This window comes from Taudactylus pleione, unplaced genomic scaffold (assembly GCF_031769625.1).
Source record: "Taudactylus pleione unplaced genomic scaffold, aTauple2 ptg000130l, whole genome shotgun sequence".
Classification (NCBI taxonomy): Eukaryota; Metazoa; Chordata; class Amphibia; order Anura; family Myobatrachidae; genus Taudactylus; species Taudactylus pleione.
Window position 1 is genome coordinate 7074322 of NW_028284532.1, and position 144179 is coordinate 7218500.

Sequence of the window (144179 nt, forward strand, 5' to 3'; positions counted from 1 at the left end):
TGCAAGGCAGGCAGGACCAAGTTTGGACATCTGGTCCGGACTGAAGGACCTGGCAACAATTTCTGACATGTCTACTGTCACTACATATGATATGGTGGAGGATTACATCGGTGACAGCATCCAAGTAGGCATGTCAGACAGTCCATACCTGTACTGGCAGGAAAAAGAGGCAATTTGGAGGCCCCTGTACAAACTGGCTCTATTTTACCTGAGTTACCCCCCATCCAGTGTGTACTCCGAAAGAGTGTTTAGTGCAGCAAGGAACTTTGTCAGCGAAAGGCGTAGGAGGTTGCTTCCACAAAATGTGGAGAAGATGATGTTCATAAAAATGAATTATCAACTCTTCCAGGGAGACCAGCCTCCAGAACTTACAGAGGGACCTGTGGTGGTGGATTCCAGCGGGGACAAGTTAATACTCTGTGAGGATGAGGATGTACACAACACTGAAGAGGGTGAGGAATTGGTGGATGAGGAGGATGAGGACGACATCTTGCCTCCGTAGAGCCAGTTTGTGCAGGGACAGATTAATTGGCAGCTTGTTTTGTGGGGGCCCAAATGAACCAATCATTTCAGCCAGAGTTGTGTGGCAGACCCTGGCGCTGAAATGTTTGGTTTGTTAAAGTGTGCATATCCTGTTTATCCAAATCCCATCTAGATTCCACTTCACTAGGCAGGCGATACCGAGACTGTACAGAAACATCAAGGACAGGCAGGACCAAGTTTGGACATCTGGTCCGGACTGAAGGACCTGGCAACAATTTCTGACATGTCTACTGTCACTACATATGATATGGTGGAGGATTACATCGGTGACAGCATCCAAGTAGGCATGTCAGACAGTCCATACCTGTACTGGCAGGAAAAAGAGGCAATTTGGAGGCCCCTGTACAAACTGGCTCTATTTTACCTGAGTTACCCCCCCTCCAGTGTGTACTCCGAAAGAGTGTTTAGTGCAGCAAGGAACCTTGTCAGCGAAAGGCGTAGGAGGTTGCTTCCACAAAATGTGGAGAAGATGATGTTCATAAAAATGAATTATCAACTCTTCCAGGGAGACCAGCCTCCAGAACTTACAGAGGGACCTGTGGTGGTGGATTCCAGTGGGGACAAGTTAATACTCTGTGAGGATGAGGATGTACACAACCCAAGGACATTTCCATCTTGCACCTCTTTTTTTTTTCTTTGCAGTATGTACAGTTTGGGGCCTAGTTTTTCAAACTGCCATCCTGTCTGCCACTGCAGTATCACTCCTAGATGGGTCACGTGTTTGTGCCGCCCACTCGTGTCGCTTAGCATAGTCATCCAGCTACCTCGGTGCAACCTTTTGGACATAAAAACACTATTGTGAGGTGTGAGGTGTTCAGAATAGACTGTAAATGAGTGGAAATTAAGGTTATTGATGTTAAAAATAGCATAGGAGCAGAAAAACCCACAAATTCTATGATTTTAGCTGTTTTTATGCTTTTTAAAAAAAAAATACAGATCCAAAACACAAAACCCAGAACCCAAAACACGGATGGGTGGTTTTGGCAAAACCAATCCAGATCCAAAACACGAAGAAAGATCCAGATCCAAAACCAAAACACAAAACACGAAACTGCAGGTGCACACCCCTAATATATATATTATCTTGCTCTAACAATCAGTTTTAAAAATGTAAGCTAAACTTCTCAGTAAATCCCCTTCTAGTAAGGAGCAGACAATCATACACAATACACAATACAAAACCCCAGAAGAAATATTTAAATATAAGACCAATAAATCCAATGAAGATCAGTGGGTCTTCTTTACTCTGTCTACATGTCCTTTCCACTAGGATCCCCAAGGTGTAGAATTGTGGAGGCTGATATGTCCGAGGTGTTCCTAAAATTATCCTCCCACCAAAGATCACTCGACAAGAAAAAGGCACAATGACCGATCAATAAATAAATGGTATTTTTTTTTTTTTTTTTTATAAAACAAAAATGAATAATTTATAAAAAAAATAGCTTACAGCATAAATAAGGTGAAAAAGTATCCACAATCACTATACATTTGAGTTGATGTTATATTCCTGCCACCACCTTTATGGGTGTCAGCTCAATTGGCAGGATCTTCCTGCTTAGCATATGGACACAGCACCAGAAACCCTACGTGTCTCATCCACAAATGGACTTCTTCAGGGGTGAGAAATCAAAAATGATAATGCAATGTTGTAATTGTTGTACTGGAAATCAGCTGTCGGGATTCTGGCACTGTTATTTAGACCGTCAGCATCCTGTCAGCTGAGATTCTGACTACAACCCATTTGGAACAATGTGAAAGTGCCCTCCAAACAAATGTGTGTTCTCCAGGTGCAATGAAAGCCAAACAAATGTTGGTTCTCCAGATGCAACCAACCAAATTTTTCTATTTGGGTTTATTGCTGTGAATGATCTATGAACAATTTCCAGTGCAACGATTAAGACATTGCATTATAATTTTTGATTTCTTGCCCCTGCAAAAGTCAATTTATGGAAGAAGTGCATAGGGTTTCTGGTGCCGTGTCCATACGCTAAGCGAGAGGATACTGCCTATTTAGCACACACCCATAAGGCTGGTGGCAGGAATATATCATTACCTCAACTGTATAGTGATTGTGGATTCCTTGTCACCTTATTTATGCTATAAGCTATTTTATAGGAACATCCTGGATATATTTTCCTCCACAATTCTACACCTTGGTGGATCCTAGTGGAAAGGACTTGTAGACACAGTAAAGACGCCCCATTGATCTTATCATAGGACTCTTATATTTAAATATCTCATCTGTATAGCACCCGCTGGTTTTTGTATATATAAATATATATATATATTCTATACACAAAATACCTTTTAATTTCACATGTACATTAAGGCTTCTTAGACATGATCTGAAACTTCACAAAACCTACTGATATTGTGCCACTCAAACTTAAAGAAGCAATCAAATTCCGATCATTAAGGCTGATGCCTTAATGGACATGTTCCTTGCACAATACAGGTATGGCATGCCATGACACCATGTGGTTAACTGCAGATTCAGCACTCTCACAGAGTGAGATTGCTGTCACTCACAAAATGGTGGAGCTGCTAATTTACAGCATTGTGTGCTCATTGGAATACACACATGCAGTCTATGCAACTGAGGTCTGAGCACTTATGTGGCATGCACATCCCACTCAGTGCCCACAATCTTCCCATTCGTTCACAACAATTCCAGTAGGTTCCATCCTTCTCACTCCATACATCCATCTCATTCATAATACACATTCAGCTCCCTAATTTCTAAAACTATTATGCTCTGTCTATGTATGTACACTATCTTCACCTCCGTGCTGCTATAACTTCCCCAATCCCTACAGATGTGTGGTCTCTTAACTGTGCTAGTTCTTTATTCCCTCATCCGCACCAATCTATCTTTCCCCATCTGCGCCGCCCTATCTGCATCCGTGCTACTCTGTTTCCTTCCATCTGCACCACCACCTTCAACCCAGCCACACCACTCTGTCTTCCTCTCATCTGTCAACTCTTTCTTACTCCATCTGCACCACTCTGACCCCCTGAACTGTGGTACTCTGTCTTCCCGACCCCATCCACACCAATCTGTCTTCCCCAATATCTACTGATGTGTATTCTCCCATTGTGCTAGTCTGTATTCCCTCATCCATACCATTCTGTCTTTACACATCTGCCCTGCTCTGTCTTCCCGCATCCATGCCACTCTGCACCACCATCCATGTCACTCTGTTCTCCCAAACTGTGCCACTCTATCTCACCTGCAACCGCTCCACCATTTTCCACCCATCTGCATCACTTTGGCTCCTTCCCATCAGTGCTGCTTAATCTCCCCCCCCTCTCCATGCCTATCTGTCCTCATCCACACCGCTCTGTCTCTTCCCCATCCACTCCACTCTTATCCATTCTATGCAGCTCTATCTTCTGCTCAGACTTCAGTTGCATAGACGGCATGTGTGTATTCCAAAGAGCACACAATTCTGTGATGTAGCAGCTCCACCATTTTGCGAGTGACAGCAATCTCACTCTGTGAGAGTGCTGAATCTGCAGTTAACCACAGGGTGTGATGGCATATAATATCTGTATTGCTCAAGGAACACGTCCATTAAGGTGTCAGCCTTAATGATCAGAATTTCATTGCTTTTTTAGGTTGAGTGGCTCAAATTTAATAGGTTTTGTGAAATTTCAGATCATGTTTAAGAAGTCTTAATAGGACATGTGAAACAGTAAGTTTTTATGTCTATTTAGTAACCATGAGGGTTTTGGGGAGCAAACTGGTCCACCTACAGGGCAGAAGTAAAACAAATAGGTACACTAGCATGGGTGAAGGAGCAGACAGCACACAGGAGGTGTTTTGGGGGTGCAAAGGGAGAGACTGCTGTGGGGGGCAGGCTGCAGGTGTGTGGGGCAATTGCAGCAGTGGGGGTGCAGAGCAGTGGCAGCACAGTGCACTTCACAGGAGCATCAGCGGGTAACAGAGGGACTCACTGGCACTGAGCATGCACCTGAGAAAATCAAATCATTAAGACACAGATGAATGGATGTACCAGTGAGATCAATCCATGTATCTGTTATAAAATTAATGTGTAATATAACAAAAATAACATTGCCCCACAGCACAACGAGCACCGGGCTTTGGAGCCCCAGTGCTGGTTGTGCTAAATACAGGTGACAAACGACGTAGGGGTCCCCTGTATTAAGCACAACCAGCACCAGAATAATCAGAGCCAGTTCTGGTTGCCAAAATACAGGGTCCCCCATAGAGAACTCCCGAGGGAAGAGCATGGTGTATAAGGTGCTACACTTCAAAAGCTATTGGAGGTACCAAATTTAAATTTGTCATGTGCGGGCAGAACTATTGCTTGGTGCGTCATGCCAAATTTCAGGGCAAAAACATTGTTTTTTTCTGATACTCTTAATTAGGACCACTTTTCTGCTGTTCTCTATGGGGGATTTTTGGGAAGGCATAAGTCAGAGTACAGTGTGAATTTAGACTTGGGGTTTGTTTATTAGTTAGCTATTGTTCCAGGGTAGTGCTTTTGGGGTTTGAGTAAATTAAAAAGTTGCAGTTTTTAAACTATTACTTCACAAATGTGCCATTATACAGACAGGAAGCTTCAACTTGTTGCGCAACTTCAGTTGGTGCCTTCAGCAGGTGTACTCACTGTGGCTTCACTTGGGTGCACAAATGTGGCTGGCAAGTGTGGGCGGTAGCGGCAGCAGGACTTGGGGGAAGGAAGCGGGCGTTAGCTGCAGCCCGGATCCGGGGGGTAGCGGGCACTGGCAGTGTGGGCGGTGGCAGACTGATGCAGGCTCGGATCAGGGATATCCGTGATGCCTGCATTTGTGTGTGATAAAAATAAACACAGATGCATGGACGGATCACTGAGATCCATCTTTGCTGCTGTGTTTAAAGAAATGAAAGTGTTAAAAAACTAAAAAATGGTGTGCCCCTCCCCCCCAAGAACAACCAACACTAGGCTTTGAAGACCGAGTACTGGATGTGCTAAATACAGGGGACAAATAATGTAGGGGTCCCCCATTTTAAGCACAGCCAACACTGGGCTGTTCAAAACCAGTCCTGGTTGCCAAAATATGGGTTAAAATGACATAGGGGTCCACCGTATTCAGCGCAACCAGCCTTGGGTTCTGAGCTGGTTCTGGAAATACAAGGGAAAAAATGTGTAGGGTTCCCCTGTATTATCCAGAACCAGCACCAGACTTTTTCTAGCGGGGAGCTAATGCCACAGCCAGGGGAGCCCTATCACCGGGTCCCCCAGCTGACTCATCAACCCTAACCGCTAATCAGCCCAGGTCAGGGATCCCGTGGGAGCTGGAGACCCCCCAATAAAGGGGTCCCCCTCTCAAGGGCACCCCAGGCCCAGGATGAGAGCCCAGGGCTATCCCCAACCCCCCTGGCCAGTGGGTGCCAGGTTGATTTCTGTAAAAGTGTAGTGCAAATTGAAGAGTTAAAATATTGTATTTTAAAGTAAAACTATAGGCCCCAGAAAACCTCCCCCGCATGCTGGTACTTGGAGAACCACAAGTACAGCAAGCGGGGCATTAAGGGCCCGCTGGTACCTATAGTAAAACAGACAGCGTTTGTTTTAATATTTTATAGTTCTGCACCTTCACCTGGGGGTGGCAGCCTCCCCCAGGACTTCCACAGCGGCTTCACCTGGAAGGCAGCAGCCTTTTAAGCTCTTTTTCATGGCTGTCACCCAACCATGGCTGCCGCGCTGCTGCCTGCACTGGCTTACATAAGCAAACTGAGGGGGCAGGGTGATGACGTCACGAGCCATGATTGGCTCGCGGCGGCCATCTTTGAATTTCAAAAATGGCACTGATTCGCCAGTTTTAAATGGGCATGCGCGGTTCTCAAAACTGAAGTCAATGGTGAGAAACGCTCATTTGCTGAGAGGCGAAAGGCTCGCCTCTCTCAGCCAATGAGCACTCCGCACCGGGATTTCCGTAGTGAAATCCTACTGTGAAGCTATCATTCGGGTAGTACTGCTCTTAGAGTACAGCACTAATGTCCGTGGCTCGCAAAATGCATTTTTTTTGTTTTGCCAAGACCCTGGATGCCTACTTTGGAATGAAGAGGATGTGATCCACGCATAGGAGCAGGTGAGTATGGATTTTGTATTACAGATACCCTATGGATTATTTACTTGGGCAAATTGAGATGATGGCTTCAGGGATACATAGGTGAGTAAGTGAGATAGTGTGTATCTGTGTGCATGCATATATGTGTTAATAAAAATTTACTATCTACGGTGTGTGTGTTCTGTGGTCTCTTAATATTGCTTTTGCTGTAGAACTACAGGTACCAGCGGGCCCATAATGCCCCGCATGCTGGTACTTGTGGTTCTCCAAGTACCAGCATGTGTGAGAGGCTTGCTGCAAACTGTAGTTCCACAGCAAAAGACAATATTTTTATTATCCTCTGCATCCACTGGATGGGGTGTCCTGGAGAGGGGGATCCCTTTATTGGGGGGGTCCCCAGCTCCCCAGGGATCCCTGCCCTTGGCTGACTTGCAGTCAGGGGTGATGCTTCGGTTGGGGGCCTGGTAAAAGGGATCCCCTGGCTGTGGCATTACCCCCTGCTAGAACAGGTCTGGTGCTGGTTCTGGATAATACTGGGAAACCCTACGCATTTTTTCCCGTATTTCCATAATCGGGACCGGCACAGAGCCCAGTGCTGGTTGAACTAAATACGGGGGACCCCTACTTCATATGTCCCCTGTATTTTGACAACCAGGACTGGTTCTGAATAGCCCAGTGCTGTTTGTGCCTAATATGTCCCCTGTATTTAGCACAACCAGTCCTGGATCTCTAAAGCCCAGTGTTGTTTTTTTATTTTGGGGAAGGGGGGGCATGCCATTTTTGGGGGGGGGTTTTACACAGGTTTTAATTTTTTTTTACTCAGAAGCACAGACAAATCTCACTGATCCATCCATGCTTCTGTGTTTGTTTATTTATACACAGATGCAGGCATCACGGATCTGAGCCTGCATCTGTCTGCTGCTACCTCCCCCGGGTCCTACAGCCCGCACCCCCGCCACCCGCACTGCTGCTGCCACCTGCACTGTGAAGCTACAGTGATTACACCTCCTGAATGCACCTACTGAGGCTGCACAACAAGCTGAAGCTTCCTATCTGTATAATGACGCAATTGTGAGCTTAATAGTTCAACAACTGTAACTTTCTAATTTACCTGAACCCCAAAAGCGCCCACCCTGGAATAATAGCTACCTAATAAACAAACCTCACCCTGTACCCTGACTTATGCCTTTCCAAAAATCCCATCAGAAAAAACTGATGGAGCTTTAGATTACTCCCAAATCCCATACCTCCCAACATGACCCTCTCCAGGAGGGACACAATGCTCTGGTCCTGGACTTCCCTAGTAAGAGGCGGGGCTGCAGCGCAGTTCAAATTTCAAATAGGGGAGACACACCAACTGCCATTTCACATGCTGCCAAACATCACTGGCTGGGACTCACTGGCAGTTGGTGTAGCTCCCCTATTTGAATTTTGGACTGTATTGAAGCCCCACCTCTGGAGCCTCCACCAATCATAAATCACCAGGGAAGTCCAGGACCAGAGCATTGTGTCCCTCCTGGAGAGGGTCATGTTGGGAGGTATGAAATCCTAATTTTTTATGTTTTTGCCAAGCATCTAAGGGTCTCCAAAGGGTGATGTGCCTCAAAGAAACGTTTTGCATTTCCCCTTAGATGCATGGCAATTGATTGGGTGCCACCTCCAAATAGAGGCGGAAATAGAGCTAGACTGCTGCTGAAGAGAGAGGCAAGATAGATCTATAAATTGGATACTATTTGGCCAAGAGGACCTATTGACTCTATACAATACGGCATCTTTTTGGACTGATACAGTGTCTACTTTACCTATGGCACTGTGAACTACCTTCTGAATTCTAGGATTTGGCTCCTAATGGATGGACCTAGGATGGGAAAGATCCGTAATGGTGATCTTACTGCATGACATATTTTCTTTTTCTTCATTATTAATTTTTTATTTTTATTTTCTTTTTACCTTTCATTTGTCTCTAAAAAATGTTTTGGCTCCTGCGCAATATATAACCATACCTTTTTATCTGAGTTTTAGATGTCAGGGGAGTGTATAGACAAAAAATATTTGTGAAAAAACAAGGAGAATAAAGAGTTCTTAAGTCTCTTTTAAATGTATATACACTTGACTGTAAGCGCTGTATGATTGTTTGTTTACTGATAGCATTATGGGTCTAGAAATGTTTGTACTATTTAACATATGAAGATCCAGGCTCCCATAGGAGGGATTGGTTTGCGTTCCAGCTCTGCCGGGTGACATACTGTGTTGCCGGGCAACTTGTTGACTCCCTGGTGACTAGCAATGATGCCATCAGTTGGTGCACGCAGGGGGAATGAGCCAGGGAGCCGTGCTGGATATTTAGGTATATACTTTATTAATAACAATTGAGATTGACTGATACTGGGCCACTGTTATAGCTTGTAATCAGCGCTAACTTTATATAGCTTTGTCTAGTTTTTGATGTAATAAATGTTTGGAATTGATCTGTCCATCTGTATTCCACTATGGGGTTGTATGTTTAGCTTATTGATGAATGGGTTGTAGTTCACTTGATTAACTCCAGGTGTATAAATATGGGGTGGAGTGTCTTACTGTGTATCTTGACAAAGGTCCCAGAGTGGCCAGAAACGTCGATGCTGTTTCTATTTGCCATGTGAATAAAAAAAAAACACTATTTACTACAAGTGTGGTGAGTGCACCTCATTTTTTGTCTATGCACACTGAGCCACTGTGCTCATTAAGGTTGTCACCCCAGCAGAAGTGGATATGACGTAAGTGTGGACCTGGATATTATATATATATACTGTGTGTGTATATATATATATATATATATATATATATACTGTATATATAAAAGGATCAATATGGTGTCACTCTCCGGTCTTCATTCGGATGTAATAAAGCAGTCACTTGTATAGAGGTCAACGTTTCGAGCGGGACCTCCAACTGAATGATTCCTTGTATAGCTGCGAGTGCTACCCACGTTCTACGGTATACAAGGTAAGAGTTATGAGCACATTTCCTGTACGTTATGATGACAAGTTTATAATAAACGCGAAACGTTGACCTTGTCACCTGTATTTGGCTGTGATTCATTGAAGTCCGGAGAGTGACACCTACCTTTCCTGCTGTTCATCCATTCGAGTGTGCACCACGGGGAGTTTGCTTACTGTTACAGGAATGCCTGCATCAATTGTATTGCTATTATAAAAGCACAAGCTTTGCTATTTCCTATATTGAGATATGCTATTTCCTATATTGTTATCGGTCGCGGTTTTATTGTAAATTTTTGTACTATTCACTGTTCGTATTGTTAATACACAAATGCTGTGTGTCTGGTTGCCTAGGCGATGCGACAGCTCCCATGATGCCATCGGTGAGCGCCGGGGACGGAGCGGGAGCCGGATGCAGAGCTGCGAGATGGCAGACACACCGGGTGGGAGACCATGAGTATATAAGGTAAGAGTTATGAGCACATTTCCTGTATGTCCTGATGACAAGTTTATAATAAACGCGGAATGTTGACCTTGTGACCTGTATTTGGCTGTGATTCATTGAAGTCCGGAGAGTGACACCTACCTTTCCTGCTGTTCATCCATTCGAGTGTGCACCACGGCGAGTTTGCTTACTGCTACAGGAGTGCCTGCATCATGTGTATTGCTATATATATATATATATATATATATATATATATATACACATACACACACACACAAAGTGATAATATTACAATATAGTTATATAACCACTCCAGACTACTTTCCTTCTTTCTTTCTTTATTTTACACATAGTGGGTCCAAATTCTTTCACATCTTGTTTGTATCCACATGCAAAGGAAGAGAGTTACATGGCATACTAAATTTCAAATTGAAACACCCTTGTGAAATATAAATATATGCAGGTGTTCAGGAGACCTTAACATACAGCTTCTGTGTAACAGCAGAGCACACAGGGTATAGATCCCAAAAGGAACATGAAAGAACATTTAATAGAACATATTTGTACAAAATTCTTCTTCCAACGCAGAGACAAATGGATTAAAATGTTCTTACAATCTGAAAGAGAAAACAGCCTATACGAGAGCACACACTTCCAAAAATAGATAGAATTGGCCTCCTAACAGACTCCAGATGTAATATGCATATACTGTAAACTGTGTTCTCTTCTGATGATCACCTGGGTTAGATAATTTCTAAAAGATGGTAGTGAAGACCAGTTAAGTTACCCCTACTGATTTCATCAAATATACTATTACATAAAGTAGGGGTACTGCTATCTACTGTCCAAAGTTAGTTATGGGTTCTCAGACATGTGATGGTGTAATCAATTCCGTTAGACTGCAAAATTAGAAATTAATTTGGATCTCTTTGGTGAGGGATGAGTCATGTCAGTGTCCTACATGAAGATTTTAAGATTCAATTAGAATTGTTTACTTGTGACAACCGTAATTCGTTAGTTAATAATTTTCCTACTTTTGTGAAATTGTCTGTATACAAGTATATCAGGGGCCTATTCATCTATCAATAAATGTCCCAGAAACCATGCGGAAATGCTATATTTATGTTACTAGGCCATTCCTTATCAGGGGTTCGAACAGGACCACCTGATATTCAGCAAGCTGAATGCTTGTGAGAACAAGCGCCATCTTCATATACTGATTGTGTACTGTTTATCTCTTTCTTACATTACAGTCTTTGACCTTGTTTGCTTCAATTTTCTTAGACTGTTCATTAGTTAGATTGTATGCATGATATTATTGCTATTTACACTCGAGTTACTGATGGAAAATATTTAGTTCATATATACAGTATGTAGAATATTATAGGGGAGGACCATAGATGACTGGTCCAGCCAGGCTCCTAGTTACAAATATATCTTCCATGATAACTACATATTTTGAGGACCTTAAACAGAAAATGCATTTTTTATTGAATAATTAAAATGTAGTCATATTTGGTGATAAAAATGCTGTTTAGATACAGTATAAGAGATCATATCTGTCACGACCCGGGTTTCACGGTGTGGAGGTTTGCGGTCCTTACCAGTGAGGGCACTGTGACGCGGTCTTTCTGGCAGGGGAGCTGACATGTGGAGATTGGCATTACGTGTACGCAGAGGTCTGCCAATGTTGGCCCATCCTGACAGGGGTAAGTCTAGCTCCTTTTCTGCCTTCGGCTCCCTGCAGCTTGCATCGCTCTGCCTTGCCTTGCACTCCGCTGGAGATCGCCCTGCACCTTCCACCAGACCCACTCCTGTCTGAACCTCACCATCATCACAGCATTACCGGATTCTCCTTTCCGCCATCATCACACCATTTCCGGATATTCCTTTCAGTTATCATCACAGCATTTCTGGATTCTCCTTTCAGCCATCATCACACCATTTCCGGATATCCCTCTCAGCCATTACTCTGTATACCTGGATATCCATTTCACCTTTACAGTCTATCTGGATTCACCTTATTCATCCCTGTCACCGTGCTGGACATTTGTTTATGTTTTGTTTAACTCACTACAGTTAAATCGTGCTACATTTATTAGTTTGTTACTACTGGACTTTAGTTTATCTTATTGTTCCTGTCTACCAACATTCACATTAAACAACTTACAGTCCAGTTTAAATCTGTTCTATTGGTTTCTCCTGTTACCACCCGGGTCCACAACAAACACAGACTCTAACAGTTTGCTCTTGCCAAATGAATTCGGCCACTTCACAGGAGTCCAGAACAGATTTAATTCATGGCATGGCTTCTCGCCTGGAAGGATTGGAAACTATGCAACTGCAATTAGCACAGTATGTAAAAGAAATGGCACTCCATCAACCATCAGGATACCTGGCAAGCTACACTATCTACTCCAAGTATGACTGCAGTTACTCTTGTCTCCACTTCTGTGGAATCTGCCTCTGGAGTTCCTCCTCATTTGTATTTACCTACATCTGGCAAGTTTGATGGCAATCCTAAACTATGTCATGGATTTCTCAACCAGTGTGATGTACATTTTACCTTACGACCCTCCAATTTCCGTACACCTAAAACCAAAGTGGCTTATATTGTGTCTTTATTGTCCGGCTCAGCCTTAGATTAGGTTTCTCTGCTCTGGGAGCGATCAGATCTGCTACTGGATAATTACCCAGAATTTTTAACATCATTCAGGAGGATTTTTGATGAGCCCAGAATAACCAATTCTGCTTCTTCCAGTATTATGAATCTGAAACAAGGTATCCATTCTGTCAGTCAGTACGTCATTCAGTTCCAGACGTTGGCATCAGAGCTCAGATGGAACGAAGAAGCCCTAACATCGGCCTTCTGGCACAGACTATCAAATCATATAAAGGATGATCTAACCACTCGTGATTTACCCTCTAGCCTTAATAAACTAATTTCTCTCTGCAATAAAGTTGATATACGCTTTAGAGAGCGCCAAGCTGAGAAGCACAGAGCTGATCATTTTAGGCCTCATCTTCTACCTGCTCCACCCCTTCTCCTCCCTCCTTTACAGATGAAGAACCCATGCAGGTTAATCATATCTGTCTTTCTAAAGATGAATGACAGAGACGCATTCAAAAAAACCTTTGTCTATACTGTGGAGACACGAGTCACCTGGTGGCTTCTTGTACCCGCAAGCCATGAAATGACCATTCCTAACTAGTCCCGGGGATACTCAGTTAGGAGTATTACTTCTATCCCCAAAGCAAAATGATTCTGTCTTGTCCATAGCTCTGGACATTAAGTCTAGTCCTGTATTCCTATCTGCCCTCCTGGATTCTGGGACAGCAGAAAATGTCATGTCCCTTCGTTTGGCAGATAAATTACAAATTACTTGCGTCACCTTGGATCATGCTATCTCCTTGACCTCTATCGATGGTAGACCTATTTCTAAAGGGACTATATCTAAAAAACCCAACATGTTTTAGTTCGTATTGGAGCCCTTCATGTTGAACATATTGGCTCCTTAATTATACCCAAGGCTTCCCATAAGATTATACTTGGACAGCCATGGCTGTGTAAGCACAACCACAGAATTGATTGGAACAATATGCAGGAGTGAGGAATGCCAGGGGTCTTGCCTACCGAAGATCCGACCTGTGAGAGAAATTCTGGCATTAGAGGTTCCATCTATACCTAAAGAAATCAATCTTTTACTGATGTTTTCTCCGAGAGACAAGCTAACGTCTTACCTCCTCATAGGGAATGGGATTGTCCTATCGATTTGTTACCCGGGAAGACGCCTCCCCGTGGCTGAACCTCTCCGTTGTCCCTAGCAGAAACCGACACCATGTCGGAATACAAAAAGGGATTTATTCAACCATCTACTTCACCTGCTGGAGTGGAATTTTTCTTTGTTTCCAAAAATTATGGAGGCTTGAGACCGTGTATAGATTATAGAGGCCTGAATGATGTCATGGTGAAGAACCCACTACCAATGATCATCGAGTTATTTGACAGCGTCAACGGATGCACTATATATTAAAAATTAGATCTCCGAGGTGCATACAATCTCTCTCATCTGTATCTGAGCAGGTAACGAGTGGAAAACAGCATTCAACACAATGGACGGTCATTTTGAATATTTGGTCATGCCGTTTGGGCTGTGTAACGCACCTGCTGTTTTTCAAGGTTTCATTAATGAGATCTTTAGGGATCTCTTATATGTCTCAGTTGTCGTCTATTTAGATGACATTTTGATTTTTTCATCCTCTCCTGAGGAACACCATAGTCATGTCAAATAAGTCTTGTCTCGTCTGAGAAAGAACCAACTGTATTGTAAATTGGAGAAATGTGTGTTTGGTGTACCAAGTTTTCAATTTCTTGGATATATCATTGCAGGATCAGGGTTGGAAATGGATCCCAAGAAAGTCCAAGCAATATTGGATTGGTCCCGTCCCACGTCTTTGAAAGCCATCCGGAGACATCTCGGTTTCTCCAATTATTATCAGCATTTTATTAAGGGATTCTCCTCCTTGATGGCTCCCATCACGGCCTTGACTTGTAAAAGGTGCCAATCCTGCTCTATGGCCCCCTGAGGTGGAGACAGCCTTTCAACTTCTCAAACAAGCCTTTATCACAGCTCCCATTTTGAGACAACCGGATATCAACAGGACTTTTCTATTGGAAGTGGATGCTTCATCTGAAGCAGTAGGAGCTGTCTTATGCCAGCATTTTGAGGACAACCAAATTCACCCGTGTGGTTTCTTTTCATAGAAATTCTCCCCTGCCGAAAGAAACTATGCCATAGGCGAGCAGGAGCTATTAGCTGTCAAGTTGGCTTTAGAGGAATGGCGGTACCTCATAGAGGGCGCTAAGTTCCCTTTGACTATTTTCACAGACCACAGGAATCTTCTTTTTTTAAAAAATATTAAATGTGTAAGTACTCGTCTGGCCCAACTATTTTTTGCCCCCTTTCGTTTTACCCTGATGTATCGTTCTGGGGCTCTCAACCTGAAGGCCGACACCTTGTCACAGTCACTGTCCACTGAGAGTGGTCCAGAGAAACTGCAAAGTACTGTGCTGGAGTCAAAGGTTTTTTGCCACTATACAACTACAACCACCTGTTGGGAAGAACTTTGTGGCCCCAGAGTTTAGGAAACAGTTGCGGACATGGGCCCACTCGTCTCGTTTTGCCGCTCATTCAGGCATTCGCAAGACCTTGAAGTTCTTGAAGAGATCCTACTGGTGGCCATTGATGAAAACCGAGGTAACTGAGTTTCTCGTCTTGTACCCTGTGTGCCCAACATAAATCTCCTTGACAGTCTCCAGCCTGTGAATTGATGCCTCTTACCATTACCATCTCGTCCATGGACACACCTGTCCATGGATTTTGTGACAGAACTGCCAAATTCTAATGGATATACCACCATCTGGGTTGTTGTAGATTGTTTCTCCAAGATGTTCCAAAACATTCTGTTACAGAAGTTACCTTCAGCACTTCATCTGGCTCACCTATTTGTTCACCATATATTTTGTCTTCATTGACTTCCTTCAGAAATCATCTCAGACTGGGTTGTCCAATTTGTGGCAAAGTTCTGGAGAGCCTTCTGCTCTGTTCTACAAGTGAAACTAAACTTATCTTCTCCACTGCCTATCACCCTCAAAGTAATGGGTCCACCAAGAGGGTGAATCAGGATCTCAAGAACTTCATGAGAATCTTTATGTCTTCATCTCAGGACAACTGGTCTGAGTCCCTTCCCTGGGCTGAATTTGCGCACAATGCATCATACATACCATTCTTCTACTAACCAAACCCCTTTCTACATCGTGTATGGACATCATCCTAGGGTCCCTGAGTTCCATAGTTTGCCTGCCTTTGATGTGACAGCTGTGGATACCATTGTACAGAATTTTGCTTCAATTTGGTCTCAAATGCGGGCTGCTCTTGTTAAGACTTCCTTGCGGTACAAAGATCAGACAGATAGGAAGCAGAGAAAAGTTCCTTAGATGTGGGTCGGGGATCAAGAATGGCTTTCTTCCCGCAATCTTCGCCTCAGGGTACCATCTATGAAGCTCGCTCCCCGATTAATTGGTCCATATTCCATTACAGAGATAATCAATCAATCTAGTCTCTTATCATCTTCAGCTCCCGTCTTATTTAAAGATTCCCAATTAATTTCATATCTCTCTACTCAAGCCACTAGTTCTCAATAAATTCCTCAGTGTTCTCCCTGTTCCTCCAGGGTCCAAACTGAAAAGGGGGGTGGAAATTGAGGTGTCTCAGATTCTGGATTCTCATATCCATCATAGTCATTTGCAATACTTGCTTGATTGGAGAGGCTATGGTCCGGAGGGGCGTACTTGGACTAGAGCTGAGGATGTCCATGCTCCCAAACTCATCAGCTAATTCCACTTAGATCATCCCGAAAAGCCTAGGTGTCCTGAGGCCATCTGTAAGGAGGGGGGTACTGTCACAACCTGGGTTTTGCGGCGTGGAGGTTCGCGGTCCTTACCGGTAAAGGCGCTGTGGTGCGGTCCTTCTGGCAGGGTAGCTGGCGTGTGGACATTAGTATTGTGTGTACGCAGAGGTCTGCCAATGTTGGGCCATCCTGACAGGGGTAAGTCTAGTGGTGTCTCCGCCTGCCTCCTGCCTGAACCTGTTCTGCAGTTAACCCATTCCTGTACAGCCATCATCACAGCATTACCGGATTCTCCTTTCAGCCATCATCACAGCATTACCGGATTCTCCTTTCAGCCATCATCACAGCATTACCGGATTTTAATTTCAGTCATCATCACAACATTTCCGGATTCTCTTTCAGCCATCATCACAGCATTTCCGGATATCCCTCTCAGCCATTACTCTGCATACCTGGATATCCATTTCACCTTAACAGTCTATCTGGATTCACCTTATTCATCCCTGTCACTGTGCTGGACATTTGTTTATTCCCACTCACTACAGTTTCCTCCTGCTACGTTTGTTATTACTGGACTTTAGTTTATCTTATTGTTCATGTCTACCAACATTCACATTAAACAACCTATTTTTCAGTTTAAGGGGTCTATTTACTAAGCAGTGTTATAAGACAGAGTGAAAAGTGATAAGGTGTAAGCCAATCCGCTCCTAACTGCAATCTCACAGGCTGTGTTTGAAAAATGACAGTTGGAAGCTGATTGGCTGACACCTTATCACTTTTCATTCTGTCTCCTAATACTGCTTAGTAAATAGACCCCTAAATCTGTTCCAGTGTTTTCTCCTGTTACCACCCTGGGTCCACAACAAACACAGACTCTAACAATATCATAATGATCTACTGTTTTCTGATGACAATCACATACAAGCTGGTTTGGGTGCAGAGCGACACAGCACATAGTCAGATATCACAGTAGGGAGGTAGGACAGAGGGAGGTAGTAGAGTTTGCAGTCCCAACCAGGAGAGTATCTTGTCCAGGGGTAGACAGCTGTCAGAGCATGTTCTATGCAGTCTGGGACCTCGTGAGTTCTTGGGCTGGCTGATTTCATGAATATTTCTAGTGCCTTCATATCTATACAGTAAATACATCACATACAAAAGTTGACACATTATACATTAATAGCTGATGTACCCGATTTCATCTGGGTAGACTTTAGATATTTACTGTTGCCATTTCCATCTCACCACTCCAGTAACACATTAATCCTTTACCGCTATAGTAATGCATCACTGATATAATAAGACATTACCCTCCCTCACCTGTGTACTAAAACTACTCCCTCACCTCTGTAGTAACACATTATACTCACTCGTCTCTGTAGTAACACATTCCCTCCCTTGCCCGTATTGTACTACATTCGACATCCCAACCATCACCTGTGTAGAAATACAATCCCTCACTCACACCTGTAGTAACTTAATACCCTCCCTCACCTCTGGAGTAACACATTCCCCTCCCTCACCTCTGGAGTAACACATTATCCTCACTCACCTCTATAGTAACACCTTCCCTTCCATCGCCCGATAGTAACACATTTAACATTCTCCTCCCTCACCTGTGTAGTAACTCATTCTCCTCCCATACCTGTGCAGTAACACATTCCCTTCCCTCACTTTTATAGTACCACATTTCCCTCCCTCATCTGTGTAGTAACACATTCCCCTCTCACTGCTGTTGTAACACATTTTACACAAAATAGATGTTCAACTATTGTCTACACTTTGTATTAAGGAAAGAATAATAAGATCAACATTTAACAACTTACATTGCTCATAGTAGCGCTCGCCATAGCTCTCCTTCACTGCTGTAGGGAGATTTTCCCACAGACACTTCAAATTATTTACATGAATGTCACATGAGAGAGTAAGCATTGTTTGAAAACAGCCAGGTTCTATGATGGAGACTTTTACCCCAAAGTCTCGTAGTTCTTTTCTGCAGAGGAAAATTAATCTTTTAGGAAAGCTTGCTGTATGGTTTGGGGGGCATGCAGTCAGCACAGTATGTCAACATTCTTACTGTAATGTCAATATCAGAATGTATTTAGCTTTTAAGGCTAACATTTTAAGGAATTCAATTAATAAAGGTTATGTTTTAAGTTAACTAACCCATTGAACATTCACGATCATTTATAATAGCTGTATGTAAAAGAGGGGTATATGCACTGAGTAAAGTAACCCCTTCTCCTTCCCCCCTTTTTTCTTTTTACCAACATCAGAATGTCGACAGTTATGATATCCACATAGTTAAAATGTCAACATCATAAATTTTTACAACTGGAAATGTTGAAATATGAATGTCAGCATTTTCAAAATGTCGACAGTGTCAGGGTGTGGGTTGCTGTTAGCGTTAGGATGACAATTTCATCAATGTTAATGAACATGTCAATATACAGTAGTCAATGTCGACATTCTTATATCTACCTAATATACCAAACACATTAGGGATGTATGATATAGATTTCCTATTCTCTGGTGTAAAGTTAATGTTTTGGGGTAAGCTGTTATGTACTGAAGATTCAGAGCAGAGAATTTTGTAGGGGTACGGGAGCCAACTTTTGAAAACTATTGCGGTTGCTCACATTACATCTACAATATGCCTCCTAAATATAGTCTATAGAAATAATAAGGACATTGTTGATAAACTGCTGAATCAGAAAAAAGATATATTTAAATACTGTAGAATGCTGCCTGACATTAACTCTGCTGCAGACAGGCTCAGACTGGGCCACCAAGGAGTTGGATAATTCCGTGGTAGGCGCCACTGATTTCAGGTCTGCGGGCCATGATCAGGGGTTGTTGCCCAGCATGTATGTCTGCCCTCCCAGCCCCTTCCCTCCCAGCCAGTCACAGACTGATCTAGGGCAGTGCAATCTGTGAAGGGGGTTGTGTGATCTGTGAAGGTAGGGCCAGTGTATGGGGGCAGTATGATCTATAAAGGGGAGAGCCTGTGTGTGGAAGCAGTGTGATCTCTGGGGGGGGTCTGTGTGAGGGGGCAGTGTGATCTGTGAGGGAGCCTGTGTGTGGAGGCAGTGTGATCTCTGAGGGGGGCCTGTGGTTGGGGACAGTGTGATCTCTGAGAGGACGATGACAGTGTGATCTCTGAGGGGGGCCTATGTGTGGGAGCAGTGTGATCCCTGAGAGGACGATGACAGTGTGATCTCCGAGGGGGGCCTGTGTGTGGGAGCAGTGCATACTTGCCGACATTTCGGCAGGGGAATCCGGGAGGGGGCTGGCAGGTCCGTCCAGCACGGAGGATGGGGGCTGGTCAAATAGGCGGAGCGGGGGCGTGCCAACGCAATCGCGTCATAGTGGCCCCGCCCCCCGCTTTATAATGCCAATGTTACTGGCATTGTAAGGCAGGGGGCGGTGCTACGATGACGCGATTCAACGCAAATCACGTCATCACACCTCCGCACCGCCCAATTTTGCAGCTGGCGCGGGGGTTAGCGGGGCTTTCCGGGGGACTTGCCTAGTCTGGCGAGGTGTCGGGAGCGGCACCCGATTTTCGGGAGGCTCCCGACAGTTCCTGGGAGAGTAGGCAAGTATGGAGCAGTGTGATCTCTGAGGGGGGGGCCTGTGTGTGGGGGTAGTGTGATCTGTGAAGGAGCCTGTGTGTGGAGGCAGTGTGATCTCTGAGAGGGGCCTGTGTGTGGGATCAGTGTGATCTGTGAGGGAGAGCCTGTGTGTGGAGGCAGTGTGATCTCTGAGTGGGGGCCTGTGTGTGGGGGGTAGTGTGATCTGTGAAGGAGCCTGTGTGTGGCGGCAGTGTGATCTCTGAGGGGGGCCTGTGTATGGGAGCAGTGTGATCTCTGAGGGGGGGCCTGTGTGTGGGGATAGTGCGATCTGTGAAGGAACCTGTGTGTGGAGGCAGTGTGATCTCTGAGGTGGGCCTGCATGGGGGGATAGTGTGATCTCTGAGTGGGGGCATGTGTGTAGGGGCAGTGTGATCTGTTAGGTGGCGGCTGTGTGATTTGGGAGGGGGTTCCTATGTGTGGGGGCAGTGTGATCTGCGGGGGGGTTCCTGTGTGTGGAGTCAGTTTGTCTGTGAGGCTATGGGGGCAGTGTGTGTGTGTGTGTAGCTATGGAGGCAGTGTGTGAGTGTGTGTGAGGCTATGGGGGTAGTGTGTGTGTGAGGCCATGAGGGCAGTGTATGAGGCTATAGGGGCAGCGTGTGTGTGTCAGGCTATGAGGCAGTGTGTGTATGTGTGTGTTCGGCTATGGTGGAAGATTGTGTGTGTGAGGCTATTCTATCCCTGGGCTCCACTTGGACTAGGACTGTCCCTGCTATTCAACAGCTTTTGTGAAAAAAATTCAAAACGTAAGCAGTGGTGGATTCAGGACCCCTTGTCTTCATGTAGGAAATGACAGCTAGGGGATTTGACTTACAGCAATGCTGTGGCTGTCCTTCAGGGCTTCAACACAGATGGAATAGGAGAAAGCATCTGGAATGTGCTCTGCTCTTCCAGCAGCAGCCCTCCCTCCCCTCTGCTTCACAGGGATCCATCCAGCTGCCAGCACCAGTGACCATTGTAGCAGCACAGCAAATGTAAGTGCTAAGTGGTCAGATGTTTGATTCTTGTCCTGTCTGTGTTTTATACCCAGTGTCTGCCAGTCTTGTCTGTGTTCAATATCCCACGTCTGCCTGTCCTGTCTGTGTTCCATATCCTTAGTGTCTGCCTGTCCTGTCTGTGTTCTATATCCTGCATCTGCCTGTCCTGTCTGTGTTTCATATCCTTAGTGTCTGCCTGTCCTGTCTGTATTCTATATCGTTAGTGCCTGCCTATCCTGTCTGTGTTCCATATTCTTAGTGTCTGTCTTTCTTGTCTGTGTTACATATCTTGCATCTGCCTGTCCTGTCTGTGTTCTATATCCTGCGGTTGCCTGTCCTGTGTGTTCCATATCCTTAGTGTCTGCCTGTCCTGTCTGTGTTCTAAATCCTGCGTCTGCCTGTCCTGTCTGTGTTATATATCCTACGCCTGTCTGTTCTGTGTGTTCCATATCCTTAGTGCCTGCCTGTCCTGTCTGTGTTCCATATTCTTAGTGTCTACCTGTCCTGTCTGTGTTCTATAGCCTGCATCTGTCTGTTCTGTCTGTGTTCCATATTCTTAGTGTTCGCCTGTCCTGTCAGTGTTCCATATCCAGTGTCTACCTGTCCTGTCTGTGTTCCATATCATGTCTATAATAACTGTGTGTAGATATGCATGGCTGACTTCAGCCTCTGCTTTGAGCTCCTCCTCCATCTCCCCCTGTTTCTGTCAGCTCCCTCCTCCCACTGCATTATTCTCTCCATGTAGCATCTACTTACTGCAGCTGCTGCTTTGATGAGAGCTCCTTCTTGTTTGTTTCATTTCAAAGCCATTGTGGTGGTGAATAGAGGCCAAAATATAAAAATTCTGTCAATGTCCCAATATTTATGCACCTGACTGTATATATAGGCAGGGCTCTGGACTGGTGTATATATACATGGGTGGGAGGGTGAGTGGGAGGGACAGCATCTTGCTTGCTGCCTGGTGGACCCCATTTACAGTGGCTAGAGCAGCTGCTGCCTGCTGGTGGACAAAGGGGAGGGAAAAAAAGAGAAGGAGGACGGACAGCTGCCCGGCGGCTGCTCCATTCCCTCTCCAGCCGCCATATGTGTGCCAAAGGGGGGAGGATTTGTCCGGCCCCGGCTGCTGTGCTATTTAAACGGCAGCGGGGGGAGGTTTTGCCTTTAGCCGCGCTATCTCTAGCTAGGCGGCGGGAGAGGAGGATTTGCCCGGCGGCTGCTCCTTTCCCTCTGCAGCTGCTGGGTGTGGGTGCTGCTGGGGAGAGGCTCACTCGGGGGAGGATTTGCCCGCTGCCGCTATCTCTACAGTGGCGGGGGAGGGGGGGAGAAGGTGTTACCATCAGCCAGGCTGTCTTTAGCTGGTGGCGGAGGGGAGAGGAGGCTCTGTCCTAGAGCACCGCGGGCTGTTAGTCTGATGTGCCGGGATCGGGCTGCCCAAGCACTGCTTCCAGCTGTGGATGGCACAGGGGTAATCTCAGGGAGCAGAGGTACCGGTAGGTCCCTCTGAGATGGGCGGCTGCTGGAAGTTAACTTCCAGCAAGCCGCCCACTGGGCGTTTCTGACTGGTCGTATCAGACACAACCATGTCAGGGAAAGCCCAGTCTGGTATGGTCGTATCTGATACGACCGTGCTAGGCAAGTGGTTAAGGGTAGCAGAAGAAAAGTATCTCTGTCTGAAAAACTGTGTCCGCAGAAATGATCGTTTTTTCGGAAGAGATACTTATGTAGAGGAGCTATGATGAATTACTCCGATATTTAGGTAAAACACAATGAGAATTCTTAACTAAAAGGTACACCTTATAATTTTTACTATTGATGAATAGACCCCTTAGTATATGTACATGTTTCTGTGTTTGATCCAAAAGGAGGTAACTTGTTGGATCTAATCATAGAAGAAATACACAAGATATTAAGTGATTGTATCAGTGTATTTATGTGCATTACCTATCTGTATTTAAGAGCACTGTGGACCTCATTCAGAGTCGGTCGCGAGCGCCGATGCGCTCGTAAACGACTCGATGGTTTGGCATGCGCACGCACAGCGGCTGCACTGCGTGTGCGCAAGCCCCGGAGCGACAGAGAAACTCTGTCGCTCCGGAGCTCATTACCAAAGGGGCGGCTGTTGATGTTGATCGACAGCTGCCCCCGTTTGGTAGGCGGGTCGGGGGGGTGGTTTCCAAAACGGAGGCGTTCCTTAAGGAACGCTTGCCGTTTTGTGGGCGGCTGCACTGACATCATCAGTGATGTCAGTGGGGATCTTCCTGCTCCATCAGAGCAGAAAGCTCCCTGGGGCTTATGCGTGCCCTACCATAGGGTCTGGTCGTAAGCCCCAATGGTCGTGATGGTGATCACCATCGCGACCATCAACCTGGTCGGTCGTTAAGCTGTGGGTGGTAACCCACAGCTTAACGATCAACAAGGAGGCGGCTGTTCAGGATGCAAGCGGCCGCCCTGATTCTGTGCGACCGCTTGCATCTAACGACCGCCTCTAAATGAGGTCCAGTGTTATAACAAGACATAATAGTTGTCAGATTATTTGGGAGTATTTAATACTATATTTATAAAAAAAAACAATTCTATGTATATTTTGCCAAGATGTTTTGAATTATCCTGATCTGCAGTTGGTCAATGTTTGTTCTGGAATCACTAAGTGATTTTATTTATACATTTTGATATTAGTGTTTGTTTGTGATATATGAGGTGTGGCTAAATAAATAATGAGACTGATGCTATCATTTATGTTTAATTATATTAAGTACATTTTAACTCCATTCCCCTTCTATGTAATCTCCTTCTGCATCCACACACTCCTGCATTTTTATCTTCCATTGGTCAAAGCCATGCTGTAGCTCATTTTCTGTCAGCTGTCTCAACAGCTCCGTCATTTTCTTTATCTCAGTAACTGATGCAAAACGGGTTCCCTTGAATACAGATAGGACTTTAGGGAAAAGACTGAAGTCACATGATGCTAGGTCTGGTGAGTATGGAGGGTGGTCTAGCACTGCAATCTGTTTCTCGGCTAAAAACTGCTTCACAGAGAGAGCTGTGTGGGCTGGGGCGTTTTCCTAATGGAGGTTGAAACCGTTTTTCCACAACTCTGGCCACTTTCTTCTGATTCTTTCCGGCGTGTCCCGCAGACATACAATTTTTAAATAGGATTAAAATTGAATTATTAAAAAAAAACAGTAAAATATGTCTACTTTGTGGTGCTGATTCAGACACAGCACAGAATTTTTTAAACAGCTATGTTTAAAATCACACACTCTCTCCCCTCATACACAAGTAACAATATATACTGCAGTATAGATAGATATCCTTGTGATTGAAAACAGGGGCAGATTAGCCATATAAGATTCCTGGTTGGCCCACACTGCTATGGGGCAGTGGTATGTGTATCTGTCAGTGTGTGTGTGTGTGTGTGTGTGTGTGTGTGTGTATATCTGTGTCAGTGTGTATCTGTCAGTTGTCTGTGTGAGTGTGTATCTGTGTCAGTGTTTGTGTGTATCTTTGTCAGTGTGTGTATCTGTGATGGTATGCTGAGAGATGACATGGGGGGTAGGCGATGGTGTGGCTGAGAGATGACTCGGGAAGGCGATGGTGTGTCTGAGAGACGATGCAGGGGGGGAGACGATGGTTTGCTGAGAGAGGATGCAGACGGGAAGCGATGGTGTGCTGAGAGACGACACATGTGGGAGGCGATGGTGTGGCTGTGAGATGACACAGAGGGGGAAGGCGATGGTGTGTCTGATAGATGACACAGGGAGGTAGGCAATGGTGTGCTGAGAGACAACATGGGGGGTATGCAATGGTGTGGCTGAGAGACGACATGGGGGTAGGCGATGGTGTGCTGAGAGATGATGCAGGGGGACATTGTGTGGCTGAGAGATGCAGGGGGAAGGAATTTACACAGGTGGAACGAGTCTGGTTGAACTGCTGTTGTATGATGATGACCTTCTTAATATTCCTACACAAGCAGGCATCTTCCGGACGATGTGACATACATACATACATAAATAGTAAATCCCGACTGAAGGCGCCGTCTTCCCAGGGAGGATACATTCTTCAGGGGTTCCCCATTGTGAGAAACTACCATATAGGTAAGGTGCATATACTGTAGAATGGAAAGGAATGTTCCCAGAGTGACAAGAAATGGGTGACGTGTCATGTTGGCACACCCCATTTTCAGTGGCCACGCCCCTTTGATATGTGACCAAAGGATTTTAAATATATATTTTTATATGTTTGTGTTTGTGTGTGTGTGTGGGGGGGGGGGGGAGGGGGGTGCCGGCTCCAAAGACCATAATAATGCCACTGTGCTGTGTGCTAGAGGATGCAGATGTGAATTTTGCTGGGTGCCACAGTATTTATTTTAGTTGTTTGTCACAGACTGCAGAGCTTATTTTCGCTGAGTGCCACAGCAAAGCAGATAGTTGCTAAGACTGCACATCTGATTATTGCTGAGTGCTTGGTTTGGATAAATATAACTTGGTTTGGTTACATTGCTGTAAAGCTGGGTACACACAGGGTACTCAGCGATGCGACCCGCAACCCTCCCTCCAACGGGCCGACATATCGGGCTACCCATACACACTGGACCAACCGGTGCCCAACCGCCCAATATGTCAGCCTCTGCTGCATTTCGCTGCATGGGGTCGTCAGCCACATCGTCTAATTGGGCTGCATGTAGGGAAGATCAGACCTTGCGACTGACGACCCCATGGGAGCTCGCACTGCACAATATAGTGCGCACACACTGGATGATTTTAAGGATTTGTCGTTATGATAAGTTGGAATCGGGCTAATTGTTAAAACAATTGTCTAGTGTGTAGGGCCTTTAAGTTTGTGTTATTGGAGGGATAATTATCATTGTTAAATGTTAAAAAAACAGAAGGGGGTGTTATCTGGGGGTGATTTAGGAGTTTACGGTGTGAGGGTGATATCTGGGGTGTGAGTTTTGTCTCTCTGTGGTACGGAGTTGTGTATCTATTTGCTGGAGGGTTTTGGGTCTGTGTTCATTCTCAGTGGGGGGTGGTATTTGAAATGTGGAGGTTTGGTGTTGTCACAACAGCTTAAAGGTCTGTAAGTGTTGCGCCACTAGACTACCAAGAATCAGAGGCATTTTGGAAGAGGGGAGGGCCCGTGTGCAGACTCAGTGTGGGCCCGCTCCTCTCTGGTAGTGCAGTAAATCCTGGCTTAGTGCCAAAGCCTACTGCGCATGCGTGGTCTCTGGGAAAATAATCTTGCGCCTTCTTCCCAGTGACATCAGTACTGTGTATGGGCGAGTCATCGGAAAAATGACCGCCACCATTTTACCAGTGATGTTTGCTGCTCTGCAGTGCTGGCCCACAACTGCAGAGCAGCACTCTGGAGACTACGGACAGGCAAGTATAACACTATATGGGTTCAGGTTGTACGGTGTGGGCCCCCCTAGAACCAGGTGCCCATGTGTACCACACACTCTACACTCATTATAGATATGCCTCTGACAAGCATATTCATACCAACAGCTTTCTCGCAGGTGTAGTACATACATGCCGACTTGGTGCAGCAGGGAGGGTGGGGGTGGCTGAAGTGGGCAGAGCGGCGGGGTGTCCGCATGATCACGTCATAGCAGCCCCGTTCCCCGCTTTATAATGGCGATATTACCGGCATTACAAAGCAGGGGCGGGGCTATGATGACGCGATTCAGCACGAATCGCGTCATTGCCCCTCCAAATTGCCCACTTTCTCTTGCGGGGCTGGTAGAGGCACATGATTTTCGGGAGGCTCCCGATAGTCCCGGAAGAGTAGGCAGGTATAGTTTAGTGATATATTAATATTGCCTACTTTGGTGTTGGTTCTGCCTACAGCTGATTAGGTGCTGCCCACGTGAGGCCACTTCTAAAAAAATTTCCAGTGACACTTTAAGTTCCCAATCCGCCCTGATTGCAAATGAATCTCACTTCAAGTTCAGTTCTAACAAACATTCACAATAGAGCCTGTTTGCCCTGGATTGCAGATGCTACTTGTGCCTAACAAACAAACACACAGTGAAAGCAGCCTGTTTGCAGTTGTTAGATAGTGTCTATCAAACAAACACATACACAGTAATGCCTGCAGTCTTTTACACCCTTCTCACCCACTCCATCTATTGAAGTACAACTACATCCCACACTCTCTCCACACACTCTTTTGTGTAAAATGGCTCCTAATCATGAAGGAGGGAATCTGATATTGTATGCACTCCAAAACATGCAAGGTCCAAGATTTCCGGGAAAATTAAATTTCGCCTTGTTTTCAGATCTGAACTTGGCGGGAAGCCCCGAGCAGGGACTCAGTTCTACTCGAAAACCCCAAGTTCAGGTGTTTTCAGATTTCTGGAAAACTGAACTACTCATCTCTAGTTTCCTCATTGTTTCACTTGATAAAGGTCTATGGGGCAGATGTACTAAGCTGTGGAAACCGATAAATTGCAAAGTGATAAAGTACCAGCCAATCAGCTCCTGTCATTTTTCAAACACAGCCTATAATATGACAGGAGCTGATTAACTGGTAGTTTATCACTCTCCAATTTTTCACTTTGCCAGACCTTAGTACATCTCCCCCTATGTGAGCTGGAAACATTGTGTTACAATCCTATTCCACTGTTCCTGCATATCTCTTTGTCTGGCACCTGAACAGGAGTGCCCATTTTATGATATACATACACACCCTATGTTACTGGAAATAAGCCAAGTACAGTATATCTAGAGCTGGAGTTGAAGGAAGCAGCTATAAGAATGGAAAGATACCACCAATTGCAGATACTGTATCTTCAGAAATAGAGCCCTTGAGCAATGTGCCTCCATAAAGCACTGTGTTGCAAAACATAAATGCCATCACGATGCACCAAGTGTCTATTTAACACTTGCTACCTCTGGAGATTAACATTTGAGTCCTTGCATACAGTATGTAATGATTAAACAAGCTACAAATTGAAGAGACAGATGGCACTAAAGTATATCAGGATATTCTTGAAGCCTCCATCTTTATATCACAATCTCCTTCCACCACCAGGATTTGGCTAGAAGACTTCAAATGTGGTCTAGGACCAGCATCTTGATACATTATCTCCTCTACTGTCTAGAATCTATTGCCACAATAATGATCACCCTAAAATGTGTAGATGAATGGAAGTGTGGCTATCCTGATATTGAGAAGCTAATTCTGTCACTGTTACTCTTTGGTCATCCTAACATATAATGTAGGCATGATTTCCAAACAATTGCTCCCTGGTGTGACTCACTCACAATATCATTGTGGATCTACATCTATACTCCTTTCACACATAAATCAAAATCTCTTGTTTTTGCCTGTGAACGCACATCAATCAAGGATTTTGGTACAGTATGTGTAAAAAGAAACAACAGGACAAAGTCCTGGATCCACGACCCTGCTCTTTTCCAGGTTTGGACTGAGACCCGGTATTTGCTGGGTTGATAGACCTGGCAAATTCCAGAATCTTACATCTAAAAGAGGTACTAGTCACACTTTGTACACGTGTGCCTGGTGCTAGTATAGATTTCATGTGTTCTGCTAGTTCTAAGTAGGGATGTGCAGGCTCGGATAGGTTCGAGTTTCGACAAAAGTCCAGGAATGATGATGTTTGTCCATGCAAGATGACGTTTTGCCTCTTTCTGAGTTCCGTTTTTTTGGAGGGAAAAATCCGAACTCGGCGTGCAAACTCGAACCTATCCGAGCCTGCACATCCCTAGTTCTAAGCAATCTAAATTCATGGAAATTTAGAAGCCTGGCTTGGTTTAGTTTCCATCTGACTCCCTATAACTACTGAGTGTTGTTCACCTGTGTGATGCCAGAGTATCAGGTCTCATCCATTGTGATAGTTGTTTAGTTTTGCTAATACTCCGTCTCCGTGAATCCATGTATGACGTGTATGGGTAGGTTTTGACAAGCGAGCAAAAAAAAAAAAAAAAAAACTCTTTTTGGGGGCACTCTTATTCAGTTTAAATTTAAAATAGTTATATTTAATAGATAGGCATTCAAAATTGTACTTAAATATATAAAAGACACACATAGAAAAAACAGAAAAAACACAGAAAAAATTGTCCTTATAAAGGGACAATAGGGTACAATTGCTTTTTATCAAGTGATAATGGGAAGATATCCTAGAGAAGCGATCCTTAATGGTTGGCCGAAAATATTTATTAACCACGCTGCTCAGATTCAGGTGTTGATGTAATATTAATAGGCACGAATAGTTAAATTATTGTGTATAATATATAACATAGTATTCACACTAGACACCTAAGAAAAACATAGATGACCTTAGTCTGAAAATTCAGTCACATTTTCATATGCAGTTCCACAGATATATAAAAATTGCAGGTTCAAAAGACAATATAGACCTGCCTCTATGTATATATCAAAATGCTGTAGCTAGAATATCAGAGACAGACCCAAGGCATCGGACATGTAGTTGCCAGATATGTACTTTAAACATATATAGTTGTAATACCAGATTTTCTGGTTTCAGCAATTTCAATGGTCGCAATACCTTTAAATGCAGATTCCAAACACATTAGCAACATTCTTGATGGTCATCTAAACATTTGTCTATGATAGCACACTATATCTCAGGTTTAATAAGTCTGCAGTTTTTGGCAGTACCAGGTTTTCTGGTCTAGATAAGTAATCGCTGTGCCTTTAAATGCAAATTTTGAACATATTAACAACACTTCAGATGCAAGTTTTGTCTATGATAGCACACTGTATCTCAGGTTTGATAAGTGCAGTTTTTGGCAGTACCAGGTTTTCTGGTCTAGGTAAATAATCGCTGTACCTTTTAGATGCAAATTTCGTACACATTAGCAACACTTCAAATGCAAATTTTGTACATACTGACAACACTCCTGAAATTATCTATCTTTGGTAATAAGCTTGTGGTACTGCCAATAACTGCAGACTTATCAAACCTGAGATACAGTGTGCTATTATAGACAAATGTTTAGATGACCATCAAGTATGTAGCTAATGTGTTTGAAATTTGCATTTAAAGGTATTGCGACGATTGGAATTTTGAGGTGTTAATCAGGCATGTACAGCACGCAATTGGTTGCACATGAGAATATAGCCTAGGACCTAGGCGATGCACAGGAGGCTGTATGTGATAATATCAAGACCAGAAAAAACCTGGCACTGCTTAAACTGCAAAAATCTGAGACACAAGCTTGTTACCAAAGATAGATAATTTCAGGAGTGTTGTCAGTATGTACAAAATTTGTTGCTAATGTGTACAAAATTTGCATCTAAAAGGTACAGCGATTATTTAACTAGACCAGAAAACTTGGTACTGCCAAGAACTGCACTTATCAAACCTGAGATACAGTGTGCTATCATAGACAACATTTGTATCTGAAGTGTTGTTAATATGTACAAAATTTGCATTTAAAGGCACAGCGATTACTTGTCTAGACCAGAAAACCTGGTACTGACAAAAACTGCAGACTTATTAAACCTGAGATATAGTGTGCTATCATAGACAAATGTTTAGATGACCATCAAGAATGTTGCTAATGTGTTTGGAATCTGCATTTAAAGGTATTGCGACCATTGAAATTGCTGAAACCAGAAAATCTGGTATTACAACTTAATATGTTTAAAGCACATATCTGGCAACTACATGTCCGATGCCTTGGGTCTGTCTCTGATATTCTAGCTACAGCATTTTGATATATACATACAGGCAGGTCTATATTGTCTTTTGAACCTGCCATTTTTATATATCTGTGGAACTGCATATGAAAATATGACTGAATTTTCAGACTATGGTCATCTGTGTTTTTCTTAGGTGTCTGGGTATGCATCATTTTTCTTTTGGTTACCTGTGAATACTATGTTATATATTATACACAATAATTTAACTATTCGTGCCTATCAACACCTTCATCCAAGCAGTGAGGTTAATAAATATTTTCGCCCAACCATTAAGGATCGCTTCTCTGGGATATCTTCCCATTATCACTTGATAAGAAGCAATTGTACCCTATTGTCCCTTTATAAGGACAATTTTTTCTGTGTGTTTTTTCTATGTGTGTCTTTTATATGTTTAAGTACAATATTTAATGCATATCTATTAAATATAACTATTTTAAATTTAAACTGAATAAGAGTGCCCCCAGAAAGAGGTTTTTTCTTTTTTGTTTTGCTCGCTTGTCAAAACCTACTCATACACTCTATAAACATAAGCCCTGGGGAGCACCACCATCAATTAAGATTTATACAACCTGGTATTGCTCTACCTTAATTTCAGTTATGTTGGTATACTATATAAAAAATAATAAATATTGCTCATATTACTAAGTTTAGTGCAGGTATTCTTTTTTGCTTTGAATCCATGTATGACCTCTGTTGCCTCAGACTCTGCTTCTCTTTTCTGTTTCCAGGCTAGCTGGTCTATTTCCTGACTCTCCCTAGCTGCCTCTGGTGTTTGCTGACCCGGCCTGACCCGTAGATGGCTGTACTTGGATGTGTTTCTGCCAGCATTCCTGTGATACAGAGATTCTAGTACCTTCTCCCTTCTGTTATCTAGCATACTGTGGTGGTGACTGGAGTTTTCCTAAACATTACAGAGTTCCTGTGTGTATAGTATGCAGTTCTTATTTCTTGTTGTTATTTTATGTTACTTTGCTATTGTATTACAGTTTGATTTTACAGGAAATCAACAACCGATGTCCCAACTCAGGTTTTCCCACCAAGTTTGGATCTCAAAAGGAGGAAAACCATAAGTTTCATGTGTTATAAAGAGTCCTCCCTTCCTCAATCCCTTGTGATCAAGTACCATGTCACACAGGAGAGTGTATGGAGAGGATGTGGGTTGAAGTTGTTCTTCAAAAGAGACCATGAGGACACCATTACAACAGAGTTGTAATAGGAAGATGGAGTAGGTGGGAAGGGTCACTGTGTTTGTTTGTCAGACACACCAGCTAACAACTGCAATAAAGTACACTGCAAACAGGCTACTATTTGTTTGTCAGATATAGGAGCACCTGCAATTCATTGCTGCAAACAAGTCTTTTCTATATGTTTGATAAAGTGAACTATCTACACTGCAGTTTTATATTGTCACTTGTGTAAGAGGGCAGAGACAGTGCAATCTCAAGATTATTTGATAAAAAAAATACTGTACTGTGTCTGAATAAGCTGCACTACAAAGAAGACCTCTTGTTATAAAAAATATTTGCAAAAAATACTATTCTTTTAACTCCTGTCTTTTAAAATACAATTGAAATCATATATCAAGCACGCATGTCTTGGAAAGGCAGCGTATATTACTGTACTATTGGGTTTTTGTGTAGTTAGCAGCACTCCAAAATAATTAAGTGGAAAAAATACTTTTTTTCTGGTGCACAAAAAAATCTGCAGACTTTTATAATTAAATTTAAATTTTATTTCAAGAGTATATGTCTTGGAGAGGCAGCGTATATTACTGTACTTACTGTGTGTGGACCAGTCCCCATTAACTGCACCCCAAAGTAATTATAGTGGAAAAAAAGATTTGTTTCTGGTGTCAACAAAAATTTCTAGTCTTTCAAAAACTGCATGGTAAAGGAAATAGGCCCTAATTTCCCTATGTCATTGTATGTTTACTTGGTGTGTAGTGGAAGTTAAGTTCAACTACAGTAGCTTTACTTCTGTCCTGATGGAAAAAAATAAAATAAATCACGGATCAGTCAATAAAAGAAGATCAACCCAGTACTAGTCTTGGCAGCCGCACTACTTTAACATCAACTTTTAAAAGAGGTCAAAGAAAAAGAAGGTATAAGAAAGGATACCTCAAATCTAAAAGTATTTCACAATTTTAAAGACATCAACTTTAACTATGAAGGGAAAAGTTACTGTTGAATAATATGAAATTACCAACATGCCATACATCACATGTAGTGACAAGGAAAAATTCAGACCATGGTCTTCCTTTGCTACTGCTCTTTCATGCAATAGAAAAGCCATGGCCAAACACAGTTAGGCATTCTCTGTAACCTTGCATGCACCACCTAATAGCTATTAATTGAGATATGTCACCTCTAAAACTAAAACATGATGCTCTGTATGAGTCTGACATTTCTGACACTGTAATCCTAGAGAAGCCTCAACAAATGTGAGGAAAAATAGCAATAAAAGTAATGATGGTGATGGTTTAGACATATAATTTGAGGATTCTACTGTGGAATGCAACAGGTTTAGGGGGATATTTGTGTATCTGATGCTAATGAGGATGTTGATGATAAAGGTGTTGGACAAGAACAAGTTGATACAATTCAGAAGGATGATGTTGTTTGTATTAAAGTCAGCCACCAGTGGCAGCAGTTCTTGCCAGCGACAAAAAGAAGCCCATTGTAATGCTTGGGCATAAGATCACAATAAATACCACCTTTATGTGTGGATTTTTTTAACCCAAATCCTGACAATATTTGTCAAGGTATCTATAGCATTTGTAAAAGCAAAGAAAATAGAGGTAGGGATGTTAACCATTTAGACTCCTATTCCCATTTTCCATCATTTGCAGTGAGTTCATTCAAGTTATTTCTCAAAATCTGGAAAATCATATATAACAAGCAACCCAGATATCAGCAGCATGGTTAGATCCTAGCACATACAATGTCCACTGTCAACACCTTCATCATCAAATGATTGGATGTAGTCCTGCATCCAATTTGCAAAAGCAAAATGACTCCGCCCCATCCAGGATTCCCAAAAATAATAATCCTTGTGCACTAGAGCTGCTGCTGTGGAGGAACTTCACCAAGAAGAAGTCAAGTAGTAGTTTAACACAACTATCATATGTGAAACAATCATTTGCAATAGGAACCAATTATGACAGCCACTATCCTGTTGAACAGTGGATTACTGTAGCCATGACAACACAGTATGTTAGCATTAGATCTGCATCCAATATCCACCATCAATGCCTCTGTTTTAGAAGATTAGTTGAGGTCATGGTCCCCACTACCAATTCCATCTCAATTCTATTTTATCAGAACAGCAATTCCTCACCTATACCAGGGAATTAAACAAAAAGTTATTATTTGCCTAGAAAATATAATTGTACTGACTATACACTTAACTAAAGATATGTGGATAAGCAATGCTGATCAAACCAAAGATTATATTAATGTGACAGCCCACTGAATGGGTACAGATATGCCCAGCTATATTGTTGCCACTGGTGAGGCAAATCGCGCCATGCATAGTGCGAGACACACACCCGTGAGCAGATATACACACTATGTATGCGGACGTGCCTCCATGAAAATGCATGGTGCGAACGCAGTACGCGCCATAGCTTAGCAAAGCATATGCAAACACGGGGAATTGCATGGCATGATGCGTGCACATGTTTGTGGTGTTATCAGCCACAATGTAACTGGGCACATCTGTACTGTATATTGTCTTCTGCAGTAGATGCATGCCGGTGTCAATCTGTTGAAAAAACTCAGGGATGTGATAGAAAAATGGCTTACTCTGATAAAACTCTACTTAGGATCTGTAATTTCTGATAATGTAAGTCACATTACAACACATACCATGTTTTGCACACACAATAAACTTGGTGGTCCAGAATTTCTTTAAAAAAATACAGATACATGCAGGACATGCTGACTGTGGCCCATAACATTTCTGGGCATTTTCAACATTAGGCAACCACATGTAGAAGATTGCAGCAGCTGAAAGAACAGATCACTTTGCCAAGCCACCAACTGCAGTAAGGTAGTAATCACATGGAATTCCAACTTGAAAATCCTTCAGCGACTGGAGGAGCAGCAACAAGCCATCTGGCATAACCTATTCCACCCAGGGTAATCCTATGTAGTGCGCCCAAGATGGCTGCCTCATTTGGTACCTTTGTGGGTAGAATATATAACCCATGGAAGTTATTTCCCAAAATGTCTGCACCAACCCCACAAAATGCTTATTGTGCTCTCTAGGTTTTGGTTGATTTGAATTATCTCGGTGTGGTTTTCTATTCTTTTGCAACACCAAATCCTTTTACAATGTACCATGTTTTCTGATGTCTGTAAAGCGACTTTGAGTCCTATGGAAGAAAAGCGCTATATAAATAAAATTATTATTATTATTATTATTATTATTATTATTATTATGTAAACATACTGTTAACATCAATCCATGAGATAGGCTGAGTACAGACACTGCCAGCCTGAGTCAGGTGATTCCCTTAATTAAGGTATTGGAAAAGCAACTAGAGAAACTGAATGAGGAGATGAAACAAAGCAATTCTGCCAAGTATGTTGGACTTGTAGATCAAGTTCTATAGTTGCATCACCAGGACCAAAGGGTTGTCAAGATCTTGCAATTGGATTACTACATTTTGGCAAACATGCTTGTCCCTAGGGTTAAGATGTACGTCTTTCTTTCCAACTGACACAGATCTTAAGAAAGACAAAAAGCACATAGTGAGTAAGTTCACAGCTCAATTGGCACAACACAATGTCTCTTGTTTCAGTTTCTCAAGCAAATGCTGCTGCCAGCAAAAAAATTACCTTTATCCAAGAGACCCACTGGCGATGATGTGCCAAGTGTGTGAACCAGAGTGAAACATCATGATATCTGGTTAGGATTAAAAGAATTTAAAAAGTTCAAAAGGCTCCGGCGCTTGTCAGTTGGAATTTAAATAAGTAACTGTCTAGTCAAATTAACAAGTAATTCAGCTGTAGCGATAAAAATGAGCCTGTGAAAAGCTCATTCCAAATTCAAAAACTGAAAAGAAAAATATTACATAGTAACTCTGCGCTAATGGATAATAAACAAAATATGTGAGATGGCAGAAGGTTACAAATATTATAAGTGCTTCTAACAAAATTGTAAGGACTCGATCAAAGTGCATACTTATACATTTAATTGGGTAAAAAGACACATAAAATAAAGAGCTTATAAATTACCACATGATAAAATGAAACCATCAATCTAGCCCTAAAATTCTTGCATAAATCAACTGAAAATGTGTAGGATAATATAAATCACATTAGCGAATATATCAATTGAGTTGAATATCTCTCAATTCCTTAGTAATAATATCACATCCAGTTTAGGTGTCTTAGGCCCTCATTCAGACCCACTCGCGAGCGGCTGTCCGCTCGCAAGTGGGTCGATGGTCTGCACTGCGCATGTGCACGACGGAGGGAGCTCCGTCGTGCGCATGCGCGAGACGCGCCGAGCGAAGGACTTTCCTTCGCTCGGAGTGTCTCATCAAAGGGGGCGTGCTGTCGATGTTGACTGACAGCACGCCCCCTTTGGTGGGCGTGCCGGGGGTGTGCCTGCCAGACGGAGGCATTCCCAAGGGAACGCCTACCATCTGAAGCCAGCCCCACTGACATCACTAGTGATGCCAGTGGGAGTGATTTTGGCTCTGATAGAGCCAAAATCACTCCTGGCCTTGCGGTTGAAAACCTCAACCGCAGGCTGTTGCTCACAGTGGCGATGGTCGCGATGGTCAAGAACATCGCGACCATCATCCTGCACGCTCGTATATGCTGTGGGTGGTGACCCACAGCTATACGAGCGTCCAGGAGGATGCTCCATATTAATGGAGGTGGGCCCTGATTCAGAGCAAGCGCTCTGGTCAGAGCGTCCGGCTCTGAATCAGGGCCTTGGTGTATTCCACAGATTTTTAAAAGTGTCAATCAATTATGTAGTATACACTGCTGATGTTTATAATAATCCTGCAGATCAACCCAACATTTGCCCTCTTCAAAATAATGTATATGGTTGAAGACCCGTGAGGGAATAGTTGATAGCAACTTGGAATATGGCAAAGTCTGTAATAGTGCTCATCTGCTGACTTGTTCTATATCCTGATGGCGTCTTGCCGTGATCAGGCTACAAGAGCCTTGGAAGAGCCTTGGAAGTATGGAGCGGGAACTGCCTGCACTCCGCCACTGGTAAGCTCTGTATCCTGAAGGTGTCCTGCTGTAATCGGACTGCAAGAGCCTACGAAGTGTATAGCGGCACCAGCCTGTACTCCGCTGGGACAGTGTCTTACAATGTGGCAACGGCTGCGCTGTATTGACCACAATGTGTCAGTGGCAGTGGTCAAGTGAACGGCCTGGCAGTGCTCTGGATACTCAAAAGGTTCAGCAGCTGAGTGTCTTAGCCAAATTGAAATAGCTGGGGATCCCTCCGACGTGTTTCGCCCCTGAAAGCAAGAGGGGCTCTTTGAAAAAGCCCCCTTTGCTTTCAGGGGGGCTTTTTCAAAGAGCTGCGGAATACACCAAGATACCTAAACTGGATGTGATATTATTACTAAGGAATTGAGAGAAATTCAACTCAATTGATATATTCGCTAATGTGGTTTATATTATCCTACACATTTTCAGTCGATTGATGCAAGAATTTTAGGGCTAGATTGATGGTTTCATTTTATCATGTGGTAATTTATAAGCTCTTTATTTTATGTCTTTTTACCCAATTAAATTTAATATCTAAGTATGCACTGTGATCGAGTCCTTACAATTTTTTAGAAGCGCTTATAATATTTGTAACCTTCTGCCATCTCACATATTTTGTTTATTATCCATTAGCGCAGAGTTACTATGTAATATTTTTCTTTTCAGTTAAAAGAATTTACCAGATATATTGACACCTTTACCGTGACTCAATCCCATACATTTAGCATTAATAAAAGGGTGGAGAACTACATTAATGAAAATTTCAAATTTACATCTACCAGGAGTCCCTGGTACAAAGTAGCTATGGTGTATGTAAGCTGCCCACCCCATAGTGTGTACTCGGATAGAGTGTTTAGCACAGCTGGAAACCTTGTGAGTGATCAGAATAGGAGGTGGCTTCCAAAAATGTGGAAAAACTGATGTTCATCAAAATGAGCTACACATTCCATAAGAATAACTTTGCCATCAATTACAAACAAAGACTGTAAAAGTGGATTTCAGGGGGGATGAGCTAATATTGTGTGATGATGATATTAACAACAGTGATGATTGTGATGATGAGAATGATTCACACTGTTAACCTTAACCCCATTGGTAGCTTGGTTTAACCAAACACCAAAATGTTTTCTATTGTGGGGGGCACACAAACCAAGCACTTCAGCCACACAAGTGGCAGTCCCAGTCACTGTAGTGCTTGTTTTGTTAAACTGTTTGTGTCCTTTTTAATATACAACATAAAGGTGGGTGGACAATTCCATCATGCATCACTTTTCATTGTAGTTTTGCCTCACCTTGCTGTATTGGTGTAAAGACTACTAGCCTGTTTCTCCAGCTCCATTTGCTGGGCTGAGTCCTGTCATTTGCTGTTTGAAGAAGTGTGTTTATAATACAGGATATTATCTTTTTTTATACTAGGCTTTTACTTTTAGGCTTTTAATTCTTGAATAATGAAAATATTCTATGGGGTCATAAAGTTTATTAAACTACCATTCACAATGAATTCACATGTGTAAAAATACATTTACATGGTACTGCAGATACAATAAGTATGAGTAGTTTTCTACTACCAATCAACAATCTGGTTGAAAAGGACGTAATTCCTATAACTACCTATTCCATTGATGAGGGTAAATAATTAAACAGATATGTAACAGCAAATCGGCAAACATGTCACCCAAAATTAGTGAATAGGGGACATTCCCACAGCAATGCAGAAACATAGCATTTGATGCCCCTGATTCTAGCAGGCCCATTACAAAACGATGATGTGGAGAAAGATACCTATTGTAATAAATATTTTAAAACATTCTTTGTACATGTTAGAAGATAAAGTATGTGTTGAATAAAAAGAATGTTTTGAAAAGCTGGTCTATGGTGATATGGGTAAAGGTCTGTAACCTCAAAGACATATCCATAGGAATCTGTGTAAACTTATAATGGGTCAGTATAGCCTTTCTGCCGTGAGGGGTTGAAGCAGTATAACATCCAAAGTATTAGACCAATTGTGGGGGGAAAGGTGTCTGATCACTAGACTAACAGTGTTGGACCTGGTATAGTGCAAGAGCCCGTGAGCATAGTATGTCATATTTGTCCACAATAGCATGTACTGTATGTGAAAGGTGATTTAGTGGCGACATCTACCAACATCTGAAGGTTCAAAATGCCTCTAAGGTAACTAAATGAACCTCAACTGATGCTAATTATAACAAATAGAATATCACAGCCCAATGCAGCTATGCAAAGTAAACCGCTTAGATTTATAACATCATTTAATCCACAAAAAAACAAATAAGCAATGTTTGAGGGTCTAAACAAAATGACAAATGGTTTCAGATAAGAAAAACTATTTAATACAAATTAAACCATGCAATGCATAAAATAAGCAACATTGTTGCTACAGTTTCCTAACAGCAGACTGTAGTCAGACAGTTCCGTATTGAACTATCCTAGACAGGTTTATCACACAAATGCACAGCACACTTGCAGAAGCTTGTTTAAAATGGAATTCAATCTATAGCAGCCCATCATTGAACATTTTTTATTCAATGGTTATTGAATTGTATGCTGCATAAACAAAGTCTATATAGGCCATCAAGCAAATATATAAAATAAAATAAACAATGCTCCTTCCCATTTTTGTCTAGCAATAGCTGCTGTAATTTAAATGTTTAAGGGCTCAATAGGGGAACTAGAGAGGAGGATTTGCCATATGTATGGTTTTCTGGTTTCTGTACTGCATGTCTAAATCCCTGATATGTTGAATGAACCGTTGGTGCAGCGGGGTGTCTTCTATGGTTAAAATAACAGGCAGTGCAGCAGTATTTAGTTATAGTGCTGAAACACAATCCTAATCTTGTGTAGATAGATATGTAAATGGTGGTGTAATAGTAGCAATGCTCACCTGGTCTTTACGGAAACAGCTTAGGCCAGTGGTTCCCAAACTGGGTGACTTGGCACACTCTCAGGGGTTCCTCAGGTTGGTGGTCCAGCAACAAATCAAACTATTTATGGTCAGTGTAAGAGGCAAAAATATGTGGACAAACAGAAGTGCAACCCTGTTCACCACCACATAACTTAACCTAAGGATGACCGGTAAGCACAATTTACTTAACCATTTTTTTCTGAATATCTCAATAAAAACCTTTTGGCTTAGTGGTTCCATGAAAATTATGTTAATACTCTAGGGCGCCATGATCCAAAAAAGTTTGGGAACCACTGACTTAGGTGATTGATTGGCCACAGCTGCAATGAAGAAAGGCTGAATGCAGGTGACTGGATCTGCTTGTAGTATTGTGTTAGAGCACAGGTTCTCAAACTCGGTCCTCAGGACCCCACACAGGTCATATTTTGCAGTTCACCTAGCAGGTGCACAGGTGTATTCATTACTCACTGACATGTTTTAAAAGATCCACACATGGAGCTAATTATTTCACTTGTGTTTCTATGAGGAGACCTGCAAAACATGCACTGTGTGGGGTCCTGAGGAACGAGTTTGAGAACCACTGTGTTAGAGAGTTCTCTTCCTTCAGTCTTCCCTCAACAAACTCTTGTCTCTAACGTTCAAATATTTTGCTATAACCTGCCTGGGGTTGGTATCTGAAGAGGGCTGTTCAGGACCCAATCTATGAGCCCTTTCAACTATCATTGGGAAGCCAAAATTCATGATTCCAATGGATTGGTTCAGATCTGCCTGTATGTAATATAGCAGAGCTGGACCCTTTATAGCTGCAGGCACTCCAATAAACCTCATGTTACAATGACAACTTCTGTTGTCAATATTTTCAAATAAGTATTTAATGGTAGTGACCTGATCATCGGATGAGAATTGAAGGGCCACTATGGCATCTTCAGTGTCACTCGTCTGCTGCTCAAGGGCAACAATTCTTTTAGTACTGGACTCTGAGACATCACAAATGACAGAGTGGTGCAAAAGTCCTGAAACTGCTTTTCTATGGTAGATTCATAACTAGCAGCATTTGCTGAGCTGCAACAGTGGCAGAAGTGGCTGCTAAAGAGGTGGAAGGCACAAGGTCAGGAGGCATACTGTAGTTAGTAAGACAGAGGGTGAAGGAGGGGAAGAGTCAGTACTACAGGGAAATTATGAAGGGAGTGTCCCTAGGCAGCAGACTGTGCAAGTACTGATGGTGAATATAAATAAATATGGATGCTTTTGTTGATCTAAATAAATAGGCTTCTTTAAATCAAACACAGTTATTTATTAAAACCAGTGGAGTAGCGTGGCACCATGGCGCCTGGAGAAAGTGCATGTCATCCCTGTACTGAACTGTGCCAGTGGGGTATGGCCAACCTGCAGGGGAATACTGAGGTGAAGAGAAAAAGAGCAAACAGTGGTAGTATGACATTTGGCATTAAGGTACCATTGGGGGAATGGAATGCTTTGTGATGCACTATCTGACATTATGGGGTAGCTGCTTTGGCACTGCTTTATTTATGTATAGCACCTAGGATCTGACCTTTATATCATTTGAATCAGTGTTATTAGTCAATAGAGGAGATTGTATTATATATTCTTATCACTTAACTTAAAGTGACAGAGTACATGTGCTAGAGTGAGATTCCACAGGGTGCACAACTTATTACTGCAATTACTGCCCCAAGCAGCTGTCACTGGAGTGGGAACACCTATGGGAAACTCCCTTCTCAGCTATGCTCCTACTTAGCTAATATACATTGCACCTATATTAATGTGAGAATTTCTAACCATGTTCTGTCTACCACCATTATGAATATTTCAGGTCTCCTGATATTTTTTAAAATCACACTGTGTGGTCATGCCTGGGAACACCTCCATTACTTTAAATAGCAAAGCAGTGACTTTGTTTAATCTAATACTTTATAATTGAAGAATAGGACTTTACCTCAGATGTGTCACTTTTAAGTTCATTGAAGCACAATGAATGAGGAGAGAAGGAGGGAGGGGATCAGAGAGGGGAGAGTAAAGTGCCGATCAGAGAGGGGAGGTACAGAAGCCAATAAGAAAAGAAGGGTAGTGACAGAGGCCAATAAGAAAGGACTGGATAGGGGCAAAGAGCTGACACAGGGTTGAGAGGGGAGAGATTAAAGAGGTGAGAAGTGAATGTAATCAATCTGACAGGAAAGGGGAGGTGACAGAAGATGATCACAGAGGAGGGAGGGCTGGAGGGGGGACAATCTGGGCAGCATGAGGGAGCATGAAATGTAGAAACAGATCTCAGATCCATAACTTATTTAGGATATAGAGCAAACAAACTGAGATAAAACGAACAGGCGGCCGTCATACTGACCACAAAAGAGATGTGAATCTGACAAGTGCGTTCTATACAAGCAGCCAATAGAATCTCTTGGTGTAGTAGTGTTCACCTAACACTCCCAAAAAATTTTAAATAATATCACCAATACAGATTGTTGTTAAGGTGAAAATTAGCAGTTAGATGATCTATGTCTGGAATTAGGAATATCTCCTTCATTTGGAAGGTGGGAATAAATACCTACTCTGGGAGGTTTCACCTTTATACCTTGATAAAGATACACACATACATGTATCGAAACAAATTGGCTGACTTTGAGAAACTACCTTTGGGAAACTGTGGGACCTCACCTGTGGCTGGAGGAGTATACCTGGGACGCCTGGAACACTTTTCCTTTTTCTGCCTTATTTGTCTACTATTCCATCAGGTAGACAATTATATTCGGTGAGGAGCCATCTTCCCCTATTTTTTGACAGGTTTTTGTTCTTTGTTTTATGTTCTATGGAATGTGATAGGTTTCAATAAATAGAGTATTATGCTATGGGAGCTATTCTCTAACTTTGTCTTTGCATAAACCACTTGATGGAGGAGTAAACACAGGACTAAAGGGAAAGGATCGATGGATTGTGATTACATCTGCTCCTGCATGTGCCTCAGTGTCTACAAATTCATGTAGACCACTCTATCTGGAAGGCGAACTATATAGAGATTTGGAATTAGTTATTAAACATTGTTGATAGAATTATACTATGAATCTTTTTTATATGCTTGAATCCTTATCCAGATTCCCTAAGTTAATTTCTGGGTCAATTGGAAGGAACGCTACTTACTTGTGAAAAAAATTATTCAGGGCCGTCATACTGAGTAGCGCCCATTACTTCCGGAACCTTGGATGGCACCGTCTGTCCATTTTGGTGCCCGGAGCTCATGCTCCACCGGAACCACCCTTGCTACTCCCCTGATTAAAACACAATATACATTGCATATAAATAGATAAAATTTATCTGACAACTCATGATATATATTATTTAACAATATTTCCAGCATACTGCTGCACTTGTAGTCCAATATGACCTGGTTCATTAAAAGTATATTACGTCCACTTTGTATATATTTATTGCGGGCATAAATTCACAGTGTGTGCTCACCGGTAGTCTTGGGGAGGTGCTCCCAATTATAGTCTCAATGTGCCAGGAGACCATATCTTGAACCTACCCAATGTAGACAAACAGCCTTGTATTATGACAGCAGCAGTATGGTAATTGTAGTGCACTGGTCCCCCAGTATATCTGGGGACCACGGTATGCAACTGGTCATGGAGAGCCTTGAGTTTGAGCAGCGGCAGAACGGTGTACGGCAGTTAAGGATGCCAGTTCTCTAAAGTGAGCAGAGACCATGGCATACTGCCCCCCCCCCCCCTGTGTGTCCATTGTACAAGCTGTGTGTATCACCCCAATGTGAGCTTCTCCCCACCTTGATGCTGCTATATTGGATGGACTCAGGGCCAGAGTCAATTGCTGAGATCTCTTAAGTAGAGGCAAGTAATAGTAGTCCACAAGGTACAAAGTTAGTCAGTATAGAGGCAGCAGGAGCTGGAAATTAACCCTTTTGATGCGCTTCGTTCCTGTCCTGGAGCTTTAACATGGCAAGGATACCTGGACAGATTCCTTTCCATATATAGGGATACTAATTGCTTGATGTCTACCATTTGGGGTTAATTATTTAAATCATTACCTCTGTTGTAGTTTAGCTTATTTAGAAAAACCTACTCATATTAATAATTAATAATATAAATCATGTCTGCATATAGCTATATAACTGCTTGTAAAAAATACATCAAATCCAACAATAGATCTATATACAAAAAATTAGATAAAGCTCTGTCCCCGGAGAATGAGAGGGACATAGACGGCACTGACTGGTAGCGCTGCGGGGACCCGCCGCCTGGGAACACAGACGCGGGGGTAAGAGTGGCCCGCTCCCCCCGAGGTACCTGCTGGGACTTCCCCTTCACCCAGTTCCCCTCCATCTACTGCTGGGTGGTTTGTGGCTGCCGGGGCTCAGTAGTTCCCTCCACCTGACACTTTCTCCTTTAGCCTACTGCATCTGAACACATACAGCAGCTGGCTTCCGGTGGCATCCGCCATCTTGGATCTGCATTTTTCCCCAAAGTACAGGCTAGAAAGTGGGAATAGACTCTGGGGGTGTCCTTTAAATCAAAGCGGGGTCCCTGCAGTCAAGATCTCCTTTGCCCTATGAGATGAAGATAATTTTTCTACATGTACTGAGCTGAGCTAATATTAGCCTTGCAACCACATTGGAAGCATCATACGGGGATTATTTTGACTATCACATAATTTTCTCTATTCAAATCTACATCTCTGCAGAAAGTCTGTTTGTGAACTTTATGTGAATCCACAAGCGAGTGAAGACGTCCACCTTGTGGCCTGAATCTGCAAACGCAAGCACTCACACTCAATTGTGTTATATAATTTCTTGCCAGGAATGTAGGTCTCTCTGATGGCTGCCTGATTCCTCTATGGGGTCTGGCGGGTGGGGATAACCGCTGCTCCTGCTCACTGATGTCACTGCAATTTATCCGATGAATCAAATTTTATATATTACTGGTCGTGAAGGGCGAGGATATTACATCTTCTCTAAAAGCTCCCTTCTCTCTGGAAACTGATGGTAGTGTTTTCATGAGTCGACGAAAAGATCGGGGGTCGAAAAGTATGCCCAAGCCTTCCAAGGATTTCTCCAGAACGGATCTCCGTCGCTTTCTCCACTCTCAAAAAGACTCCTCAATGTGCGCCTCCCCATGCCCCTCATCACCAGTCAACTCTGCGGCTTCTGATACCCCATCTGGGACTGAGGATTTCTTAAGCATGTCTGGCCAAGGTGAGCGCCAGGATTTCCAGAAGGTCCTGCAACTCCTTAAAACCCTGCCCACTAAAATAGACATTCCTTCTAAAGCTGACTTTGCCTCTTTGGAAAATAAATTACGGGAAGTGGTGCACTCTGAAGTTGCCTCACTTAAGTCGGAGTTATCACATCTGGGATTGCGATATGTGTCGCTGGAGGAACATGGAGAGTCTATGGATGAGTTCCAACATGCTCTTGTTGACACTGTTAAAGCGCAAGCAATGGAAATACAAAACATGAAAGCCCATCTAGATGACCTTGACAACAGAGGACGACGTAATAATCAGAGGGTCCACGGCATTACGGAGGACATTCCCCATCAAGGGCTGCAGGATGTATTAACAAAATTATTCAATGAAATTCTAGGCTGCGACCCTAATGATTCTATTATCTTTGATAGGGCGCACAGAGCCTTACGTCCTAGAGGTCTACAGTCCAAACGGCCAAGGGACGTGATTTGCCAATTACATTATTTCATGCAGAAAGATGACATCTTGCGAAAAATACAGGATTTAGACAACTTAAAGTTTGACAACCATCCAATACAGGTGTTCCAGGATCTTTCTTGGCAAACCCTACAGCTGAGACGTCATCTTAAACCCTTAACAGATGCTCTACGTTCCCGTAATATTAGGTACAGATGGGGCTTCCCTTTTAGTCTCACAGCTTCTAATGGAGGTAAGACGGTGACTCTACACCTCTCGGATGACATCGGTCCTTTCTGCTCTGCTTTGGACATTGACCCTGTTCAAGTTCCAGACTCTTCTCGTGATAATCTCCTTCCACCTCCGGCGCCTCCTAAGATGTTGCCCTTTCAAACTGTGAGGTCCCCCCCTAGTTCTCGGAGAAGACCTTATTCTACTTCACCCATCTCTGGGACGTCCCAGGCTGTTGGCTCATGAAGTTGTGGATTTGGATATTACTCTCTATGGGACTTCTGCAACAGACACTCTAGGACTCTCTTTTATGAGCTCTGATTGACTTTTTTTTAGTTATGAGAGATATATCATTGCCAGAGTCCCCGTTTAAAGGTCTGTGGTCTGCCGATAAAACTCTTGGAGGTCAAGTGAGTACAGAATGGCCAGAGTCGCTTGATCTAAATTTTAATTGGATCTAGGTGTTACCCGAGGGATATATATAGTTCAACAGAACTTAGTACTTTAAATCATACATGAGACTGTTCTCTGTAATTATTACTCCTATGTTAGTGTGTTTTCTTACATGCCCCTTTATTTTTCTTGGATATTTAATGGAAATTTAGTCGGGAATTTTTGTTATTTAAAGATGTTTCTTTGCATTACGGGATTGAGTCTAAATGCAATTCTAGATATGATTTTTCTAATAGATTCATCTATTCATTGATATTATTCAATTGAGTGATGCGGTTCCCCTACCTGTCCGTCCCCTGTTGCCTCCTACACCGCATAGGCAGATCCTGGTCCTAGTGGCGGAACTATTTTTTTGCCACTATGTTGTCCAGGAGCGGTGTTATATGTATGTTTCTCCTTTTCACTGTGATTTTTGCTCTCTAAATTATAACCTGTTTTTTCTGTTCTTTTTTTTTCCTTTTTTCCGTTTGCCTTCTATACCAGCGATGTGTCATTTTATTAGATTAATATGTCTGATTGTCTCCAAAGTTTCTACTTATGCCGATGTTTATGAACATTCTCACTTTTCTCCTGTTTTAATGCATATTTCTACCACTCCCTATGGCTTCTTTAAAAATTGTCTCTATTAACGTGAGGGGTCTTAATGTCCCTGAGAGGAGATCTGGAGTATTAAGAGAATTTAAAGCAGAACGTGCGGAGGTAGCATTTCTCCAAGAAACACACTTCAAAGAAGGTGCTGCACCACATCTCAGGAACAAAGACTTTCCTAGTGGATTCTTTTCAAATAATCCTGAGGGCAAGTCTTTAGGGGTTGCAGTTTTATTTGCTAAACATATCCCCATCGCTGACATCACTTGTTTACCGCTGATTGCAGGCAGGGCCCTAGTAATAAAATGTAAGGTGTTTACCCAAATATTTACCTTCGCTAAAATATACACACCTAACAAAGCACAACCAGCCTTTTTTGAAATGGCTTTGAACCTGGTCCAGACCCATGCTGAAGGTATACTGGTTTTCGGGGGAGACCTCAACTGGTCTTTAGACCCACATTTAGACTCCTCTAATCAATCACCTAGGTACTCAGACAAGTTTCATCGTAAGGTGAAGAAAATTCTCCACGCACATCAACTAGTGGATATCTGGCGCATACAACATCCTAATACACAAGACTATTCTTTTTTCTCTCATCCCCACAAACTGTACACTAGATTAGACTATCTCTTTATCTCACATAGATTTCTTCATTTAATAAAAGAAACAAAAATTGGTCACATCTCCTGGTCAGATCATGCCCCCGTTTCATTAAATCTTACAATTCCGTCTTCTTGCCTGGCTTCTTTCACTTGGAAGCTGAACGAATCCCTGCTTCAAGACTCTTATTGTCAACAACAAAGTTGGTCGACTTTAGAAGATTATATAGCCACTAATGATCTTTCTGACATGTCCAAGTTAACAGTTTGGGAAGCACATAAATGTGTCTTAAGGGGGAAATTAATTCAGTTGGGATCGTATTTAAAAAAGCAACGCTCAGGAGCAAGAGACGCTCTAATACAAAAGATCCAAACCTTAGAACTCACACATAAATCTTCCCTCTCCCCCGAGACATTTCAAGCACTGTCTGATGCGTGTCAGGACCTTAATATGCTTATGTCCAATAAAATTAAATCAGATATCCGTAAATGTCGCAATAGATACTTTCTCTGGGGAAACAAGCCAAGGAGACTTCTAGCTAAAGCACTTCGTGACCAACGCGCAGCCACATTCATTGCTCAGGTAATTTTATTATTCCCAATTGTACAACTTAAGAGATTCCAGGGAGGGGAATGACATGTCCTCGAGGAGGACCGCCATTAAGGCCTACTTAGCGGAAATTGGTTTTCCTACTTTATCAAATATGGACATAGAGTCATTCGAAGAGCCATTTTCCTCAGAGGAACTAGAAGCAGTGATCAAATCTACACCTAACGGCAAAAGTCCAGGTCCTGATGGGTTTTCCATTGCCTACTACAAAATGTTCAACGAGGTACTTTCCCCCATTATGCTCAGTGCTTTCAATGAGGTCTCGGACCTTTCCTGTTTTTCTTCCCAATCTTTGTTTGCCCATATTTCAGTGATACCAAAAGAGGGTAAGGATCCGGCCCATTGCTCCAGCTACAGACCCATCTCACTGTTAAACGTCGACCTAAAGCTTTTCGCTAAGCTAATGTCGAACCGCCTCAGACTATTTCTCCACAGTATGTTCCATTCAGACCAGGTGGGATTTGTCCCTGGTCGTGAAGCCAGGGACAATACTACTAAGGTCTTAGACCTGATCCACAAGGCTGTTCCTCGGAAGGTCACAACTATACTTTTGTCTACAGACCCTGAAAAGGCATTTGACAGGGTGGGCTGGGACTTCTTGATGGGGGTACTGGAGCATATGGGCTTGGGTCAGACGGGCATTCAGAGAATTCGAGCGCTTTACTCCACTCCTTCTGCACATGTGAAGGTTAATGGGGATCTCTCTGAGCCGGCTTTGATTGCTAATGGCACTCGACAGGGCTGCCCTCTTTCACCGCTAGTATTTATTTTATGTTTGGAGGCCCTGGCGGGGGCCATTCGCCTTAATACTAACATAACGGGGCTGACTGTGGGAGGGAGAGAATACAAGTTAGCCCTTTTTGCGGACGATCTTTTGGCAGTAATTACAAACCCACGGACTTCAATCCCTAACATCTTACATGAATTTAATCGTCTTGGAGCCCTTTCCAATTATAAAGTAAATTTATCCAAATCTAGTGCACTTAACCTCACAGTACATCAGAAATGTATGGAGGATATACAATCTTTTTGCCACTTCTCCTGGCACCCCACATTTATAAAATATTTAGGAGTTTTCCTCCATAAAGATCTCTCTCTGCGAACAGATCTTTTATCTTGGTGCCCCAAGAAGATCTCATGGATGGGGAGGACAGGAGTTATTAAGATGAATATACTTCCCAGGGTCCTCTATCTTTTGCAAACCCTCCCAATCACAATACCCCGTTCCTGGTTTACCACACTTCAACGACTTGTTAGAGACTTTGGGCAGCTCGCAAACCCTGCTTCAAACACGATATACTCTTTAGGAAAAAACATCAGGGAGATCTACAATTACCACACTTTCTTACCTATCACCATGCAGTCCTACTTATGAGGGGGATGGAATGGAGTAGGTTAAATGATAGGAAGCAGTGGGCTGATATTGAGGCAGCTTCCTTTCCTTCTGTTGATTCAGGTTTTCCTTGGCATGCGACCCTACCCCAGACTAACCATCCTCTCCTGAGCAAAATCATTTCCTGTTGGGGTCGGCTTCACTCACATCCCCTTATCTCCCCTGTCCCTTCTCCTTTAACCCCTCTATTTGGTAATCTGGCTTTTCAGCCGGGGACTCCAGTAAATTCATTTGTATTGTGGAGGGCACAGGGGATCCTCAGGATTAACCAACTATTTGAAGGTTCAGAAATTATGAGTTTCCCCTCTGTTCAGGCTAAATGGGTCTTGCCTAATAGCGAGATTTGGAAATACCTGCAGATAAAGCATTTTCTCTAGACACTAGGCCCCCTTAAAGGGTATGGGAGGGGTAATACTCAGTTTGAGAATATGTGTGTAGTTCAGGAATCCCCACCACACCCGCTGTCCTCTATTTACACAATGTTAATTGAACATCTTTTTTCTGGTACACCCAAATTTATTTTTGATTGGGAATTAGATCTAAAGGGATTAATAGGAGAGGATGATTGGCCGGAGGTCTTCAGAAATACTTTGGCAACATCTGCAAATGCGTTAATTATGGAGACACATTACAAAGTCCTCTCACATTGGTACCTCTGCCCCAGCCAGCTTTCTAAAATGTGTCCAGGAGTCTCTAACAAGTGTTGGAGATGTGAGACGGAGCCGGGAACTACTTTACACATCTGGTGGGATTGCTCTTCTCTTAGACCTTTTTTCGGACAAAGTAATTGAAAAGGCAAGCCTTATTCTCCATGAGGATTTGCCTTCTTGCCCTAGCTTTTGGCTTCTGAACCTCATTCGAAAACCCTTTGCACATTTCAAAAAGTTGCTACTGCGTCATATATTAAGTGCTTCCAAAGCCGTGATCCCTGTTCACTGAAAGTCCAAGTTGGTCCCCTCCATGTCTGAGTGGTGTTCACATCTTAATCACTATATGACTATGGACGTCTTAATTTTACCCAACTCAGACAGGGGTAAAAATTTTACTGTGACTTGGCATCCCTGGTTGCAGTATAAGGAGTCGGACCACTATAAGATGCTTAGTCATGATTAAGGATGAGTTCAAACAGACTCCGGTGATATTTTATAGCTCATTAAAAATAGGTGATCGGTTGTATCAGTTCTACGATATGGAAGGAGGCATTTTTCTTTTTCTTTTGTGTTCTTTTCACCTTTCTTTAACTTCCTCCCTTATTTCTTATTCTTCTTTTATTCATTTATTCTGATGTAATTGTGTCCGATAAAGGTTTTGTTGTAAAATGTGACCATATTGTGTAATATCATTATTTATATTGATATGCCAAATGTTGATTCTTTTGCTGTGTTTTCAATTGATTTCTTTTTTTTTGTTGTTATATGTGAAAGAATTAATGTTTGTATTTTGATATGGTTTTCAATAAAAACATAATGCGTAAAAAAAAAAATTAGATAAAATATATATTATATTAAACTTTGTTAAAATTTCACATACATTTACATTCTGCTTTCAATCCTCTATTCAAATGTTGATTCTAAGGGGTAAATTTACTAAAGTGAGAGTTTTTAGAAGTGAGTTTTAAAAGTGATGTTGCCAATAGCAACCAATCAGTTTCTAGCTACTATCTTCTAGAAGGTGCTAGTTAAATGTTAAATAGACTCTGATTGGTTGCTATGGGCAACATCACTTTTAAAAACTCACTTCTAAAAACTCTCACTTTAGTAAATTTACCCCTAATTGTGATCTACATATTCTCTAATAATGTTAATTCCATATACATTTAGGGCTCTATTTATCACAATCCACATTTACATAGCGGTTGTGATGCAATCATAATGATTTCACTCGCATTGCAAATTATGCTCTTTTCACATGAATTTATTAAAATTGTGAAGCCTGGACAGAGTTTGCGAAAGCTGTGTCCCGGCGAAACCCCTCCGCAGCCTTATCACTGTATTTTTTTGAAATAAATAGAGAAAATAAGTGCCCACTCATGCGCGACGAACAGCCCCGCTAGGCCCCCCGCGATTGCACAACCCCCACCCTTAATTGCACTTACCTCTGGTGATTGGGGCTCCTGTGATGTCCTCCGTGGCTCCGGTCAGCTGGTCTCCCATTCTACATTGTGACCAGGTCTCAGTGCATGATGGGAGACCAGCTGACCGGAGCCACAGGGGACATCACCAGAGCCCCGATCACCGGCCCAGGACTCAGGTAAGTTTTTTTTATTTATTTTTTTAGCAGTGATCAGCGTGTGGTCTGTTTAGACCACACAGCTGATCACTGGGGCCGGCTCCTGGCTCTGCTCTGCCTGTTAGAGTCCATTAACTGGGGTATACCCTTGATACCCTTGATAACGCCACCTCCAGGTGGCGTTATTATCACAGGGCTTCCCCCGGTATTTTTATTTGCAAACAGATCGCATTTCCCATTACAATTATGGGAAATGCGATCTGATTACAAAAAAAAAATATGTGATAATTAGAGCTTGGAGTAGAATTTTACGAATTCTACTCAAATTGCCCTTTAGAAAATTTAGGTGAAACTAAAATAATGTGAAAAGGATGTGAAAACACCCTTTTTCTCTTTATTTTAGTATAAAATAATGTTAATAAATAGAGCCCTTAATTCCATGTTGCTGCGCAGAGAGAAGTTATAACAAACACGCCTGTTTGTATTAGAACTTTATGACTTGTATCTGGTGTGGGTGATGGTATTGGGGGTGGGTGTAATCAGTGACTACACATGTTATGCTTAACTATATAATCAGTAGGTTACAAGGCTTTAGGCTTGTACAAGGCTGCTAGGTTTTAGTTCAAAGTGGGTTTTTTTCTAAGTGGAACTACATGTACAGCAAAGCTTAAAGAGTTAGTCGGGAGTTCAGCAGGAGGAAAACAGGAGGATGACATTTTAAAAGAACTCTCTATAACTTGGAAAAAAAAGTAAAGGATCTGATGAGCTTCTGGATACCCTGCTACTCAGCAACCAGCTTCCATTATAACCTGGACACACCTTTTGCCAACACCCTGCTTCAGCATTGCAAGCAACTACCTGCTTACCGAACATTTAATTCTTGTATGTTTGTGTTTCTTCTCTACATTGTTTAAATCATTCCAATACTACTGTCAATTTATCTTTATACCACTGTAGTATCTACCACTGTTTCACACCTATACCTTTAATTTTTTATATATATAATCATACTTTATACTAATTCTCAAGTCTTGCTACTTTAACAGCTCTAAACTCCTTTTTTGGTTATAATATACTATTGTAGTTGTGCCTTTACATCTTCCAGCGCTGTTCTTCCTTTTATCTGATTTTGACCTTTGACCTGTACTGCTCCCTCATCTCACACTCATTACTACTACTGATCTTTCCCCCCAACTGCCTCATCTACACGATGTCTCTTTTCTTCTACTCCTCCCTCACTCAGCTGCTACATTATTTTCTCCTCTACGACCAGTTTTCACCTCTTTTCTCCATCCATAGTCCCCTCTACGTTCTCCCCCTCCTTCCCCTCCTCTGTCTCTCTTCATCACATATAAGTCTCTCCACTGCATCTCCCACAACTCCAGTATTATTCACTTCTCTTCCACCATGGTCCTGCTGCACCACCACTAAACCCTGCACCCTCTCTTTTCTCCAAGTTACCTATCCTTTCCCCCCCCACACACCACACTAAACCTCCACCTTACCCACCACCCGCTGTCGCCCTTCCTCATTCAGAAGCCAGCCACATAACCCCACACTCCTTATCCCCCTTCTCTAGATCAAATCACCTCCACACTACATCAACCCTAATAATCTTATTCTCCTCTCGCCTCTTAACTCTGACCCTCTCTCCTGTTCCCTCTGGAAAGCCAGTTTTGTCTATAATAACTGGTCTCCATTCATGAGCACTTCATCTACAATGTCTTGATTCTCCTTGCCATCACCAAACCCTGGATTTACCCCTATGACACCACTGTTCCTGCAAAATTCCTCCATTACTTGGCTTCCTGGCTCTTAATCTTCAAATGGGCCCTCAAGACCCATTTCTTCCTCAATGCTTTCCAGTGCTCATCCTAACCCACTACTCTATGCTCCTTCCTCACTATCTAGCCCATCTGTGTCACCCCTGTTTGTCTGACCCTCCCCTCAGAATGTAAGCTCTCGCGAGCAGGGCCCTCTTTCCTCACGTGCTTCTTCTTGCCCTATTTTTACTTTCATTTACAATGGCACCTAAAACTGATTACTGACACCTGGCTGCTTATTTAGGTGTTATGCAGCATTGTTTATAAATCATGTACTTGTCCTGCATTGTCTGTACTGTTAATAACTGTTGTCTTGTGTGCTCATTTGTTTCTGTAAGGCGCTGTGGAACGCTTGTGGCGCCATATAAATAAAGGATAATAATAATAATAATTATTAGGATTAGGAGGATGGTTAGGGCTAGGGGTTAGGATTAGGCACTAATGGGAGGGTTAGAGTTAGACATTAATAAAATAATCAGAGAATATGTAGATAACAATTGGAATCCAAATTGAATAGAGGATTGTAAATGGAATGTGAATCTATGTAAATTTTAACAAATTTTAATATAATTTTCTTATTTTATCTAATTGTATAGATCTATTGTTGAATTTTATGTATTATTTTATAAACATTTATATAGCTGTATGCAGACAGGATTTATATTGTTAATATGAGTGGCTTCTCTAAAACAGCTAAAACACAACAGAGGTAATGATTTAAATAATTAATCCCAACTGGCAGACATCAAACCATTAGAATCCCTATACAAATTAAAGGAATCTGGCCATGTACCTATGTCATGATAAAGCTCCAGGATATGAGCGAAACACGGTTCAAAAGGGTTAATTTCCAGCTCCTGTTGCCTCTATAATGACTGACTTTATACCTTGCGGATTACTATTACCTCCCGCTACCTAGGAGATCCCGGTATCTGACTCAGGCCATGAGTTAATCCAATACAGCAGCATCAATGTTGGTGGAAGCCCACAGCGGTGTGATACACACTGCTTGTACAGTGGACACACGAGGGGGCCAGTACGCCGTGGTCTCTGCTTGCTGCAGAGAACCGGCATCCTTAACTGCCCTAACGCCGCTGCTGAAACTCAAGGCTATTCACAACCAGCTGCACACCGTGGTCCAGAGATATACCGGAGGACCGGCGCACTACAATTACCTTACTGCCGCTGTCATAATACAAGGCTGTTTGTCTCTCAGCGTATTGAGACTATCATTGGGAGTACCTGCCCAAAATACTGGTGAAAACAAATAAGTGCCCGCAAGGAATATATACAAAGTGGAGGTAATATACTTTTTATGAACCAGGTCATATGGGACTTTGACTTTTTCATTATTAATAAGTAGTACAAGCCCTCTACAGATCTAGAAGTGCAGCAGTGTGCTGGATATAGTGTTAACCTCATAAGTTGTCAGATACATTTTATCGATTTATATGCAGTGTATATTGTGTTTTAATAAATAACCTCATTTGATTTAGAGAAGTCTATTTATTGAGATTAATTAAGCATCCATATTTATTTATATTCACCTTTAACACTAGCGCAGTCTTTTTTCTTTATAGATGTGTATGAGTGTCAGCTTGGTAACTGACCTATATACTAGCAGTACTGCTGAATTGTTAATATTAAATAATTCCTAAGTACTCTTTTTTTACCTATACAAGTACCAAGATTTATAGCATTTCACTGAATAGCTATAGTTATTTTCTTTGGCGTCCCTAGGCAGTTGAGGCTTAGCCACTTTCATAGAGGGGTGTCTTTCAAGAAATCTATGTATAATCCAGTGGAGTAACAAGACAGTTTAAATAGCCGCATTAGAACCATAAAAAATAAACTATCACATTTTTAAATGAAACTGAGACAGAGGCTGACAGTATGGATTTCTCTGAAGGTCGAGGTCCACCAAAATCAAGGCACTGTAGTAAACAGGACTTACACCAGCCAGAGAGCTGGATCCGAAAGACAGGTGGGTATCAGAAGATTTGCAAGTCCAGAGATAAATGTAGCAGAAACCACCCAGTCCACTGTAATTAAACAGAGGACCCAGTGTGGATGTGTGGTGGGTCAACAAATCCTAGAGCAACTGGAAATGGGGATCATCCAAGGAGCAGGACTATCATAGGTGCTGACAGAACCACAGGGAAAACAGCATAGGGTATTTCAGCAAAGGCAGAGGAGTTGGTCTTGAGGGGCAATACACCTAAGCTTGGAGGGGTGGAAAGGATCAGTCCAAGATGAGCCAGAAATGTAGTTAGCAAAGGGGCCATCTTTGAAAGGACCAACAGTCCTGGTGCAACCATGAATGGCCGTGGTATTATGCAGTCCCCACCCAGTAAGGTCACAGTAATGGCTAGGCTATCAGTCCCATTGGGTGCCCCAGACTCACCTATCCAGTAGCTGTTAATCCTCTGCACCCGTACACCTCCCAGCACAGCAACAAGGCAGAGGAAACCATTTAGATAATGGAAGCAACAATCTTGACTGTTGGTCCCATGAGTAGGGAGCACACCGAGGCGGAGGTATGGCCATAGAAGTCGGCAGCTCCCGCGATAGCACAGAAGGATCCGGGATGGGGGGGGGGGCAGCAAGGGGAATAATTTCCTGAGTCCCTGTTCCAAAGTGCTTGACACAGAGCAGTGTTGTTATGTGGGAAAATAGAGCCTTCTAGATAAGTCCCCAATGCTGCTGGACACCAGCACTGAGGAGTGGCAGCCCTGGCCAGTAAAGCAGGTTAAGGAGGAAAGGGATAGTGGTGCTAGGCTGTGTGTCAAGATGACGGCCCTACCAGGCCAGGGGTAACTTCCACTCTTGCTGGCACTTATCCCACAGTGTTGGTGTAGAAAGGGGTGATCTCCCACAGGGATTATGCTGAAAATTGTCTTTTAATGCAGGAGCTCAGTTAAGATGCGGCCTCTGTCGGGAACTTTTTTGGGTAGATTTTACCAAAACACATCAATGATTTAGAACCAAAACACGGGGGTCTGCGCACATCACTAGTTTGGATAATGTTATTTGTTATTGTGCACTGTGTGCATTTCTGTGTCTCATTTTGCCATTGTGATATTGTATTGCATTTAACTTCCTCTTATAGTAGGTAGTGCAAATATTGGTAGGAGCAGGGCCAGTGGTAGGTTGCTCAACACCCCCCCTGCAAAATATACATTTGCGCCATCCCTCCCATCCATGACCATGCAATAGTACCCTCAATTCAAATTACTCCACACAGTAGCACAATCTTCTTCACATTACACCACACATGGTAGTGTCTCTTATTCACGTTAAGTCACACAGTTGAAGAGCCACTTATACACATGCCACAGTAGTGCCCCTTATACATATAATACCCACAGTAGTAGTGCCCCTGACACAGAATTCCCACAGTAATGCCGCTTACACATTGTCACACAGACACAGCACTGTACTCACCTGAAGCCCCTCTCTTATGTCTGCCACCATCCGACAACTCCTCGCACTCGGCACTATGGGAGAGATGTCAGGACATCTCTCCCTCTACTATACACACTGTGGTAGCTGGGAGGCAGAGCTGAGGAGTGAGCCAGGCACCTCCCTGCATTGCAGAGCCCACTTACCTGTCCTGGGTAGGAGTTTACTCAATATTAGAAATAAAATTGTTGCTTTTAAAACATCTTTGATTGTCACGCCTCTACTCTGCAGGAACGGTTGAAATAAAGGGCCTACCCTCCCATGTGAAAATGGAAATAAAAAAAAACATTTGGGCTCCATATATTTTCAGGAGAGGCTTCATAAATATACTATCAAGGCTTCATAAATATACTCCTAAAACTTACACTGGCTGAATATAACAAAAAAGTACAGTGAAAAAGTGATTTTGTTATGTGTTATCCAGTGTCAGACTGTGTTATGAAGGGTAATGTATGGGTAGGGGCCCATGCTTAAAGAGTGTGGCCAGCCACACAAGCTTGGCTAGCAAGTAGAGAATGCCTGATCTGGTCCTGTTTATCAATATATATAGTAAATACTGATAGTGCATGCATTGATGACAGCAATTGGGGCGCAGTTTATAGACCGGTGGACTAAATGCCGCCGGTGTATATCCCAACACGAGAAGCCCAACAGGGGACTTCAGATAGGCATCAAAATACTGTCGCCTATCTGAAAACCGATGCCAAACTCTGAAGTACGACAGCCTAAATGAGGTAAGTCCGGGGCATCCTTAGTGTAGCGGGGTTAGGTTTAGGTTTTGGGGGGGAGGTTAGGGTTAGGCACCCCTAGGGGGGAGGGTTAGAGTTAGGCACCCCCCCCCCCGGGAGGGTTAGATTTAGGCACCCCAGGGGGGGGGGACTTAGGGTTAGGCACCAACCCGGGAGTTTGAGGGTTAGGGTATTTACTAGCCGGCGTCGGGATCTCCTGCTGTTGGGCTTCTCGTGTCTGGATTTGAAACGGTGGCTAAACAGCTGCCAATATTACATACTGATTCCCAGCAATACACTGTAGTGAATACACCATAGTCCTAGAAATTCAGTATAATCTAATATACTGATGTATAATAATTAAGCACATGATGGTGATCCTGTCTTTATATACCACATTAATGTACAGTAGTATATGTGATAGTAGACCCCAGTACTGACAGCCATCAGATCTAGTAAAGGTGAAATTCCTGCCATTTTGAAAGAAAGAAAATGAACTATCTATGCTCTTTCCACTGGGATGACAATCTAGGTAAGTGAATGAATGCAGCGTTGCAATGTCATTCCAATTACTAGAAGGAACTGGGTTCATTATTCTAAAGCCCACAGCCAACAAAAGGACAGGGATGTGTTGTGACCACCCACTTTGATTGGCAGAGGATGAATCTTGGTGCAGTTTCTATAAAAGTAAACCAAGCACTCATATTCATCAGTGTTTCTGCTCCACCAGGTAACTGAGGGCCTGATTCAGACATGATCGCAAGCGCTGAGCGCTCACAACTGGGGTGATGGTGGCCCAGAGCGCATGCGCAAGACGGAGCCGGCTCCGTCGTGCGCATGCGCGAGACCCGGATAGCAACGGGCAATCCTTCGCTCCGGGTCTCACACCAAAGGGGGCGTGCTGTCGATGTTGAGTGACAGCACGCCCCCTTTGGTGTACGGGCCGGGGGGTGGCTGCCCAGATGGAGGCGTTCCCATGAGAACGCCTATCATCTGGGGGCAGCCCCACTGACATCACAAGTGATGTCAGTGGGAGAGCTTTCGGATCTGTTTGAGCCGAAAGACCTCGGGGACTTGCGGCCACGAGACCCTACCACAAGGGTCTCGTCACAAGCTCGATGGTCGCGATGGTCTTGACCATCGCGACCATCATCCTGGCCGCTCGCATTAGCTGTGGGTGGCAACCCACAGCAATGCGAGCGGCCAGGAGGCCGCTTCATAAAAAAAAAAAGACGCCCTGATTCAGAGCAAGCGCTCTGTCAGAGCGTCCATCTCTGAATTAGGGCCTGAGTCTCTAATAGAGTAACAATGTATAATTTGAGTGCACAGTATGGAACCTGACATCTACTGGGGGGGTGGGCCCCTAGGCAGTGGGACCCACTGGGAATTTCCCATGTGGGCCAGTCCACACCTGGTGGCACCTAATTCAAAACATATAAATTATATTTTTATTTACATATAGCAGTCTCTCCTCTTGGAAAATGTATCTACATTCTGTACTTTATACTACAATCATGTGTTTGGTATGCATGCCCATCAATAGCCAGTAACCTTCAGGGCTCTGTTTATGGTAACTCACCTTAGGCTGTCTGAGAAGGCTTCCACACCATACTTAGATGGGCAATATCCTCCACCGTTTACAGATAATCTTCCCAAAACACTTGATACATTAACAATGCGTCCCCGGGCCTTTCGGACAAGATGCAGCAGGTGCAGCGTCACATTGATCATACCGAGCAAATTCACACTTAAAACCTTGGAGAAATCTTCAACTTTTTGCCACTCATTAGGAGCTAAGCAAAAACCATAGCCAGCATTATTCACCAAGCCCCAGAGTCCTGTAGTACATAACATTAGAGTTAGAAAACAGAATCAACTATATAAAAACTCAACAGGTTATTTCTATTTTTTAAAGTTTAGTGGGCTTCAGTTTCCCCTCCCCCTTCATATGTGCCAAAAAGAGAATGGGGGAGATATGTGTTACTTTGCTACTATCCCCTAGTCATATATGCTCCCCTACCATTCTACCCTGGTCACATGTTCCAAGTTCCACTTCTCTCCTCACTGCTCTTGTAGCTTTGACTATCTGCTGCTCCTACTGGTGCCGTTGCTTGGAAATATCCTGGAACATTGAGGACCCACTTAGCTACAATTTATCTCCAGACAATTTCAACTATAACAAACACATTTAATAAAGACATCTCCATACTGTACCTCAAGTGGACAGGTCACTAAATTATTAGCCCATACATTAAATAAAGTGACTTGACATTATTTAAGATTTTAAATATACAGGATGAGTCTCCCATATCCAAAATGCTTGGGACCAAGGGTATTTTGGATAATGGAATATTCCGTAGTTTGGAATAATTGCATACCATAATGAACTATCTTGGGAATAGGACCCAAATATACACACAGAATACATTTATGTGTTATATACACCTTATACACATAGCCTGCAGGTAATTTTACACAATATTTTCAATAATTTTGTGACTCAAACAAAGTTTGTGTACAGAAATGAAATTCATTTATGTTTCATATATACATCTTATACATACAGCCTGAAGGTCATTTTATACAATATTTTTAAAAATTTGTGCCTTAGACAAAGTTTGTGTACATTGACCCATCAAAAATCAAAGGTTTCATTATCTCAGTCATGCCAAAAAAATTCCGTATTTTGGAATATTTGGATATGGGAGACTCAACCTGTATTAAACTAATAGTGCTCAGCTATTGTAGATTAGTCATCCCCCAGTTGTTATTATTCATTACTCCACTGTGTTATCCCCAATGGGTAACAGAGCATTTATTAATCACACCTCAACCATTATTAATTCCATTGTCAATCCAACCCGTTATTCATCTTTCCCAACCCTATATTTGATTATCCATTTTATTTCACAAATCACCTACTACAGTATTTGTCACTCATAACTCCAGCTATTTATTACACCTCTCCTGTTTTCCATGCAGTGGACTAGATAATCCAGATCAGATGCCCAAACACCTTAGTTGTTACATACAGTATTCAAATAAGGTTGTATAGAATGCTTGAGACGCAATGGTTTCCATTGCCTTGTTGAGGTCCCAGGTATATTACTGTGATTTTGATTTTTTTAAGTGGGGTGAGGTGGGTAAATTGAATGAATATTAGTATTTCCCGGGGTTCTCTTTAACTTATTTGTTTTAGGGATTTTACAGTTATTATCACTTGTTTGCTTTAGGATATTTACAGTTGTATAGAGGAGTAGACTCAGGTGCGGCTAGGATAAGCTGTGGTGGAGGAATGAGTTTTGAGAAAGGGCTTGAAAAATTGAAGGTTCAGGGAGAGCCTAGTCAGTAGTAGGGAGTAGTAGGCTTCCATTAGTAGGGAGTGGTGCATGACAAGTTTTTCAGCATGAGAGGTGGTTACCAGAGGAAAAGAGACGTAGATCAGAGGCAGAATGGAGAAGCTAACTCTGAAGGGGAGATGCTCTTAAGCGCTTGATGAAGTGAGAGTAAGCAGCATGAATTGAGGAAATGGGAAGCCAACACAGACATGGCAGACAAAGAGCAGTAGAAGAGGAGGAAGAGGCTGGAGACGGACATAAAAACAGTGGGCTGGATGGCCTTCCACATAGAGACACATAGATTTTTAGTATACAGAGGTAGATTCTTGCATTAGCATAATGAAGGGTTCCGTGGCCAAACTGAAAAGCAACCGCAGATGCTTCTGATTCAGAATCAGGCCCGATCTGATGTAGGGTCTTTGTTTTAACATAAATAGCACAGAAGGTTTAATCCATTGTTTAACTGTGATCATTACAGGTACATTATATATCAAAAAAATCTAAAAAAGCACTCTGTATACCTCCTGCAGTGTTCCTGTCTCCCCACACTTTACAGTCCTCCATCAGCTTTGCATCTATAGTATCTATAATGGGTATAGGTTGCTCAATGCTTGTGGCCCATGCGTACATTAGAGATTCGTCAGTGTCCTTGCAAGGCCCGCCCCCCAATACTTGCTCCTATCGGTGCCATATTCCCTGCAATATGCAGTAATCAGAATGAAGGGCTCAGACACAACAGATAGCAAAGACTCTGGCACCAGAGTTTTTTATTTTGTCTGCGCAAGCACAAGCTTTCCAAATCTATTGCCATAAAACTGTCCCCTCTGCCAGCAGCAAGTATAGGGTGGGGGGCGCTGCACAGATACACTCAGGGGTCTATTTACTAAGCAGTGTTAGGAGACAGAGTGAAAAGTGATAAGAAAGTGATAAGGTGCCAGACAATCAGCTCCCAACTGTCATTTTTCAAACACAGCCTGTGAGATAACAGTTGGGAGCTGATTGGCTGGCACCTTATCACTTTCTTATCACTTTTCACCCTATCTCCTAACACTGCTCAGTATATAGACCCCTTACTCTCCGGCACAGGTATGGATGGGAGGGCCACTGCTGTACAGTGAGAGGGCTCACGGCACAATTGTTATATAATGGAATCTGCCTCTGCCAGATTCACATTGTTGTTTAATGACTGTAGTACCAGGTCTCCTTACTGTGTTATTTCACTGTATTACTTGACAGCTGCTGTAAAATTTGTTGCTTTATGTTTGTCCTCAGTTCAGTAAAGGTGTTGAAGGGCAGCGTAAGGCAGGTGCAATCTGACTGAGCCAGTTTAAACCCCGAGGTTGTGGTAGCAGTATACCTTTAAGAATTATGATGTTAGTATTAGTGTAATACCCCACTATGTGAGGTATTATGTCTGACTGGAAATTGGACTACAGCGCATGTCTGTCATTACGCAGGCAAACACCCAGTCATCTCTGTAGCTGCTCCAGAGGTCAGCAGCAGGTCACATGACCAGTGTCAGGTGGTCAGACATATGACAGTTGGAAGCGAGCAGCAGTTGATCAGTGAGTGCCTGAGGTAATGTTTGGAGAGCAGCACGCTGCCGATGGTGGTAAAAGGCTCCTGACAGGAAGCTGCGGCTGTGTGAGCCGAGGCAGCATACGGCCCCAGAAGGCGGGGAGTTGCTTAGTGGACCAGCCCAAAACCAGCCCTTCAGCCTGCAGAGGGATAAATAGGCCGCAGCTTATGAGGACTGATAGCTGGAGCGGCCACTGCAATAGTGATAATTCAACAAATATTGAAGAAGTGAAGCTCTGTGAGTATTGTACCTACTGTTCCCCCTCTGCAGTGTGTTAGTGGCAGAGCACACTTACCTCTATAGTGACAGAACTATTGATTAAGTGAGGAAATAGAGACTAAAGGAAACTGCTCCAAGAAGCTAGCTAAGGACCCCTAGGTGCAGAATAATATGTTACTGAACCAGAGGCTAATGAGAGCAAGTAAGCGCTCAGCTAACCTGACCATGACAGGAAATACCTGAGGGCTGTGGTACAGATAGTTCTGCATGTAGCTGTGCTGAGCTCCAATATTACCTCAGGAGAGGGAGACTTATTCACAGCAGCACTAACAGCAGCAGACCACACACACTGAGGCTATATCAGAACAGTCAGTATAAACTTTGATAGACAGACTCCTGCGTCAGACGGTACCTTAACTGCTCAGAATAAAGCATCTTAACGAAAGGAGCCGTCAACCGCCATTTTATACTTCTGCAACAAGTTTTACCAGTATAATTCCCAAAATTACCCTCAGCCTAGGGCTGCTACAGTACGTAAAAAGTCGGGATACAGCTTTTACAGGAACACTTAAAGCGTATTTTGCTAAAGATTCCTTATTCACCAGCCAGTTCATCTTTCGTTTCTTTATTCCGTAATGTGCATCGACGAAGACCTGGCCAGGCAGGACTGCCAGGTTTAGCCTGGGTATAGTGTATTACTAATGAATTGTATTTGTATGCATATTGATGGATAGAGTTAAGCTAGTTTCTATGGTTATTTAATGTTTGCAATTGAAGGTTGTAATACACTGTAAGCCTTATATAATTCTATTTCTGGGGTATTAATAGTAGCAAAGTGTAGAGTTAGTGTAAAGATATAGGAAGCATGGTTACCGTTTCTTAGAGCATACGGTACATAATCATAAGTTAGTGTTGCACTTTTATTGAACGTCTTCCCATAACGGTTAGACTAGACATTTAATGGTCATTTCAATTCACAATTCCTGAAATGTATATATGTGACGCATGTATATCCTATTTGTTGCAATAGTTTGCTGTGGCATATTAAGTGTTACTTAAAGACGTATTCAAGTAAGGAAATAAAAGGAAAACCCCCACTGTTGAGGAGTTCCTATTTAATAAAGTGATTGTGGGTTTACACTCTGTCAATTGCTGTGTTGGGAATGGGGACCACCTGCCTCTCTGCTGTGGCGTAGGAAAGAAGGAAAACTAGGAACAACTTAACATTTAAAAATTCCATACTACAGAATCTAACCACACTTGGGTATAACATTAGACATTACAATTAGCCTATAGGGTTCCTGGGGAGTGTGGCCTTGTTGGTATATTAGGTCTGATATCCAAAGAGTCAGCCTCTTTGATTCTGGAAAGCTCACCCTCCCTAGTTTGCGAGTTTGTTTGGTATGTGTGTTGTGGCGGAAAGAACGGTAGTGTGCTTTTATTTCTTATACAAGTTAGATGGGTGCAATCTGCTTGTTCAAATATAGGCCAAATCCTCCCTACAGGGAAATGACACAACCCGTCCGGGCGTACTTTTTCTGGAGCGTTGAACACCAACGAGTGATGTGTTTGGTCTGCATGTGTTTTTGTTGGAGTGTCCGTTCTTTGTTGTCCGCCACCATGCTAACTTTAAGCTCACAATCAATTTCAATTGGCAAGATCTACTTATCTAATTCGATAGCCCCTAATTCAATACTTAATGAATAATTAATAATCTGATGTCAAATAAATTTGACCTTTAATTTTAATCCAACTCCTGTTGTCTGTGTGTTTATTTTTAGATAAGTTTTTAATTGTGTTAAGTCTATAAGGTATAGTGCACACGTTAACCATTAGGGAGTTTAAGCATGCTAACTACAGCTCCTGATCTCCATGTATGAATGAACACATACACAGAGTCACAGACATTACAACAATGGCCCAACAATACCCCTGCATAGTATACAGCAATAGTGTTTCTTCATTGTACAGATACAGTATTTGAGCTAAGAAGTTTTTATGTAATTTCCTAAAATATCTTCATATTAGAAAGATTAGGTTATGTGAGACATTTATAATATATAAACAAATGTATAAATGTAACCTGTGTCAGTATGTTACTAGTGCATTTTCACTTTCTACGTTACCCTACAATTCCATAAAGATTATAACAACAGAACTAGGAACAGAAAATAAAAATCACCTGCATTTCCAACAGCACTTGATACCCAGTTGGCAGCAGAGCTCACACTTCTGCTGTCAGTAACATCCAGTATTACAGTTTGCAGTCTGCTGGAGGTCTCCTTCTTCAGGTTCTCAGCTCCTGTCTCCGTCAAACAAGAAGCCAGAACCCTCATTCCACGTCTGTCCAGCTGCTTCGCCAGCAAGTTCCCAAATCCAGTGTCACATCCGGTGATGAAGACATATTTATCTGTGAGATTCTCCAGTATCTGACTCTGTCTGTACCATCTGTACAGGAGTATAAGAGCCAACACCACCAGCAGAGGGAGCCACATGATGAAGCAAGACATTTTTCTCCTGTAACATGAGTGATTTCATTAGTGCAGATTCTATTTTATATTGTCATGTGTATTTTAGTCAACAAAGGATAAAAAAAAATAGAACACCAATTCCACTCTGAACAGAATATAATTTTGGAATCCAGGAATGCCAGCTCACACATACAGCATTCTGCAAGGGATGTGAATCCCCAGTGTAGGCGGTCACACAGTAGGAGTGGTGCTACATGGGGCCACCAGCTGATTTCTAGATGTGTTGTATTGTTTTTTGGGATTATTTTTTCATTTATATATTGGTACAGGTATGTGTAGATTGTAACAGTGTTTGATTTTTTAGTATACTACATTCATTCACATTCACAGTTGCTTACATGTATTTGATCAATTATACTAGACCTTAGAGCAGGAGTGTCCAAACTTTTTTCTTGGAGTGCCATATTAAGAAAATGACTCAACATTGTTTCTCACAGTTCGCCTCCTGGCAATTAGGTAAGGGTTCTTTGCTGAGCCCCTACTTCTGTGCCAGCACAGGTCCCTCCCCCCATGTATGTCAACCCAGAGCCCCACATTATGTGCCAACCCACATCCCACTTTGTTTCAGCTCAGCGCCCTCCTTTGTGTGCCAGCCCATAGCCGCCCTCACCTTGTGTGCCAGCTTAGAGCACAACCTATGTTACTTACCTCTCCTGGTCTGTGTCCGAGTCCTGTCTCCCTTAGCCTTTCCATTCACTGCTGCTGAGCTTACACATGCACTCTGCATTCATACTGTCATGTGCATCTGTCGAGGGGGTTGGCCTGGCAATGATGTCGCCAGGCCACAGTATCGGGCAGACAATTTACTATCTCCAGAGTCTGGTCAGTGGTATTCGGAGCTTCAGAGGAATCCAGGACTGGGTGGTGGGCCAGACTCTTGAACGGGAAAGGGTTGCGTTTGACTGCCCGGCCTTTGAGCAAAGGGTCTTAACTTAGGCTCTATAGATCACTTCTGGGATTTTGTGAACTTTGTTTTTTTTTACTCATTTCTAAATGAATGTAGCCAACAAATCACAGTAACATTAGCAGTCACCAATAGAAATTGCAGACATTTTCAAATCGCATTACATTTGTCACACAAATTTCAATGTATTACTACTTCAAAATTAGACCTGTCATTGAGTCACCCACTGGTTTTATTATTCCATACTCTGATTTATCAAATTAACTAGAAATAAACATGCAAACAACTGTATTATTGATTAAAAAGGTCACAGCCACATTTATTGTATTAAAATAGTTATGAAAGGTGACAAGAAAAGCAGTGCAAACCTTGGCCACCACCATAAAGAAATATCTAAATAAATGGGGTGGTGCCCACCCCAGCACAAGCAGTATTGGGCTGTACCTCTCCCCCTTAGTTGGTATAAAACTGGCCCCACCCTGAGATGGAGACCAGGTACTCCCCTGAGGAGGTGACAATCCAGCCGATCTCAAAGAGAGAGTGCCACCCAACCGCTTTTGCGTTACATGAGGCCCATTGAGCACTGCTTTCCAAAAAAGCTTGATTCAAAGAACCATGGCCCACTATCTAAAATTGACCTCCTACCATGATCTACCAAAAGTAAAAAAGTCCTACAACCACAAAAAAACTGTCCATCCTCTAACCAGATACACCTTTTGCCTTTACCGTACTGCCTTGTACTGTAAATGAGGGCATCTGTGTGCATCCCCCACCAACCTCACAATGCATCTAAATATGATTACATTAAAATTTGCCATATACCCAAACTAAAACCGCACTCCCACGACAATCCATCCATATGCCAAATGGCATGGCATCTAACCATATCAATACCAGAGAGAATAATAATAAAAAAAACATAATCAGCTCAATGCCCTTCTAGGCGCAAACTCGTGAAACCTAAATGAATCCAATCTTGCCCTTGCTTTGAACCCCTTGATGGTCCATAAACATGCACCCTGAGGGTGAGAGATGGAAAGGAAAATCTTTATTTTAAGGTTAAAATGTCGAGACACTGAGCTGAACCTCTTGTACACTAATGACTAATTAGGCAATTGGAAGTTTCCAAGTAGCTTAATTAGTCCAATAATTACATCTAATATTTTGGGGTAAAAAAAATATTATCCTCAAATTAACCCAAATTCAACTTTTTCATTAGTTTAGGCACCCAAAATTTAATTACAATATTTATTTTAATTGAAAAATAATTGTTTTTTTATTTTTCAAGGTGCTCTCAAAGTACCCCAAAATCAATTTTTTTTTTATTTTTTTTTGGCATTTTTCATTTAATTCGTTTGAGATTAAACAAACAAAAGTTTATTTTTTATTATTTTCTTGCATTTTTTAAAAAAGGCACAAATCAGCCATTTGACACCATTTAAAAACTTACAGTACCTTCCTAAGGCCCACAAACAGCCTTCAATTTTGGGGGGTTCAGGATGGTCTCCCCACTTTTTCATGCACTTTCTCAAATCTCATTTGGCAGTCAATTTGCAAACCTCCGCTGAGGCATGTTTAATTGGTTTGCAGAATTTCAAGAAACAAACTCGCTACTCGCAATTTGCACCTAATTGGATTGACCCCATCCTCAACATGCTAAGTCCTAACTTGTAAATACAAAAGAGGCACTGGTGAGGTTGCTCATTTGTGGGAGATGGGGGAAAGAGTGGGAGTGGCAAAGGGGGGAACACAGCCACATATTGACAGGGTGCTACAGAAAATGTGGAGGGGGTGACCTAGCAACCAGGGAAGGAAAAAAAATCCAGGTGTGGCCACACAAAGTCAGTGCAACCTGCCCACATGCATGCTATCATAATGGGAAAATACAGGGGAAGGGCCAGAAAAATGTGCTTATAATAAAGAGACAGCAAACAGAGGCAGGGTATCATGGCTGTAACTGAAAGTCTGCGGGAAAAAAAAGATAGGGGTGCAGAAGCAGGAAAATAAAGTGACTATGATTGGAGAGAAGCAAGGAGGACCACCTACCAATGCAGGGGGCACTAGGGCAACTAAAACTGCTGCACGGATGGCCTAGGGCTGCTGTAGTAAACAAGTTGGCTGCATGTTTTGCCCCCTTAAAGAATCTCCTTGCCAACTATAACCGTTATTGGTGGGCAGTGGGACTTACAAGGGCTTTCCCCCATTGTCTGGCACTGTGAGGACAGCAGGGGAGCAGCTGCCATCCTGCGCTGCAGCTAAAATAACTGTCATTGCTACGGGGTGGGGCCAACATCCATCTCCGTGCATGACCTAACCACCGATGCTGGAGTGTTGGAGACAGATTGTGAGGTGCTTGATGACTAACGGCACCCCTTATGAGCCAATTGTCTAATCCCGATGGATAAGCAGTACATCACGATGCAATCCCGGCAATGGGCGCTAATGTGTCTGGATGCGCACACCCCATCACTGATCCCAGTGCTTGGTAGGCATGGCAGATGCTGGAAGGGGCCTATCTGCCTCAACTAAACAGCCGGGTGGTAGAGAAGAACAATGGGGATAGGGCATTGTGGCCAGAGGGGAGGGGGGGTAGCTAGTTGTGGTAAATGGGAATTAAATGAAAAAAAACGGGTGAGGACTAGAAAATTTATGAAAATATGGAACAATGAAGGCTAAAGGCACACATCCACTAGACGATTAAATTGAGCGAATGAATGATAACGATATCGTTATCGTTCAATAGTTCAATAATTGTTTGAAAATCGTTTACACATCATTAAAAATGTCTAAAACGACCAGCGATGTGCACTCCTGCTGGTCGTTTAGAAATCTATCATTGGGCAAATATGTTGTACAACCTGACGATACATTTTTTACACTACACTTACACAATCAACCTGCTACCCACCGACCATGGGTGGCGAGGATAGCCCCAGGCTATCAGCCTAGGCCTGAGGTGCTCTGGAGAAGGAGACTTCTTTATTGGGCGGCTCCCCAACTCTCCAGGGATCCCTGGCCCGGGCTGACTAGCAGTCAGGAGTAATGTTTCGGCTGGGGAACTCAGTGATAGGGTTTCCCTGTCTGTAACATTACCCCCCTGCCCTGCTAGAAAGGGTTCGGTGCTGGTTGTGGAGATTACAGGGGAACCCTACGCATTTTTCCCCTGTAATTCCAGAACCAGGACCGAATCAGAGCCTGGTGCTGGTTGTGCTAAGTACAGGGTAACCCTACTCAATTTTTTCCCTGTACTTACACAACCAGGACTGGCTATAAAAAGTCCGGGGCTAGTTGTGTATTTAGAGGGAGGCCCCACATAATTTTTTTTAATAAAATGAACACGTAACAAGTATTTTACAGTAAGATACATGCATGCATCTCACTGATGTATGCATGAATCTGAGTTACGGGATCTCCGGCTGACACACGTGCCTGGCGCACATTGCTCCCCGCTGGGTAGAGATGTCGGTCTCATCGGGCTATGTGAACGGAGCTGCCAGCAATCAGCATGGATTAAAATCTAATGAGAAATCACACTAAAATAAAAATCAAACCTTTGTAGATATACCCTTTAAAATGCTATCTAACCCTGTCATTCAACATTGATAATCTACAACAAACCACATCAAAGATTTTTTTCCAGTATTCTCTATCTATATTTGTTTGTTGATCAAAAAGTATTACAAGTAAAGATGTGCAGTACGGTTCTCCAGAATTCCGAATCAACCAGAATTTCATGAATCTTGATAAATCCGAGTCGCAGTTCTGATCTCCTGAGGAGATCCGGATAAATCTGAGTCGCAGTTCTGATCTTTTATATTTTGGGTTTTGGATTGCATAAATTACATATATTTAACTGTTTTTAAAAACTTTATTCAATTTTAAAAAACAGATCAAAAGCCTAAACATGAAATTGAATCCAAAACCTAAGCATGGGGGTCAGTGCACATCTCTAATTACAAGTATCTTGGGGGCTCCCTGTGCTGCCAATATATAGGTGATCCCAACCTAGCAGTATATAATGTACATAGGATATCACTCGCTGACACTTATGTACAGTATGTTGTTTTTGAGGCAGAGTGAATGCTGGAGGCAAAATCAATATATCAAACTTTTACTGAAAAAGAGATAAATAATAGGAAAAGAATGCTGCAGTGTGTACATGCATAAGAGAGGAAGGGGCCCATCTGCATTCCCTAACTGAGGCCCCCTCCTCTCTCCCCGGCGAACGTCAGCAGACTGACCACAGCAGTAGACTCTCGGCACTAGTCTGTGCCCAGAGTCTACTGTACATGCCCATTTTCCTGGCAGTTTCCCCACTGTGCATGCACAAAACGCTGGGAAAATGGCCACAGCAGCCATTTTTCAGGCGTTTTCTGCAGGGCTACTACAGCTGACTTCAGAGGAGTAAGTATTAGAAAATATGGGTGCAGGGTGTGTGATGTGGGCTCCCCCTGGACCCAGGGGCCCATGTGCACCGCACACCCTGCACCCATTAGAGATATGCCCCTGATAACATGACAATCCCTGCAAACAGAGGGCCTGATTCAGACCCGCTCGCGAGCACTATGCGTTCGCAAGCGGGTCGATGGTGGCCCAGTGCGCATGCGCACGACGGGCAAGCCATCGCTCTGGGTCTCGTACCAAAGGGGGCGTGCTGTTGATGTTGAGTGACAGCACGCCCCCTTTGGTGGGCGGGCCAGGGGCGTGGCTGCCCAGACGGAGGCATTCCCATGGGAACTCCTACCGTCTGGGGACGGCCCCACTGACATCACAAGTGATGTCAGTGGGAGTGCTTTCGGCTCTGTTAGTGCCGAAAGCACTCTAGGGCTTGCGGCAACGAGACCCTACCACAAGGGTCTCGTCACAAGCCCGATGGTCGCGATGGTCTTGACCATCGCGACCATCTTCCTGGCCAGAGCCGGCCCTAACCAATTTGGTGCCCTAGGCAAGATTTTGGCTGGTGCCCCCTAGCAGATAAGCCCAACACACTTCACTCTAAAGACACTCTCCCCCACCTCTTCAAACATGATAATCAGTTACTGTCCAAAGTCATTCCCTACTATCCACGTGGGAATAAAGGGGGAATATAAATCTGTGCAAAGCGAGCCACTGTGTCCGAAGCGTGGCGAGCGAAACAAGCCGCAAGTGGATAAATTTTTTCTTTTTGTGGAATGTATGGGCATGTAACTTCTGCCCTCACTGCCTGTCACTTCCAGGTACAAATATTGAAGGGGATCTATACACTACCCATTCAGCACAGCAGCCCTGCCAGCAGCTAAGCGGAGGATGTGGCCAACAAGGAGGACTTTGCTGCAACTCACCGGCATTTTCGTTTGTGTCACTGCCACTCTAAATAAAAAAATGCTTCTGGTGTTTAGCTTTGTTAATAAATGGGGCCCTTATGCTGGCTACATACTAGACGTTATGTCGTCCGAGCTGGCGGATCGGGCGACATATTGTCCACAATAGCCAGTGTATACCCGCTACGTCACTGAAGATAGCGCCCTCCTGTGCAAAGACAGCAGCATCATCAGTTGGACCTGCATGCAAGACCGACGGGTGATCTTGTCAGTGGGGGCTATGCTGCAGAATGCAGTATGGCCCTGCCGTCGCTCTGACGCTCCCGGCACCGGCAAATGTGTATGCACTTGCCGATACTGGGACTCCTGATGGGTCCTGCTGCTAGTGATATCGCGCTGAGGGCCTGATTCAGACAAGCTCGCGAGCGCATAACGCTTGCAAGCGGGTCGATGGTGGGGTACTGCGTATGCGCAAGCCCCGGAGCGAGAGAGATATTCTCTCGCTCCGGAACTCACTACAAAAGGGGCGGCTGTCGATGTTGATCGACAGCTCGCCCCGTTTTGTAGGCGGGGCGGGAGAGTGGCTACACAAATGGAGGAACGCCTGCCGTTTGTGGGAAGCACCACTGACATCACCAGTGATGTTAGTGGAGAGCTTCCTGCTCTGTTAGAGCAGGCAGCTCTCTGGGGCTTGCGACGGACGAGACCCTACCACAAGGGTCTCATCGCAAGCTGCGATGGTCGCGACCATCACCTGGCTGCCCGCAAAAGCTGTTGGTGGTCACCCACAGCTTAGCGAGCGGCCAGGAGGCCGCAACAAAAAAAATGTTCTGATTCAGAGCGAGCGCTCTTCAAGAGCGTCCGGCTCTGAATCAGGCCCTGAGTGCACACGTTAAGTTTGTACCCAGCTTTAGACTCACTCTCTTCAGGACCAGGGAGGCAGTCGCGCACACCCCTGCTTGTTCTTCTAGCTTCTGGCCTGTCCCTGCTGGACTTGGTGGGTGCTGGGCTATGGATGGAGGCGGAGCCGTGAGATGTGGGGGGTGGCTGCGGTAGGGCATGTGCAGCATGCCCTCCCATGTCCATTTTACTTGCCGCAGCCCAGTGGAGGAACTATTGAGTGGTGGCCTCACAGCACATAGAGTATCAGTAACGCCCTATAATTCAGAGTGCAACGCAGAGGTGCCATATAATGCAGAGAGTGTCATAGTGAGCGGCATATAATATAGAGAGTGTCGCAGTGAGCGCCATATAACGCAGAGAGTTGCAATGAGTGCCATATAATGCACAGAGGGCCTGATTCAGAGCTGCTCGCTCTAACAGAGCGCTCGGTCTGAATCAGGGCTGGGCTTTGTTATTTTTGGAGCGGCCTCTCTGCTCGCATAGCTGTGGGTGACTACCCACAGCTATAGCGAGCGGCCATGATGATGGTCGCGATGGTCAAGACCATCGTGACCATCGGGCTTGCGACAAGACCCTTGTGGTAGGATCGCAAGCCCCAGAGAGCTTTCGGCTCTAACAGAGCCGGAAGTTCTCCACTGACATCACTTGACTGACTTGTGATGTCAGTGGGGCAGCCCCCAAATGGCAGGCGTTCTCATGGGAACGCCTCCGTTTGGGCAGCCACCCCCCCCGGCCCGCCCACCAAAGGGGGCGTGCTGTCACTCAACATCGACAGCTCGCCCCCTTTGGTGCGAGACCCAGAGCGACGGAGTGCCCGTCGATAGCCGGGTCTCGCGCATGCGCACGACGGAGCCGGCTCCATCGTGCGCATGTGCTGTGGGCCACCATCGACCCAGTTGCGAGCGTTCAGCGCTTGCGACCGGGTCTGAATCAGGCCCAGAGACCCACAGTGAGAGCCATATAACACAGAGAACATCACTGACCCTCATAACTTAAAGCACAGTTAATATGAACAAAACGCTCTCATACACATAGCATTAATACAGCCCCCACCCCACACACACTACATTAATACACCCCCCACTCACACTACATTAATACACCCCCACTCACACTACATTAATACACCCCCCCACTCACACACACTACATTAATAAACTCCTCCAACACACTATTAAATTAATACACCCCCCACCAACACACTACTACATTAATACACCCCCCACTCACACACACTACATTAATAAACTCTTCTTACACACTTAAATTAATACACCCCCCCACCAACACACTACTACATTAATACACCTCAGACAGTAAAACATACTCCAACCTCCTTTCCCCAGAAAAAAAAAAACAATACACCCCTCCCCATTGCATACAGATACCACCCCATAGATGCCACTGGCACTTACCTGTCCTGGAAAAGGATGTGTGGTCCCTGCTGGGGCTGGTCTCCATGGCACATGATGACAGTCACAGGAGAGGAGAGGCTGTGACAGAGAGGGCTAGACTGCAGGAAGGAACGAGGACCCGGGTTTAGGGGGCGGAGTCTCAGGCAGAAAGGACTGTGTAAGTAGAATAGACTAAGAGGAGGGGGCGGGGACTCGGGGGGCGGGGCTGGGTCTTAGGCAGTCTAGTGACAGGCTGGTCATGTACAGTGAGGGTAAGAAGGCCCCCTCCCCTTCCTCCTCCTTCCTCGGTACGGGCCGGCCAGCTACAGGCAGCGCAGAGAGAGTACTGTAATAATGAGTCAGTGTGACTCATTATTAGTACTGCTGGCTGCGGGCCTTGCTTCCTAGCGGCAGGATGCCCCTAAGGCATTGCAAATGCCCTAGGCATTTGCCTGCAATGCCTATGCCTAGGAGCGGCTCTGTTCCTGGCCGCTCGCTATAGCTGTGGGTGGTCACCCACAGCTATGCGAGCGGCCAGGAGGCCGCTCTAAAAAAACAGAAGGCCGGCCCTGATTCAGAGCGAGTGCTCTGTCAGAGTGTCCGGCTCTGAATCAGGCCCAGAGGCCCTGATTCAGAGCCGGACGCTCTGACAGAGCGCTCGCTCTGAATCAGGGCGTCTTTTTTTTTTTAACGGAGCGGCTTCCTGGCCGCTCGCATTGCTGTGGGTTACCACTAACAGCTAATGCGAGCGGCCATGATGATGGTTGTGATGGTCAAGACCATCACAACTGTCGGGCTTGCGACGAGACCCTTGTGGTAGGGTCTCGTGGCCGCAAGTCCCAGAGAGCTTTCGGCTCAAACAGAGCCAAAATCTCTCCCACTGACATCACTTGTGATGTCAATGGGGCCGCCCCCAGATGGTAGGTGTTCTCATGGGAACGCCTCCGTCTGGGCAGCCACCCCCCCGGCCCGCCCACCAAAGGGGGCGTGCTGTAACTCAAACTCGACAGCACACCCCCTGTGGTGCGAGACCCGGAGCGACGGATTGCCCGTTGCTATTCGGATCTCGCGCATGCGCACGACGGACCCGGCTCCATCGTATTCATGCGCTCTGGGCCACCATCGACCCGGTTGCGAGCGCTCAGCGCTTGCGACCGGGTCTGAATCAGGCCCAGTGTGTCAAACTAAGTACATACAGTATTAGTGTGACAATCTATTGGTCACTATCTCGTGGTGTACAAGTAATAGTCTTTGGTGGTCGGTGTACCAATTGCTTATGTATCTAAGCAATAGAAAGTCTAAAATAAAAAACCAGATCCAAAACCAAATATTTGAGGGTAGTTTTCCAAAACCAAAACACGAAGATGAATCCAGATCTAAAACTAAAACACGGGGCAAGCGCACATCTCTAGTTAATATATGTGTACTATGTCCCCTTCACCCTTGAAGTGATTAATGGTTTCCACCAGCCAGCTGGCCGGTGCACTGTTAATGGGCACGTGGCAGGGACTCTCACAATGGACTCAGAATAGACCATAGAAGAAAGGGGTGCAGCCGCATGCGAGCCCAGAATGGGGGTGAGGAGAGCCTGTGCGTGCAGGGACATGGGGGAAGGTTATATAAAAGTGCTTAGCACAGGACCGTTGATGGAGCATTGTGAAAGGTAGGACCTGCGCTTGGAGTCTTACCACAGCGGCTGTCAGCATCATATTTCCCCCCGGATGGGTCATAGTGCAAAGTCTCTGAACCAGCTGAGGAACTGTCATTGACACTGTAACTTAGCATTTTGCATGCAGATACAGTACACCCGTAGTCACAAACAGAATACAGACATGCCACACACCATTTTAATCAGCAAAAGCTGGTTGTGCATCCTATTTGCATCACTGTGCAAATAAGATGCATTTGAAGGGAAAAAGTCGCACAAAAAGACACAACGCTACAGAATCACATGATGCTCATGCATTATGTTTAACATGACTTGTAGCACAAGGAGGATAGATGTATGTGGACACATCTGTAAACTGCTTAGACAGAGTATACTTGGCAATAGGTACGTGCAGTTACTTAAAGTGCTATAGTGTTTAACTATGGTTTTGGCTAAACCAATTTAATTTACGCACTTACAGCTATGTAGTTGACCACATGATATTGTATTATTTGCTTGTTGTATTTTACTCTGCAGAACCAGAAAACTGCTATGGATCCTGGGCCTGATTCAGCAAGCAACACAAATGAGAGAACGCACGCACTTTGCTATTGGTTTCCCACTGTGCATGTGCAAACCACCAACTGCGATGTGAACTGCGTGAGCAGAGGCTATGCAGACACAAGGCAAAGTGATTGACAACAAGTGCCATTTGTGGGAGGTGACGGGGGAGCGATTTGGCGAACGCAGGTGTGCCAGTGTGTTTCAACAGTGTTATAGGGGTGTGCATAAATTTGCCACTGCTGTGCCGCATGCAGCCGGGTGTCTCTCTGCATTTAGGAATCTCTCAACTCCGCGGAGCGACTGATACTTCCGCCAACTTGCGGACTGCTCAGCCTGTACGTAGAGAGTGGTGGACAGAATTGACTTTTGCTGGGTGTGTGTTGTTGTGACTTGTGATTTTCGTGCATATGAATGATTACCATATGCGTGCGAACACAACATTGTGTTACTTGCTGAATCAGGCCCTCTGTGCAGTACCATTACATTAAAATCATAAATTGTCATGTGTATGTTCTTCAAATGCAATTGGTACTGCATTTATTCTGCTGTTGTAATGTATTAATGTTATATTGACTTCCTCTGGAATAGCTTAAGATATTGATATTATCATCAAGGAGAAAGTTTCTTGCCACCAATTGGTCTGATACATTGTGTAATGACCAGCATACTTACTCCTATATTACAAGTTGCAAGTAACCCTTGCAGTATAACAGCATTGTTCCAAAGTGTGACTAAACCTCATCCTGGTAAGATACCTGATTTACCTTATGACACATTGCACAACTTGGCAGGTTATTACAACTACACAAGTCTCGGCAGCCCTGCAGTAACCTGGCCTGGGGTGATCTGTTACATACAGGAGATGCTGTGCGGTGTGATTTATAGACACACCTTGGAGATGCTGATTTCCCAACATATACACTGTCAGCTGCTCACAGAACCTACAGAAGTAAGAGCACATCTTTGTATCTCTGGGCAATGTTAGTAATACTTTATGAGTCAGAGCATGTATAATTATATATTATATACAGTGGTGCTTGAAAGTGTGTGTACCCTTCAGAATTTTCTATATTTCTGCTGAAATTTGTCCTGAAACGACCTCAGATTTTCACACAAGTCCTAAAAGTACATGATTGAATCACTCTTGGACGGTGATTGCAGGGTTGATAGTGTCAAAGTGTAGTGTAAAATTGAGGTGTAAATATTTTCTTTAGCTGTGGTACTACACATCCCAGCAAGCCTTCCCCACATGCTGGTACTCGGAGAACCACAAGTACCAGCATGAGGGGCATTACGGGCCAGTTGGTACCTGTAGTTCCATAGCCAAAAAAATACTTAAATAAACACAACACACACACCGTGTCAGTAAACGTTTATTATAACATACATGCACACCAACACTCACACTCACACATACTCACCTGGTATCCCTGATGACATCATGTCCTCTTGTCCAGTAGGATTACATAGGGGTACCTATAATAAAAAATCCATACTAACCTCTCCTATGTGTAGTTCAGGTCCTCTTCGTTCCACGTAGGCATCCAGGGGGATAAAAAAAACAAACCGAAAATTCCCGAAACCATGCCGGACAGGTGGAAAGGTATGTGTTGATTGGCTGTGTGCTGTCAGCTTGTCTCCTCCAAAGGGGTATATTCAATTGGCCGCGAGAAAAGCCAAAAACCCGCACCTGCGAGGTATTTCCTGCAGGTGCGGGTTTTTTGCTATTCTATTAGGTGCGTGTTTTTTACAAAAACACGCGCCGGGAGGTGTTTTTTTTGCGCACCTCCTGAGCAAGCGTGATTTTTCCAGAAATCAATGTTCTTAGGAATAATCACGTGTACTTGCTCTGACAACCCCCCCCCCTCCCCAAAGGACTAATTAAGCAATTGGAAGTATCCAATTAGCTTAATTAGTCCTTAATTACTCACCTTTCGAAGCGCTGACTTCTCATCTTCTTCTGCATCCGACGTCGGGAGCCGGCTCTTCTGCTGCAGCGGTGAGTATGTCAGTGTGTGTGCTGTATGTAAGTGTGTATGAGTGACTGTGTGGTGTGTGTGTGTGTGTATGAGTGCATGAGTGTGTGTGTGACACCCGTTGCGGTGTGTGTGGCCCCCCTACATCTACATCTCCCAGCAGCCCTTGCTCCTCCCATCAGCCCCCCGGACTCCCAGCAGCCCCCTCTCCAGTAAGAAGAGAGAGGGGAGGCCGCCGGGAGCCGTGGAGACCCGGACAGGTAAGTGACTTTTTTTTTAAATTTACGCGGCGCGTGGTTTTCAGTGATGAAAACCCCGCGCCCACTATTTTTTTAATTGAATCCCGTGGGTATCGGGAGCGCGCATACCCGCGGGATTTTGAAATTGGCCGCGAGGGGCGAGAGGTTTTTTCCTCGCAAAACCTCGCGGGCAATTGAATGTACCCCAAAGACTTCAATGGTGAGAAATCTACATTGAAGTCTATGGTGGGATCTGCAAATTTGTATTCAATGATGTAACTACCAGGTTCACCTCAAATAACCTTGTGGATGGAGTTAAATATACCTTACACATTAATGACTTTGCTGATCATTTATTGATTCTTTGAAACGTATATTGGTTTTAGCATTGTGGGCTGGTGATGGGTGTTTGTATTAATTAGCGGGTGGTGTTTAATGTATACAGGGGTATAAAGCTGTTTACAGGTCACTATGTGATGTATCTTGAGAAAGGTCCACGCACGGGACCAAAGCATCGATGCTGCTGTGATTTACATGCTAGTATGAAATAAAATGATTTCTCTATGAAGACTGGAGAGTGCACCCCTGATATTTATTTCTATATACAATATATATATATATATATATATACATATGCATATGTGTGTATATATATATATATATATATATATATATACATATGAGATGTTACCCTTCACCTCTATAGTAATGCATCCCCACTCTCACTGCTATAGAAAGATGTTACCCTCCCTCACCTGTGTACTAACACATTCCACAATAAAGTCCAAAGTATTGGAGAAAACTAGCTACTGCCTTGCTTACCTTCACATTGTCCAGACTGAGCTCAAGAGGCTCTTCTTCGGGTGTAGTAGGTATTGGCATGGCCGGCAGTTAAAATCCTGACAGCGGCAGCCCGGCAAGGGTGAAGATCCCGATCGTCTCTAAGGTAAGTATAACTAACCTAATTCTACCCCCTAACCCTAACCCTCCCTTAGGGGTGCCTAACCCTAATCCCCACTCTAAGTGCCTAACCCTAACCCCCCCTTCCCCGCTGCCTAAACCTAAGTCCCCCAGGGGTGCCTAACCCTAACCTCCCCCCGGGGGTGCCTAACCCTAAACCCCCCTTCCCCTAGCCTAAACCTAACTCTCCTGAAGGGGTGCCTGACTCTAACTTCCCCCGGGAGCTCTAAACCTAACCCTTCCCTCCTGTGGCTGTCCGCGCCTGGCGCCCAGCTTACCTTCGTTCGGTATGCCGGGCGTTGGTCTTCCAGAGTATGGTTAATGACAGGCGTCAAGTTTTCGATGCCTGTCATTAGTACCAAGCCGGGATTAGAGAGTCTGGAAGACGGTGGTCGGCATTTAGACCGTCGGCTTCCAGACTACATCCCATTTCCTTCCCACCAAGCGCCGTGAATGGAGGTTTGTGATTCACTTAGACGTGGCATATCTGCTGATCCTGGCACACTGCATGCCCTAGTGCTAACTGCTACAGCACTTGGTCCCAATACTTTAGCCGGCGGGACCCATCGTTGAGAGTGAACCACAGGACATTTGAGGTCCGGGACGGATCCAACACAGAGAGCTGCCGCAGAGAGCTACAACAACACCAAATCACTAACAAAGGGTAAAATTTACTAAGCGGCAGGTTCTAAACCCCGGCGCTTTGGTGGCGGTTTTGCTATCCACAAATTTACTAAGGCCAAAGCCGATTCAAAACCGCTGGAAAACTGCAGTCAAAACAAAGTTTGGAACAGAATATAACAGGCCTGTCATTTAGAAACTGCTGCCAAACCGCCACAAAATTCAGGGGTTTAGAACCCACCATCAAACAGTCACCAAACCTCCAGTGACTACTCAGTTGTTTTTATTGTGTAGCAAAATACCTTTATTGTTACAATTAATTATTATACTGTGTCAATTGGTGGCTGTTTCTATTCAGCGCATTTTTTCTTTTTAATGTGTATCTTTGTGGAGTTGGCAATTTTTCTCCATTACTAACTGTAGCAGGTTTGTTGCAGTACATTGGTAGTTTCAGGTGCTGGAGAAATTCTTTTTATATCTGCACATCACGCTACTACTGGCAGTCAGCTGACCTCCCGTAGACTTGCTGCAGAGGTCAACGGGGAGGGGGCGCAACGCAATTCCCAGCCAGCGGGACCCAGGCCAGATGGCAGTCATGGTTGTTCATTGTGTATCAACAACCATCATCTGCAGATATATCTTCACAGGTGTGTACCCAGCTTTACACATTTTCATCTCTCACCCCTGTAATAACACATTTCCTTCCTTCACTTTTTAAATAGGGGAGGCGCAACAAGGGGCGGATTGGGATGGAAAACCAGCCCAGGAAATTTCTGGAAGCAGCCCTAAAGGGGGTGGGGTCTATTGAGGGGGTTGGGTCTCTTGAGGGGGTTGGGATACTCAGGGCCGCCATCAGGGGGGCCTGGGTGGCAGCAAAGTGCATAAGGGCCAGCAGCATTTTAAATATGGTGCCGGCCACAAGCAAATCATAGCTGGTGAACCGGCAGCCAATCAGGAGCCGCCGCAGCGGCAGCTCCTGATTGGCTCCTAGCCCGCAAGCTTCTATTGGCTCGCGCCCGGCACCAAATTTGAAATGCCGCTGACACCTGGGCTCCTCTCTCTGTCTGGGACTGGGCGAGTGTAAGCGGCATGCAGGAGCAGCAGTATGGCAATGCAACCACCTGCCGGCGAGGAGAGGCTGGCCGGGAAGAGAGCAGCCAGGGGAACAGGGAGCAGCAGCGGCTGGGGAGAAGCTACCTACAGCTGCCGCCCATGCCATGTGGTGTGAAGAGGAAGTACCCTCTCGGGCAGGAGAGGCTAAGGGGGATCCCACTTCCCATCCATATATTCCTGGTACATAGACCAGATACAGACCAGGTACAGAGACTCCCGTAGTTATACCCTTAATTTGCTCTCACCCTGCACCCTCAACACCCCCTCACCCTGCACCCCCAACCTGCACTCTCACCCAGCACCCTCAAACTGCACTCTCATCCAGTGCTCACTCCCTCACCCTGCGCTCCCCCCCTCACCCTCAAGCTTCACTCTCCCTGCACTCACCCCAGGGGCTGGCTGGCAACTTTTAGCCTGGGGGCAAATGCATGCAAGTGGCCCTGGCAAGTATAGATGGCATCCTGCCAACCGACCCAGCAAACCACTGTAAGCAGTTATGCGGGGCCCCACCGGCCATATTACAGGTCAGAGAGGGTTTCTGCTTTACGTGTATTAGTGAAATCACTGACCACTGACACTCCCTTATACCTATACTATATAAAAAAAGCAATGGTAAAAGCTGTATATTTTATTACAGTGTCCTGTTAATGTGCTGTATAATGGCACAAAAACACCTCCCCAGATGATATATGTATAACAGCAATAGTATTATGGTTACATGGGATCTCATACAGTATATAAAGAAGGGGTCAGTGCTGCAGGTTTGCCATGATGATGTGTGTAATCTTATATCTGTGGCAGCACCAGCTGCTTACTCATTTGCCAGCATCTCCCCTCCCTGTGCTCACAGCAGCAGCAGTGTCAGCTGTGCTATTATCAGAGCCCGGTGCACAGGGATGAAGGCTGGTAAGAGGAGGCCGGGAGGAAGCATCTGTCACCACACCTGACCTGGTAACCTGCAGCAAATCCCAGTCACACACCCATCTCCCTCATTACCGGCATCCTTGCATTGGTTCTGGACGCAGATGCGGAGCCACTCTCTGAGGAGCGGTGGTAGTGCTTGGGAGAGACATCCAGGGACAGTCTCCAGACTCGGGGATAAATGAGAGCAAGCCCGGCAGCGTCATGTGACCGGGAGCGGAGGTCTCAGGCTGCTATTGGATGAGGAAATGTTGTTGGCCACAGTAATTGGTTGGGGACGCAGGGAGACACTGAAGATGTTATTGGCCGGCTGCACACAGCGCGTCCTGCATTTTTAAAATGTAAGTCCCTGACTGCCTGTAGCGTGAAAACTTAATACTGGCCGGCCATTCCGAATCCGTTTTAGTCAGGGAGCAATCTCTGCCTGCCTCCTGGCTTGTGAGGCCCCAAATGCCTAAGAGTATACCGGCCCAAGGGGCAATTGGCACCCTGCCCCCCCGGCCCAGCTGCCCCTGACTCAACTCCTCACCATGCACACTCACCCTGCTCTCACATCCACACCCTTGCCCTGCTCTCACATCCACATCCTTTTTTAAACTGGTTTACCCACCAATTGATGCCACACCTCCACCCACAATATTCACAGCAACGCCCACCTCTGACAAAATGCACCCCCACCCAAGGTAAGGGGCCCTCCAAGAGTTTTTTCAAAACTGAAATGGTCAATGTTTGTTTACCTGGAATATGGTATATTTATGGGTTTCTCCATCTAGAGTGCATCAGTGAAACTTGCACCAGTCCTATGCTAGGTGCAGATCATCCATCTGAGTATGGCCTCCGATGTGAGTGATTCCAAGTCTCTGTATGCAACCACTTGCAGTGACACACCCGCGACACATCAATAACACACCCAGACTATATTACATCTGCGTCTGATTAGCCAATTACCTGTAACTGCCCAGAAACGCCCAACACATTTATAATTCACTTCTTCGTGTGTGCATCAGGATGTACAGTATGCGCAATGCAACACAGATGAAAAATATCACTACACTGTATCCAACATTGTCACTGTTTCTAACACAGGGGTCTATTTACTAAGCAGTGTTAGGAGACAGAGTGAAAAATGATAAGAAAGTGATAAGGTGCCAGCCAATCAGCTCCCAACTGTCACCTCACAGCTTGTGTTTGAAAAATGACAGTTGGGAGCTGATTGGCTGGCACCTTATCACTTTCTTCTCACTTTTCACTCTAGCCCTGATTCAGAGCCGGACACTCTGACAGAGCGCTCGCTCTGAATCAGGGCGTCTTTTTTTTTTTTATGGAGCGCCCACAGCTAATGCGAGCGGCCAGGATGATGGTCGCGATGGTCAAGACCATCACGACCATCGGGCTTGAAACAAGGGTCTCGTGGCCGCAAGCCCCAGAGAGCTTTCAGCTGTTTGTTTCTCATGGGAACGCCTCCCTCTGGGCAGCCACCCCCCTGGCCCGCCCACCAAAGGGGGTGTGCTGTCACTCAACATCGACAGCATGCCCCCTTTGGTGCGAGACCCGGAGCAACGGATTGCCTGTCGCTATCCGGGTCTCGCGCATGCGCCCGACGGAGCCGGCTCAATTGTGCGCATGCGCTCTGGGCCACCATCGACCTGGTTGCGAATGCTCAGCGCTTGCGACCGGGTCTGAATCAGGCCCTCTGTCTCCTAACACTGCTTAGTAAATAGACCCCTGAGAATCAGGCCCACAATGTTGTATACTACTATGCCATACTGGTGCTTGCTGTATAAAATAACTACAAAAGGACCATATATATTTACATAATGTCACTCCCCTTCTATCTGCTGATATTTACAGTATATGTTTAATAATTATAAAAACGCTCAGAGGTGCAATAGGAAATAGCAATTACAAAAAAAAAAATTAATTTAGTAAACATTCTGCCTTTCATTGACATGTTAGTGGTTAGCAGCTGGTGTGACTTTATGGTGACCATTACATCAAACATGCTGCAGCAGTATATGGTGGGGGCAGTATATGGTGGGGATTATACATATAGGGCCTGATTCAGAGCCGGACGCTATTTGCGGTCGTTCATCCAGAAAATAGGGGTGGCTATTCAAATGAACCGTTCGCTCTTTGCGGTCTGTTCACGCCTCTATGTCTGAACGAGCGAACCAAAATTGCGGTCGTTTTTTTAAAAAATACGCCCCTGGCCGCTCGCATCCTACGTCATGTCCGCTATTTATTAGATTAATCGAGTACATTGACCAGCATATGAACTGCTCGCTATTCTTGTGGTTGGTTTTTGCTACCACAATCTTGCGAGCAGTTCTGGCTATAAAATAACCCAGTGACGTGGTCAATGACGCTGCTGTATTAATTATACACACCCATAAAACGCCCGTTTTGACCTTTAAGCACGCCTGCGTTCAGATCTCCACTCCCCGTTTTCAAGCACCTTCCCCTGTTACCACCCACATACGTCTCATTCTGTCACTCAAAATAGCAGGCATTCGCTATTTAGCGAACAAACGATTTTCGGCCGCACTGACTGGTTCGCGCATGCGTATTACGATCCGTACGCATGCACAGTTGGGCAAATATCGCTCGGAGCGAACGAGCAGCCGCTTACGAGCGGCTCTGAATCAGGCCCATAATCCACAAAACTGGCACTCCCACTCAAAGTCACAATTTGCCCCTGTGCCTGATTAACAATACCTGCCAGTCCAAAATGACGGCACTAGGAGACATATTATATGCAAACATTTCTTTGCAGATATATAAAAATATTACAAATATAAGAAATTATTATTAACACATGACCCCATGTATTCCATAGCTGTTATTCTAAACATTATAAGTATCAACCATAGAATAATGTATCATTTAACTTATTGATAGTATATTGATAGTGTTTTAGAGTGTCCTGGAGCATTGATGATGCCGTTGCTATTAGGTCCTCTCCGGATACATTATACTAAGATTGATGCTTAGAATGCTTAAGATATAGATATATCACATCCCACCGCACAAGTTGTATTTTAGGTGATGCTGCCTGATTGGGGTGTAATGTGATCATATTATACAAATATTTATGCAGTATGTCATACTATAAATATACTGTAACACTGGGGACCAAAAAAAATATTTTGTTTCTTGCCAAGGATTTAAGATCGGTTTGAGAGTACTCGCAGGTCCTATTTTCGCATTAGATCTTCGCTATAGCTGAATTGGCTCCAGTTTTCAAATTAATGAAAAATTATAAAATTCTATTATTTTCTCCATTTGAAGTATTTACTAGTCTGGGCCTGCTTTACTTTTTTAACAACTGCTCTCAACAATAACAAGAATTTGTTTTATGTGTGATAATGTAGCTGGCAGTCACATTTGAGAAACATAACACATTCAAATCTCCTCACTAATGCTGGGAGGAGGCGTGGCAGGGCACTGCTGAGCCTGCTGGGACATCCTCAGACCACAGCCACGCCTCCTCCCAGCATACAGACAGGAGCAACACAACACATTCATATCTCCTCACTAATGCTGGGAGGAGGCATTGCAGTGCACTGCTGAGCCTGCTGGGATATCCTCAGACCACAGCCACGCCTCCTCCCAGCATACAGACAGGAGCAACACAACACATTCATATCTCCTCACTAATGCTGGGAGGAGGCATTGCAGTGCACTGCTGAGACTGCTGGGATATCCTCAGACCACAGCCACGCCTCCTCCCAGCATACAGAGAGGAGCAGCAGAGAGGAGCGAGTGACGCAGTTAGCACACCTCCTGTTCCTTTGTTCGGCCCTCTCTCTGTCCCACCACAACCAATTTCCTGCCATTTAGGCTTGTTTTGTCCAGTAAGTCCTTAGTTTTTGTTGGGAGTTAGCACTGAATGTGTGAAACAAAACATTTTTCGCCGTAAAAAATTGTAGTTCTTCTCAGAGACTGTGTACTAACAACCCTGATGTTTTCTGTTAAATTTGTCACAAATATAGTGTTGCAAAAGAAAAAAAATATATATATAACTGTATTCATAAAACAAGTGTATCAGGCTTATTTTGGACGTCACATAAGCCAGCAAGACAAGATTTGGGTGCTTCACAAAGTGTGTAAAATCTGCATGGAATCACTCCGCAATTGGACTAAAGGTGATCGAAAAGGACTTAATTTCGGCATACCTATGATGTGGTGTGAGCCAAAAGATCACTTGAGTGACTGCTATTTTTGTGCTGTAAATGTGAGGGGTATGAATCAATTTAAGAAATGCAAATGGGAATTCCCAAGTATGAATTCTGCAAAACAACCGATACCACAGAGTGAAGATTTTCCTGTACCATCATTCAGTTCTTTGTGCAAAGTTGAATGTGATGATGTGGAAATGTTAATTTCATCCAGTGCAAGTGACAACACAGATGAAAGTGAGTTTGAAGAAAGTTTCTCTACTCCAAACAATTTTCTCAAAAGAAACTAAATGATTTAATTCGTGAAATAAATTTATCGAAAAAAGGAGCAGAGCTTTTAGCATCCAGACTTCGAGAGAAGCACTGTCTTCAGCCGAATGTTACTATAACGTTGTATCGAAATAGAGAGCATGCCATACTGCTGTTCTTTAGCCAAGATAACAATCTTTTGTATTGCAACAATATTCCGGAACTTCTCCAGATGATGGTCATACCAGAATATCGAGCAGAAGACTAGCTGCTCTTTTTGGATAGTTCTAAAAGGAGCTTAAAATGCATATTACTACACAATGGGAATAAATTTGCATCGATTTCTATTGATCATTCAACCAAACTTAAAGAACAGTATGAAAATATCAAGTTAGTTTTAAAAAAAATGCTTATTCTCAGCATCAGTGGTCTGTTTGTGTCAATTTAAAAATGGTAAACTCTCTTCTTGGGCAGCAAAGTGGATATACTAAGTATCCTTGTCACATATGCTTATGGGATAGTCATACAACACAAAAGCAATGGCAGCAAACCGTATGGCCTCCAAGAGAAGTTATAACTGTAGGAGAAGCCAACATCATTCATGAGCCCTTAATTGACAGGAAAAAAATCATACTGCCGCCTCTCCATATCAAGCTGGGTTTAATGAAACAGCACTACTGGCATCGGTTACAGATGGCTTGACAACTGTTGTCCGGATTTGGGTGGAAAAAATTCCACACGTGAGAAGTGGATTTTTTTGTCTTTTGCCCCGGCATGACAACATTAATGGGCTTTTTCATACCATGGGCAACAACTGTTGCCTGACTTACACAAGTGACATCCTCGGCATCAACATCCTCATCATCAACATCCTCATCATCCTTAGTGGCAACTACCAAAATATCCTCCTCATCCTCCAAGTGCAATTCCACAGAAGCATCCTCGATGACTATGTCAGCAATATGTTGACTGCCCTTCCCCACATTTACAGAGGGCACACAAATGTTGGAAGGAGGATCCTCAAGTCCGTTATTTGAAAGGTCTGGCTCACACATGGCAACCGCCGACATACCTGCACTCTCAGGGATTTGTGATTTTGATTTTTCAGAGCACACAGTTGGTTCTTCAGGAGATGTCTTACTTATCTTCTTCTTAACAACTTTCATTTTGTTTATAGTACCACCACTACTACAACAAGCAGAAGGCTATCATCGCTAGAACCACCAGTCATAAATAAAGGCCAAGGCCTTATCCTTTCCTTGCCACTTCGTGTAGTGAATGGCATATTGCCAATTTTTTGCTTATCTAAATTCAACTTGGCTTTAGACTTTTTTTTTTTAATAAAGTAAAAGAAGTTGCTTTTCCTTGTCCATGGCCTGACTTAAGCCCTGGGTCATCGGTCTTCATAGAGGGCGTTGACGGCCTTGCACCATCATGACTGCTGCCGGCAGCTACAACATGTGGTTCTTGCTCTCCTGTCATGTGATTGCCCTCCATATTGACTGCGGTCTTGCAGCAGAGTCACCAAGCAAGCAGCAATAGTGTTGCCAAGTTGCGGCTAACGCACATGCACACACAGAAAAAAATAAAACACTTTTTATTATATATATATATATATATATATATTAGGGATGTGCAGGCTCGGATAGGTTCGAGTTTGCACGTGGAGTTCGGATTTTTCCCTCCAAAAAAACGGAACTCAGAAAGAGGCAAAACGTCATCTTGCATGGACGAACATCATCATTCCTGGACAAAAGTCCAGGAATGATGATGTTCATCCATGCAAGATGACGTTTTGCCTCTTTCTGAGTTCCGTTTTTTTGGAGGGAAAAATCCGAACTCCACGTGCAAACTCGAACCTATCCGAGCCTGCACATCCCTAATATATATATATATATATATTTTGTTTATTTTTAGTCCAGAACTTGGAGACTTTAGCACCCCTGACCGATGCAGCAGCGATTGACGACACAGGCAGCACTAGGTTGCTGTCTGATGATAAGTGCGGCTAACGCGCACGCACACACAGAAAAAAAAATACACTTTTTATTATACGAGGGTTGTTCAAAAAGTAATGCCTAAATGCTCATAACTTTGAAATAATATGCAACATTTATTTGAAACTTTGTCAGTTTGTAGTTTAATATGTCTGCTAACTATATATGGTAGTCCAAGAAATACCTTGGAATCCAAGATAAAACAAAGAGCCGTCATCGAATTTCTGGAAAAAGAAGGCTACAGTGCTACAGAAATCCACAGAACGCTGAAAAAAGTGTATGGTGAGTGTACAATTGACTATAGCAATGTCAGAAGGTGGATGCAGTGTTTTCAATTGGGAGAATAGTCTGTGAGCGACAAACCTCGTGGTGGCAGACCATCAACCGCAGTGACAGCAGAGAACTGACACAAAGTCGATGCCATGATTCAGAAAGACCGTCGTGTGACCATCAGAGATGTCAGTGATGAACTTGAAAGTAGCCATGGCACTGTAAAAACACTAATCAATGATTTGGGATATTGTAAAGTGTGTGCTAAATGGGTTCCAAAGCAATTAACCAGGGATCATAAGGCCCAGAGGGTGGAAGCGTGCAATGACCTTTTGACCAACTTTGAAGCCAACCCTGAGACGTTTTTGGAAAATGTCATTACAGGAGATGAGACCTGGGTGTTCCTTTATGACACAGAAACAAAGGCCCAATCAAAGCAATGGAAACACCTAAGTTCACCTAGGCCAAAAAAGTTTAAATCACAGCGATCCGTAAACAAAGTCATGACCACGTTCTTCTGGGATTGCCGAGGTGTTATTCTCATCGATTACTTGGAACAAAACCAATAAATCAACAGTGATCGATACATTATTACACTTAAGAAGCTGAAAGAAGCCATCCACAAATAAAGGTCAACAATTCCACTGTCAAATGTCATCTTACACCACGACAATGCCAGACCTCACACTTCGATGGCAACATCTGTGGCCATTGCCAAAATGGGGTGGGCAATAATGCCACATCCACCATACAGTCTTGATTTGGCCCCTTCTGACTTTCATCTGTTTGGCCCTCTCAAAAACTGTTACCGTGGTCAACATTTTGAAGACATAGAGGTTGTTAAAATCGTCATACGTTCCTGTGTCAAACACCAACCACTGGAATTTTTCCAAAGTGGATTCACAGCTTGGGTTGAGAGGTGGAGAAAATGTTTGAGGGCAGATGGTGAATTTTTTGAATAGAGACATTCTGTTGCTAAGACTTCAAAGTATTTTACTGCAAATTTTCAAATCTATATCTATAATAAAATTTGAGTTGTGAGCATTAAGGCATTACTTTTTGAACAACCCTCGTATATATATTATATATATATATGGGGCCTGGAGCACCTCTGACCGAGGCAGCAGCAAGAGGGGCGGCAGTGCTGCACAGGGTGCACTGCCGTCCAAATACAGCGCTGGCTAACACACATGCACACACAGAAAAAAAATACACTTTTTATTATATATAGATTTTTTTGTCCAGAACTTGGGGCCCGGAGAACCCCTGACGAAGGCAGCAGTGATTGATGACACAGGCAGCACGCTACCAGCCCAGATGGACACAGCACAGCAGCCCAGATGGACACAGCAGTCAGCACCAGCCCAGATGGACACAGCAGTCAGCACCAGCCCAGATGGGCACAGCAGTCAGCACCAGCCCAGATGGACACAGCAGACAGCACCAGCCCAGTTGGACACAGCATACAGCACCAGCCCAGATGGACACAGCAGACAGCACCTGCCCAGATGGACACAGCAGAAAGCACCAGCCCAGATGGACACAGCAGACAGCACCAGCCCAGATGGACACAGCAGAAAGCACCAGACCAGATGGATACAGCTGACAGCACCAGCCCAGATGGACACAGCATACAGCATCAGTCTTACACTACCCACACTCCCTGTTCACTCTCCACAGCCGGAGTGAAATGGCGCCGTTGTGAGGACACCTTATATAGCAGAGATGAAAGCTCGCGTGCCGTGAGATTTCGTCTCTGAGGTTTTGCCTTGGTTTCAGATCCGGGGCTGGCGGGGGAACTGAACGCATGTTCGGTTCTCATTCCGGATCTCTAAATTCGGGTGGGTTCGGATCTCTAAGATCCGAACCCGCTCATCTCTAGTAATGATCCTGTGCCTTTTTATAACATTTTATGAATCAAATTTAATCAGAATAATAAAAATATCTTTTTAACTATTTTTAACATTGTTTAATTTAATTTTTCATAAATATTAAAGACATATGTATATCTCAAAAACTAGAGCCAATTGAAAAATAAGCATGGCATATTCTTGATCAGGAGCACAAAATTTATCGAAATTGACTCTTAAATCCCTGGTAACAGATTGATTGTTCCCCAGTGTAATATATTTAATATGACATAGGGCTCCTTAAATATATGTTTAATACGATTACATCATGCCTCACTCAAGCAGCATCACCTTAAATACTATTACAAATTGTGCGGTAGGATGTGAGATACATATATATATATATATGTCCGATGTCACATGTGAATCTTTTTAATGCAAGTGAAGCTGCAGAGTGCACACACTTAACATTTTTGCTCACCTTATGGGACTCCTCCTTGCCCCACTCCCTCCCCCTTCAGTATGTTATACAATACATTGAAGAAGACAATGATTTAAGTAGTGCATGTAATTTAAACATAGCGTACACATTTGCGACGCACCTAAAACCAGCCTGCTGCGGTCGCTCCCGAGTCCAGCAGCTGCCCTATCTGGCCGGCTCCTGTGCTTGTCACTGCTGGAGGTGGAGCCGTGAGCTGTCACTCACAGGCTCCGCAATGGTCTATGGGAGGAGCTGCTGCTTGGGGGGCATGCGCAGCAGCCCTCCCGAATCACGGCCATTTTTTTACATATCATGTCCTGGATGAGCTGCTCATAGCGGTAGCAGCCATTGAGCCGCCGATCAGTGTGTCAATCAGCCCAGCAGAGAGGAGAGGGGACCGGCCCAGTGGGAAACTTCCCGCTGTCCCGGTGGCTCAATCCTCCCCTGGCCGCACTAACTGCCATTGATGTTTGGCAGAACTTGGGATGACAGTTGGTGTTTGAATATGAACTGTGCTACAGCCACGATGAGAAAGGACTTAGTAGCCCATTTCACCCCCTGAGGATTCAAATTTTGAAAAATTCCTTCTTAGTGGGCACCTACATCGATAGATAGATAGATAGATAGATAGATAGATAGACGTTTCCATCCTTCCATATTTAAAGTACATAACAAACACAATCATGTAACATATCTTTATAGAACATGTCCATCTCCCAATAATGCCCTCTATAATCACCCAATTGACATAATTGCTGCGTGATGGGGAGCCGGCTGTGTCATCAGCCGCTGCAGGATGATGTCACGAGCTACCCCGTTGGCACAGCAACACCTGTCAGATGCAGGACTCCGGAGGAGACACCTGGACGCACCCACATAAGATGTGTGTCATCTAACCCACCTACACTTGTAATAATCCAAACAGAAGTGCAATAATATAATAAAGTGCTACATTGTGCAGACATATAATCCTTACCTAAATAAAAACAATTGAAAAACAAAAAAATAAAGAAAAATACTCATGAAAAATAACCTAAATAATATCTGAGCCACAGACATATAATATAAACAAGATTGTCATATGAAAAATAACATCTAAAATCACTTATTGAGATTCCAATAATTATGGAGCCTCTATTACTATAAACATTTTTCCAACTTGTACAATATAGACAATGAGAGGCATGACATGCAGTAACACAATCTAACTGCTGAATCTGATAAATGCCTCTTTAAACCAAACTATGTAAATTCTGCTAAGGATGCTAAATAGTTACAAATGCATCTAGCCAGGCATCATGACAATGGGTCTACAACATGATATAATGTTACACTGTCTATTGCAAAACTGACTTTACTCTAAAGAACCACACAATTCTAATATCTGACACTATATGCCTCTACAAATGTCAACCTGCCAATCGTGTACACCTACAGTACAGCCATTTTAAATCTAAGTACTTAATTATTCCTCAAAACCTCCTCTTACCAATCTATTTATGCAATCCAATTTTATCTAAATCCAGAGGTGGATCTACTGTGAAACCAATGAAGCTTAGGCTTCAGGGCCTCTAACCCCGGAGGGTCCATGAAGAAATTTTTTTTTAGTGAGTGAATTTTTCAACAAAATCAGTGGAGTATTTTAAGTGGGTGTTATTAAAATAAGGTTATTTTAGTGATAGAATCATAACGAATGGGTTGTAGTACTTAATATTGACCTTAGAATATGCTCTACAGTAGTGCATGTAGGGGGGGTTTCTAAGTATCCAGAAACTTCCCCCTGCTCAGTACTGGCCAGCAGACATGCTAACTACAGCTCCGACCAGAGGATGGCTCTTATGAGCTTGCCTGGCCCCGTCAGTGTCACTGCTGAGTGCAATACTGCCAGGTGCCGCTAGATGCTCCCATCTCTAATTGTGCTTTTCCATCAGCCAGAAGTCTGCACTGTAAAAAAAAATGTTAGAAAAAAAATTATGTGAGAATCCCCCCCAAAAGACTAACCAGCCCCGGACTTGCCAGCCTGTCCTGGTTTTTAAAATTATGGGGAACAAAATGAGTAGGGTTCCACCGTAATTTAGGAACCAGCACCAGGCTGCAGGGCCAGTCCTGGTTTTAAATATAGGGTGTAAAAAATTTGCATAGGGTACCCCCTATATTTAAAACCAGCATCAGACCAAACCGCCCGGGGTGTAATGCCACAGCCTGGAGACCCTTTCACCGGGGTTCCGTAGCCAAGGCATTACAACCCCAAGCTGGTCAGCCAAGCCGGGGATCGCAGGGGAGGTTGGCTCCCCCAAGAAGGGCCCCCCCCCTCCCGTAACCCCAGGCTTGTCCTGAATCCCGGGGCTCTTCCCTGCACCCCTGGACGGGGGTAATAAATTGTTAAATAGTAGTAAACTATTGTATTTTACAGTGGCACTACACACACTATCACAATGATTTCTGTATGTTCCAGCCAAACTCGCAGCTCAGGAGGTGAGTGTTTAAAACTTCAATTTCAAAGTTAGTTTGCTACAATCTCACACTAGATTGGAAACTCAAATCTTAGTAAATTTGTGAGTTGCATCTTTTTCATGCAAAGTACTATCTAATTTGGCCGATTGTGAGGTTTTTCGAATTTGCAATCTCACATGAGTTTTAACAGTGAAAAAATAGAACTCACTTCAAACTCACTCGAGTTTGTCTTTAGTAAATTTGCAAGATGAATAAAATGGCTAAACTCGCGTGAGTTTGCAAACTCACACAAACTCACACAAACACGACCATTAGTAAATTTTTACAGGTTCAATACACAAGCAGCCTTCACATATTTCACTGATATGTGCAGGCTGCTTGCTCGGGTGAGTTTTGCTGAGAGAAAACACTGCAATCTCGAGTAAGCCATCTCATCTAAACTCTCATCTAAACTCTCCTTAAACTCTCCGTAAACTCTCATCTAAACTCTCCTTAAACTCTCCTCTAAACTCGCAATTTGGGGGAAATAACTCGATCTGTTTCACCATCAAAAAACTCACTTTCAGCTAAACTCACTTCTTAGTAAATTTGCGTGTTTGATAAGGGAAAACTCACTTGAGTTTTGGTGAGGCAAAGTGAGTTTAAAAACTAAAATATCGACCAAACTCGAATCTTTGTAAATTTACCCCTACATGAGAGTTTAGATGAGAGTTTAGATTAGATTACTTACTCGAGATTGCAGTGTTTTCTCTCTGCAAAACTCACCGGAGCAAGCAGCCTGCACATATCAATGAAATATGTGAAGGCTGCTTGTGTATTGAACCTGAAAAAAAATTGTTCAATATTAGAAAAAAAATGACATAGGGTGCCCCCCACAAAAGCTTAACCAGCCCCAGACTTGTCAGCTAGTCCTGGTTCCTAAAATTATGGAGGAAAAAAAACGAGTAGGGTTCCACCGTAATTTAGGAACTAGCACATGGCCAGTCCTAGTTTTAAATATAGGGGGTACCCTATGCAATTATTTTCCCCTTATATTTAAAAGCAGGACTGGCCCTGCAGCCAGGTGCTGGTTCCTAAATTACATTGGTACCCTATTCATTTTGTTCCCCGTAATTTTCAGAACTAGGACTGGCTGGTAAGTCAGGCAGAAACATACACAAATCACACTGATATAAGTATGTTTCTGCCAAACTCGCAGCTCAGGAGATGGTCTATTTCAAACTTCAATTTAACAGTGAGTTTGCTACAAACTCATCAGAGATTGTAAACTCGATTCTTAGTAAATTTGCGAGTTTCATCTATTCCATGTAAAGTACTACCTAGTTTGGCCGATGGTGAGTTTAGTTGAGTTTGCAAACTCACATGAGTTTTAACAGTGAGAAAACTCACTTCCAATCTCGCACCTGTTTGATCTTAGTAAATTTGCGAGTTTGAAAAAAAGGCTAAACTCGCATGAGTTTGCAAACACAACCAAACTCGATTCTTAGTAAATTTACCCCCTACTCTCTTTACTAAAAAATAAATAATTTTGCCGGCTCTACTCCACTTTCGGATTGATTTTGTGCCTTGATTTTTTCTAATTTGCGTTTCAGTGTGTGAGTACCAATCTTAACATTCAGCGAGAATTTTAAAGAACAGGTTTCAAGGAGCGCTATTCTTTAGATTGCCTTGGTCACCATGAACCTTCATTATGCCTCTGGTAATGGTAACATGGCTTTGCCTTTTGTAACGTGGATAGGCACATAGGCTACAAATGTAAACAAGACAATTGCAAGCATGCTATGTATGTAAAATTATTCAAATAAGAGATCCATATGATTCATCAATATGCCAAAGGGGCACATGGTTAGCTTCATACTGGCCCACCTTTATATCTGGTCAGACCCACTACATGTTCACCTTGTCCTTTAGTCTTCAAAAGCCACTGGCGCCCTGCAGTTTCAAGCATCTCAGGCATCAATGACTGAAGCTGCGATGCTGACAATGTATAGGGGACTTAGGCGAAGCCAAAAATCCCAGAAGAACTGTGTCAATTTAGTAGTGCAGACTGACAGAGGTGCACATGCATCATCCTACGCCCTGCTGGTGGAGTGCCTGGAAGCAGGAAATGTATTCTATTCTATAGGTCTGTAGATGCTTACCTTCAGGGGCAGATTGACTATAGAGCTCACTGGGATTGTTTTCAATGGGACTATGGCCTGATGGACCCTGTTGTCTAGGGTATTTTTTGCAGGTATAGGGCAGTGTTGGAAGCGCTGCAGGGATTGAGATGGCAGTGCAAAGACTGAAGCTGCCTCCCCGGAGCCTATCCAGGCATCCACAGATCTGCCCGTATGTGTCAGACAACTTGGCATTGGTGCAGGGACCACGAGATGACAGGAGCATCCCACACAGACCATGATCTCTGTCACACCAACAAATTTTCCTGCTTCTCCATATCGAGCAGTACAGTTGTGACATTGGGCATCAGTGGTTAGCATTATTGCCACACAGCACTGAGGTTTTGAGTTAGATTCCTAGCTAGGGTGTAGGTGTGTGGATTTTGCATCTTCTCCATGTGTTTGTGTGGGTTTCCTCTGGGTGCTCTGTTTTTCTCCCACAATCAAAAAATACAACTGGTAGGTTTATTGGCAGGGGCTGACTGGCAACTTTTAGCCTGGGGGGCAGACACAAGTAAGTGGCCCGGTTTTTCTACCAGCAATTGGGAAAGACTCATGATAATAGCGGGTAGGGTATGGGATCCCGGCTGTCAGAATCCCGATAAACCCTCCCACTCTCCCTACCCTAACCCTCCCTCCCCGGTGCCTAACTCTAACCTTCCCCCTTAGTGCCTAATCCTGATTGGGGGACACTCAGGCCCCAACTGATGGCTTCACATGACTATCTCACAGGCCTTCCCGGTGCCTAACCTAACCCTCCCCCTAGTGCCTAACTCTAACCCTAAACCTAACATTCTGATACTTACCTTCAGGACGCTGTCACCCGGTATTCTGAACCCGGGATCCCGACCGTCGGCATGCCGTGTGACAGGATGCTGACTACATCCCGATAATAGCCTCTGTAGGTGTGCTTTAACTACCCAATGAAATACAGTATATGAAAAATTGTTATGTCAAAGAGCTATAAACAAATACAAAGACCAGCCCCATCCCGAACCAGAAACCATTCTAGTGATGATCCCTACATAATGCTGGAACCATTCTACTCACCATTATACAATGCAGGAACCATTCTACTCACCATTATACAATGCAGGAACCATTCCTGTGACGATTATACAATACAGGGATTATTGACGTGACCAATATACAATACAGGGACAATTCTTGTGACAGATATATAATACAGGCACAATTTTAGTAACAGGTATACAATATAGGGACTATTGCAGTGACTGGTAATTATGATAATTTGTATTAAAAAAAAAAGTATGGTTAATAAATTCCCATTCTATAAGTAAAAAATAAATAAAAACATTACAAATGTGGCATAATAATAATGTATTCTACTGCTTGTTAGTGAACAATAAGCATCCCAGGTAGAATATCTGCATTATGTTCACAGGCTATGGAGCTGCAGCACAAGTACTGTTTTCATTAAGGCGATGGAACGGCAAATATCAATTAATTAAAAACCTCATATGGGAACTTATAGGCCACAGTCAAGCAAGAGTTCAGCGCATCTAACAATGGCAGCAGCAGTGAAAGTGTTAAATACATGTTTTTACTCATTCACTGACTTAAAATAGTTTAGCAAAACAATGTACAGTAAATATCAGCAGCCTACCCAAGATCCTGGAATTGTGTCTGGCTCTTTAACAGAGCTATGTCTTTTGTCAAGTCTCACTGTCACATGCATAGCTGCACCTAGACATTTTTGCACACTGGGCACCCTGTCCTGTCTTCTTTAAGTTCACGTAACATATTTGCTTTTCTAGTATAAAGCCGGAGAGACTTTAGATTATTCATATAGTGGGCAGTAACCGGTATATAATATACAGAGAGTGTTGCAGTGTCCACTATTGTAATGCAGAGAATATTACGGTGACCACCATATAAAGCAAGGAACATCACAGTGACCGCCGGATAATGCAAAGAGGTTCTCAGTGACCACCAGATCAGGAAGCGTCGCAGTGATGTGCCATATAATGCAGAGAGGTTCTCAGTGACCGCTAGATCAGGAAGCGTCGCAGTGATGTGCCATATAATGCAGAGAGGTTCTCAGTGACCACTAGATCAGGAAGCGTTGCAGTGATGTGCCATATAATGCAAAGAGGTTCGCAGCGACTGTCAGATCAGGGAGCGTCGCAGTGACTGCCATATAATGCAGAGAGGTTCTCAGTGACCGCTAGATCAGGAAGCGTTGCAGTGATGTGCCATATAATGCAGAGAGGTTCGTGGTGACCGCTAGATCACGAAGCGTCGCAGTGATGTGCCATATAATGCAGAGAGGTTCTCAGTGACCGCTAGATCAGGAAGCGTCGCAGTGATGTGCCATATAATGCAGAGAGGTTCTCAGTGACCGCTAGATCAGGAAGCGTTGCAGTGATGTGTCATATAATGCAGAGAGGTTCGCAGCAACTGTCAGATCAGGGAGCGTCGCAGTGACTGCCATATAATGCAGAGAGGTTCTCAGTGACCGCTAGATCAGGAAGCGTTGCAGTGATGTGCCATATAATGCAGAGAGGTTCGTGGTGACCGCTAGATCAGGAAGCGTCGCAGTGATGTGCCATATAATGCAGAGAGGTTCTCAGTGACCGCTAGATCAGGAAGCGTTGCAGTTATGTGCCATATAATGCAGAGAGGTTCGCAGCGACTGTCAGATCAGGGAGCGTCGCAGTGACTGCCATATAATGCAGAGAGGTTCTCAGTGACCGCTAGATCAGGAAGCGTCGCAGTGATGTGCCATATAATGCAGAGATGTTCGCAGTGACCGCTAGATCAGGAAGCGTTGCAGTGGCTGTATATAATGCAGAGATGTTCGCAGTGACCGACACATCAGGGAGTGTCACAGTGGCATGAGAGATAATGCAGATCATAGCAGTAATCACCAGATAATGCAGAGACCCACATATAACATAGATATTATGAATATACCCCTCACACACAATCAGGGCAGTTTCTAGGGTCTGAGGCTCCCAGTGCGAGCAGTCAAAATGCGCCCCCCCCCTTCCCTCAAGAAGCAGTAATATTGTGGGCGTGGCCTAATCATGGGGGGTGTGGTACCACAGTAAGGGAGCGTTGTCTTGAAAGACCACAGAATGTCAGCTGCTGTGACTACTGAGCCCAGGGGTGGCTAACCTGTCAGAGGCAAAGCGCTGAAAAATATATGTAGTTAAAAGAAAGACAGACATCATGGGTGCGCCGAAGGCGCGCGCTCAAAAATCGGGGTGTGGCCTAGCTGTCACAAACCCACGCCGCACTTGTGTGTGCATGCCTTTGGTGTGACATTTGCAGAAGTATGACCTTGTATCACACCCGTTTTTAGTAAGGTTGGGGGTCGAGCCCAGCACATTGAAGATACAAGCCAGATCCACATAAAATATACTGTAATAAGCCAGGTCCACATAAAATACACTGAAAAGGCCACTTAGGGATTACACTGCAACAAACCACTTCCACATAAAATATATTGGAAAAGCCAGAACCACAAACTATGTTTTAAAACCACACGTGCCCCCTGTATTTATGCCCCTTATGCAGTGCCCACAGTGGTAGTGCAGTGCACCCAGTAGTAGTGCCCCCCGGAGTGGTGCCCCCTATGCCATGACCCCATTAGTAGTGCCCCCTATAGTCTTGTGCCCCCTGTAGTCATGTCCACATTAGTAATGTCCCCAACAGTGATGTCCCCAGTAGTAGTGCCCAGGTGCCCTCAGTGGTAGTGTTTCCCCCAGCAGAAGTGCCCCCAGAGTAATGTCCCCAGTAGTAGTGCCCAGGTGCCCCCAGTGGTAGTGTTTCCCCCAGCAGAAGTGCCCCCAGAGTAAAGTCCCCAGTAGTAGTGCCTCCCCCAGCAGACATGCCCCCCCTCCAAGTATTGTCCCTAGTAAAAGCCGCGTGCACACACACAAAAAAAAAAAAAACTCTAATACTTACCATAAGCCTCACTCCGGCGTCCGCTCCGCTTGGCTGCTCCTCTGCACTATGGGAAAGACGTCATGAGTCATGACATCTTTCCCATAGTGCACACTGGGGGAGCCGGAAGCCGGAGCTTCCGTCTCCGGCTGCTCTGCTCTGCCCTGCCCTGCCGGGCGCCCGCTGGTAACTGAATCTCAGCAGGCGCCCGGCAGTTCACAGGCTTTCTACAGCAGGGGTCGGAGGAGGCGCGCCCCGTGCGATTGCACGGGTCGCCCGGCCCTAGAAATGGCCCTGCACACAATAATAATACCCCCCCACATACACACACATTACACCATCGCCAGCACCGACAGTATTAAAACACCCCCTCCTTAAGATAAAAACTACACCCCTCCCCATTGCATAAGTATTCCATCCCCACCCCCCCCTCAAATATAATTTTAAACATGTTCACACCTACACTGGCACTTACCTTTATGGAAGGGGGATGTGTCTCTGGTCCCTGAGGAGGCCCAGTGTACAAGAAAAGAAGAGACAGGATATGAGGATAGAGTGACTAGAGAAGGGGCGGAGACTCGGGGTGAGGGGGCGGGGTCTTTGGCAGGGACAGGAGGAGGTAGAATAAAATAGGCCGGCAAGGTAAGAGAGGGGGCGGGGCCTCATGGCTTTAGCTGGGGACAGGAAGGAGTTTAAAACAGTCAGAGAGAGGAGAGGAGGGGGTGGGGTCCTGACCAGGGACAGGAGGGAGTACAGTAGATCCAGTAGTACAGTGAAGCGTCAGATCTAGAGTAGTGACAGACAGGGGATAGCAGGGGCGGAGACTCAAGGAGGACCCGAGGGGAGGGGCAGACTCAGACAGGAAGCTACTTGTGCACACTGACTACACACACACAGCAAACAAGAAACAAAGAGATATCAAGGCGCTTAAATGACACTTGTATATCTGTAGCTGCAGCAGTTTAAAATAAAGGGGAAATTGCAACCCCACACAACACCGTATACAAAATAGGAAAAACTGCGCTAATATACAGACAAAAATGAATTAATTTATTAATAAAAATTAAAAAAACAAAAAATAAATAGTTGTCAACAATTATACATATATGCAGATGAGTGGTGAATGGAATTAGTGAACCACTAGAATTACCACAAAAGTATCTGAGAATTGTGATAATATCAACAATATTTTGGTATAAAATACATATAAAGAATAACATATATTGACAATAAAAAGCACGTGGTACACAATATGTGTATCTATATTAAATAGATTCACTAATATATATAGATGATGCAAATATTGCTATATAAAAAATTATTAAGCAACAACCATTGTGTAGCAAGAGTTCAGTAACATCAATAAAAAGTGTTTGGCCACTTGATTGTTGATAGCTTGTTAATAATTTGTTGCAACACTGTAACCGCAAGCCTGCAGTAAAGATATCCTTTTTTAAGTGTCCACAATAATATGTTGTCTGTGGTTTATATTTGTAGAGAGGTGCTTGGTAAATAACAAAAGTTAGAGTATCACCCCGTCGGGCGCATAATATAGAAATAAACTTTAGAACACTAACCAACCTCAAAGTCACAGACGGCAGTTGATGTGAGCCGCGCGGCTCTCTGTCCGGCTATACGGTGGAGACTGTTAGCCGGAGAGGAAGGCAGCCTCCGTGTCTCGCGGCTGTACGGGTCGGATAGTAAAGCTCTCTGTCCGGCTGCAGGTGAAATGGTAAGTGCTGATAATCAGGCCCGGAGAGGATACAGGAAGTGTTGGATGGAAGGATAAGCGCGGCCGTGTCTTATCAAAACCTCTCTATGCCGATGCCTTGTCTGATCTCTCCACATCAAAAATAAAGGCTGCGGACACTGGCACATGCAGGAGCTGGTTACAGGGCAAAACAATGGTAATGGATACGGACACAGCCCCTGCTGCGGAGCGGACTCGGAAGGAGTGCTCAGTGTGCAGTCACAAGCTGCATGAATGTGACAGACAGCCCGGTAACAGGCAGAGAATGCTGCCCAGCCGCTCTGATGGTTCTATTGTCGGAGCGACTTGCAGAGCACTTTCTGCCTGTCACCCGGCCGTCAGTCTTGCATGTGCAGTGTGTGACTGCGGCCCTCCCTGAAGGAAAAGTGCACCGGCCCGGGGGGCATATGGTACCCTGCCCCCCGGGCCAGCCCGCCTCTGTTTATTGGATTCTGACAAAATATTAACCCAAGTGTATGTGTGTGTTGGTTTCATATGGCAAATAAATTGTAAGCTCCACTGGGGTGAGATCTGATGTGAATGACTGAAATATTCTCTGTAAAGTGCCGCAGAATATGGGCCTGATTCTGAGATGGATGGATTTACACAGCCACACACAAGCGGCTGTGCACATCCATCCATCTTACGTGCAAATGCAGAAGGAGGTGTCACAGACCGACGTCACAGACTAGGATCACCATCGCGACCATCACAACCGATGGTCACAAACGTTGCTCTTTTGATCAGGCTGAAGCTTCCCGCAGCCTGGCTGGTGCCTGGTCATGTAAGAGATCTGGAGTCTGTAACACGCCTCTGTTTCTGTGAATGGTGCCCCGAAACGCCCCCGCTCCACCCCCCAAACGCTGCATCATGTCAGTCATGCTACTGCTCGGGGGTTTTTTGGCGCAGAACCTTCAACATTGGAGATGTGCGTTCATCCTCGGATAAACATACATCTGTAAATCAGGCCCTATGTATGCACAATATAAATAAGTGTTAAATAAATAAATACATCCATTTATGATAAATGTTAATGTGGCCAACAGGGTGTAATACATATTGCACTTGTACTTAGTGTTACACCATCTCATATTTGTTAATAATGGGTCTGATTCATTATGGATCGCAATTGCAACCGCCTACACAGATCGGTCGATGGTGCATACTGCACATGTATTGCAGTGTGCATGCGCGATTTAGCATTGCGATCGCTCTGCATTCACCTACGCAGATACAAAGCCATCGCAGACAGAGGGATGGGATGTCAACATTTGGGGGTGGTAACGGAGGAGTGGTCAGAGAAACGCAGGCGTGCCTGTCTGTTTGAACACTGTTACATGGGTGTGCATAAATTAGCCACTGCGACAGCATACACAGCTTGTGTACTCACTACATGTGACGAGCAGTAGGCATCTCTATGACAGATGAGCTACGGCAGGCATTAGCATACATTCGCAGCTGCATTATGTGTGAATTCGCAGCTGCATATGCAATAGCAATCCTTACTGAATCAGGCCCACTGTATCAAAGTCTTTAAGGATTAAATATATTATTAAGCATATTTATTTGATTAATAGGTTTATATTTGTACATCACTAGGACAACCACTAATAAGAGGAAGGCCTAAGAAGAAATAGGAAAGACCTGAATTAGGTCTTCGTACAGCCTGCAATAATAGATACATATAAACTGGATCTCATAGTTATTATCTTGTAAGTTACTATTAGATCAGTGGCGCCACAAGGGGGCTGCAGCCCAGTCCAAAATTTAAATAAGGGAGCCACACCAACTACCAATGAGTCCCAGCCGGCGATGTTTGGGGTGGCAGTTGGTGTGGCTCCCCTGTTTGAATCCTGGACTTCACTGCAGCCCCACTTCTGGAGCCATCACTGGTGCCAATTCCTCCTCAGTGAAAGGAGATGGGTGCTGCACTGTGGCATTATGTGTAGCACTCGTCTCCTCAAACAGTGAGGGAGCCAGCACTTCACACAGAGTGGTCCCCGGGGGCAGTCCGCACCTCCGGTACCCCTGGAGTGACAAAATGGGGGTTCGGACGCAAGGCCCCGTCCCCTACCTGCAAGGCCCCAACCCCTTTCTGCAGCCGCAGTGAAGCCATGCGGACTGTAAACCTCCCCGCACCGGGTGGAACGCCACTGTATTAGATACACCAGATGCTGAATCTAGCAGAGCTGACAATAGTTGGGGCTCAGTTTACACTACTAAATGACTCCTTTCGATAAAAAACAAAAACATTGCAAATAAGTGACACTGCTAGATCAGATACAAAACACCTCATTATTAATGTTTAATGTAATCAGTCCTGGTTACTGCAGTATGAAAACAGTAGATCACTACTATATGACTGAGTAAAAAAACTTTGAGCTGAATGGCATGCTTAAAAAAACACCTATAAACAATTTATAAAAATACGTACATACAGTCTTAAACATCTGTGTAAATGTTGATCTTTCAGTGCATAGTAAAATGTTTATAGATCATTGTTATTATCCAAAATGCTTGTGCCCAGGGGTACAGTATTTTGTATATCAGAATATCCATATTTTGGAATATTTGTATACCATAATGAAATATCCTGGGAATGGGACCCAAATCAAAACACAGAATGTATTTATGTTTTATATACACCTTATACACACAGCCTCAATGTCATTTTATACTTTATTTTTAATGATGTAGTGCTCTAAACAAAGTTTGTGCACATTGAGCCATCAAAAAACAAAGGTTTTACTATTTCAGTCATGCTAAAAAAATTTGTGTTTTGGAATATTCTGTATTTCTGAATATTTGGATATGGGAGACAACCTGTATTTAATTTTATTTTGTTGTTTTGTTACAGTGATTTTCTTAAAATTGCTACATTATATTACTTGTAAATGTTAACATTACAGTACTTACAGTATGTAGCATATAAAATCCTTACCTTTCCTGTATTACCGTAAAATTTGAAGTAACGGTTGAATGATTTCTCCTGATCCTTAGCAACGTGGCACTAAAAAGTGACTGCAGGAGAAATTTTTGGCACTAAATAATCATAGAGCAGGAAGAGGGTGGGAGGAGACCAAAATACATCCGTGAGGGAAAATTGGCAACCTTTGGTGAAATGTACCAACGATCATTTTATTATATGGTTTTAAAACCCACCATATATTGCTTGCAGTTTTCAGCTCCAATATTTAATCCCTAAATAGCATGGCTATTTGAGACAGATGTTTTCCCATTTTATATATCAGTGTTTCCCAACTCCAGTCCTCAGGGAATCCTGACAGTGCATGTTATCCATACTCCATGCATTCTTACTGACACATTTTTAAAAGAGCCACAGGTGGTACTAATTACTTCACTTCATTTTGTGAGGAAACCTGAAAAAACATCCACTGTTGGGGTTTCCTGAGGGCTGAAGCTAGGAAACACTGATCATCGTTATTTGTCATGACGTATTGTACAAGTTTTCCAACACATTATACAGGGTTGGATTGGCCCACAGGGGTACAGGGGAAATCTCCGGTGGGCACCAACATTATCTACTTAAGCCGATGCTCAAGGGCATAGAAAGTCTAAGTCAGGGTATCTAAAATAAAAAATATACAATGTTAAAGAAAAAAACACATCTAATAAAGGGAAAGTGTGGTGCAGAAAAACATAAAATTGCCAAAATGCCATTAATCACACGCAGTGGCAAAGATAAACTAAGGCCTTGGCCTTTATTTATGAGTGGTGGTTCTGCAAGTGTCAGTGAGGCACATTCCATAGCCTCTCATGACATCGCAATACCTTTTCACTCAGAGTCTAGAAGAGGTGTAAAAAAAATGAAAACCACTAAGGCAGTAGAATAAACTATGCATTCAGAAACAGAAATGTCAGAAATCCCTGAGGAGAATCTGTTTCCACAAAATGTGTGAGCCTGACCTTTCTGACACTGTACTGCCAGAGAAGCCGTTTTCCACTATTTCTGCTCCCTCTGCAAATATGGGGATGAACAGCACAAATATTGCTGATGACATAGAAATTGAGGATGCCACCGAGGACGTTCAAGAGAATGAGGGGGATATATTTGTAGTTGACGTGGGCGCTAAAGAGTATGTTAAGGAGGAGGATGTTGTTTATGTAAGACAGGCACCAGGGAAGCAGCTCTATGCCATGATAAGAGGAAGGCCATTGTCATGCCTGGGGATAGGACCAACAAATGTACCTCTTATGTGTGGAATTATTTTCCGGGCAACAATTGCTAAGCCATATGTAGCATTTGTAAAACTACAGTAAGTGGTAGGGATGTTAACCATCTAGGAACCTTCTCCCTGTCATTTGCAATGAAAAGTTTTTGACAACATCAGAAACTGGTGCTAAAACATTAACAACAAGTAATCCAGCATTAGCTAGCTCACTACTCTCAAGTTCAACTAGATCCCAACACCTGCAATCTCAGCCAACACCTTCATCCTCAATATCCTCAGTAATGATCTGAGATAGTCTTGCATCCAATTTGTTTAGGCTAGGTGTCTACTTCCCTATCCAGGATTCCACAGAAGCATCCTTCAGAGCTAGGCCTGCTGCTGCTGGGGATGGATATTTATGCCAGAAGGGGACCAAGAAGACTACTATTTAATAAAATAATTGACTGTGAAACAATTGTTTGCAAAGAAAAGCAAAAATGACAGCTCTCACCCAGTTGCACAGCGGTTCACTGATGCTATCATGGCTATGCTAGTATTAGATCTGTGTCCAATATCTGCCATTAATGCAGTGGGTTTTACACAGTTAATTAAACTTAACCACAGATATGTGGACAAGCGCTAGTGGGCAAACTAAAGATTACATAACTCTGACAGCACACAGGATGGGTCATTAGCCTTCAGCAACAGTAGCACTATCTAAAAAACAATGCCCGCTCATTCAGATGCTGGCTACTCTTTGATTCACCAGCTACACTAAGAGGCATACCGCTTTCAACCTCTTAGAAAAAATTAGGTATGTCATAGCAAAATGGCTTACCCCATTTGAACTCTCCTCAGGATTTGTGACTTCTGACAATGACACCAATATTGTGAGAGCATTATAGCTTGTTAAATTACAATACGTTCCATGTTTTGCTCACACAACCAACTTGGTGGTACAGGTTTATTTTTTAAATGACAGGGGCGTGCAGGAGATGCTGTCTGTGGCCCAAAAAAATTTGGTACATTTTCACTATTCAGCCACAGCATGCAGGAGATTGCAACAGCTGCAAGAACAGTTGAATTTGCCCTGCCATCAGCTGAAGCAAGAAGTGGTAATCAGGTGGAATTCCACCCTTTATATGCTTCAGTGAACGGGTGAACAGCAAAAAGCCATCCACAGCTATACAACAAGCCATGACATTGGGAGAGGATGGAGGGTGTTCCTTAGTCTAGCACAGTGAAGAATGCTTTTTGCCTTGTGCAACGTTCTCAAACCCTTCAAAGTAGCCACCTGTGAAGTGAGTTCAGACATTGCTAGCTTGAGTCAGGTGATTCCCCTAATTAGGCTTTTGTAAAATCAGCTGTTGAAGGAGGAAATGTAACAAAGCGATTCCACTAAGTATGTAGGACATGTAGATCAAGTCCTTTGTTCACTTCACCAGAATCCGAGGCTTGCCAATAACTTGAAATCTGATCACTACATTTTGGTGACCGTGTTTGATCTTAGGTTTAAGTTATACATCATGTCTTTCTTTCCAATTGACCCAGATCTTAGTGATGCAAAGAACTCCTGGTGAGCAAGTTGGCAGCTCAAGTGGTACTCCACATGACAACATCTCCTCCTTCAGTTTCTCCAGCAGCTGTCAGGAGAAAATTCAGCATTTCCAAAATACCCAGTGGTGATGCAGAGGAGCCAACACAACATTGAGCCATCTGGTCGGGTCTAAAAGAATTGCTGAAAATTAGTTACACCTCTACTGTGACTTCATCTGATTGGGTCGCCATCCAAAGAATGGTTGAAGATTATTTTCATGACACTGCACAAATAAACATGTTGCAGAATCCATTTGAAAAATGGAAAGAAAAAGGCAATTTGGGTGCCCTTGTACAGACTGGCTTTGCATTATTTAAACTGCCCATCCTCCAGTGTATACTCAGAAAGAGTTTTCAGCACAGACGGGAACCTTATCAGCGATCGGTGTTGGAAGCTACTTCATCAAAATGTGGAAAAGATGATGTTCATCAAAATGAACTGGAAATTCCATAATGGAGACTTTTAACACTAAGTACATAAAAAAAAAACAGAGGTACCTGTAATGGTGGATTCCAGCGCGGATGAATCCATATTGTGTGAGGATGATGTACACAATGATGAGGGTGAGGCATCAGATGAGGAGAATGACCTCTTCCAAAGTTGGGTAGTATAAACAATACTATTAGCTGCCTTAAGCCCATTGGTAGCTTGTTTTGTGGGGCCCAAACAAACCACTCACTTAAGCCACAAGTGGCAGTACCTGTTGCTGAAGTGATTGGTGTGTTAAACTGTGCATGTCCTGTTTAATATATACAATAGTAGGTCAGTGGGAGGGCCCAAGGACAATTCCATCTTGTACTTATTTTTATTTGCATTATGCGCTGATTGAGGCATTGCTGACTGTCTTTTTGCGTAGACGACAAACATTTTTATAGTTTATTACACTGCCATCCTGTCTGCCATGGCAGTGCCACTCGTTTCCTAGATGTGCCATGCTTGAAGTTGAACTGCCATGTGTTTGTGCTGCCCACTGCTGACACTTAGCTTAGTTAGCCAGCTAGCTCGGTGCAGCCTTTTGGCCTAAACTGGATGAAACCAATATTGTGAGGTGTGAGGTGGTGAAATTTGACTGGAAATTACTGGAAATGAATGTTGTTGAGGTTAATAATACTCTAGGAACAAGAAAAACTCAAATATGTGATTTTCGCTTTTTTTTACCAATTTTTGGAAAAAAATACAAAACCGAAACCAGTCACAGCGGTTTGACAAAACCAAAACCAAAAGTGGCTTGCAAATTAGTACCAAAACCAGCAAAAGTGGTCCGGCGCGCTTCCACAGTCACAGCAGAGGGACTTTTTGGACTCACTGAATATGGCATGAGATACGCTAATGGGAAATTATTTGTGATACTATAAATTGATATTATTCTCTATTTCTATATATTCTCAATTGTATGTTCAAACCCTATTTCTGTTTGGTGATTGCTTCTGTCTCCTGCAATCAATGTGCAAAGTCTATCCCTGTTGGATATTAATCAGTTGCTTAAGGGATATATATCAAGCCTTGGCGAAAGATGTAGTGGAGAAGTTATCCAAAGCAACCAATCAACTTCTCTAATTTATCTAGCACAGTAACTGAAATGACAGAAGCTGATTGGTTGCTTTTGGGCAACTACTCCACTTTATCTCTACAAGGCTTGATACAGCTCCCCTTCCAGAGATAAGTTTGCTAACTCCATCTACAATTGTGTTGGTCCTGCCACTTTAAACCTTTTCTAGAACCTGCACTTGTCGGGGTTAAAGTCCGCTCTTATTCAGGACATCAAACACCCAATGGATTTCACATTGTCTACTCTCCCAGATCCTGCGGGAGGCTCACGATTTTTTGGGTATCCCCCCCACACTCCTGGAACAGTAGACACTCCTGGGCAGAATGGGGAATCAGCTGATCCATGAAGAGTGAGTGGGGCCTAATGACATGATTCTATGATTGCGTCATTTGGCCTCATCCCTATTTAAATATGCGCGATTCATGACATATGGTCACGAGGGGCGGGGCCTAATGTTGCTACTAGTCTGGCCCCACTCTCATCACCACCCACCTGCATCTCCTTTTCAGGTTTCTACTGAAGAGGAAATTCTATAAGTAGGCAAGTATGGCATCTTTGAGCTACTCAGTGACTACAACTGCAACTGCTACTACCAAGGATTGTATTTATAGTGATCAGGAATGGATTAAGGTTTCTGGGGGCCCTAACATTGTATAAGTACAGCTTTTGCATCAGGGGCGTATTAAGAAAGGAGGGGGCCCGTGTGCAGTCTCCACCCAGGACCCCCTCCTCTCTCCCCAGCGGAGAGCACTAATAGACTCTAGCACTGTGCCAGAATTTACTGCACATGCACAGGTCACCAGGGAAATAGCGTGGCAGCCATTTTCCCAGGATATTTCCCTACTGCGCATGCACAAAAAGCCAGGAAAATGGCCGCCACGCCATTTTGACGGTGATTTGTGCAGCACTGCTCCTGCCAAAGCGGGACTCCGTAGAGGTAAATATAAAATAAATGGGTGCATGGTGTGTGGTGTGGACTTCCCTGGACCCAGGGGCCCATGTGCAGTGCACATCCTGCCTCTCTTATAGATATGTCCCTGCTTTGCACATAACACCGCTGACCTAGACAGTATCTGGAAACACATATTCATTAAGTCTGACTCTTAAATGAGAACAAAATAATATCCAACAGAGACAACCATTGCTCATCGGTAGCCGAAGACAGGAACCTAACAAAATAGGTATTGAGCATACAACTGAGATTATAGAGAAATGGAGAATAAAATGTATTTACTGTATACTGATATACATAACATATGTGTGTGCACGTGTGTGTGCGTGTGTATATATTATTACATTGTTCTCATGTTGTTCATCTTAAAGGGAAGAAGATTTTGAAATTACTGTTCTTAGTCATAATACACTGCTGTCAGCTACAGGTTTCCTGCATAACATCTATTGTCATGTTACCATGCTTTCTTACTTTAACACTGTTAGATGTATTGTTACATATGTCGGCCCCTCTAAACATTGTATTTCCTGCTTTTTTTAGCTATTTTATGTTTGGGCACCCTCAAAGGGGCCCCTACCACTAGTGCACGCAGCCCTACGCAGGCCAAACTGGGAGCAGAGCCAAAATGATGAGCACCGCCCCATATAACCCGCAAATTGCATATTACAGCGTCAGGGGGTGGGGCCTAATGAGGTGAGGTGCCTGCGATTATCAGCCTGGTGCTGCTGCATTAAAATGTAAGTGTATGTATACTAATTTATTGTGTATGTATGTGTTAGTGTTAGGGGTGAGCGGGTTCGGATTTCTGAAATCCGAACCCCCCCGAGCCTCCCGATCCGAGTCCGATCCGAGTCAGGCTCGACTTTTCCCGCCTGACTCGGATCTGAAATCGAGGCAAAACGTCATCATCCCGCCTTCCGAGTCTCGCGGGTTTTGGAACCTATATACGGTCCCCGCGTCGGCACCATTTTCTCACTCGGCTGTGGACAGTGAAGAGGGAGGGTGGGAGTTAGGGCTGGCTGGGCTGTGTAGTGTAGTGTAGTGTAGTGCAGAGTAGTGTTGTGCTGTGCTGTGCTGCGCTGTGCTGCTGTTGTCCACTACTTCAAAGTCCATAGGGGCTGGCTGTGTTGTGCTGTGCTGCTTTTGTCCATAGGGGCTGTGTCCACTCCTCCAAAGTCCATAGGGCCTGGCTGTGTTGTGCTGTGCTGCTGTTGTCCATACTAGCTGTGTCCACTCCTCCAAAGTCCATAGGGGCTGGCTGGACTGTGTTGTGCAGTCAGTTGTCCATAGGGGCTGTGTCCACTCCAAAGTCCTGTGCAGAGTCCCAGTCCTAAAGGGGTGCTGTAGTGTTGTCCAGGGGATGCTCTGTCCATCAGGGGTGCTCCCCCCAAGTGCTAAAAAAATAATATTTTTTGTGTGTTTGTGAATTGTGTGCGCAGTAGCCGCACGTGCATCAACAAAGTAGTGCCAAGCGTGCGCCTGTGTCATAAGTAAAGGGCCAGCTGGCTTGACCGTTAAAGGGTGCTGTAACCCCCAAAGTACACTCCAGTCCAAACCAAAAAAATATATATTTTCTGTGTTTGTGAATTGTGTGCGCAGTAGCCGCACGTGCATCAGCAAAGTAGTGCCAAGCGTGCGCCTGTGTCATAAGTAAAGGGCCGGCTGGCTTGACCGTTAAAGGTTGCTGTAACCCCCAAAGTACACTCCAGTTCAAACCAAAAAAATTATATTTTTTGTGTGTTTGTGAATTGTGTGCGCAGTAGCCGCACGTGCATCAACAAAGTAGTGCCAAGCGTGCGCCTGTGTCATAAGTAAAGGGCCGGCTGGCTTGACCGTTAAAGGGTGCTGTAACCCCCAAAGTACACTCCAGTCCAAACCAAAAAAAAATTATTTTCTGTGTTTGTGAATTGTGTGCGCAGTAGCCGCACGTGCATCAACAAAGGAGCAGCGCCAAGCGTGCGCCTGTGTCCCATAAGTAAAGAGCCGGCTGGCTCATTTCTTAAAGGCTGATGTAACCCACAAAGTGCACTACTCTCCAGCAAAAATAAAAAAATATTTTCTGTGTTTAGGCGCACGTATATATCAAATCGATATAACATAAATGGAGGACCAAACTTTCTCCGATAAAAATAAAATAGAGAAAGATCAAGAACCACTTCCTCCTAGTGCTGAAGCTGCTGCCACTAGTCATGACATAGACGATAACATGCCATCAACGTCGTCTGCCTAGGCCGATGCCCAATGTCATAATAGAGGGCACATACAATCCCAAATGACAAAGTTCAGGAAAATGACCTTGAAAAAAACATTTAAATCAGCTGAAGAGAAACGTAAACTTGCCAATATGCCATTTACGACACGGAGTGGCAAGGAACGGCTAAGGTCGATCCCTAGTATGTTCATGACTAGTGGTTCAGCTTCACATGACGATGGAAGCCCTCCTCCCACTAAAAAAATCTAAAGAGTTAAGCTGGCAAAAGCACAGCGAAGAACTGTGCTTTCTAAGAAGATATCACAAATCCCCAAGGAGAGTCCAAGTGTGGTGGTGGTTGCGATGCCTGACCTTCCCAGCACTGGACGGGAAGAGGTGGCTCTTTCCACCATTTGCACGCCCCCTGCAAGTGCTGAAAGGAGCACCCACAGTCCACTTGCTGATATGCAAATTGAAGATGTCACTGTTGAAGTACAACAGGATGAGGATACTGGTGTAGCTGGCGCTGAGGAGGAAGTTGGCGAGGAGGATTCTGATGGTGATGTGGTTTGTTTAAATCAGGCTCCGGGGGAGACAGTTGTTGTCCGTGGGATGAAAAAGCCCATCACGGTCATGCCTGGGCAGAAGACCAAACATTCCACCTCTTTGGTCTGGCAATATTTCTATCCAAATCCGGACAACAACTGTCTTGCCATATGTACCTTATGTAAAGGTGGAATAAGTAGGGGTAGGGAAGTTAACCACCTAGGAACATCCTCCCTTATACGGCACCTGCAGCGTGTTCATAATAAGTTACTGTCAAGTTCAGAAACTTTGGCTAAGACCGTAAGCAGTCCAGGGACACCTAAATCCCATTGTCCTGTTGTATCCAAGCGCCTGCAAACCACACCGTCAACTCCCTCCTCGTCAATTTCCTCCTTAGTCAGGATCGGAAGTAGTCCTGCAGGCCATGTCACTGGCATGACTGACTCTCCTATCGGGGATTCCTCCGGAGGATCCTGCATTGCTTCGCCTCCTGCTGCCGCTGCTGCTGTTGCTGCTGCTGGGAGTCGTTCATCATCCCAGAGAGGAAGTAGGAACACCACTACTTTTACTAAACAATTGACCCTCCAACAGTCCTTAGCGAGGAGGATGAAGTACGACAGCAGTCATCCTGAAGCAAAACGTATAACTGAGGCCTTGACTGCTATGTTGGTGTTAGACGTGCGTCCGGTATCCGCCATTAGTGCAGTGGGATTTAGACAATTGATGGAGGTAGTGTGTCCCCGGTTCCAAATCCCGTCTAGATTCCACTTCACTAGGCAGGCGATACCGAGACTGTACAGAAACGTCAGAAAAAGTGTCCTCAGTGTCCTGAAAAATGCCGTTGTACACAATGTCCACTTAACCACGGACATGTGGACAAGTGGAACAGGGCAGACTAAGGACTATATGACTGTGACAGCCCACTGGGTAGATGTATCACCTTACGCAGCAACAGCAGCAGCGTCACCAGTCGCAGCATCTCAGAAACGCCAGCTCGTTCCAAGGCAGGCTACGCTGTGTATCACCGGTTTCAGTAAGAGGCACACCGCCGACAACCTCTTAGAGAAACTGAGGGAAATCATCGCCCAGTGGCTTACCCCACTTAGACTCTCCTGGGGATTTGTGATATCTGACAACGCCACCAATATTGTGCGGGCATTACATCTGGGCAAATTCCAGCACGTCCCATGTTTTGCTCACACAATAAACTTGGTGGTGCAGAATTTTCTGAAAAGCGACAGGGGCGTGCAGGAGACGCTTTGGGAGGGCCGAAAAATTTCTGGCCACTTTCGCCATTCAGCGACTGCATGCCGAAGACTGGAGCGCCAGCAAACACTCTTGAACCTGCCCTGCCATCTCCTGAAGCAAGAGGTTGTGACGCGGTGGAACTCAACCCTCTATATGCTTCAGAGGATGGAGGAGCAGCAAAAGGCCATCCAAGCCTATACATCCACCTATGACATAGGCAAAGGAGGGGGTATGCACCTGACTCAAGCACAGTGGAGAATGATTTCCGTGTTGTGCAAGGTTCTCCAGCCCTTCGAACTTGCCACACGTGAAGTCAGTTCAGACACTGCCAGCTTGAGTCAGGTCATTCCCCTCATCAGGCTTTTGCAGAAGCAGCTGGAGAAAGTGAAGGAGGAGCTAAGACGGAGCGATTCCGCTCGGCATGTGGGACTTGTGGATGAAGCCCTTCATTCGCTTTGCCAGGATTCCAGGGTGGTCAATCTGTTGAAATCAGACCATTACATTTTGGCCACCGTGCTCGATCCTAGGTTTAAAGCCTATGTGGTGTCTCTCTTTCCGGCCGACACAAGCCTGCAGAGGTGCAAAGACCTGCTGGTGAACACACTGTCAGCTGAAGCGGAACGTGACACGTCAACAGCTCCTTCTTCATTTTCTCCCGCAACTGGGGCTGCCAGGAAAAAACTTAGGTATCCTAAGCAACCCGCTGGCGGTGATGCAGGGCAGGCAGGACCAAGTTTGGACATCTGGTCTGGACTGAAGGACCTGGCAACAATTTCTGACATGTCTACTGTCACTGCATATGATACTGTCACCATTGACAGAATGGTGGAGGATTACATCGGTGACAGCATCCAAGTAGACATGTCAGACAGTCCATACCTGTACTGGCAGGAAAAAGAGGCAATTTGGAGGCCCCTGTACAAACTGGCTCTATTTTACCTGAGTTGCCCCCCCTCCAGTGTGTACTCCGAAAGAGTGTTTAGTGCAGCCGGGAACCTTGTCAGCGAAAGGCATAGGAGGTTGCTTCCACAGAATGTGGAGAAGATGATGTTCATCAAAATGAATTATCAGCTCTTCCAGGGAGACCAGCCTCCAGAACGTACAGAGGGACCTGTGGTGGTGGATTCAAGTGGGGACGAGTTAATACTTTGTGAGGATGAGGATGTACACACTGAAGAGGGTGAGGAATCGGTGGATGAGGAGGATGAGGATGACATCTTGCCTCCGTAGAGCCAGTTTGTGCAGGGACAGATTAATTGCCAGCTTGTTTTGTGGGGGCCCAAACGAACCAATCATTTCAGCCACAGTTGTGTGGCAGACCCTGGCGCTGAAATGATTGTTTTGTTAAAGTGTGCATGTCCTGTTTATACAACATAAGGGTGGGTGGGAGGGCCCAAGGACAATTCCATCTTGCACCTCTTTTTTTTCTTTGCATTATGTACAGTTTGGGGCCTAGTTTTTCAAACTGCCATCCTGTCTGCCACTGCAGTATCACGCCTAGATGGGTCACGTGTTTGTGCCGCCCACTCGTGTCGCTTAGCATAGTCATCCAGCTACCTCGGTGCAACCTTTTGGACATAAAAACACTATTGTGAGGTGTGAGGTGTTCAGAATAGACTGGAAATGAGTGGAAATTAAGGTTACTGAGGTTAATAATAGCATAGGAGCAGAAAAACCTACAAATTCTGTGATTTTAGCTGTTTTTATGCTTTTTTAAAAAAAAATACAGATCCAAAACACAAAACCCAGAACCCAAAACACGGAAGGGTGGTTTTGGCAAAACCAATCCAGATCCAAAACACGAAGAAAGATCCAGATCCAAAACCAAAACACAAAACTCGAAAAGTGGCCGGTGCACACCCCTAGTTAGTGTGTATTTATGTGTTTGTGTTATTGTATATACTGTACATTATGTGCTAGTGTGTGTATACTGTGTATGGGTTAGTGTGTATATACTGTATGTGTCAGTGTGTGTATACTGTGTGTATATATGTGTTAGTGTGCGTATACTGTGTATGTATATGTTAGTGTGTATACTGTGTATGTATATGTGTTAGTGTGTTTATACATGTGTCTGTGTTATTGTATATTCTGTACATTATGTTAGTGTGTGTATACTGTGTTAGTGTGTATGTTTTAGTGTGTGTATACTGTGTATGTATACAGTATGTGTTAGTGTGTGTATACTGTGTATGTGTTAGTGTGTATATATGTGTTAGTGTGTGTATACTGTGCATGTGTACAGTATGTGTTATTGTGTATATACTGTGTATGTGTTAGTGTGTATATATGTGTTAGTGTTTGTATACTGCGTATGTATATGTGTTAGTGTGTATCATACTTTCCTATTTTTGAAAAGGCATTTCAGGGAGATTGTGAAAGCAACACCTATGAGCGTGGTGGTACAGTGAGCGTTTACTGCTACATCTGAGAGACTTACATGCAAATGTAAATGAGCACCAAAGCAGTTGCTTGTTGATGAAAACACACTGATATTTTTCAGAAAATGCATGTAGCCATAGGGATCATTGGGCTGGATTCAGACCCGCTAGCTAGATGCGTTCACACGTCAGCTGCCAAAGTATGCAAATTCCGCGATCGCATGCCAAGGCACTATGTCTTGGCGTGCGATCGCGGTGTGTATTTAAACACCCACAAGCCTGTCTGAAGACGCCCACTTTCCCACGTCATCTCTATGAAATGTATGTAACAATCAGTAACATTGAGTACCATCGGACCCATTTGCAGCACTTGCGGCTGACCATACCCTACCGCAAACACTGCGAGTGCTTCAGTGTGTAAAACTACCATGTGATGTGTACTTTTGACGCTGCATCATAATTATGCACGCCTCTGCAACGACGTTTAGCCGCTCAGACACGCCTGCGTTCACACCACCACACCCACGTTTTCATTGACCATCCCCTGTCACCACCCATAAACTGTTTGTCCTGTTGCTCATTCTAGCGTGCTGCCTATACGCAGCAAGCAAATGCTTCCCAATCGCATGGACTAGTTCCCGCATGCGCACTGTGACTTATATGCATGCGCAGATGGCAAACATCGGCAGGCTGCGTGCGAACGCAGCCTAGCGAGCGGGTCTGAATCGGGCCCATTGTGCCTTATATCCAATGCAGGGAAATTATACTAATTATCCCATTTGAATGTATATATCTCTGTTTTTATATATATTACAGCTTCATTATGAGAATAAGGTACAATCACAGAGATTTCTAGACTCTTCAGGGAGTCAGAGAGATTGCTAATATTTCAGGGAGTCTCCCTGACAATCGGGAGAGTTGGCAAGTATGGTGTCTATTTATGTGTTTATGTGTGTGTATACTGTATACGAGGTATGTCTATAAAATAACAAGACTGTGATTCCACATAATAAACAAAGTAATCAAAAGCACACAAAACACCAACAGAATATTTTCAAATGCTTACTAGGGCCTATGGGAATCACTGCCTGTCTCATGCGCGTTTGTTTGAGTGGCACAAAAGATTCAGCGAGGGACGTGAGAATGTCAAAGATGATGAACGCCCTGGCCGACCTTGCACTTCAAGAACCGAAGAAAATGTAGAAAAAATCGGTCAGATTGTTCGAAAAGACCACCGACTCAGTGTTCGAATGATAGCTGAATCTGTGAACATTGACAAAGACACCACATGAAAAATTTTGTGTGAGGATATTAACATGACGAAAGTTTATGCAAAAATCGTCCCAAGGGTTCTCACACCAGAGCAAAAAGAACGTCGCAAGGAATGTTGTGTTGACATTCTGCAGCAACTTGACATAGATTCAAACCTGTTTCATAAAGTAATCACTTGTGATGAGACCTGGATCTTCTGGCACGATCCTGAAACCAAAAGACAGTCAATGTACTGGAAAACACCGTCATCACCATGAATGAACAAAGCTCGTGAAAGCAAGTCAAAATTCAAAGCAATGCTCATTGTTTTTTTCGATATAAAGGGTGTAATTTTACATGAAGGCACAACAGGTAACCAGCATTATTATGAGGAAGTTTTGAAAAAGCTGAGAGAAAGAATCAGAAAGAAACGGCCGCAACTGTGGAAAAATGGTTTCATTCTTCACCAGGACAATGCGCCTGCTCACAGAGCACTTACTGTGAAGCAGTTTTTACCGACAATCACATTACTACACTTGCACATCCTCCATATTCGCCTGATTTAGCACCTTGCGACTTTTATCTTTTCCCAAAAGTTAAATCCGTGCTTAAAGGGACACATTTTGAATCAGTTGATGCTGTAAATATGAAAACTGCAGATATGTTGAAAGAACTAACAGAAATTGATTTGCTCCATGCCTTCCACCAGTGGAAAACAAGACTACAGCCATGTATTAGTGCAAATGGGGAGTATATTGAAGGGGACAAACATTAAATTTGTAATACCAATAAATAAAGATGAGTTATTTAATCAGTCTCGTTATTTAGTAGATATACCTCATATGTGTATGTTAGTGTGTATGTAATATATACGTTTGCTACATATATATATGTATATATATATATATATATATGTCCCTGCTAAGACCAGGAGTCCGGTGGCACCTGTTCCCAGATGGGGCTGAGCTGCAACAGTTCTGTGTTCTGAATGAAGCAGCACAGTTAGCGCTGCCGCATAGAGCGCAGAATGCGTCCGAGTCCCCTCATCACCATCACGTGACACATCATGTCCATGATGTTGATCACAGATATTGGGCCTCAGGAGCTGCTCTGTACTCTATGCAGCATCGCTGACTGTGCTCCTTCATTCAGAATACAGAGCCAAGGCAAGTAATTGGGGAGGGGTAGGCGTAGGCAGGGGGGTGAGGTAGTAGGCTCCGAGTGGCTTGGTGGGGGCCCCCACAACTTAGTTAGTCTGGCCCTACTCCCCACTTTCACATGCCAGCTCTTGCTTCAGTCATTTCAGTGTTGGGTCTGACACTTTCTTTTGCAAATCTTGGATGCAAGTTGATCTGTGCCCACACCCAGAAGGGGACTCAGGGTCAGCCCGCCCTCCTCTACACATGGACTGTCAGACCTCCAGTTCTAATATTGCCATACTTACTATTGTTTTTGTTATTTACTTTTTTCTGTATTACTACATGTAACCCTGATTCAGGGTTTAGTATAATAGTGCCTCCACCAAAGCTATATGTGCAGTGTTAGTCAGTCAGGCTTGCTTGGGTAAGCCTAGCTTATGGATGTTCCTATAATTGGTAGTAATATATTACATGACTATGATGTTCGGTTTTGCCCCAATGCTTATGTGTACATATATTTTTACACCTTTTTATTTGTTTACCAACTTTCTATCTTCTCTCCACAGGTCCGGACCTCAATGGACTTCTACTGACACTCCTCCTGGTAAGTAAACTTCACAAACACATAGATATGTTTTCCTCTCTTTATCCTAAGCAATTGTAGGTAGTCCTCATACATTACACGTAAAGGTCACTCAATACAATGCATTACACTTCCATACATAAATTGTAATTAACTAGTAGAGGGAACCTATACTTTTATACTTTATCCTATATTGCCATCCAAAAGACTTATGTCCTTAGAGTGAAAAGTCCAAGTCCCTAGGTCTTCTGGCTTTGAGAAAAGTTTGTTAGTTGAAGTTTAATTGTAGCTATCTTGACCTCCGGTTAATATGTGGATAGAGATATAAGTTCTTTTAATTTGTATCTCTTGGCCTGGAGCTTGTTGTTTATATAAAATTATAATGGACTTTGACTTAGGTGTTTCCTACTTTACTGCTATTTCATAAGGCAGAAGCCAGAGCAGGATGTTATGTGTATGGACTTAGTTACTATTTCCCAACACCAGCCTTATGATATTGCAGGTCTCATTGGCTGTCTAGGGACTTAAGATGGCCACACATCTAAAGATTATCTGTCCAACCAGCCAACTAGTTGATTGGTTGGAATGAAAATCTGGTAACGTATGGGAGTAAATGATGATTAGCAATTTGCTCCTAAATGCCAGAAAACAGATGAAAATGGTCGTCAGACAAGTTTGTTAAATGTTTGATCTAAACAATTTGTTCAAACAACAGTTTTTGTCCATTTTCCGGCATTTGGGAGCAAATTGCTGATTGTCATTTGCTTTCAATCCTTACCAGATTTTCATTCCAACCAATCGACTAGTTGGCTGGTTGGACAGATAATCTTTAGATGCGTGGCCAGCTTTATACTGCAACTGATGCACTTTCCCTTGTGTTTGGCTTATAGTTAATTAGAGGCGGTCTAGGGTGTTATGTTGCCTGTTCTCTACACCTTCCTTTTATTAGTTAAAAGTATTGTTCCCCCGACTTCCTCCTTAACACTATGCTGAATAGAAGGGTATAGGGTTTAGATTCCCTATATAGTAGTGTATCTGTCCAGTACCTGTAGGGTAAATTCCCCTCTTTGGCTTACAGCTAGTTAATGTAAAGAGCTTACTGCTTAATAATTAGCCTTCAGCGTGTTGGTGCATGAGTTAAGATACTCACACCTGCTGGATAATGATGCCTTGCAGGGAGGTAGACAGAGTCATCAATCACCTGTCAGCAGAGGAGTAGCGTGGAAACATGGCGCCTGGAGAATGTGCACATTATAGTGCCCCCCCTACCCTGTACCCAACAGTGCCAGTGGGGTATGGCCAGCCTGTGGGGGAATACTGAAATGAAGAGAAAAACAACAAACAGTGGCAGTATTACGTTGGGCATTGATGTCCCATTGGGGGAATCTGACATTAAGGGGCAGCTCTTTGGCACTGCTTTATTTATGTATAGCACCTGTGATCTGACTTTTATCTCCTTTGAATCATTGTTATCAGTTAATAGAGCAGACTGTATTATATATTCTGCTCATTTAACTTAAATTGACAGAGTACATGTGCTAGAGTGAGATTCCACAGGGTACACAGCTTATTACTGTGATTACTGCCCCAAGCAGCTGTCACTGGAGTGGGAACAGCTATGGGAAGCTCCCTTCTCAGCTATTCTCCAACTTTGCAAAGATACATTGCACCTATATTAATGTGAGTACTACTAATCATGTTCTGTCTACCACCATTATGTCAGGTCTTCTAATACAGTATTTTTTTAAATGACCTTTCAAATAACACTTTGTGGTCATGCCTAGGAACACCTCATTACTTTATATAGCAAAGCAGTGAGTTTTTTTTAAAACTCTTACCTGCCAATAAGAAAAGGAGTGGAGAGAGGGGTGGTGACAGAAGCCAGTAAGAAAGAGGAGAGGGACAAAAAGTAGGGGTGAGCGGGTTCGGATTTCTGAAATCCGAACCCCCCCGAGCCCCCCCGATCCGAGTCCGATCCGAGTCAGGCTCGACTTTTCCCGCCTGACTCGGATCTGACATCGAGGCAAAACGTCATCATCCCGCCTTCCGAGTCTCGCGGGTTTTGGATCCTATATAAGGTACCCGCGTCGGCGCCATTTTCTCACTCGGCTGTGGACAGTGAAGAGGGAGGGTGGGAGTTAGTGCTGTGTAGTGTAGTGTAGTGTAGTGCTGCTGTTGTCCACTACTTCAAAGTCCATAGGGGCTGGCTGTGTTGTGCTGTGCTGCTGTTGTTAATAGGGGCTGTGTCCACTACTTCAAAGTCCATAGGGGCTGGCTGGACTGTGTTGTGCAGTCAGTTCTCCATAGGGGCTGTGTCCACTCCAAAGTCCTGTGCAGTGTCCCAGTCCTAAAGGGGTGCTGTAGTGTTGTCCAGGGGGTGCTCTGTCCATCAGGGGTGCTCCCCCCAAGTGCTAAAAAAATAATATATTTTCTGTGTTTGTGAATTGTGTGCGCAGTAGCCGCACGTGCATCAACAAAGTAGTGCCAAGCGTGCGCCTGTGTCATAAGTAAAGGGCCGGCTGGCTTGACCGTTAAAGGGTGCTGTAACCCCCGAAAGTACACTCCAGTCCAAACCAAAAAAAAATTATTTTCTGTGTTTGTGAATTGTGTGCGCAGTAGCCGCACGTGCATCAACAAAGTAGTGCCAAGCGTGCGCCTGTGTCATAAGTAAAGGGCCGGCTGGCTTGACCGTTAAGGGTGCTGTAACCCCCGAAAGTACACTCCAGTCCAAACCAAAAAAAAAATTATTTTCTGTGTTTGTGAATTGTGTGCGCAGTAGCCGCACGTGCATCAACAAAGTAGTGCCAAGCGTGCGCCTGTGTCATAAGTAAAGGGCCGGCTGGCTTGATCGTTAAGGGTGCTGTAACCCCCGAAAGTACACTCCAGTCCAAACCAAAAAAAAAATTATTTTCTGTGTTTGTGAATTGTGTGCGCAGTAGCCGCACGTGCATCAACAAAGTAGTGCCAAACGTGCGCCTGTGTCATAAGTAAAGGGCCGGCTGGCTTGACCGTTAAGGGTGCTGTAACCCCCGAAAGTACACTCCAGTCCAAACAAAAAAAAAAATTATTTTCTGTGTTTGTGAATTGTGTGCGCAGTAGCCGCACGTGCATCAACAAAGTAGTGCCAAACGTGCGCCTGTGTCATAAGTAAAGGGCCGGCTGGCTTGACCGTTAAGGGTGCTGTAACCCCCGAAAGTACACTCCAGTCCAAACCCAAAAAAAAATTATTTTCTGTGTTTGTGAATTGTGTGCGCAGTAGCAGCACGTGCATCAACAAAGTAGTGCCAAGCGTGCGCCTGTGTCATAAGTAAAGGGCCGGCTGGCTTGACCGTTAAGGGTGCTGTAACCCCCGAAAGTACACTCCAGTCCAAACCAAAAAAAAAATTATTTTCTGTGTTTGTGAATTGTGTGCGCAGTAGCCGCACGTGCATCAACAAAGTAGTGCCAAGCGTGCGCCTGTGTCATAAGTAAAGGGCCGGCTGGCTTGACCGTTAAGGGTGCTGTAACCCCCGAAAGTACACTCCAGTCCAAACCTAAAAAAAAATTATTTTCTGTGTTTGTGAATTGTGTGCGCAGTAGCCGCACGTGCATCAACAAAGTAGTGCCAAGCGTGCGCCTGTGTCATAAGTAAAGGGCCAGCTGGCTTGACCGTTAAAGGGTGCTGTAACCCCCGAAAGTACACTCCAGTCCAAACCAAAAAAAATTTATTTTCTGTGTTTGTGAATTGTGTGCGCAGTAGCCGCACGTGCATCAACAAAGTAGTGCCAAGCGTGCGCCTGTGTCATAAGTAAAGGGCCGGCTGGCTTGACCGTTAAGGGTGCTGTAACCCCTGAAAGTACACTCCAGTCCAAACCTAAAAAAAAATTATTTTCTGTGTTTGTGAAGTGTGTGCGCAGTAGCCGCACGTGCATCAACAAAGTAGTGCCAAGCGTGCGCCTGTGTCATAAGTAAAGGGCCGGCTGGCTTGACCGTTAAGGGTGCTGTAACCCCCGAAAGTACACTCCAGTCCAAACCAAAAAAAAAATTATTTTCTGTGTTTGTGAATTGTGTGCGCAGTAGCCGCACGTGCATCAACAAAGTAGTGCCAAGCGTGCGCCTGTGTCATAAGTAAAGGGCCGGCTGGCTTGACCGTTAAGGGTGCTGTAACCCCCGAAAGTACACTCCAGTCCAAACCAAAAAAAAAATTATTTTCTGTGTTTGTGAATTGTGTGCGCAGTAGCCGCACGTGCATCAACAAAGTAGTGCCAAACGTGCGCCTGTGTCATAAGTAAAGGGCCGGCTGGCTTGACCGTTAAGGGTGCTGTAACCCCCGAAAGTACACTCCAGTCCAAACCAAATAAAAAATTATTTTCTGTGTTTGTGAATTGTGTGCGCAGTAGCCGCACGTGCATCAACAAAGTAGTGCCAAGCGTGCGCCTGTGTCATAAGTAAAGGGCCGGCTGGCTTGACCGTTAAAGGGTGCTGTAACCCCCAAAGTACACTCCAGTCCAAACCAAAAAAAAATTATTTTCTGTGTTTGTGAATTGTGTGCGCAGTAGCCGCACGTGCATCAACAAAGTAGTGCCAAGAGTGCGCCTGTGTCATAAGTAAAGGGCCGGCTGGCTTGACCGTTAAAGGGTGCTGTAACCCACAAAGTACACTCCAGTCCAAACCAAAAAAAAAATTATTTTCTGTGTTTAGCCGCACGTATATATCAAATCGATATAACATAAATGGAGGACCAAACTTTCTCCGATAAAAATAAAATAGAGAAAGATCAAGAACCACTTCCTCCTAGTGCTGAAGCTGCTGCCACTAGTCATGACATAGACGATAACATGCCATCAACGTCGTCTGCCAAGGCCGATGCCCAATGTCATAGTAGAGGGCACATACAATCCCAAATGGCAAAGTTCAGGAAAATGACCTTGAAAAAGACATTTAAATCAGCTGAAGAGAAACGTAAACTTGCCAATATGCCATTTACGACACGGAGTGGCAAGGAACGGCTAAGGTCGATCCCTAGTATGTTCATGACTAGTGGTTCAGCTTCACATGACGATGGAAGCACTCCTCCCACTAAAAAAATCAAAAGAGTTAAGCTGGCAAAAGCACAGCGAAGAACTGTGCTTTCTAAGAAGATATCACAAATCCCCAAGGAGAGTCCAAGTGTGGTGGTGGTTGCGATGCCTGACCTTCCCAGCACTGGACGGGAAGAGGTGGCTCTTTCCACCATTTGCACGCCCCCTGCAAGTGCTGAAAGGAGCACCCACAGTCCACTTGCTGATATGCAAATTGAAGATGTCACTGTTGAAGTACAACAGGATGAGGATACTGGTGTAGCTGGCGCTGAGGAGGAAGTTGGCGAGGAGGATTCTGATGGTGATGTGGTTTGTTTAAATCAGGCTCCGGGGGAGACAGTTGTTGTCCGTGGGATGAAAAAGCCCATCACGGTCATGCCTGGGCAGAAGACCAAACATTCCACCTCTTTGGTCTGGCAATATTTCTATCCAAATCCGGACAACAACTGTCTTGCCATATGTACCATATGTAAAGGTGAAATAAGTAGGGGTAGGGACGTCAACCACCTAGGAACATCCTCCCTTATACGGCACCTGCAGCGCGTTCATAAAAAGTTACTGTCAAGTTCAGAAACTTTGGCTCAGACCGTAAGCAGTCCAGGGACACCTAAATCCCGTTGTCCTGTTGTATCCAAGCGCCTGCAAACCACACCGTCAACTCCCTCCTCGTCAATTTCCTCCTTAGTCAGGATCGGAAGTAGTCCTGCAGGCCATATCACTGGCATGACTGACTCTCCTATCCGGGATTCCTCCGGAGGATCCTGCATTGCTACGCCTACTGCTGCCGCTGCTGCTGTTGCTGCTGCTGCTGGGAGTCGTTCATCATCCCAGAGAGGAAGTAGGAACACCACTACTTTTACTAAACAATTGACCCTCCAACAGTCCTTAGCGAGGAGGATGAAGTACGACAGCAGTCATCCTGAAGCAAAACGTATAACTGAGGCCTTGACTGCTATGTTGGTGTTAGACGTGCGTCCGGTATCCGCCATTAGTGCAGTGGGATTTAGACAATTGATGGAGGTAGTGTGTCCCCGGTTCCAAATCCCGTCTAGATTCCACTTCACTAGGCAGGCGATACCGAGACTGTACAGAAACGTCAGAAAAAGTGTCCTCAGTGTCCTGAAAAATGCCGTTGTACACAATGTCCACTTAACCACGGACATGTGGACAAGTGGAACAGGGCAGACTAAGGACTATATGACTGTGACAGCCCACTGGGTAGATGTATCACCTTACGCAGCAACAGCAGCAGCGTCACCAGTAGCAGCATCTCAGAAACGCCAGCTCGTTACAAGGCAGGCTACGCTGTGTATCACCGGTTTCAGTAAGAGGCACACCGCCGACAACCTCTTAGAGAAACTGAGGGAAATCATCGCCCAGTGGCTTACCCCACTTAGACTCTCCTGGGGATTTGTGATATCTGACAACGCCACCAATATTGTGCGGGCATTACATCTGGGCAAATTCCAGCACGTCCCATGTTTTGCTCACACAATAAACTTGGTGGTGCAGAATTTTCTGAAAAGCGACAGGGGCGTGCAGGAGACGCTTTGGGTGGCCCGAAAAATTTCTGGCCACTTTCGCCATTCAGCGACTGCGTGCCGAAGACTGGAGCGCCAGCAAACACTCTTGAACCTGCCCCGCCATCACCTGAAGCAAGAGGTTGTGACGCGGTGGAACTCAACCCTCTATATGCTTCAGAGGATGGAGGAGCAGCAAAAGGCCATACAAGCCTATACATCCACCTATGACATAGGCAAAGGAGGGGGTATGCACCTGACTCAAGCGCAGTGGAGAATGATTTCCGTGTTGTGCAAGGTTCTTCAGCCCTTCGAACTTGCCACACGTGAAGTCAGTTCAGACACTGCCAGCTTGAGTCAGGTCATTCCCCTCATCAGGCTTTTGCAGAAGCAGCTGGAGAAAGTGAAGGAGGAGCTAAGACGGAGCGATTCCGCTCGGCATGTGGGACTTGTGGATGAAGCCCTTCATTCGCTTTGCCAGGATTCCAGGGTGGTCAATCTGTTGAAATCAGACCACTACATTTTGGCCACCGTGCTCGATCCTAGGTTTAAAGCCTATGTGGTGTCTCTCTTTCCGGCCGACACAAGCCTGCAGAGGTGCAAAGACCTGCTGGTGAACACACTGTCAGCTGAAGCGGAACGTGACACGTCAACGGCTCCTTCTTCATTTTCTCCCGCAACTGGGGCTGCCAGGAAAAAACTTAGGTATCCTAAGCAACCCGCTGGCGGTGATGCAGGGCAGGCAGGACCAAGTTTGGACATCTGGTCCGGACTGAAGGACCTGGCAACAATTTCTGACATGTCTACTGTCACTGCATATGATACTGTCACCATTGACAGAATGGTGGAGGATTACATCGGTGACAGCATCCAAGTAGGCATGTCAGACAGTCCATACCTGTACTGGCAGGAAAAAGAGGCAATTTGGAGGCCCCTGTACAAACTGGCTCTATTTTACCTGAGTTGCCCCCCCTCCAGTGTGTACTCCGAAAGAGTGTTTAGTGCAGCCGGGAACCTTGTCAGCGAAAGGCGTAGGAGGTTGCTTCCACAGAATGTGGAGAAGATGATGTTCATCAAAATGAATTATCAGCTCTTCCAGGGAGACCAGCCTCCAGAACGTACAGAGGGACCTGTGGTGGTGGATTCAAGTGGGGACGAGTTAATACTTTGTGAGGATGAGGATGTACACACTGAAGAGGGTGAGGAATCGGTGGATGAGGAGGATGAGGATGACATCTTGCCTCCGTAGAGCCAGTTTGTGCAGGGACACATTAATTGCCAGCTTGTTTTGTGGGGGCCCAAACGAACCAATCATTTCAGCCACAGTTGTGTGGCAGACCCTGGCGCTGAAATGATTGATTTGTTAAAGTGTGCATGTCCTGTTTATACAACATAAGGGTGGGTGGGAGGGCCCAAGGACAATTCCATCTTGCACCTCTTTTTTTCTTTGCATTATGTACAGTTTGGGGCCTAGTTTTTCTAACTGCCATCCTGTCTGCCACTGCAGTGTCACTCCTAGATGGGTCACGTGTTTGTGCCGCCCACTCGTGTCGCTTAGCATAGTCATCCAGCTACCTCGGTGCAACCTTTTGGACATAAAAACACTATTGTGAGGTGTGAGGTGTTCAGAATAGACTGGAAATGAGTGGAAATTAAGGTTATTGAGGTTAATAATAGCATAGGAGCAGAAAAACCTACAAATTCTGTGATTTTAGCTGTTTTTATGCTTTTTTTCAAAAAAATACAGATCCAAAACACAAAACCCAGAACCCAAAACACGGAAGGGTGGTTTTGGCAAAACCAATCCAGATCCAAAACACGAAGAAAGATCCAGATCCAAAACCAAAACACAAAACACGAAAAGTGGCCGGTGCACACCCCTAACAAAAAGCCAATCACAGGGTAGGGAGAGGAGGCAATTAAAGAGGTGCTACCTCCGTAGCTGCAGCTCTCTCTCCCTTGATCTGCCTGTCACTTGGATGGGAGCCAGGACTTCCGGATCAGCCCACCTCTGACACTGCTTCCTCTGCCAAGACTCAGTGCCAGCAATGCCAGATCTCCAACCAGCGCTGCTCACTGCCACTGCCTCAATCACCCAGGGCTCCCAGCTACTGCCACTACCGCTCTAAAAGGGGGTATCCACTACAAGATCTGAAAACGACTGCACGAGTACGACATTGTAATTTTGCGGTCGTTTGTCAGTAGTGTAATGAGCCTGCACTGAACGAGCAGACGTTCAGTGCAGGGTCATCAATCATCTGTAAACATGCTGAACCTGACGATATCGTCAAGTTGACCAGCATGTTTGAAAGATCATAGATGTCTAAACGACCAGCGGTCACGCGCATCGCTGGTCATTTTAGACACTTTTGCAAATGATTTCCAAATGATTTGCAAATGACTGAACAATAGTTATCATTCAATCGTTCAACTTAATCTTCTAGTGGATACCCCCCTTCAGACTAGGCAGTGCCGGCGAGTCCCTAGTATGAGCTCTCGTGGGGGAACAGCAGTCTGCTGATATTGCCAGTGCTCCCTCCTTATATAGCCCTTCTCCAGGGGCCTCGAGCCTCTCTCTTCCCGCTCAGAGCACGAGCCTAGCTTAGCTGGCTGGTGCTGATTCTAGTACATTCTTTATGCCCCTTAGTCACTAGTGGTCCATTTCTAAGCTAACTAACCCATACCCTGGATGCTCGTTAGTCCCACTGTGGCTTCTATCCTATGAGTACAATTACAAAGCCTCATATGGCATACACAGTATATACAGTTCTGAAACATAAAATTTTTCCTCATAAAATTAATAAATATTACCTTACATTTTATACAGAATTAAATAATACACATACACATCTAAAGTAATAACTTCCCCACCCTCCTATACTTATTAGCAGAGTAGAAAACCACCAGTGAAACACATATATCTTTCGCTATAATAGCCATACAGTAAACATGGCTGCATACAGTCCATTTACCAACGTGTTGCTAATTTTCAGTGTTACATACTGTCAGAGCCATAACTACTGTAGACTTTTTGGTGCCCTGTGCCAGAGAGAGCATTGGCACCCCCCCCTAATTTTTAAATAGGGACATAAGATAGTGCACCTGAAAAAGGGCCATGGCTTCATGGGGAAGGGCCAGGGAAGAGATAGGGCAGCCAGGAGATGCTGGGGATAAAAGAAGAGGAAGGTACAAGTGAGAATAATAATAAACAGGAAAATTAACAGGCCCAAACAGCGCCCCCTGCCGTGCAGTGCCCTGTGCCATGGCACTGGTCGCACTACCCTAGTTATGGCCCTGCATACGGTTATGTATGAAATCTGATAAATAAAAGAGTATAAATGATCTGAAAATGTAGTCTTGTAGTAAGATTAATTTACAAAGCATAATGTGTAACAATGCACCAGTCCACACAGTGCACAGCAAGGGGAATATTTACTAAAGTGTGGGTTTACAAAAGTGGAGATGTTGCCCAGGGCCGGCTCCTGACACGTTCTGTCAGTGCGGCCGCACAGGGGCACCGGGTCCTGCCGGAGATAATCCCCGCCCTTCACCCATCTATCGTAGGTATTATTATAAGGTGAGGAGGAGGACACATGGAAGGAGTGGGCAGAGGGGAAACACACGGAATGGCGCCCATAGCAACCAATCAGATTCTATCTAACATATAACTAGCACCTTCTAGAAGATAATAGCTAGCATCTGATTGGTTGCTATGGGCAACATCTCCAATTCTAAAAACTCTCACTTTAGTAAATTTACCCCCTAAAATCTGATTGGTTGGTATGGGCAACATCTTCACTTTTGTAAACCCACACTTTAGTAAATATACCCCCAAGTCTGCACAATTGCTGGCATTTAGTTAGAGAAAGGGTTTGCTTCTTCCTAACACTGAACACGGCTGAATAAAAAATGACAGAGCAGGGTGAACCTAATTAAGTATAACCCCTTCAGCTATTTCAGGTATATTCAACTGAATACAATAAAATACAGCTTATTAAATATATATTTGTCAAACACTGGCTGTAATTGCTTTATAACACGCAATACGTTTTTGGCGTTAGTTCAAGAATGAGTAGTCGTTTCATCATGTACTTGGACAAATGAGCAAATGTACCCATCATAGCAAATGACAGGGGACCCCCAAACCTTATTTGACATGATCATTTCTTCACTAACTCACTTTCTTAAAAATGTATAATTTAATCTTAATTACATTTTTATATCTAACCTGCAGTATTTACACTTGTTTTTACTAATGAATGTTCTACCTGACTAGGAGAATGTATCTAGCTGGCTGCATCTACAACTTACATACTAAAGGAAAAACCTGTTTTGACTTCTGTTCAATCAGCATTACTGCTGTGCTCTCTGCCCATATATTCATAGAGGCATGTGGGCAAACCACAGCTGAAATTAAAGGTTCTGTAGGGTTTTATGAAACATAAAGGAATTTTGTTCACCACAATTTGGCTGAATCACAACAAAAGTTTTCTTTCATTTTGCTTCTGAATCAGCAATAAGTCACCCATAGTTTTATTATTTTACACAACACTCTTAAGCTATAACTTAACTAATAAATAAGACACAGACAACTGTATAGAATTGGTAAAAGAGGTCACAGCCAAATTTATTATATGAAATTAGAATTGTTAATTAGTCCTGGTGGTGAAAAAGCAGTGCTACCTCGGTCCACAGCTCATAATTAATTGATCACTTTACCAAAATGGGGTGGAGTTTTCTCCACCCCCTGCGCAAGCTATCCTGGGTAGAACCACCCCCCCTTAACTAGCATAGTGCTGGCCCCTCCCTAGGATGAAGACCTGGTTCTCCCTTAAGGTAGCAACCGACTCGCTTTTCTCAAAGGGGGAATACTAGCCAAGCTCTGCTGTGCTAAATTGAGCCGCCGAGGAGCACTGCTTTCCGCCAACAATGTGGACAAAAAGAAATGGCCATGTAACGCCACCAAAGAAAAAACACATCCCCTACTAACTATTCCAATGAGGCTAGAAGGTCAGAAACAAAAAATCCTAAACCTTCCTCAGTGAGGTGCACTCCATCTGGCCTATATAAATGTGCCTCCTCATATCGAAGACGAGGGTGCTTGATAGCACGCCCGCCAAAGCCAACCACAAACCGAGAGACTGCAGCATTCAGCTTCCTTCTTACTCTGTCTAGGGCTGCCCCACCTTGTGTACCTCGCCAGAACCTCCTTGGAATCATCTCAGACCAGCAAAGTTTAACCAGTGGCCAACGTTCTGCTACTAATTTCAAATCTCGCTTAATGGCAATGATCAATTCAACTCATTTACATGTGCCAAGGTCATTACCACCCAAGTGCATGACCAGACAGTCAGGGGTCCCCCACTTGCTCTCTGACTGCCATAGCAGGTCCAAAAGTCCGCTCCACCTAAAACCTCTCAACCCTATCCAACGGACCTTAAAAGGGGCTAAACTGGCCCCATTATGCCTGCTAGCCCAGTAAACAAAAGAATGCCCAACAATCCACACCCGGCAATCTTTCTTCAAAAAACCTGTGATGGGAAAAAGCCGTAAAACATAACATTAATAATTTTGAATTAACCATTAAACAAAACTTAAAACCAGAACGAAAACATGAAAGGGGAAAAAACTGAGTTGCTTAGGTGACCCAGATGGAGGTGAACAACACCAAACCTCTTTCTTTGAGGGCAAAGGTGAAAAGAACTCCAATCCCCCCAAGCGGCGGGTAGCATAAGGCACTGGGTTTCCTAAATAACAAACTCGCCAGGGGCGCCACTACTTCTGTAACTTATCGCCCCTTATATAACCCTTACAAGCTGAAGACTTCCATCTACCCAAGTGCTTGATTGCCTCCGCGGAAGAACCTGATGCTGCAGCGCAAGTTGCCGCCCCAATCCTAAACAAATGGGTGCCAAACTCTTCAGTCAGCACATCCAAAGCTATCAAGCATCTATCGAAAACGCTTGCAAACTGGAACTTAGATAGGGGGGAAAGATCTTCATGAATAAGCCATTGAGCTCCCCCTTTTGGACGCTGCTGATTATATTTGTTGGCTAGAGTGACCGTGCAGATGCTCAGCTCAGGGTGCGAGGGAACAGAAATCCAACACCCCCGGCCCATCTGATCCGTTTTTGATTTCTGTATTTTTAACAGTATGGCACTTTCTTTAACTACAACATTACACAGAAGCAACCCTGAGTTGACTGATGCTTTATTTTTTGCCACTAACTCCCCAACCCATAAAGCGCCAAAAAATGCCAGCACAAAAGCCAAACTAAACAAATTTGCCTCGAATTCACCTTTAGCTACTCCTGAGACTGCCAAAACTAAATCCCTCAACATACACATCTATTGGCCTACGGGAATCGGCCGGGGTCGCCTGTTCCCTCGCCCAGCCTCTCATTGATTTAGTAATGATGAATGACTTCGTAGGATCATTCAAACCATACATTCGCGAGAAGTATGAAATGCCAGCTAAGGCGCCAGACATAGAAGCTTTTGAACGACCACTCTCATGCCCCTACCACACAAATTCAGACATACTGACATGCAGCTCCTTACCCTTCTCGGAATTTGCAAGAAAAACCAGCCATTCATTCCAAGCTGCGGAGTAAGACCTCAAAATACCTGGCGCGAGTGCCCTCAAAGCGAGTCCCTCCATGCCGGATTTATGATCTGCCAGACAAAATCAGGACAAGGCAAACAATGAATACTGGCAGCCAGTGCCAATGACCTAAACCTACCCCACTGGAACCGAGACAAGGCATCCGCTATCTCATTCTCCACACCAGTAATGTGCCTGGCCTTAAAATCAATGTTTCTCAACAGACAGACAAAAACTAAATGCCTAAGCAGCCTGAGCACTTGGGGGCAGACCGACCTCTGATTGTTAATGGATTGGACCACCCCCAAGTTATCGCACCAAAAAACTATTCTCTGATTGCTAAACTTTGAAGCCCAGAGCTCCACCGAAACCACAATTGGAAATAGCTCCAACAGGAGTAAATTACGTGTCATACCCTCCAAATGCCACGACTTGGGCCAAGCTGCAGCGCACCACTCCCCGCCAAAAAATGCTCCAAAACCTAATGCCCCTGATGCGTCTGTGAACAATTGAAGCTCGCGATTGGCTACAGACGAAGCGAGCCAAATGCGAACCACATTGAACTCTCGTAGGAATCTTAACCATACCTTAAAGTCTTCCTTCATGTCCGCTGAAAGGCGGACCATGTGGCAAGCTTTTTTGACGCCTGCAAAGGCACGCTCCAGCCTGCGGCAAAAAACCCTACCCATGGGAATGACACGACAAGCAAAATTTAGCAAGCCTAGTAGCGACTGCAGCTGCTTCAAAGTTATTCTCTTAACTGATGTAAAATGCAATAACAACTCGCTGATCTTCCGCACCTTTTCACAGGGGAGCCTGCATAAACTCAAATCAGTGTCGATTTCGATACCCAGGTAAGATAAACTAGTAACGGGGCCCTCGGTTTTTTTGTGTGCAATGGGAACGCCCAATGAACCAAAAAGTGCCTTCGCCGAAAATAGCAGGTCACTACAGACTGCGCTATCGGCCGGCCCTACTAACAGGAAATCGTCAAGATAATGAGTGACGCCCGAATGGCCAGTGCCTGCTTGCAGACACCACTGCAAAAAGGTGCTAAAATACTCATAAAAGGAACAAGAAATAGAACAGCCCATAGGTAGACACTTATCTATGTAAATGGAATCGCCTATCCGAAAACCCATGTACTTAAATGATTCGGGATGCAAAGGGAGCAACTTGAAGGCCGATTCAACATCGATCTTTGCTAACAAAGGCCCTGATTCAGAGCCGTTCGTTAACAGCAGTACGCTCGTTGCGTTCCGATGTTGAGTAACCGTGCATGCATCGGTGTTACACTGCGCATGTGCGTACGGCAGATTGCAAGTTTTTTTTGTCTCGTTCGTCAAATAGCGTACAGGAAGTGACATGTCAAATGTGATTGACAGAACTGGGCGTTTTGGGGTATTGCCGGGGGAGGAGATTGAAAAGCGCAGGCGTGGCGAGGCGTTTTTGGGGCGTACATACATTACCAAATGCGAACGTCAAATGTGTTCGTACCAACTCATACGTCACTGGATGATTCTCTTTCCCTTCAAAATGCTTGCACAGCTTAGGGGCTGGATAACTCAACCACAGTGGTGATGGCCTTCTCCTCCGTCCCGGCACTCCACGATGTTGCATCGACTAATCACGGCTTGTCAGAAACTCAAGTAGTGTTGGATTGAAAACCGGCTTGGTATGTGTTTGGAAAGCATTTTTTTTGGATAGCACAAAACCGAACGCAGGTGGAAATCATAGCTGCTAATGTCTGGATTACACAATCAATTAGCGTACATTTGTGGGGGTGTATTTTGGCCGCAATGTGTTATTTTTGGACTATTGTAACAATAATGTCATCATGTTTAGGTTTGGTCTAGGGATGTGCAGGCTCGGATAGGTTCGAGTTTGCACGTGGAGTTCGGATTTTTCCCTCCAAAAAAACGGAACTCAGAACGAGGCAAAACGTCATCTTACATGGACGAACATCATCATTCCTGGACAAAAGACCAGGAATGATGATGTTCGTCCATGTAAGATGACGTTTTGCCTCGTTCTGAGTTCCGTTTTTTTGGAGGGAAAAATCCGAACTCCACGTGCAAACTCGAACCTATCCGAGCCTGCACATCCCTAGTTTGGTCCCTCATTTTGTGTTTGCAAGGTGATTTTTCCTCCTTAGGTAATGTTTTAAACGTTCCTTAACGAGCCCTTTTTTTTCAATGTGTAATTTTTTAGTTTGAACATTGTTGGCTTGTGTGCCCGGATTAAATGTAACCCATTTTTACAATAATGTCAGAATACAAAGTCGTACATTTGTGGTAAAATTTATTGGTATCCCACAAAAAATAAATACATATATTTAACTCAAACATTTGTGGCAGTGTTCATTCCACAATATTTATTAATTGTGCAAACAATAATTTTTGGGTAAACGAAAATTCAAAAATAAAAAACAATTCACAAGAAAGGAGAGGGTTTTGGCCAGAAAAGAATATGAGGCAAGCACAGAAGGAGTGTGGGAAAAGTAGCCAATGGTGTCACCGTTTTTTCGGCCGTTTGGCTGGGGGAGGGAGGGCGCCAGACCGGGTCCGGGATGTCATCGGGCTGGCCTGTCCAGAGGCAGATGTTGTGGCCTCTGGACTAGGCACAGGGCTAGGCACATTTGGAGGATTGGCTGATGTTGTGCCAGAGGTGGAGGATCCTGATGTTCCGGCAGGAAGGGAGGTCAGCTCCACCATGTGCTGGCGAACGAGCTGCTCCAGGGCAGTGGCGATGCGGATGTTGGCCCTGGTATTTTCCGCCAGGGCCTGACCAATGGTCACATTGGCCGCAGCATTTTGCTCCATGGCCTCAGCCACCCATACCAGACTGGCGTCCATCCTCTGCAGAATCTCCGTATGGAAATCCGATTTAAAATTGAGTTCTGTGAGGAGGGACACTGCCTGCGAGGGGGATTGCCCTGGACTGGCTTCTGCAGGGTCCTCAGCCGGATGTACTGGTTCCTCCCCTGCAGAGCCAGCAGAAATTCTGCGGCCAAGGCTCCCCTCTGGAGCAGACTCATCCGCCTGTGTCTCTGTTGGAAAAATGAGAAAAGACTCACATTAGAATCTACATATTGGCACAATAACATTTCACAGTTGGTGACATCACAACATTTACCTGGGACAACATGAGGAGCCGCAAAGTCTGGCATGTCCGTATCCATATTGGACACGCCAAACACCTCCACAGGCTGCACACACCCCTGTGCCAGCTCTTCTAAATCAGTCAACTCCAATGACACAGGGGTGGGACCTCCACCTGTCCCCCTTGCATGCCTAGCCCTGTCCGCCATTTTTTGTTTCAGGCGATATTTGAAGTCTTGCCATCTGTGGGTTAAATTGGAACCATTACTTTTTATTTGATTTTGTTTTTAGTTTTAGGGTGGTCAAGTGTTTACTTACCGCCGTTTGACATCCCGGGCTAGACGGACATAATCACCCACCCTATTGACATCCACGGCTACCTCTTCCCACATTCTCCACTTCTGGCTAGCACTCATATTCCTGTCTGTCTGTGGCAGGATGACCACACATTTCTGAATCAAAACCTCCATCTCCTTTCTTGTGAATTGTGGCTGCCTTTTCTTTTTGGCAGCTTTGCCCGTAATACTGGGCCCAGCAGCCTCTTCCATGTCATCCTCCTCACCTATTTGTGTAAATTTGCAGAATTCTCAACTTCACAACGTGCACAATATTATGTTTTTATTTAATCATTGAGTCAAAATGCATGAAATACTTACCGCCTGACTGTTGTGCATTGTTTCCCTGGTCTGTAGCCATGTGTGAGCTTCAAACAAGAAATACACCAGAATTGTGTTTTTGTCTCGTGACGTATTTATACATGCGTCCTTATTTTGCGCCCGCATCATTGATTGTGCGTTCCTATGATCCCTCCTTAATTTGTGCGGGAAACGAAACACTATTTATGGCTTGGGGCGTCTCGATTCGAGGTGGCGTTTATTGACGTTGGTTGGAGTTGATTGTTGGCTGGTGTTTGAGTTAGCGTTTTTAGAATTTTTTTGGTTGGATTTATTCTTTTTTTGATTTCCGTTCATTTTTTTTCCCTTTTAATTTTTTTGGTCGTTTCCAGTTTTGGTAAGTTTGGGGAAGTCTAACTTTGGGTCAATTTGGCTCTAATTCTGGTGATGTTTTTTCTAATAAGTTTTTTCCGTCATTTCATCTCTCTTAGGTTTTATTTTGGCTCTGCCCCAAAAGACATTTTGTTCCGGATTCTTATATATTATCTCTTGGTAAGTTCATTTGTTAAACTGTTTTGGAAATGTTCTTGTTTGTCTTTTGGCAACTTTGGTTGGCCTTACACATGTAACGTTTGTTTCTGCAAATTCGAAATCTGTGTTTTGTTTTTTTTTATTTACGCGGCGTTGTTGTGACTTGTATTTGCGAACTAATTAGCGCATTTTTACTACTTACTATTGTGACTTGTATTTGCGAACTAATTAGCGCATTTTTACTACTTACTATTGTGACTTGTATTTGCGAACTAATTAGCGCTTTGTGAAATGTTTATTCATCCCTTAAAATTGTTTGTGTTTTTTCGGGAGCATTGGTTGCTTACATTTGGCCTCAATTTGACGTAGTGTGCGCCACGTCGTTTTGCTCTTTGCCCAAATGTGTGTGTGTCCCCTTTTCTGTTTTTTCATGCTTAAATTTTTGAAAATGACATGGCCAGCATAAAATGATGTATATTTATGTTGTGATTATTTCCAGTTTCAACATATCATGACAATACCCCGGCATGTAAGCATCAATGGATGGTATTTTCAAAAATTTTATTTTTGGGTGGGGTAAAAAGCCTGACATTCCAATGTTGCCATTTCAGGTTGATATGGGTCGGATTGTTCTGGCCCTGCTCCCGGAAGCCGACCAACCTCAATCTCGTCCCAGGCGTAGGCATCGTAGGCGTGCAAGGCCCCAGATATTTCGAACATGTGTCACCCTTTTTGGAATGCCTGATGATGAGGTTTTAAGATGATACCGTCTTCCTCCAAAAATCATCATAGACACTCTCTCATTAATAGAGAGTGATCTTGAGCGGCAAATTGACAGTCCTACAGCAAATACCACCACTTATGCAATTTATAGCGGTGTTACATTTCTGTGCCTCAGGATCGTTCCAAACAACGGTGGGAATAGTGGCGGGCATCTCACAATCCTCCTTTTCCCGGATCCTGAGGGCAGTGATGGAGGCACTTTTCAAGCACCTCCATCATTTTATTCAAATGCCTTTGGATATGGTTGCCCTTAGTGTGGCCAAGGCCAATTTTTACCAAATAGCTGGCTTCCCACACATCATAGGGGTTGTGGATGGTGCTCACATACCACTTCAGCCTCCAGCACGGCTTGAGGCAATATTTAGAAACCGGAAAAACTATCACTCCCTCAATGTAATGGTGGTATGTGATGCCTCCCTCCAGATCCTGTCCCTGAATGCAAAATTACCAGGAAGTGCACATGACTCCTTCGTCATCCGGCTATCAGGGATATGGCACAAATTAACCAACCTACTGGTGATGCGTGGCTTCTGGGTAAGTGGAGACCTTTAGTACATAACAATGTTAAGCTTCATACAGAGTGAGCCTGATGTTGACTATTCTTTTTCACAGGAGACAGTGGCTACCCTTGCACGCCCTGGCTGCTCACTCCTTATTTGGCTCCCACACCAGGGCCACAAAGTGAGTATAATTCCACACTTACAGCCACCAGGCAAGTGGTGGAGCGCTGTATCGGCCTTTTAAAAGGCCGATTCAGATGCCTCCACCGCTCTGGTGGCGAGCTCATGTATTTGCCGGATATGGTTTCGAAAATTGTGGTCCTGTGTGGGATATTTCACAACATCGCCATAAGGAGTGGTGTCCCAATGCAGCCAGAGGATGCCTTACCTGAGGATGGCCCCCCCGAGGTTGGTCGGAGGTCAGTATTTGGGGGGGCCATACGCGATGATGTGGTGGCCAGATGTTTTAGGTAATTATTAGAAAAAAAACAGTGTTGCTACCTAATGTGGTTGGGTTTGTTTGAGAACATCTAATTTTTGGTTTATTTTTTTCTCCATCTTCTGTTTTTTAACATAATCTTTGGCACTCCAACGATGACTACTTCCTGCTACCCTTACAAAACCTGTATGTGGACATTTTGTAGATATATTCTGGAACCCTTATTGCAACGCCATATTTGTGGAATCATGTTGGCATGGTCCTTCGTCAACCAGTTCTTGATTTTTTGTTTTGTGATGTGGTTTTTTTGGTATGTGTTGTATTTGAGATTATCACTGTGTGTTTTGTTTGTGAGTGACCACTTTGATTTTTCAGTTATGTTGATAATAAATGTTTTGAGAGTGAAATGTTGTACCTTTTTTGGAACGTTACCAGCAAGTGTAACCAGGTTCACACACGTTACATTTGACTAAGGGGTAATCCAGTACTGACGCCAGTTGAGCAAAAATGTATTTTTTTTTCAGGGTCCAAACCAACACCAAAAGGAAGCCTGTACAATCATTTTGGTTCATAAGATTGGCCTAAGCAGCTTGCACACCAACTAGGAACCTGTAAAATGTAGAAATATCTAATTGTGACTACACCAAAAAAGGGAAATCAGATTGTTACTGTTAGGTGTTTCTTGTGGCTGTTTGACATAATAATACAACACACACTCTTAGTGTAAAAAAATGGAAATCCTTGCAGGAACAGTCTACTTATGTCGGGGTAAACAATCTGTGCTTTAGAAAAAACGAAGGAGCCAGAACGTTACTTCAAAAATAACAATTTATTTACATAATGGGACAAAAAAAAAAAAACTAATCCCTAAGGAGGACCGACATACGGTCAAGGACCACCAGCACCCCGATTATATTGTTGTGCATCTGGGCCACACAGGCGGATAATTTGGCCCGACGCCTCTGTTCCTCTGTGGGTGAGAAAAGTTTGGGGATTAATACAACAATAGTGAAACCACATTAAAAAAAAAGCCAAAACCAAACTCCACCCAAATAAAAAAAAAAAAACAGCATTAAAAGACATCAAACAAAAATGGTGTAGGCCAAAAATACAAGGCCTATGTACAAATTCCGACAGGTGTGATATGTGTATGTGGAAAACAGCAGTAACAGGTACAGGCAATCGCCAAAATCCCCAAAAGTGAAGCCAAAACCCCCCAAAAAAGGAACCACACATGATTACATACAAACAGTTTGTGTCGATAAAAAAGCGCAAAGAAAAACATACCGGAAGATCCAACACCAGCTACGGAAGGCCCTCCATCGTCCTCCTCGGAGGTGGCGCCATTCCCCAAAGATCGGGGCGGGGTAATGACCGACTCCGGGGAGGGGGCCATTCTAAGAGGGGTGGTTGGAGGAGAGGGGGAATTGGGACGGAGGGGAAGGAGGCCCGAAATTTCAGGCTGAGGGTCTAGGAAGGCTGGGGAGGAGTGGGGAGTAGGGGAATGACTGGAGTTGGAGTGTTGGCTGGCGGTTGGGGAGAGTGGCCATGAGCGACGTCTGGCCGGACGCTGACGGCGTAGTCTTCGCTGGGCCCCTAAAAGATGTGAAACAAATTGTGGTTATTTTCAACACAAATCCGCGCCACAAAACAATTTCAAATCCACCCAAAAAAAAAAAAAAAAATGCAGATATGAGGAGAATGAATAAATATGAAATACAGGGAAAACATGGCCCTGCAGATATGAGGAGAATGAATAAATATGAAATACAGGGAAAACATGGCCATGCAGATATGAGGAGAATGAATAAATATGAAATACAGGGAAAACATGGCCATGCAGATATGAGGAGAATGAATAAATATGAAATACAGGGAAAACATGGCCATGCAGATATGAGGAGAATGAATAAATATGAAATACAGGGAAAACATGGCCATGCAGATATGAGGAGAATGAATAAATATGAAATACAGGGAAAACATGGCCATGCAGATATGAGGAGAATGAATAAATATGAAATACAGGGAAAACATGCACACGCAGTTAGGGCCACAAAGACAAACATGAAAACCACAATCCAGATAACTTACTTTCTGCGATCTGCATGCGAAAGCATGCCAGCAAGCGGGGCGTCCGCCGTTGCAGGTCCGACCACCTGCGCTCCAGCTGCCCGATATGGCGGTGTGAGCCGAAGGAGCGCAGGCGGGCCCGTACCTCCGCATATGCGGAACGCTTCTCGTGGTTGGTGATGGGTGGAGGCTGGCTGGTGATCCGCCTATCCATCACCTCTGTAAGCACCAGCAGCTTGCGCCTGGTGAATGCGGAGGCTCTCATGATGGCAATGGTGTTTTTCATAAAAATCATTTTTGATAAAGTGCACCAAAATTTTATGATTGGCTAATGTATTTGGGTAATTAACAGGAGCAATTATATTGGTTAGTGTATGAGTCATGTGTTCGACAGGGCCAGAAATCTGTTGAGACTTATGATAGGCTTGATGCAGTGACATGCGTAAGCAAATTTACATAAAGAAATGAACTCTGGGAAATATGCGGCCTGAAAAACACATAGAACAATTATTTAATTAAGGCTAACATGTATTTTGACAATGAAAAGCGAATGTTTAAGCCGTACGTATTCTGCAGGTAAACACAAACACGGACATGAATAAAGTTTATTGCATTGTGTTGAAAAAAAAAAAAACAATTAAGCTAATTGATATATTGATTGGCATGTTACGATTGAGGGAGGAAGGCAGAATAAACGAGCAGTTAATCGAAATCTGACAGTCCAACTTCCGGGTAGTACTAGTGCGTGCGTTCCCTTCAAGCCACTTTGGGGATGTACGCTCGCTATTTGGCACGCTCGTTAGTTAGAGGAGGGGTCGCTTGAGTTTGGGGAGGATGTTTGGCTGCGAGCGAAAATACGAGCATGTGCTTGAATTTAAATATTCTTTTACATACGCCGAAAGTACGAACGGTCACTTGCGTCCGGGTCTGAATGAGGGCCCAAGCCCCTTTACCAAAATCCCTCACGATACCAAGTGCATCCTCAAATGACTGGTATGTGACACTGCAATCGACCGGATCTAAAGCGTCATTAACTGACCCTCCTTCCGGGTAAGACAAGTGTTGTATTAACCTGAACTTTCCCTGTTCCTTTTTTGGTACCACGCCCAGCGGGGAAATGCAAAGATTTTCCACAGGCGGTGAGGCAAAAGGGCCACACATGCGCCCCAAACTCAGCTCCACCTCTATTTTTTCCGCCACAACCTCTGGAAAATCCCTAGCTGACTTAAGATTTCTTCTAGCTACAACTAAAACTGGACGAACTAGCGGTAACCTAAAACCTTCTTTAAAACCCTGTAATAGGAAGGCCGCTTCCTCCTTAAGAGGATAACGCCTCAACCAACGCTCTAATATCTCCAACTTAATTGGAGACACAGCTTTATTTAGCACCTGTACGCTGATCCCCTTTTCCTGCTGTGGAACCACCGGGGCGATTGCATTCCTTTGCAGTGTGACTTCCCCCACAAAGCATGCACACGTGCCGGTAGCGGCAACTGGCCCCTCTGCTACACTGGGCGTTATTAAAAGCATAGCACTTCCCTTTGCCTCCGGTATTATATCTGGGGCAGGCTGGAAAGGGATGTTTACGTCCCACCACAGGCTCGACAGCTGATCGGGCCTGCTGCGTCACCTCCAGCCACACCTCCACGTCCTTGAACCCAAAACTAAAAATTTTCTGGTCATCCTGTTTTTTTCTAAACAGTTCATCATACTGCCTCCAAACATTATGCCTAGCTGCGACCTGCATACCCTGCACTAAATGCAGGTACTTCAGCACATTCAGAAACTCAGCTGGGCGTGTCTCGATATAACAGGCAGCAAACACATATATATCAGTCAGCCAATTCTGATAGCTCCTCCTGGCCTCCTCAGCTGCCACTCCCCCCTTTTTTGCTGCATCTAACGCCTTCTTAGCGTCATGAGTGATGGCGAACATGTCAACATAATGACCTTTACGAATTTGCTCTCTGATTTTGGACCTAACTCCCCTTAATATTGCCGTGTTTGAGCAATGGACCGCATCCCCCGAAGCGTCTGGAGCCGAGCTGGCCGCTATACTACCCGCTTTTTTGGGACTCTTGCCCTTACCCTTCAACTGCTGCACAAAGTATTTCATGAGCTTGCGCGGCCTCTCCCAGAACTAGAGGAGTCTGAAGACTCATCAGAGTGTGATAGCTGCGCAATTGAAGGAACTGCAATACTCATCTCACCTGTTCCAGACGCCGACGGGACCTCGGGCGCATGCCTAGAGGAGGAGGCTTGACTCTCGTTGTGCGGCGCGCCCACCGCGCTTACATCAGTGACGACATCCCTTGAAGATGACCCGCATGCCAACGGCTGAATTAATGTAACCTGCGGGCTCGAGACATTTGCATTAGCAACGGGAGCCGATGGTGGACATACAGCAACAGGCACGGGGGTTGCGCTCCGTGGCGGGGGAGATAATGGGGGCTGCGCAGGTGGAGGAAATGCTGGGGAAGGTGGTAGGGGCGGGGCTAGAGTAGGGGAAGGTGGATGCACCGCTGGGGTAGATGGCAGGGGCGGGGCTTGTGGAAGGGGGGATTGACGCACCAGCTGCTGGCTTGCATGCTGCTCAGGATTAAAATGAACCTGCTGGTGCAAAATTGCCTGGGGCGGAGATGAACTGCTGGGGAAAAAACCCCGGCGCTTGCGCGTATGAGGTGGCATAAAATTGCCGGCTCGGACCCATGAACGGGTTTGGGATTGACTGCTGGTATAAACCTTGGCTAAAATAAGGTGAAAAACCAGACGGAGGGGTGGGGGCGGGGCCAGGCCCATAATTCAAGAACTGCTGCCCCGCATTTGCGCAGGCCGCAGCGGGTGGGGAGGGTGACATTGGAGCCAGCAATCTGGGCCAAGAGCCCCCATAAGGGGTAGCTCTATCCTGCTGCGCAAACGGCCTAGGGAAGTGGATGAAAGGGGGTCGGTGCAACAAATCTGCGGGCCCACTACCTTGGATCATATGATAGCCCTGCGCCCTAGGCGCTGTGGCAAACCCCAAACCTCCAGTCCCTGAGACAGAGAGGGGGGAATCTGAGGAGGTAAAAACCTCCTCAGCATCTAAAATGGCCGCCGGAGGTGAGGGGGCGTGGCTGTCGGCCGGGGAGGCCCGCTGCACAGCCCCTCCAGCCACCTGGGACAAATTACACTGGGGGTCCCTGGTGTAACCGCCGGGCCTGGCGGGTTTATTATATAAAACTCGCCTGCCACTGCAGCCGCAGCGGCAGGCGGGAGACGGGACCCCGCGTGGTCCAAAATGGCCGCCGGGGATAGCTGTGCCTGTGGAGCTGCCGGGGAAGCCGGGTGGGTGGTCCCGCCAATGCCCGGCGGAGCAATCTGGCGGGGGGTGCTGGGAGCGCTCTCTGCACTCCTCGCCAACCAAGCCCGGAGGCCAGATGGCGAAGGGGCGGGTGGGAGAGAAGCGCCGGAGCTCACCGCCGCTGTGGCCGCAGCGGCGGGAAGGAGGAGGGGGCGCACCCCTGGAAGTCAGGCACGCACCCCGGGCAAGGGAAGAGGCTGCGGCGACCGTTAATGGTCTGGCCGCTTCAGCAAGGTGGCGGGGAGGGGGGGCATTACGGCGGGGATGGGGCATTTTCAGTTAATAAGGGGGGGGTAGGTTAGAGCAGACAGTAATGAGGAAAAAAGGGGGTGGGAAGAAAAGAAAAAAGAGGGTGAAAAAGAATAGGAGGAAAGAGACAAAAGCTGTGTGAAAGGGAAAGAAAATATAGATAGTGAAAGCTGTAAAATGAATAAAATGCTTAGACTGGTACTTATCACTCAGATCGCAAAGTTACTTGTCACTCTGATCTCAAAATGGCAAGAGGCAGTTGACTCCTCCTCCAGCCTTAAAATAGAAATGCTAAACCCCGCCTCGACGGGGCAGCTAATAGGCTAACCAAAATAATGATTGGCAACTGACCTCAACCAATTACAAACTATCAACAAAAACCAGCTCTAACTAGTACTGTGCCAAAATAAAAAACAGTGTGCTTATATCTTCTCAAGCTTATTCAAGCATTCGAATATTTTTCAGTCTGATTCATCGTAATTCACCAAACCTAAGCTCTCATTAAACTTTACCATTTGGCCATCTACAATTTCTTTGG

The 144179-nt window shown here is 44.3% G+C and overlaps 1 protein-coding gene across 1 annotated transcript; it reads right to left on the reverse strand.

Moving 5' to 3' along the window:
- Window positions 1-17331: 17331 nt before the first annotated feature.
- LOC148523560 (retinol dehydrogenase 7-like) lies at window positions 17332-74002 on the reverse strand. Its single transcript, XM_088473182.1, has 5 exons — window positions 73898-74002; window positions 65027-65361; window positions 59288-59546; window positions 18276-18442; window positions 17332-17581 (listed from the first exon to the last, which is right to left on the reverse strand). Exons 1-5 carry the CDS (start codon window positions 73948-73950, stop codon window positions 17367-17369), a joined length of 1029 nt encoding a protein of 342 aa, XP_088329308.1. The 5' UTR covers window positions 73951-74002; the 3' UTR covers window positions 17332-17366.
- Between the last annotated feature and the right edge of the window lie 70177 nt (window positions 74003-144179).

Coding starts and splice junctions, on each gene's coding strand:
- LOC148523560 (XM_088473182.1), bottom strand. CDS start 73,950: ATGTGCCATGGAGACCAGCCCCAGCAGGGACCACACATCCTTTTCCAG. Junction 59,547..65,026: donor AAGTGCTGTTGGAAATGCAG/GTGATTTTTATT, acceptor TATGTACTACAG/GACTCTGGGGCTTGGTGAAT. Junction 17,582..18,275: donor CGAGCGCTACTATGAGCAAT/GTAAGTTGTTAA, acceptor TTTACTGTATAG/ATATGAAGGCACTAGAAATA.